The sequence below is a fragment of the Jaculus jaculus genome, chromosome 18, assembly GCF_020740685.1.
Source record: "Jaculus jaculus isolate mJacJac1 chromosome 18, mJacJac1.mat.Y.cur, whole genome shotgun sequence".
Lineage (NCBI taxonomy): Eukaryota > Metazoa > Chordata > Mammalia > Rodentia > Dipodidae > Jaculus > Jaculus jaculus.
Window position 1 is genome coordinate 29,014,067 of NC_059119.1, and position 144,179 is coordinate 29,158,245.

Below are 144,179 nucleotides of genomic sequence, written 5' to 3' on the forward strand. Positions count from 1 at the left end.
TTTGTGCTAGTCTTGTGTTTATTGGTTACTGTTATTTTATACAAATTTGAAACCAGAAAGTATACTACTGCCAACAAAAATTCACTGAAACTCCAGCATAGAGGAGGGGGCTTTGTTTAAGAAGAACTCAGAGAGTTACAGCCTTTGGTACAAAATGGAAATGTGCTCAGCAGGAAGAAATGGAGGCGTGTGCAGTACAAGTTTCTGCCCAGGTTCTCAGCCCAGTCTGCAGAGATTATGGGAGGAGACCAGTGCAGGAAGCACTCCGTTCTCATGGGCTGATTGCAGCCAGCAGCTCGCATAGTATAGTGAGAGCAGCAGTTGCTAGTTGAAACAGGAACATGCCTGAGTCGGGGCTGCCCTGGTTCTCTAAGCACAGTAGTGAGCCCCCAGTCAGCAAATGGTCAACAGGACCTACTCAGAATCCAGGACTAGTCAGTCACTTGGAACCCTTCTTAGTAACTTAGCTTTATTTAAAGTCCATAATATATTATTCTTTGTCAGGATACTTTCGGCTATTCTGGGTCCCTTGGTATTCCACGAGTATTAACATCCATTTGTCAATTTCTCCCGTCCAAGTAAGAACCAGGCCCGACCCTGCTTAGCTTCCAAGATCAGATGGATTCAGGGCGGTGTGGCCCTAGACCCATTTGTCAATTTCTACAAAGAAGCCAGTCGGGAATCAAAGAGAACTACGCTGGAGCCGTAGACCAGTTTGGGGATTATGTCACAGTAACAGTATTAAGTTTCGAACATGAGATATTTTCCCATTTATTTAGATATTCTTCAATTACTTTCAGCAATGTTTTGTACTTTTCGGTATACAAATTCCACACTTCTGGTTAAACTTCTTTTTTTTAAATTTTTTATTTTTTTAATTACTTATTTATTTATTTGAGAGCGACAGACACAGAGAGAAAGACAGATAGAGGGAGAGAGAGAGAATGGGCGCGCCAGGGCTTCCAGCCTCTGCAAACGAACTCCAGACGTGTGCACCCCCTTGTGCATCTGGCTAACGTGGGACCTGGGGAACCGAGCCTCGAACCAGGGTCCTTAGGCTTCACAGGCAAGCGCTTAACCGCTAAGCTATCTCTCCAGCCCTAAACTTCTTTCTAACCACCTTATTCTTGTCTTTTGTGTGTGGAGTATATGTGGTGGTGGTAGGAGGGGGTGGTGTATGCACATGTATGTTCAGATGTGCTCCCAAGCACACAGAGGCCAGACACCATCAAGTGTCCCTCCTTCATCTACTGCTCATCCACATATTTCCTTCAGACAGAGTCTGAAGGCACAGGTGAGCTTTTGGGAATGGGCCAGCCATTCTCTCATCTCTGCTCCCCCAGGACTGGGGTTACAAATATGTATGGCCACACCCAGCTGTTTAGTTGAGTCCTGAGCAGTCTATTTGTGGTTTTTAATGTAAAGTGTGTCTCCTGTAGAAAATATAGAGTCAGATCATATTTTAATACAATCTGATAATTTCTCCCTTTGAATTGGATTGTTTTGCCCATTAACATTTATTATTGATATAGTTATATTATCTTCTTTTTTTAAAAATTTATTTATTTGCCAGCAGAGAAAGAGGCAGATAGACAGAATGGGCACACCAGGGCCTCTAGCCGTTGCAAACAAATCCTAGATACTGGCTTTACATGAGTACTGGGGAATCAAGCCTGGGTCCATAGGTTTGCAGGTAAGTGCCTTAACTGCTAAGCCATCAATCCAGCCCTCTCCTCTTATTCTTATAAAACCACTATGTAAATGTTTAACTATCTTAAAACTATCCCAGTTTTCTAAGGCTATGCCCATTTTTTATTTCAAAAGTATTTAACTAGGGCTGGAGAGATGGCTTAGCGGTTAAGCGCTTGCCTGTGAAGCCTAAGGATCCAGGTTCGAGACTCGTTTCCTAGGACCCACGTAAGCCAGATGCACAAGGGGGCGCACGCATCTGGAGTTCATTTGCAGTGGCTGGAGGCCCTGGCGCACCCATTCTCTCTCCCTCTTTCTCTCTCTCTCTCTTTCTCTGTCTCTGCCTTTCTCTCTGTGTCTGTTGCTCTCAAATAAATAAATAAATAATGAACAATAAAAGTATTTAACTAAGCCTTTTAATTTTTAAAAATTTTTAATTTTTTTTACAAAGGTTATATAGTCTTATAACCCTTCTTTCCTGGTCCCGCTTTCCCTGAGGGTTCTCTTCAGTGGGGTTATTGGTATTCACTGTGAGGTAAAATACCTCAATCTTTGTGGGTGGAGTGCTTCAGGTTCTTTTTGAAAATATATATATTTAACTTATTTATTTGAGAGAGAGAAAGAGGCAGAGAAGAGAGAGAATGGACATGCCAGGGCCTCCAGCCACTGCAAATGAACTCCAGGTGTATGCACTCCCCCCAGGTGCATCTGGCTCATGTGGGTCCTGGAGAACTGAACCGGGATCCTTGGGTTTTGCAGGCAAATGCCTTAACCGCTAAGCCATTTCTCCAGCCCCCAGGCTATTTCTTTTTTTTTTAATTTTTTTAAAATTTATTTATTTGAGAGCAACTGACACAGAGAGAAAGACAGATAGAGGGAGAGAGAGAGAATGGGCGCGCCAGGGCCTCCAGCCTCTGCAAACGAACTCCAGACGTGTGCGCCCCTTGTGCATCTGGCTAACATGGGACCTGGGGAACCGAGCCTCGAACCGGGGTCCTTAGGCTTCACAGGCAAGCGCTTAACCGCTAAGCCATCTCTCCAGCCCCCCAGGCTATTTCTTAACCACCTCCCACCCAGATCTTAGTCTTCTCTTCCCTCTCTCCCATGTTGTTCCCCAAGCCTTGGCTGGTCTGTGAGCAGTCTTTTGCTTCTCTAGTGTTTGGACAGCATAATCTTTATCTGTAAGCAGTGCAGTATTCTTTCTTCTAATACAAAAGCTGTTGAGGCCTCTACTGCACTTTTAATTTTTTTTTAATTATTATTTTTGAGAGAGACAGAATGGACACACCAGGGCCTTCAGCCACTGCCAATGAACTCCAGACATGTGCGCCCCCTTGTGGCACATATGCAACATTGTGCACATTGCATCACTGTGTGTCTGGCTAAGTGGGACGTGGAGATCCAAACATGAGTTCTTAGGCTTCGCAGGCAAGTGCCTTAGCCACTAAGCCATATCTCCAGCCCTCTAAATGCACTTTTAATGTTGGTTAACTTTATTTTCTCCTTACACTCTGAAGTTAGAGGGGATGAGAAATGCTGGTAACCTACCCCTCCCATTGATTTAACCCCTGATGGGAGCTGAGGGAAGGGCCTATTTTCGTATGATATCCACCCAGATTACATTCCCAAGGCAAAAACCTAAACAATACTTCCAGTTTCACTAGCTCTGAATTGACTTAGGGATCCATAATCTTGGAGGTCACACATTTGGAGGGCAATGATGATCAATCCCCCACTAGTTTTACAATACCCAGCACTTCTGCTGGATGGGGAACGATAATGGTTGCCACAGTTACTTTCTAGGCCCTTGAAGGCTGCATTTGCCTTTGAAACCTTGACCCGTCCCTTGGATCCGCAGTCAGATGGAGGGGCAGAACAGGATGAAAGCATCTGACATTTGTCTTCACGTTGTGTCTGTCTTCTTTGTTAACTTTAACCTTTGGTGCACATTTTACTCAGCACAGCACGTAGACATGTTGATCATGGAGAAATGTTTTAACCAAAGACTAGACTAGACCTAAACTTGCTTTGTCTTTTTCCTCTCCCCTGAAGGCTAAAGACACCCCGCCCTGTCCTGACTGGCAACCCCACACCCTTAAAAAAAAAAAAAAAAAAAAAAAAGGTGGTGGGGTGAAAAGAGGTAGTACCAGAACTTGTCACCACACTGAGGTGGGAGAGAGATGGAGGGGTTGTGGCCTGAGTGTCACAGACTTGCTACTCTTCACTTACTAAGATTTAGTAGATTTGCTTGGAGTTTTGATTAGTTCATCTGCCATATGCATGAGGAACATTACTGATAATATGAAATGTGTCTCGGGAGACGGTCTTTCAGTTTTCACCAGTTATAGTTGTTTTTGGCTCATGTACCTACAAGGCTCCTCACACTCATTGCTAAAGTAGAAGTCCAAGAAAAGTTTAGATGTTAAAATTAACAGATATAATAAAAGGAGAGGTCGGATGGTGCATGCCTTTAATCCCAGCACTTGGGAGGCTGAGGTAGGAGGATCGCCAAGAGTTCAAGGTCACCCTGACACTACATAGTGAATTCTGGATCAGCCTGGGTCAGTTAGGCCCTACCTTGAAAAACCAAAGACAAAAAATAAATAAATAAGAAAAAAAGGTTAAAAAAGAGCTGTCAAAGGAGAAAACTGTAAGAAAGGCAGGGAAAAAAAATTCAGGACAGGATTCAGTTCCTTAGCCTCATTTAAACTATACTGCTGGAAAGCAAGAACGACTACGTATTTTATCACTCTAGCATTTGTAAAAATCAATGAGAAATGGTTAAAGGTGGTTGACTGGCAAAGCAAAATAAATGGACTAAGGAAAAAGAATGGCCAACAAGGATGTCAACTGAAGCTAATTCCATTTATCATCACTTTAGCAATGCATGATGTAGAAAGACTGGAAGAGATGAACCACAACTGCTGTGCTTACAGCTGGTGATAATGTTACTATAGAACAATTTGTAGACTGGAAGAATAAGAGTTGAGCAAAATTAGAAGATATTAAATTAATAAATAGGAAACGGGTTTTTATTCAGTTTGTGAATAATCTTCTTTTCCCATTTTTTTATTAGTTATGTACATACCCAGTGTGCATACAGCCATATCGATACCATGGTAAGCCTCCTCCCTGTCCTCCCCGCTCCGCAGAGACCCTCCTCATTGAGGAAGGTGGGTCGTGCAGTTTGGGGTTAGCCATCAGTTATTGGGAAAAGGCAATGTCTCTGTGCATAGTGTCCCAACCTGTGGCTCTAAACTATCTTTCTGCTCCCCTCTTCCGCGAATTTCCCTGAGCCACGCTGGGTTCGTTTTAGGTCTACTTCAGTGATGAGGTCTTGGGAAGCCTGTCTCTGGATATCTGGTTTAGTAGGAGTTAAGTGTTCTCTGTGTCTATCTCCTTCACCCTTGTGCTGGTACCAGATTCACCAAGAAAGCAGAACTCTTGCTCATTTCCCCAAAACATGGAATTTCAAAGTCGTGAAGAAGAGTGAAACTACATACTAATAGTTGAGATACTTGCCTTTTTGTTTGGGGGAAAGGAGCCTTAAAACATAAAACTAGACAAGTATGACACAAACCAGCAATGTGTAGCAAAGATTGCCAAAAAGCGTGGAAATGTTTTTGAAATAATTTTAAAACTTTAGCTAAAATAAGATTATTTTCAGGCACAATATGGTTTTGGAAACAATCTACTCCCAGAAGAATACTATCTGATGTTGGAAAGTATGGAGAAATAGGTCTGTTAACAGAATATGACTTGGAGAAAACAATTTTACTACACTTAGTTAAAAATGGTTTCATGGGATTGGAGAGATAGCTTAGTGGTTAAGGAGTTTGCTTGTGAAGCCTAAAGACCCACGTTCGATTCCCCAATATCCACCTAAGCCAGATGCACAAGGTGGCGCATGCATCTGGATTTTGTTGCGCCCATTCTCTGTCTCTCTCTGCTTTTTCTCCCAAATAATAATTGAGAAAAAAAAGATTTCACTTCTAACCCAATGGAAGTAGAGCTCTATTATAGGAATGGAAATCTGTACTGCACATAATGTTAAAGTTAGAGGCAACAGGACAGTATTACCTCATTAGTGTACATTAGATATATTAAACAAACTAGCGGTTATAAAAATGTCTCCAATACACTGTGATTTAATATTTTATTTTTATATATTTATTTATGAGAGAAAAGAGAGAGAATGGTTATGCCAGGGCCTCTAGCCACTGCAAATGAACTCCAGACATATATACTACTATGTACTGTCTTACGTGGGTACTGGGGAGTCAAATACGGGTCCTTAGGCTTTACAAGCAAGCGTCTTGACCTGTAAGCTCTCTCTCCAGTAATTCTCCAGTAAATGAGCCAGTAGCTTATTCCACTGTTGCGTCCCAGGTCAAAGTCAGCAGTTCAAGACTGGCAGGCCAACCACAGCAGTCATACAGGACACACTGAGCCTCTCACAGGCATCTGGGCCAACAAGCATGGGGACAGTCTGTGTGACCAACTCCTTTGTTTATCGTTTAAGGCCCAGTCTAGAGGTCTTACTCACATCTCGTCACCCAAAACTTTATCACATGGCCACAGTGACCAGCCAGGGAGACCGAGAAGCACAGCTGTCAGCTGGGCAGCTGTGTGTGCAGGTAAAATTCAAGAATTTCATTAAAGGAAGGGGAGACAGACATGAAGACAGCTGTCTGATTACCTGTGGTGCGAATACCTGGGAAACACCCTTGAAGAAGTCATTCCAAACACAGCACTTGGCCCACAGGCATGGGGCAGAGGGGAAGAGTACTGATTCAGAGTTTTTGATGGGCAATAGCACATTTATAAAGTAACCAAGGAACTTTTAAAAACTAGTCACTTAAAATATTTTATTTATAATAATATGTTAAATACATTAAGTCTATTTACATTGTACAAAATGTTTAATGTCCCCCAAATTAGACTGCATCAAAATGAATGAACTTCCTGTACATTACTGACAACTGCCCCAACTTTGGGGAAGCTGAATGACTGTGTCTGCACACCTTCACCTGGGACACAAGCTACCCAGGGCGGGCATGACAGTGGGACAGCTGGAACAAGGTCCGCCTTGTATTTACTACATCCTAACATTCAACAGTAACTTTTTTTTTCTTCCTACTTTTCTTTTTTGGTTTTCCAAGGTAGGGTCTCCCTCGAGCTCAGGCTGACCTGCAATTCACTCTGTAGTCTTAGGCTGGCCTCAAACTCAGCGATCCTCCTACCTCTGCCTCCCAAGTACTGGAATTACAGGCGTGTGCCACCACACCCAGCTTTGACAGTAATTTTTAACTAGAGATGTCTATACCTTATCTAGCTTAATATAACTTAGATTTCAGATGCTGTAAGAGAGATGCCCCAATGCCCCTCACTAACAAACCAGGCCAGTACTTTACTTTGAGATCAAGTGAGGCACTGTTTTCTTACAGGCTAATAATTACAAAAGTAAAACTAAAGACTTCCCAGAAACAAAGTAATCAGCAGTTTTGGCTTCCTTCTAAGTCAAGTACTCATGTTTAGGACTTAACTAGCCTGTTTTAAAAATCTCTCCTATGGCCTTTAGTTAATGATGGTCAAGTGAAGAAAATAATAAAATCTTCCTCCTTCAAAATCTATGACCCAAACTACAAAGAAAGGAGGGAGGGAGGGCAGGGCGGGGGGTGGGAGGGCAGGGGCCAGACTTCCCAAAAGGAAGCAGGAGACGGGACTGGGATGGGAATCCTGACAGCCAGGCTACCACTGCCTACAGGAGGGAGTCACTGGCCTGATCGATCATCTGACGAAAGCTCAGAAAGGAGACAGCCAGGCTACACCATCCTGTAGCCAAAGCCGCATGCAGCCCAGCAGAGCTGCTCCTGCCCAGACGTGTCCTGTGTGGGCCACAGGGATGAACAAGCAGCACCTCGGACACAGCTGTCCCAGGAAGCCACTGCAGGAGCAAACACACAGGGGCCTGGAATGGGAGCGAGGCTCATGGACCCAGAGAATGCCGAGGAGCAGCAGCAAGCCACGGCAACTCATCCAAGAAGCGCATCTCACCATGATGGCGACAGAAGAAACTTAAGCAGCACAATGAACTGGAGAAAACAGGGACTTCCAAGACAAGGTGATAAAACGACCATGAGAACAGACAAGAAAAACAGAGGTAGGGAAAGTAACGGGATGGAGGCCATCCCATGCAGAATCCTAACACACTCACAGCTGAGTCAAAGCTCAGAACCACCCACTACACCAGGACAGGGTCAAGGAAATAGAGGAGGGCAGCCGGGAAGGAGATAACAGTACTCACTTGAAATGACCGGCGCCAGCACCCACGGCTCAGTAAGGCCATCAAACGCTTGGAGACCACCCCGTGTTGAGGACACAATGAGTGGACTGTGGGGCTGGCCATAACAAGGTCATAACTGGCTGCTGTCTACAGCACTGTTTTACACACTTATGTTTCTGCTTGACCTTAGGGTTTTTGTCTTCTTGCTTGTTTTACGATAGCACATTTCATTTTCCTAAAGCCAACAGTGTGTGGGGTAGAATACTGCTTAAAGTATACCCAGAGTAAAGTGAAAAGTCTATGACTTTACAGAAATATTCCCCTTTATTTTTAATTACCCACACATTTCATGCCTTACAAATGGAGCTCTCAGTGCAAGGCACTGGGTTCCACTCCAGTGGAACCCTCCCCCCCTCCACCAACACACACAAAAGGATTTGATAGTACTCTAAAGGCTGTTTAAAACCAGTATGAATTGATAGATAAGTCTTAAGTCATCATTTTTTTTGTGACAACTGGGACTGAAACATTTAAAAGTCATGCATAAAAATATTGCTGTTATCAGATACCAATGAACTAATTCATCAAACAGGCTAGACTAAATATAAGACATAGTTCTAGCAACAATAAAATAATTAAGACTTCTGTTCTTTAAAAAATGAGTACTTCTGTTCTTAAAAAAAATGAATAGAAATGTGCTCCTGGACAGTATTTTTTGGGTTAAGAAACAAAATACTCCAAGAAGCAACTATTTTGTCCCTGATTTTAAAATGTAATTCAGTGCCCCTAAAATAAAAAAAAAAAAAATCAAAAACCCCAAATATTTTCTTCTTAAAATTTTTGAGGTAGATGCCATTTAAAGTAAACATCAAGTATAACCAATCTCCTTCCATAAACACATGATCACTAATCACAGGATTAATGACCCAAAATTCCATTAGAAAAGTGAATTAAGAGTCTAAAGAGAAACACTGTTCAGCAGTATTCTGGCTTGAGTTTCCAAATCCCTTCACCACCAGTTCTATGAAAGGTACACAGATTTCTCAGCAGTTCTCGAAAGACACAAGACTGTGAAACAGAGAGCTTGGACTCAAATTCCTGTAGGATCTCCTGAGTGCTGGCCTGGCCGTCCACCTGTGCCTGGAAAGCAATGAAGTTCCTCATTTCTACCAGTAGGTCGTCATGTTCTGTGGAGGAGGGAGGCGCGGAGGAGGGCACAGGAAGGTGCCCACGGTCACTTTCCAGGCGTTCGGGCAGAATCAGGTGGTTTCGCGCCCTCATGCGGGCCAGGAGCGAGGAGGAAGTGGGGGCCCCGGAGGAAGACTCTGCGCCTTCTGCTTTGCCACTGAAGTGCTCGGAGTCTTGGTCCTTTTCTTTCTTTTTCACAGCATCCTGGAGAGAGAAGACAGACCACATACTGACAGGCTGAATTCCTAGCACATGCCCCCACAAAATGACCCAGATACCAGGCTGTGAAGTCACGGAAAAAGACGAAAACCCAATCTAATGCCAAGGAGAGATGGACATCCAAATCTACCCAATACTGGCAAGAACATTTCTGAAACAAACACGCAGGACAGCAGGGAAATGAGGCCAACCCCTGGAGACCACTGAGTAAACGCTGAGGAAGACAGAGGGAGGTGCTGCCCTCTAGGCGTGGCACTGGAGCTGAGCAGTGTCTCCAGCCACCGAAAGCTGCTGTGGCTCCTGCAACCTGATTCACACTATGGAAGGAGCCATAACCATCGCTGTATTCCCTTTTCTTCACTTTTAAGCCTTCTTTCTCTTCCTGACCTCACGTGAGTTTCCTTAAAACAACACTGGGGCTGGGGAGATAGCTAAGTCAGCAGTGTTCATGGTGTAAACATGGGGCCTGAGTTTGGATTCCTGGAACCCATGCAAAAATCCAGATGTGTGGCATGCACCTGTAACCCTAGCACCGGGAAGGAGAAACGGAGGACAGCTAGTTTATCCAAACTGGCAAGTTCTAGGTTCAGTAAGAGACCCTGTCTCAAAAAGTATGGTAGAGCAGCACTCAGGAGGCAGAGGCAGGAGGATCACCGTGACTTCAAGGCCACCCTGAGACTACATAGTGAATTCCAGGTCAGCCTGGGCTACAGCGAAACCCTGCCTTATAAAACAAAAACAAACAAACAAACAAAAAACAACAACAAAAAAGTATGGTGGGGCTGGAGAGACAGCTTAGTAGTTAAGGAACTTGTCTGCAAAACCTAAGGACCCATGTTCTACTCTCCAATTCCCACGTAAGCCAGATGCACAAGGTGATGCAAGTTTGCACATGCACACAAGATGGCGCACATGTCTGGAGTTTGACTGCAGTGGCTGAGGCCCTAACATGCTGATTCTGTCTCACTCTCTCATAAAAATTCAAAAAAAAAAAGGAGTATGGTAGAGGCAACTAAGGAAGACATCTAACGTCAATCTCTGGCCTCCATACACACACGTGTGCACATACTTGCACAACACACCCACACACGCTCTATACACAAAATAACAACACGTATTTAACCTGGAAAGGGCCTCAAACACCTGCTGCTAAAAGCACAGAACACTGGAAATCAAAAAAGTTCTCCACACTTAAATGCATTCAGAGTGACCTAAAACTGGGGTCTTGACCCAGGAGTCTTAAGTTGGAGCGTTAGCACACCCTTAGTCTGAAAGACACACAGTTGTGCTGTCCCAGTGTCACCACGACGGCAGCACCGGGGAAGATGGGCATCTACCTGCCCGCTACTCAAGGCAGCTCCCTGGACCCTTGGGCCAGAGAACTGGTCTCGAGCTGGCTTGTTCACTCCAGACAGGTGAGCTGCACTGTATTAATTTCCTAAGGGCAAGCCAGAGCTTGTGTTTAGGAAGTTAGCAACCCTTTTAGATTATAACTCAGCCTACACCACCAGCAGCAGGTATTACTAACACCAGTTGTAACAGTTTCTTCACATCCAAATCCAGTGACATTTTCCTGGCCATTCAATCAAGCAAGTCTCACACATGGAACACAGCCATGCTATCCTGTTACCTGACATTTTTCTGTTGGAGATGAAGAAGACAGACGTTGTGTGGGAAGGCTGGAGTTCCTTTTCTGACCAAATCTACTCCTAAATAAGGAAAAGAAGTGCAGTAGGTGAGATGTGAGCTGCTGTGACAGCAACTAAACTCTTCCCAGGAAAACTGTGACCTCCAGAACCCTGAGCTGTTCTACACCCATCCACTGCTCCAATCAGCTGCTGTTGTGGGATGTGAGCGCCACCTCTCAGAGCAGCAATACCCTTCCTGGGTACATATGTGGGTGAGTCTTCTCAAAGAGTATCATAAACAGCACACTAGTTATTGGCTGCTATATGCTGCCTTATTAATAGCTAGTCACTACTTGCAGTTCTTATTTTTAATATCATTTCTCAAATACCTCATCACTTCTTCCCCTGAAAAGTACTCTCTGGAAAGCAGATGAAAGGAAGAGGTATTTTTCCAAGTCAGTGAGATCTAGCTGACCCAAGGCCATCCTGAGAGAATTTCTGCCTAGAGAAGCAAGTCTCTGCCCTGATTGCACCCCAACTCTCAGAGCACCCTGCAAGCATGGCGGGGACAGGTCTCTTACTTTAGTCCTGCTGGTGCACCAGAAATGCCCCTTTGGCCAGTCCAGGTGGGAACACCAGATGCTGCCCCCAGACACTGCTGACGAGAGAGCCTCAGGGCTTTCAAGGCGTCCTGAGCCACGCGGCTGGCCTCTGCCTCCACCAGCACATAATCGGGGCTGGCCCCGTCCACGATGGCATCGTGCTTCACGACACTGTGCACGCCCACTAAGAACAAGACAAGAGCAGCAGTAGTGATAGCTCAGAGTGTGCAGGGCGACAGCTTAGCATCCAGCACAGAAAACACTGAACCTGTTCAGCTACTATTTTCAGAGTGGCAAGTGTGACTACACAAATGCTGTTTCTATTCACATTCACCGTTACCCTGAAGGGAAGAGTTTATTAATTATTTTTGCTTTGAAGTAATTGAAGCAAAATGCTTTAATCACAACTTTAACATTTACTTTCTTCCTGACTTCCCATAAGAGTAAAAATCTAATAAACTCACAGTGGAAGGAAAAAGACAAGGCAGAATTATTGAATTTCTAAAAAGAGATGAGTAAGAAAATGCTACATATTAGAATTACTGAGATCCACTTAATAAAGTAATCAGTGAGAAATGCCTAATCCTAAACACTTACACCAATAAAAATGAGACAGCTAGGCAAGGTAGCGTATGTCTGTAATCAAAGACTCAGGAGGATCAGAAAGTTTTAGGCCATCCTGGGCTATATAATAATTGTATCAAAAAAATAATAAATGAGCCAGGCGTGGTGGCACATGCCTTTAATCCCAGCACTCGGGAGGCAGGGTAGGAGGATTGATCACCATGAGTTCAAGGCCGCCCTGAGACTACATAGTGAATTCCAGGTCAGCCTGAGCCAGAGTGAGACCCAACCTCAACAAACCAAAAATAATAATAATAAATGAATTAAATTTCCATGTACGAGTTAGAAAATTTAAGACCCCAGAACTCACAAAAAATACAACAAAAGCATTAGAATGAAAATAATAAAACTAAAAACAAGTTAATGGGATAGAGATCAACTATGAATTCGGTTTAATAAATAAAAATCCTAGCTTACTGAAAAAAAGTCATAAGACATTAATTCAGTAACTTAGTTTAATTAAGAGAAAGAAAATAAAAGTAAGTTCATGTAATATAAATGTCAAAAAGTTATATTGGGAAAAAGGCAAATTTAAAAAATCATTTCAAGAATTTTTTGTATGTATCTATGTTAAAAACTAGACAAAAGTGATACTCTTGTAGTAAAACAGACCAGTAAATACACATAGAAGAAATAAAGTAACTGATAAACATTGTACAAAGAAAACTACAGACCAGTATCACTTACAAATGCCAATGAGAAAATACTAAAATCCATTAGCAAGCAGAACCTAACACCAAAATGAGAAAATAACATGCATATCCCAGGAAAGAATGATTCTAGGAATTCACGGTTGGTTGAATATTAGGAAACCCATTATCTAATAAACCTACTATGATCTTTTCAGTATCATCCATGGACATTTTCAGAGATACTGAGAGGTATCTTTAAAAAATTCATCATCCATGTCTAATGAAGACACTCCAAACAATGGAAATTGATCAGTGTTTCCTTATTAAACACATACATTAGCATTAGCACAGATTCTTAATGGGAAAACACCACAGGTTATTTTCACTGAGGGAAAAAATACAATGCCTGCTTACTTTACAGTTTCCTAGAACATATAAAGAAACTGAATATTAACATTCAGGAAGTACACATCTATTTAAAACATCTCCTGTAAGTGAACATGTTAAAAATTATTGCTTCCCAAAGTTTCAAATTCTTCCAACTCTTCAGAAAAGTAGGCAAATATAATTTCCAAAATGTCACCACCATCAGTAAAGGCTGTCACATATAAATAACCTCCTTATTCCCTAACCCTAGCACCCCGTGACTGTGCAGACGCAATCAAAAAGTATTACCTGATTTTTTGAAAAGCTTTTCCAAAACATAATCATCACTGCTCCGCTGCTTGGCCTCCCCCTCCTGCTCAGCTTCCTGCTTGCGGTACCGTCTTTTCTTCACCAGGTGTGGGACTCGAGTTCCCTCAAACCTGGCATCTTTGCAATGCCTGGAGGTCCTAGGCGTCTGCTTTGGCCAAAGATGTTTCTCTGGGGTCTCTTCTTTTGGTACACCATGTTTTGTTTTTGACTTGTGCTTGTAGGAATGACCTTCCATTTGTCCACTTGCCCAAAGAGGCTGTGTTTGAACCTGACAGCACTCCCCTTTATAGGAAGGGCCTTGCTTCTCTGGGACACTTGTCTTACCAGAGAGCTTGGGTGTTATGCTGACTCCTAGAGAATCTGAACACTTTCCATTTTCGTTTATCACTGGCAGCTGCTCTGGCTCAGACGTGGCATTTGTCTTATTTCCAAGGCCAACAATGCCAGTTTCATTACCACTCATGTGGTCATCTTTCAAAGGGCTACTTTCTTTAGAAGGTCCCCTATCTCCTTCAGCCCCTGTTGTCTCAGGTTTCTCCTCAGTCAACATGGTGTCACGTGCAGATGTGTCTGAATCAGACAGCTTCTTGCATTTTGGAAGGTCACAGTCTACTCCAGGAGCTGGTTGAGTTTTTCTTTTTGAATGGCGTTTGGGTGTCTGAACATCTGAACCAGTTCCTATAAAGGGGAAAACACAACCAATGTGACACTGCAGGATTCTTACACAGGTGATCATTTAGGTTCAATGACTGTGTGTGATACCTGCAAAAATAGCACTTGTTTCAGTGCTCTGGGATGCATCAGGGCTGGTCAGAGTGAACAGCTCATAAAGATCATTAGATTTGAAAAATCGCCTTTGTTTTGGGTCTTTCAGCACTCTGTTTGTCAGAAACTGCTTGAAGATTTGCCTAAAAAGATAAAAATTATGCCAATATGAAATGTTTACTTATATCTCAAAATTCCAGTTATAAAACAAGATGAGAAGAGTGACAACAACAGATCTACGAATAATTAAAGAATCCAAACTTTCAGGAAAATTACAATTCAATACATACATAAAACATCAGGTGGTATCCCCAGTTTTACAGAATTTAAACTAGAAATGATAGCTTGTTACCTACATCTAGTGAGCTTTTCAACTTTCAAGATTTTATCCCATTTTGGAAAATATCTGTTCATATGTTCATATACATTCATGTGACTCTCAGCCTCTCTGAGTCAGATTCCCAGCTCGTGTCTTGCCTTGCACTGCCTGGTGCCTTCCTGTGATAGATTCAGGACTTTATATGGAACTCATTCTGACCTGTCCCCCAGCTTCCACCTGTTGGCCCACACTTTTTGCTTGAGGCCCCATACTACTGTCCTTCTCCAGCAGGTGTCACCACTATGCAACACTGTCTTTCCTGGTCACTTGTTCTCCAGGCCACAGCTCTCTACTCACAGGATTCAACTCATGAGTGCAAGAGCTGAAGTGCAGGACAGAATGAAGCCTAATGAGGAAGAGGAAGAGGTCGGTAAAGGTCTGGACTCTTTCGAAGCTACAACTGCCTCAAGTCCCCTAGTCATGACCCAGAAAGTCAGAGGAAGAAAGTAATATCCTACCAACCTCTTGACAAGGGTCATGTAAGTCAAGTGGTATAGGGAAATGCCAATAAGCCAGCTCCAACGCTGGTACTTCTCAATTTTTCTAAAAGCAAATGGCACACTACAGTAGATGGGAACTTTGCCTTCAGATAACAACTGTCATCAAACTTACACATAGCAGTCTTTCAATTAGAATTATCAGGGTTCAAAGATATTTTTGCTAACTGATAACCCATTGAGGTGTATTTTTCAACACATCCCTTAAGTTGCAGCAATGATTCTTCTCAAATGAAGAGACATTTAGAACCCTCCTTGCTGAAAGCCTGGGTGCGGGGCATCAAGGTTCAGCTGCCACATACTGACCGGTGGTATATCTTCTCCTCGATAGTTCCAGCCGTCAGAAGCCTGTACACAGTCACCTGCTTCTTCTGACCTATCCTCCATGCTCGCTCCCGGGCCTGCGGCAGAGAGACACCTCAACAAGGGCCCTTCTCTATGCAAGAGGCAGAGATCACTGCCTTTCGTCCTCCAGGAAGGATTCTGACTAATGAGGCCATGTATGCCCTAAGGCCTATAAAGACAGTGAACAGCCAGATAACAAAAAGAGGGCCAAACAATCTTGATCTAAAATAAAAGAGTTCCTAACTTTGCCCATGCTTTTGTCACCACACAGCTAGCAATGGATGTGGTAGATAAACAGCTCAAGACTCTCCCGGCCTGTGACTAATGCTTGGTCAGTTCCAGTTCTTTCACAAGAAGGAATACACTATCATCTAGCGGTCTTCAAAGGTGTGAACCGCCAAACATCCATTTACTACAATACCTGTCTTGAAGGAAAGCCAGACCTGTGTGTCAGTGCTTGGGTTCCAATCAGGGTCGTAGATGATGACTCTGTTGGCCCCGGTCAAGTTGACTCCAATGCCACCTACTCGCGTGGTCAGAAGAAACACGAAGATGGATGCATCCTACAAGGAAGATCCAAAACATAGTGGGCACATCTGAGAGCTGTTACAGCTCTCCACCTCTACCTGCGTGAACACCTGGTGGTTCCCCACAGCCCAAGCTGTGCCCTAGAAACCATTAGTGAACCAAAATCTCACCTCATAGTTCCTAATTTTTACTAATTACATTAGCAATGTTTAAAAATTAGGCTGCCAAGTAGAAAGACACATTTTTCAAGTACACATGGGTGCGCGCGCGCGCGCGCACACACACACACACACACACACACACACACACACACTTGCACTGGCCATTCTTTAACAGTTTCATAAATTTCTTCTCCAGTCTTAGCCTCCAATCCCTAATATCTTGCATGCCCACTCTCTAACAATCCGAAAGAGTACAGTTCAAAGCAAAACGCCTCAGAAGACATGAACATTGCTCAGCTGGCAGTGGCCATGGGCATGCTCAGTTCCTTCCCTGCACAGACAGCAGCTCCAGCTGTCCCTCATTACCTCATTGTACTTTGCAATCAGCGGCTGTCTTGATGCTATGGTGGTAGTCCCGTCCATCTTGAGGTAGGAATACTTCTGGGCTCGCAGGAACACTTCCAGTATATGTAGCATCTGTTGGGGTTGATGGAGAAACAGTCTGCAAACTGAATATGCTCCCAGCAAGAACTTCTCAACCTGTGTCAATGCTATGCGCTCCCCATTGGGCCCGGGTTGAGAGGAGTTTCTTGCTTGAAAGCAGAGAAATAAAACAGCTACAAAAGTAGTTTTGATAATACCTTATGCTTTAAGGAGCCTAAACTCACTTGGATACCAGAATCACATTGTGAGCTTTCTACAGATAAGTTCTGAATACAAACTCTGAAAGAAAGGCTAGAGGCCCATGGGCTGCCATGTCAGCAACAGTGGCACAGCTCTGAGGCAGCCCTGCAGGCGACATTCTATCTGTTGTACAGCTGGTCCTAAGTCCTAAGAACAGCTTGTTTCCTGGACACAATTTGTGCACTCACCTGCCTGGACTGAGAAAACAGCAGCACTCGCTGGCCCTGTTTGTGCCATATTTTCAATAAAGACTCAACAACGATCATCTTCCCAGAACGTTTCCAGTATCCAAACTGGTCTTCTTCTTGTTCATCATCTGGAAGACCACTGAGGTTCTTGGGTCCACCAGAAAAGAGATCGGGGTGGTTGCAGATTTTTCTTAGGGCTACAAGTCCAGAGAATATCTGTGGTAGAAAAGAACATACATGAACTCAGCTCACCCCTCCAAAATAAGAAGGGAGAGAGGAAGGCTGTTCTATGTGACACGACTGCAGAGCTATTCTTCACCATTTCTTAAGTTTCTTCTCCAGCATTATTAGAAGCTGTGCTGCAGTCTGGATCATCAATGTCCCCTACCAGGCCCTGTGTGCAAGGCCCGACCCCACAGAGCAGTGTTCAGAAGTGGGAGTGACTGGATGGCGAGGGTTCTGACCCCATCCAAGGATCACCTATTGATGAGTTCTTAAAAGTGATGGAAACATAGGAGGTGGGACCTAACTGAAGGGCGTTAAGTGTGAGAGTGTGCCCTTGGGGGCCATTTCCTGTCTCCAGCTCTGACTTTCACATCCCAGCTGCCACGAGGACAACAGCTTTACTCAACCGTGTGCTCCCTGCCCTGCTGTCATCTCACCACAGACCCAGAGACAGCAGAGAGCCAAGTGACCTCTGAGATGATGAGCTCAGATAACTCTTTCCCCCATACTGACAGAGAGCTGACTACCACAAGCCAAAACCAACTTCCACTCATGTTCTTTCCATAACAGTCTTTCTTTGGAAACAAAATACATTCTATAGAACTGAACATGTCCAGAGGTTATAGTCAATCACTGATACCCCTTATTTTTTTATGGTGTGTGTGTTCACATACGTATGTAATTGTATAATGTGTGTGTATATGGACATGCACATGCCACAGTCCCACATGTGGCGGTCCGAGGTCAAACTCAGAGGCTCTGTCCTTTCCTCCCGTTTTGCTTGAGGCAGGGCCTCCCTTGCTATTGTTTCGTATGTGCCACTGTGTGCCAGTCTAGCTGGCCCTAGATCTTCAGAATCCCCCCAACTTTACCTCCCACTGCCATCAATGCACTGGGATCACAGATGCACGTGCCACTCTGCATATGGCTTTACAAGGGTGCTGGGGAATCAAACTCAGGTGGCAAGCTTATAAGCAAGTATATTTAGTTGCTGAGCCATCTCCCCAGCTACCAATTACTGATGATTTATTTTCCCTCTCTATAAAAGAAGGTCTTGAGATTTAATGCTTCTCTGAGCACTAGCCCCAATGCCTCAGGCACTAACAAAACTATGAGAATAAGGTTTTCTACTGCTTTCATAGTGTAACTCAAATCAAACTCACTGGTGTAAAAGTACAAGTAGAAAAAGAGGAACCAGAAATTAAAGCCAATCATCAAAGGGTATGGTCAATTTAGCTAGTAAAGAATAGTTACACAAAAAAATAAAAAGATCTGAGTTAATTTAGGAACACTGTCAAAACTCCCCAAAGATTAAAATAAAATAAAATAAAATAAAGTACCTTGGAATAAACCTAACCAAGGGAGTAAAGAATCTCTACAATGAGAACTTTAAAACACTCAAGCAAGAAATTGCAGAAGACACTAGAAAGTGGAGAAACATCCCTTGTTCCTGGATTGGAAGAATCAACATTGTGAAAATGGCAATCTTACCTAAAGCAATCTACACATTTAATACAATCCCTATCAAAATTCCAAAGGCTTTCTTCATGGAAACAGAAAAAACAATCCAAAAATTCATTTGGAATCACAAAAACCCTCGAATATCTAAAATAATACTGAGCAACAAAAATAAGGTTGGTGGTATCACCATACCTGATTTTAACCTATACTACAGAGCCATAGTAACAAAAACAGCATGGTACTGGCACAAAAACAGACATGTAGATCAGTGGAACAGAATAGAGGACCCAGATGTAAGCCCAAGTAGCTATAGCCACCTGATATTCGATAAAAATGCCAAAAATACTCATTGGAGAAGAGACAGCCTCTTCAGCAAATGGTGTTTTGAAAACTGGATAAATATCTGCAGAAGGATGAAAATAGATTCTTCTCTCTCTCCATGCATAAGAATTAAGTCCAAATGGATTAAAGATCTTAACATCAGACCTGAAACTCTGAAACTGCTAGAGGAAAAAGTAGGGGAAACCCTTCAACATATTGGTCTTGGCAAAGACTTTCTGAATACAACCCCAATTACTCAGGCAATAAAACTACAGATTAATCACTGGGACCTCATGAAATGACAAAGATTTTGCACTGCAAATGACAGTGAAAAAAGCAAAGAGGCAACCTACAGAATGGGAAAAAATCTTCGCCAGCTACATATCTGATATAGGATTGATATCTAAGATATACAAAGAACTCAAAAAGTTAAATAATAAGGAATCAAACAAGCCAATCAAAAAATGGGCTATAGAGCTAAATAGAGCATCCTCAAAGGAAGAAACACGAATGGCATATAAGCATCTAAAAAAATGTTCTACGTCACTAGTCATCAGGGAAATGCAGATTAAAACTACATTGAGATTCCATCTCACTCCTGTCAGATTGGCTACCATCATGAAAACAAATGATCATAAATGTTGGCGGAGATGTGGAAAAAGAAGAACCCTTCTACTCTGCTGGTGGGAATGCAATCTGGTCCAGCCATTGTGGAAATCAGTGTGAAGGTTCCTAAAACAGCTAAAGATTCATCTACCATATGACCCAGCTACAGCACTCCTAGGCATATATCCTAAGGACTCATCTCATTTCCTTAGAAGTATATGCTCAACCATGTTTATTGCTGCTCAATTTATAATAGCTGGGAAATGGAACCAGCCTAGATGTCCCTCAACTGATGAGTGGATAATGAAGATGTGGCACATTTATACAATGGAGTTCTACTCAGTGGTAAAGAAAAATGAAGTTATGAAATTTGCAGAAAAATGGATAAATCGGGAAAGGATTATACTAAGTGAGGTAACCCAGGCCCAGAAAGCCAAGTGCCACATGTTCTCCCTCATATGTGGATCCTAGCTACAGATGATTGGGCTTCTGCGTGAGAAGGAAAATACTTAGTAGCAGAGGCCAGTAAGTTTAAAAGGAGATATAAAGGGAAGAGAAAGGAAAGGAGGAGGGTACTTAATAGGTTGGTATTGTATATATGTAAGTACAATGATTGAGATGGGGAGGTAATATGATGGAGAATGGAATTTCAAAGGGGAAAGTGTGGGTGGGGAGAGGGAGTATATTACCATGGGATATTTTTTATAATCATGGAAAATGTTAATAAAAATTGTGAAAAGAAAAGTAAATAATTTTTTAAAAAATCTTGTAAAAAGAAATAATAAAAAAAACTGCCCAAAGGGCCATCTTTAATTCATTTTAACTCCTCTCTACTTCTACTGTACAAGACAGTAGCCACTAGCCACATATGACCACTGAGCATAATAAGATGAGTAGGCACTCCCAATTAAGATATACTGCAGATGTAAGATACACAATCTTACAATACAATCCCAAAAGAGAAGGCAAGATATATCAAGCATTAAAAAATTTTGACTACGTAATATTTCGAACACATTAGGTTAAATAAAAGCATATCATCAACATTCATTTCACTTGCTTTTCTTTTTACCTTTTTAACATGGCTACTAGAAAATTCAAGCTTTCAAGTATAGCTTACATTCTTTATACACTGGAAAATGACTTAGACCATCAGCTTGGAGGCATATGAGAAGTATATGGAAAGATGGGTGGGTATGAATGGTTTAGAAACACCCGCCACTGCTAGAGCAAGAACCTGCGGAGAAATGTTCAATGAGACAAATAACAAAACCTGAATGTGCCAACACCTGGGTGTAAGGATGTGTTAGGTCGTGTGGGCTTCTGAAAGGACTCAGTGTACCTCCAATGTGACAAGGTGAGGCTGTAGAACTCAGCTTGGGTTAAAGGACACACAAGCATGTCCTTGCTGTGGGGAAGGCCAATGCCCAACGGACTGGATTGCTAAGGCTTATTCCAAAAACACCTTAAAGAAACAGCTTCACCAGGATGACAGCAAGAACAAATCTCTTGTGTCCCTAGGAACTTGCATGTCAAATCAGTGAAACAAGGCACAGGGGAGGTACTGTGTATAAAGAAGGGCCATGCGGATCTGATGCCTCAGACTTGTGCCTATGAGGAACTTACCACATGCACTTACTAACCAGTCACATGCCCCTGCTGAATGCTGAGTACTTGCCAATGGCAATAATACCAAGACAGAAAAGAATGTGAAAAGTGCATCTTCCTCAGGGTGCCCACTCAACCCAGTAGTGTGTGCTTTCCTTACATTCGACATGGGTCCCCAGTCCCTCAGGCCTCCTCTCAAGCCCCATCACTCAGGGCTTTTCTTCCACTAGACCACAGCGCTGGAGTCAAGAGCAACAGTCCTATAGTTCCCCATAGTGGACAAAAGGGAGTGTATCTGAATTGAAGGCATGCTCTCTCACTTCTGAAAGGGCTTTATACTGAAAAGCTCTCACCACAGTGTTTTCAGGAGCATCACAGCAATGCTTGACCCAGTGTCAGCATGAACCAAGTAAAATTCACAGGCTTCTGGCACATGCCTCAGCTGGGCCATGATATTGCCACCAGATAAGCAGTCCCAGAAACACATTCTCACTTAAATGCTTAGGGACACTCTGTAATGAGAAGGTGTTTCAGAAAGACAAATTATATCATATTTGTATGCTTTATATGATGGGATTTCCTGAGAAGATCCTGTTGAGTAACTCCCATATTCTTGACTACAATAAAAGGAGTTGTCATAGCGTTAGAAGGAACAGAATGACCATAGATAAATTCCTTCTACACACTGGAGACAATAAGAATTAGAACCTGAGGCATGTGAACCAGAGTTACATTGCATTTCTAACGTGGCAGTTATTTCCCTGGCTGCTGGGGGCGGGAGTGGGAACCCTGAGAAACAGGCATGGCAGTAGTCTACTGGGGAATGGGACTCACTTAAGAAGCTGCTGAAACTTACAAAAACCTCATAATCACTTCCCTAGACTGTTCATAATTTCTGAGAAAACTCAACAATGTGATTATTCCTCCAGCAAAGAGACTTAGGATTCAGTTCCACAGCTGGAAGATCCAACCTCCCACAGGTGCCATGTGTTCATGCTGTAGCTATGATCAGTATCCAGCCACAGGTGGCATGTGGCTAACAAAGGTGGCATGATGGGAGGAGCTGGGTACACTCTAGATACCAGTTTCCTTTCTTGCCCCCCCACCCCTGGTTCACAGCTCATTTCTCCAGCTTCTGCTCTTGACTGACCTGATTCTCTCCATTGAGAATCCCATAAACTTCTTTGGAATCAATGAAATTCTGGTAGACTTTATGCTGCTCATCAGTGAGACGGCAAAACAAGACCTGAAAGGAAAAAGTAAAATCAGAATTCAAGTAACACACCAGAATAAAGTAAAATATCAGCAAGGCTTCCTGGTCAACAAAGCACAGTGAGTGAGTTGAATAGCCGTTGCTTATTAAAAGAACAAATGATGGCACATCTCAAGACTGGACAAAGCATTTCCCCCCTCCATATCTACCCCTCCTAGCCCCTTGCCCCACTGCCCAGCAGTCCCTCCATACCAGCTTCCTGCCCATAGGCAAGCTCAGGGACTCAGATGCACAGTCCACCTTGCATTCCAGACTCAATGTGCTCAAAACCCTCCTCCCATGCCTCTCACCTGCCTCTGCTTGGCACACGTGCTAGAATCCTCATCTCATCTAGAACATACCCTCTCTTGGGGTTCACAAGTATACCAGTCTCAATCAGCAAGCCCAACCCCAGCTCACTGCGACCAATTACTCCATTCCTTCACATTGACCAACTTCCACCCCAGCAACAGCCTTCTTCCCTCTGCAAGTTCACCACTACCACCTGCTTGCTTGACCTTGTTCACGGCCCATCACGTCCCTATGGGATGTTCTTGTATCTATTCTCGTGCCACCCCTGCAGGCACTTTCACTCTACTGCGCCTGCCCCATGAGCTTCTGAAGACAGATCCACTCATCCAACTTCTCTAGGACTTTACAGTAGCGCCCGGCACCTGCCTCCACCCTGCAGTGCCTTCCACAGCCTGCTCAGAGAACGCCTCCATGCGTATCCTGCCAGCACCTTCTGGAAACCCAAATGCTGTGCTAACACTCCTCGGACTTCCCACGCCACTCACCTATGAGCCACCTTTGTCTAAATGTTTATACACACATGATTCAATGAAACAAGCAACACCCCAAAGTTCCCCAAATCAGTGGGGCTCCCACCCTAGAATGCCTATACGTCTGCATCTACCTCAGCCTTAGTGATCAAGGCAGTCCAGCACAGGATCTCGGGCAATCCTTCAACCTCTACTCCAGATGTGAGCACAAACTTGCTTTCCTCAGGACAGCCCCTTGCCCAATAGACTCTCAAGAGGAAGCGAAGTCACTTCCTGAGAGAACAGGTACAGCCTACCCCTTCAATTCTTCACCTGAAACACCTGGCGCAAGTCTGCACCTGGCACAAGTCTGGTGGGTACCCCATTAAAGCCACTGAAACTACTCCCAAAGCATCACTACTGACTTCAGAGATGCGAAACACACTGTGTTCTGTCCAGCTCAGCCACTCATCCCTCACTCTGCTGACCCCAGCCTCCCCTCCTCCGAGCCCACCTCCACCTGTCTGCCTGGGCCTTTCCCATCGTCCCAGCTAGCTCTTCTTCTTCCACCCTCTCTCTGGAAGCTGCTGAAGAGAGCATCTGCTTGGGCTATCACCTCTTGTTCTCCAAACAGTCCTCGGGCAAGCTGATCCCTCTCAGAACTATTATTGGTCTTAGCTACAGCCAGTCCAGAGCCTCCTTTGGGCTTAACTGCTCATGCAATGGATGCTGCGCAGACGCTTCATGTTCATCCTAAACTAACCAGCCAGCTCTGCGCTAGAAGCAGGCTGTCTTTGAAAGCCTCTATCACAGCAGACCCACCCTACCACTGAAGGGAGAAACCTGGTATCACTGGGCCCTTCAGTGCCCTCCTAACAGCCCCAACCAAGCCTCAGTCTAGGCCACATCTTCTCTTTGAGAACTTCTGATGGCGTGGCTAGCTTATCATTCTGCTTCTACTTTGATTCCCTCCATAACACTTTCATTTTCTGCTTCTACTTTGATTTCCTCCATAACACGTTCATTTATAGCTTAAATAGTATTTTGTGGTGGTGGTGTTTTCTGAGGTAGGGTCTCACTCTAGCTCAGGCGGACCTGGAATTCACTATGTAGACTCCGTGTGGCCTTGAATTCATGGTGATCCTCCTACCTGTGACTCCCGAGTGCTGGGATGAAAGGTGTGCGCCACTACACCTGGCATAAATAGTCTTTCTATATAAAGCTGGGGGTTTCCAATTCCTAATTTCTTACATTCTTATTTTCAACCCTTTAATCACAATGGCAAAAGAGAAAAAGCCTTTTTTCCTCAAACACTAAGTAAATTACTAACTAGGTACCTAGCACACGCCAATCATGACGACAGCTATCACAGGAGACAGAAAGCCTTGCCCTCCAGGAAGGGGGGAGACTTCTCCACATGTTTGCTGGGGTGGGGTGAGCTTGGCAGAGCCTCCAGGTGGAAGGGGTCACATGCAATGCAAAGAGGATATAAGCTTGGAAAATGAATCAATTTGCTTTGGCTGCTGCAGGGAAGAGGCAGTTTTGGACGCCACAGTGCAAATGAATTGGTAGAAATAAACAAAGATGGCATTGCTAAATAGGTGGTAGGGTAAGGGAAGCCTTTGGAAAAAAATAATCCAGCAGTAATGGGCAACACTGAAAGCAGTGAGGAGTCTTGGGGGGTGGGGCATGTCAGGCATCAACTGCACCAGCTCATGAGCAAAGCTGTAGGATGTGAAACTGGCAAGAATGAGAATGAGAAGGGACAAACAAGATGCCATAGCGACTGACTGACTAACTGACTGGGGTGAGCTCAGAAGGCTACAGCTGGGAAACTGCTGGCAGGAAGGGGACAGCTTCAGAGGAACAGAGATACAAACGTGGCAATGGGAATTTGAGAGAAGAGGCAGGGAGGAAGATGGCCTCAACTCGACAACAGTGTCCAAAATCCTTTACAGTCCACGTTCAAACTTCACAATAGCATTACTTGAAGGCACTGAGTAGAAGGGACAATCATCTATTAAGAGCACAGAATGCCAGGATGTAACCAGCATCACCCTTTTAACAGCCAGATAACCTCTTCCCTTTGAGTATATTCCCACAAATACAAGAAATCATACCAGTTTTCCTCATGACAAGTGGATCCCCATGACCTGGCCTCTAGCTGTCCATTTGGCTTCTTCCCTTGCCACTTTTGTTCTTGATCTTGGCCTCCTTGTTGGTCCCCAGGCTACCCTAATTCATCACCTGGGAATCCTGTTCCAAAACTCAAGCAACTTGTGCACCTTCTCAGGTGTCAGTGCAAATGCCAGTGGACCAGGTTTCCCTAAGCATTCCTCACAGAAAGCCCACACCCCCATCCATATCCGGGCTCTCAGCACTTTACCCCACAACATAGTAGGAACAACTGCCTGCGTAACCACCAGTCATCTTTCCATGTTTGTCTGTGATTCTCCTCAAGACTTAATGTTCATGACAACAATATTTGCTCTGCTCTTTGCTGTGTCCCAGAGTCTAGAGACACACTGCGTACATATCTGGCACCCAGTATAATGTGCAGCATGAATGAACTGGGGGCTGAGGGACCTGGAGCAATTTAAGAAGAGGAGCTGTGGGGATTGCCACGTCAGCAGAGGAAAACCGAAGCCCTGGACTAGACGAGGCATCTGACCAAGGGCAGATGCCACAACAGGTGCTCCTGCCACACGCAGGTGTGGACAGACCAACATGTCCTCAGCGCCAGGACCAAGTCTTCAGGCCTGCTCAGTTATTAACAGGAAAATCAAGAGTGAAAGGGGCAGGTACATATATGTACTTGAAGAGTGTTTGGCTAACGCCTGAATTTACAGACCTGTTCATTTTTATCTGGCAAGGAAAGGCTCATCTTGACATCTGACTTCATCCTCCGTAGTAGGTATGGGTTAATGGTGTCTCTTAAGACACATGCACACTTATAAGCCGTTTTAACCTTTAATAAAAGAAAAGAGAAATCAGTTTAAGGAACACATTTGTTCTTACCTTTTGCTTGATTTCATCTCTTCAAAATAAAATAATGGTAACTGGTATACACATCTGACTTGGAAAATGTCAAATAAGTTCTCTGTGTTCCACAGGACAAGAGCTTTCATAAGACCACTGGGGAAGTCTCCCTCACTAACCAACAGATACAACAAAGAAGACGGGTGAGTCGGTGCTTTGATTCCTCTTCTGTACCTGCTTTTTACTCATTACTGTCTAGCTGGACCCTAAAGGAAAGATATATCTGCTTACTGACCACCCTCTAGAGGAAAAACTGGTTTCTCCAAAAGCTACAAAGGAATTGTGACTCTTCGAGATTGGAGATCAAAAGCTAACCGTGGGGGAAGCTATAGCAGTGGGAGCCACCAGCTAATAAGTAGAGATTACAGCTCACTGGAGACTTAGAGTAAGTTCAAGAGGAGCCCTGTGATCCCAGAAATGAAAGGTCACTCTGGCCTGAAATGGAGCATCTGGCTCCATTATGGACATGGCCACCAGAGAGAGTATTAACTGTACACAGAAAAACAAAGACTCATAGCTCAGGAAACCACACCCTCTATAATTCACTTAAGGGCAGGCAAAGACTACAATAAATTATTGATACTTTAAAAATTCTAAATAGGCTTAACAACTTAGTAAATTACTATGTCAAAGAACATTAAAAAGTCAAACCAAAGTTTAAATAAAAGAAACTTAGCTATGAAATGAACTATAATTTTAAAAAAGGCTTGAACACGATATACACAGAAAAGTTCAAGCTAAACAAATTAACATGTTCAAAAAAGAGAACATGTTAAAGATCCTCACCTCGCCTCACTCCAGTCTGTATCTGTGCACACAGGTGTGGTGGAATGGCATGCACAATTATAAAACACGGGTGGCACTAGGAATAGCAGGCAGTAACAACTCATCTGACCAATGCCTTCAAGTACATGAAACTACTTAAGTGTATCATCTGGACACTGGTTTAGGGGGGAAAAAACAAAAAACAAAAAAACAACTTCACCAAGTGAGCAGTCTTCAATACCAGGACTAACCAGCTACTATGCTCTGAGGAAGGCAATCACTGCAGTGATACTCCCACCAAAAATGCACAGCCCAAAAGCAATACTGAAGGAATGTAAGGCAAACCCAAACTGATACCTAGTCCAAAAAGTAATGGGCCTCTGGTTCCCAAAACCACCAAGGTCATAAAAGGCAAAAGAAGATTAGAGGAACTGTTCTACACTAAAAGACACCGAAACTACTGGAGAAATTGGCAGAGTGTGGATGACTACAGACGAGGAACATTAAATTAGCTCCTGACTTTGGTGTCAATGAGTGACTGTCCTTGTTTTTAGGAAACACATTGTAAGATTGGGAAAGGAGCATTGCGCCTGAACTTACTCTCAGATGATTTTCAAAAATAAACTCAGCACTCTTTTACACACCACTGAGGGACAAGGAGGGGCACTAAGGCAGATGCATCAAAATGGTGGTAATGCAAATGATCAAAACTTCAAAGTATTTTAGAATTCTCCCACTGTTTTCTTCAGTTTGAAATGATTCCAAAATGTAAACTTAAAATAATACAACCAAAGGACAGCATGGATACAGAGAAAGAGAGCACTTATAAGTTAATTAATAACCACTTATTGTCAAGAACAATCCACTCATTTTGAAGGCATAAATTTTTTTTCTAATTAATTCAACATTCTAGATCATATATATGAGCAACTCTTTTTGGCAGAAGGCTTTATGCCTGGTCCAGCCAGGACCCAATAGGTTTATCCCCATCTAAACGGGCTGCACAGAAAACTGGCCTCACTCTAAAAGTACAGCCTGCCCCCACAGATCACAAACTACCCTCAGGACAGTGCCCTTCTCCTGTCCCCAGTCAGGGCTGAGGACAATCCAAGTCTACCTGTGTGCTAAGCTTAAAGCTGCTGAGGTCAGCCACAGAAAGCCCCTCCCACCAACCCCACTCCACTTCTTTTATTCTATCATCATCCAAGTCTTGCTTGTCCCTGGCCCCCACTGGCTATTCAGACTTCCGCCCAAGTCCAGGTTCAGTTCCTCATTACCCACAAGTCCCCCTCCTTTCACCAGCTTCCTTTTCATGACCACTGGCAACCCAGGCAACCTGTAGGAACTGCCTACTCCTGTCAGCCTGCTCAAACTCCTTTCAACTGCTCCTGAGCACCACTGCCTCCCCTTTAAAGGCCCCTCGTTTCAGCATCCACCAATGTCCTGAACTCTGAACCAGAAACCTGCAGTATCATCCAACAAGCCTCTCCACCACTGCAGCCAAACAGCACAGCATGCCTATCCTCTCGCTGCTGTTTTCCCAGGGCCAGATTAAAGAATACAGCTTCCCTAATTCCCAGTCCTCCCTGGTTTTCCTTGTCTAGCCTTTTCACTGTAAGACGTAGCACCATTTTACACTAATTACATGTTTTACGGAACCAATTCACTATTTTTTTCATGATTTCTGACTGTTCTCATGATCAGCTGTGACATTCTTTTTTCAGGAACAACCAATACCATAACTTTCTGTTATCCAAAGATACGTTGTCTTTTAGGGCTTTCCTCTCAGTAAATAGTTCACTTGCTTTTTTTTTTTTTTTCCCTAAAAATATATCTGGAAAAATATATTGAGCAGAAGTAATTTTCTGGTTTTTATCAGGTGCCAATGTATAAGCCTAGACATTTACCTTACAATGTCTTGACTACAAAAGATAATTTTAGGAAACATTTAAATACAAACACATGCCAGGCTGGTGAAATGGCTTAGTGGTTAAGGCATTTGCCTGCAAAGCCTAAGGACCCTGGTTCAATTCCCCAGGACCCACGTAAGCCAGATGAACATGGGGGCTCACATGTCTGGATTTCTTTTGCAGTGGTCAAAGGCCCTGGCCCATCCATTATCTCTTTCTCTCTATCTGCCTCTCTCTCAAATAAATAAATAAATAAATAAATAAAATATAAATACAAACATGCCAACGGTTTCACTGCTCTCTTATTACCTGTACTGGGGAAGCACTTGAGTATCCCCCCCATGGTGATGGGGACACAGAAGTGCTCTATACATGTGGGCAGTGTGCCTCACTTCCACATTACCTGTACTGGAGAGGCATTGGAATAGCCCCCCATGGTGATGGGGACAGAAAACTGCTCCATAAACACAGGCAACGTGCCTAATTTTCCCGGGAAGATAAAGTCAAAGAGTGACCACAGCTCCCGGAGATTGTTCTGCATTGGTGAGCCAGACAGGATGATCCGATGAGGTGTACGGAACTGTTGGGAAATAATACACCGTATGAGGTGAACTATTTAACAGGTGACTGTCAGCCCCGGTACCCCCGCAAAAGAAAGCACTCCCATGTAATACTGCTATTCTCCACATGTACTCACCTTTCACTCTGGTCCTCTTCAAAATGCAAACATTTTATGCAATTCTTTAATTGCATATGGATGGAAATAGTGGGAAGTTTTTATTACCATTCAAGCTAACTACTACCTATAGAGTTGGGTTTAGTTAGACTCTAACAACTTACCCTTCCAAAAGACTTCAACTGACATAACCAAAATTAAAAAGGATCATTTGGACACATATGGAGTTTTTCTTGCATAAGGCAAGATTCAATGAATAGGTTACCAAAAGCAGACAGCCTTTCTCGAACTTAAACATCGCGCCCTACTTGGAAACCTCCCTTGTAAGAAGCAATACCTGTTTGCAAGCAAGGGTGACAGCAGCATTCGGATTTCGGATTTTGTGTCCTTCATCTAAGATCACATAGTGCCAGTCATGCTTACTCATGTCGTCTTGCATCAGTCGAATGTAGGAGTAAGAAGTGATCAAAATCCCACAGCAATGAACAATATCTCGAATTAGCTTCTCCTGAAACCATAATAAAATTGTAAGGCCAGTTTTAAGAAAGAAGTGAAATAAAACAAGCATGACTTAAAATGGTGTTCTTTTTATCCTAAGACTCTCTAAAGCACACTATGAAAACATACAAACAAATGTAACACGCACAGTCCTAACACATATTACCAGCACTTTGTATTTGGTTAATTTGTAAAATAACAAACACTAATTAAATGTCCACCATCGGGAGGAGGACTCTCAAATAAAGGCTGAGTATGTCATCTTTTAACTAATTTTTACTTTTCTAAAACATCTGTATGAAGCTTAAAAACCAACAACAGCAAAAAAAAAAAAAAACATGGAAACAAGAAAGGCACACTTGAATTTCAGGAGGCGCAAATGAAGAAGCTATAAATACAATGACTTTAAAAAAGGACAGAAAAAAAAAACCTCCATATAATGACATAAGGATCAGATGAGACCCAAGTCTACAGAGAAAAACATTGCAGAAAGTCAGGCAAAAACACCAAAAAGGCCTTATCCCTAAGCATATCATGCTGGAGGACTAAACTCTGGCAATAAAGGACAGTAAAGAAAGAAAAATGTCTAGTCAAATAAGAGAAAGAAAGTAAAGGTTCCCTTCTGAGGAAACAGATTCTGCTTGTCCTGAGCACCTTGTCTGTAACAATAAAAATGCCAGAAAGCCAAGAGAAAAAGCTTGGCATAATTCATAGTGAAGAGGGGCGACAACTCTGGGATTTTGCAGCAGTCCTGCTTGATCCAGGCTTCAAAGAGGCCAGGATTCAGGGAGCAGCCACCAAAAGGCTGGCTGGCACGGCGCTGACTGAGGTTGGAGTGATGCTCAGGAAAGCCATGGCCATGCCCCAGAGAGAGAGACAGCGTGCTCACGACCGAGGGAGCAGGTGTGGAGTGGCCACCATGAGTCTCTCTCACAGATGGAAACATGCTCTGCACTTGATAACACATGTTCACATCATACAGGGAATGGTAGAGTCAGGATCCAAGGCAGAAGGGCAGCCTACTCCAAAGCCACAACTATTAAGTATCAGGTTGGCCTGTTGCTTAATATATTACAAAAGAAAAGTATAAAATTGAAGCAAATATGTATAACTGTAATAGTCACCAAAACATGGGAGTCTAAATATTAATATTAAAAATAGATATGTCTTTAAATATTACCATAATTTCTGTGATAAAACCCAGAATGAAGGTAGGGAAAAAAATTTTTGAGACAGGGTCTCACTGTACTCTAGGCTAGCCTTAAACTCATGATGATCCTCCCGCCTCAGCCTTCCAAGTGCTGGGATTGACAGCCATGAGTCACCACACTAATAATGTTTAATTCTTAGCTATGTGAGAAACATACAATAATTTTTTTTTTTAAATTTCAGCCTATTACTGGCTACTTCCACATAAACACTGAAAAAAGAAGGAATTATCAAAACACTACAAGGGAAAAGTAAAAAATAACAAAAGTTGGAAAAACAGAGAACAAAAACTGTAAGAAATAGAAAATACAGTGGTAGATTTCCAACTAAGTGTAATCCACAGCTACCACAGGACAGCAAGTCACTAGCAGTGGAACTTTACTTTCAGCAAGACTTACAGAGGAAGTAAAGCAAAAATCAACCCTGGAGTTTAAGAGACCCAAGTGAAAATGACACAGGAGAATTATCAGATACACCAAAGAAATGCACATAAAAGAGGACAAGATTTGCAATGTCAGTGTCAGGCAGCTATGGACAGAAAGAGGAATGTGTTATACCGCACCCTGGGACAGAAGACCGTAACTTTTACCTACATAACCATGGTAACACCCAGGTAAAGGCCTGAGAACAGCCTGGACAGAATATGCGCCATAGCTCGTGGACACCTGGCCAGAAGCTCTCTCGCAGACAAGGCAAGATCAAAGAGAAGTGTTGAAGCTTAAAGACGCAAGAATCTGATGTGAGTACCACCACCAGACAGCTCCTTTGCAGTAAAGCTTTAGACTGAGTAGCGTTTGCTTAATTCTTCACAAGCAAAAAGGCTGAAATTCAAATGCAGAGTTGACTCAACTGCAAGGGAAACAACTGAAGTTGTAAGAGAAAAAGAAATCCGTGAATATTAAAGGAAAACCTGGTAGATGATGAAATACTAACAGTCCTCTCTTGTGTTTACTTGACCACAGAGTAAGACTCACATTTGATAGAGGGTAGGAGGATATGGATAAGATGAAAACCACTTGCCAACTCGTTTACATCAGTGAATTGATAAAAATCGCTTCTTTTTGATGTTGTTTAGGAAAAAAAAAACTACTGGACAATCTATAACTGTAGTATGTTTCTGAATAGGAGGAAAGGACAAGGATGTTATGAACCTGAAGTGTGGCCCAAGCTTTGCCCCTAAGCCTGTGTGTCCTTAGGTAATTCACATTATCTTTCTGGTCCTCAGCTCCTCATTAATCTTGAGCCCATGAGTTTGTTTGTAGACAAAATAAAAAAAAATGTTTGCAAGAAGGAGGAAGAAGGGGGAGGGGGAAGCAGAAGAGGGGGAGAAGAGAGGGAGGAAGAAGAGGAAAAAGCAGCGGATCAGAAAAACAGAGTAAATACATAAATAACTCTATTGTCCAAAAGGCAATAGACCCAAGAAAAAGTACACCAAGCAAGTACAGCTTCAGTAAGGAACTTGAAAGGGATGCTATGTTGTTCCCACCACCAATCTGCCAGACACCAACAGGTTTCCTGAGGACCACAGGCCAACAGAGCTATTCTGTCCTTAAACACAGAAAAAGACAGAATGCATCCCAAATTGTTGGGCTAAAGCTAGCAAAACATGACTCTCAAAACTAACAGAATTACACACAGTCTCTAAGCTAGAGTCATTACAGTATATATGAAACTTAGCAATATAACCTAACAGAAATATAAAAACAGCTAAATATTAGAAACCTTAGTGACATGTAGTCATAATCATCTCATATAAGATACATATGGTTGAAAACCTTAGGAAATTATAATCTTATTAATATCATCCTAAGGAAGTAAGATTAAAACATTTTTAAAACCAAGCATGGTAGCACATGCCTGTAATCCCAGTATAGGGAAGTCCCATACAGGAGAACTACAAGTTCAAGTCTAGCATGCACTATACAATAAAACTTTGTTTAAAAGAAAGTGTATGTATATAGTAGGGCATGGTGGCACACGCCTTTAATCCCTATAACCTATAACTGTAGTATGCAGCACTCAGGAGGCAGAGGTAGGAGGACCACCATGAGTTCAAGGCCATGCTGAGACTACATAGTGAATTCCAGGTCAGCCTGAGCTAGAATGAAACCCTACCTTGAAAAACCAAAAGAAAAGAAAATGTATGTGTGTGTGTGTGTGTGTATATATATATATGCATGTATGTATATCAGTTGAACAGAGTATCAAAAAGTGCAAAAAAAGCTGAGAAAATTTCAAGAGGAAAACTGTTTGTGCATGTATGTGATGCACCCAACATTCAAGGAGCTTATAAGATTTCTGTACAGACTATGACACCTGAGAGTCACTCAAGATTCCACAGATGCAAACTGTATGGTGGTGATGATTATTACTCTTTGGCCACAGTCCCTTCAGAATGTTCAGTGTCTGCACAGCACTGCACTGCACTGAAGGCCATGTCTTCTGTACTGAACCACTTCCTACTACCTTCCAACAAAGAGCAACTAATTCCTTGCAGTAGGTAGAATCACTTCCATCCTGTTCCCTAATTAGACTGCTACTACACAGAGCTCCTCCTTCACTCCTGGTGGGCAGTGCTCTCCACAGGAGAAGCTCCACCCTAACACTTCCTAGGCTAAATCCCCAACTTCCCAAGCCAAAGCCAATTTCCAGTTACCCATATTCAAATTCCTAGAGGCGAGGCAGGCAGCACCCCCATTGCTGAAACTCCCTCCAGGAGGGCAGGAGCTCTCAGAAGCCAGGAAGGCACATGGAGCATGAGGTGGCAGCAAACTAAGAGAGGGGCATGCCCCACAACTGACTGCACTCCAGGCACAGCCATGTGTGCATACAAAGACAGCAACCGGAAAACAACTACAGCCGCCTGGGCGTGCAGAAAGTCCCACCCCGCATTTGATCAAGCCCTGCACATCTTCACCTGCTCACGGTCCCTGGAACTCCTGACTGTTAGAAGCACAGACTCCCCTTGTCATCCCACTCATCTCCAAGGGGCCTAGTCCCACAGTGAGGGCCCAGGGAGCTTTACCAGTTAAGCTAATGAGACATCAAGCCTCCTAAATATATGCCACTGGGCAATGTGTAGTTTCTTTTGACTACTTCAGAATTGAAGTTGACCTTGGATATTCTATAATGCTAACTACAGAAATACAGAATTCCTACTGTGCTCAGAAAGATGTGTAATGATGAACAAGAATTAAGAAGAAACTAGAAGTTGTTTAAAATGTCCCTGTTGAAAACATAATCTCCACTCAGCCACTTGGTACAAGGCCATGTATGGCTATTTGCTTTCATCTGATTTAATCTCGGAATTCTGTAACTGCCTGGACTGGAGTTCCAATAATGGTGAATTGTTGAATATTATGGACGTCTCTATTCAAACACTTAAGACAAATCATCTCGGGCGGTTTCAAATTAAAAGCTTGTAAAATATGTAACCTCTCCTAGATTTTGCAATTAATAGGGTACATCTGCAATTAGCCTGACTTACTGAATGTAGTGCTGCTGTCATTAAAAGATGTCTGTGGAAGTGCTGCTGTTATTATGGAGACTCAGGAGACCAATCCCTCCTAGAGGGCAAACAGTGGACTGGTAGAAAACAACAGCCATAAATCACACTGTCAGGCAGCGCAAGCGAGAGAAGCACAGGCACATGAAGGCCATTCACGGCAAACACGCGCGGCAGCCTCCCAAGCAGGATTTGCTGCACCTGTAATTAATTAAAATTTCCTTCAAGCTAAATCTTTAATAAACAAGGATTTGTGCTGACAATGAAGAAAAAGGGGATCCAGCAACATAATTTTACAACATACCTCACAGGACAAGTACAGCATCTACCATTTCTTATATCGAGTATGCACACCAACCCTGAGGTTAGTAAGGGTCTGAAACAGTCACAGTACTTGAGGGAGCAGATGGCCCCTTTCCATTCCTACTTGCTATGTTTCTATCTGACTTTCTCACTTTCTACTTTTAAAACATCAAATCTTGGGCTGGAGAAATGGCTTTGTGGTTAAGGCACTTGCCTGCAAAGCCTAAGGACCCAAGTTCGACTCCCCAGGACCCACATAAGTCAGATGCACATGGTGGTACATGTGTTTAGAGTTCATTTGCAGTGGTTAGGGGCCCTGGTATGCAAATTTTTTTCTCTCTCTCAAATAAAGAAATAAAAATATTTTAAAAAAATCAAATCATGGGCTAGGGAGGTAGTGGTTAAGACACTCGTCCATGAAGCCTAAGGACCCAGGTTTGATTCCTCAGGACCCACATAAGCCAGATGCACAAGGTGGTGCACATGTGTCTGGGGTTCATTTGCAGTGGCTGGAAGGCCTGGCACGTCCATTCTTTCCTCCTCCTCCTCCTCCTCTTCCTCCTCCTCCTCCCCCTCCCCCTCCTCCTTCCTCTATCTGTCTCTCTCTCTCTCTCTCTCTCTCTCTCTCTCTCTCTCTGCCCCTCCCTCCCTGCCTCCTCTCTCTCTTTCAAATAAATAAAATCTTTCATTTTCATCAGTGGTGCAGACACTGTTAGGTTACCCATACTCACACGAGAATCTGAATTAACAACCAACCATGAAAGCACAAGGGAAACTAGCTGAGAAAAATAGGTTTGGGGGGAGCAGAAGGGAGCAAGGAGGTAACAAGGGAATGAATATGATCAAATATATACATGTAAGAACTTGTCAGAGAAATAATAAAAATTTTAAAGACTTTATGAAGAATTTGCTCCCACAAAAAAAAACTTTCCAGAATTTTCCAGGATACACAAGGTTTCCTTATCATGTGCTCCAGTATTTCTGCTGCAGACCAGGATTTTCAGACTCAATGAATATTGTTGGGACTGCCTCCTTACCAGAGTGACAGCCTCCATGAAGAACAGTATTATGATCCACTGATCTTTGTATCTTCAGAATCACCCTTGCTTATAACAGGATATGCCCAAATCAATGTTTGGTGAATAAAAAGCAAAAGGTCAAGTCTTTACTTGCAATATTCCAGAAACCAGGCCTTTTAAAAGGTAGTTTTACCAGATGGGCAAGTGTTGGTATGATTCACTTTTTAACCAGATCTTCTATTTAATTTCTTTATTTGAGAGAGATGAGAGATAGAGAGAGAACGGGCGTGCCAGGGCCTCCAGCTACTGTATATGAATTCCAGACGCATGCACCATGTTATGCATCTGGCTTATGTGGGTCCTAGGGAATCGAACCATGGTCCTTTGGCCTTGCAGGCAAGTGCCTTAACCACTAAGCCACTTCTCCAGCCCGACCGTGAACATTTTTGATAAAGGAAATAATCTTTTTATCTAGAATATGTGCTGAATAATCTGCAATGTCTCTTTCACCATCTTTTCTCAAGTTCTGAGATGAGAAGAACTGTGATATGCTCTGTCGCTAACTAAAATCTCTGGGTAACTAAACATCAGGGACCACATTGAACTCTTGGTGCACACACATTCATGTTTAGTTCTTAAGAATTTTAAGGAGACAGGCGTGGTGATGCACGTCTTTAATCCCAGCACTTGGGAAGCAGAGGTAGGAGGATCACCATGAGTTCAAGGCCACCCTGAGACTACAGAGTTAATTCCAGGTCAGCCTGGACCAGAGTGAGACCCTACCTCAAAAAAAAAAAAAAGAATTTTAAGGAAATTGTTTTTAAGGCTCTCTCATTCTACAGGTTAACAAACCAGCTCAGAGAAGCCAAGTGACCTGCCAAGTTCTCCAAGTTATAAAATGACAGGCGTGAGGCTCAAATCCCTCACAACTATCCTCTTCACCCTTTACGAGACAGGCACTCTACCACTCGTATGCTTCTAAATGGCACAAAATTACCAAGCAGAACCGAATTAACTAAAATAGTCTACAGAATTATCAGTTCTGACTTAGCAGAAACAGGGAGGAGCCCAAGTGACAGTCATTTCAGAATATAAGAATTTCTCATTACACATCTCCCAACAAATTGAAAAAGGGCTTCATAGTCATTAAATAAGCTTTGTAATGCTAATTACGCCACCACCCACTGTGCGTTATGGAATAAGTACCACAGACTGTCTTCTTTCATTACCTCATGTATTTTCTTTCCCCGAGAAAACACACTTTGCTTTTCAAGGTTGATTAGAAATATCATATTCATTTTTGGAGCTCTACCAATATCAAGTACCTAAAATATAGTATTCTTATAGTTATTCAACAAACAAGTATCAATAACTTCCCACAAAACTGTTCTATGTTAGAAAAAAGAGACCATAAATCATAATGAAAAAAAGTTTGCTATTGAATGAGATTTCAAGCAAAAAGTAAAGGAGATTCAAAAGTCTGAAAAGATTTTTTATTTTAACATCAGATCTGATCATTTGGTTGAAACTATTAGATACATTTTTTTGAATAGCTATTAGCATGCATATAACAATTCTAAAGCATGCTGCCAATCAGAAATTACTAACAAAGGTAACAGAGAATTTAATAGTGAGAGAAGTGAGAAACTAAAAGGCAATTTGCAGAAAATGAGAGGTATGCAATTTTTTAGAAACTGTTTGATACCTGCTTTCTAAATAATTTTTATTTATTTGTTTATTTATTTATTGCTTTGTTTTTGTTTTTTGAGGTAGGGTTTCACTCTAGTCCAGGCTGACCTGGAATTCACATTGTAGTGTTGCACTCATGATGATCCTCAAACCTCTGCCTCCTGAGTGCTGGGATGAAATGTGAGCGCCACCATGCCTGGCCTAATTTTTAATATTTTTATTGATTTATTTTATAAGAGAGAGAGAGAGAATAGGAACACCAGGGCCTCTAGCCACTGTAAACTCCAAATGCATGTGCCATCTTTTGCATCTGGCATTGCAAGGTATATCAAACATGAGGAATCAAACTGGGGGCCTTCAGCTTTGCAGGCAAGCGCTTTAACAGCCAAACCATCTCTCTAGTCCTCTCTAAATAATTTTTTAATATTAATTTTTAAGATTCATGTCATATGAGGTAAAACATAAAGCACTAGGAAAATAAAGATTGTCCCTGCCAATGATAATGAGGACAATTATCATTTATTCCTTTCAATATCTGAAGAGACACTCTGTCTTCTTCCCTATTTTGTTCAGAACAAATGTCCCTTTGACTGAATGCAAAGCTCACCTATAGGAAAAAGAAACCTGAAAAGGAAAGGAAGGAAGTCAGGCATTAGACACCAGTTCAGAATATAAACCCGCAATGACAGAATATTAGAAATATGAGTAAGAAATGTAGAATCTACTACCATCTGACACACATTTGTGCCTAACAAGTATGTATGAAAAGGTGACAACATCTATTCTGACAGGTAAGAAAGGAAGGACTAGAGTGATCAAGTGTAACTTCATATATCTGGATCTAGGACCTTGGGAATGACACCAAAGTTCTCTATGCAGGAACTTCGTGACATCCTCCACATGCCACCCAAACAGTAAACTGACACTAGCATTAGCAAGAAATAGTAAGTGATTATGTTTCAAGTCAAGAATACAGTTTGAAAAATATTTTAGTACATTTTTTTCACTCTTGGACAACAGACTGTGACTGCATCCGTAGAGATCTTGGTCTTCATAATAGGAAAGGAGAAGTAGAGGATGGAGTTGGAGGGAAAAAACACACAAGGAAATGGTAATGTGCTATTCTAAAATAAGAAATTTGAAACTGAAGTCTTTCATAAACTGAAAAGCACTAAAGGAAAATGAGAAACAACCATTTGTATGTATGTGACCATTGGTGTAAAAACATCTCAGAAGGTAAAACCACAGTACTGAGGAGGCTGGGACAAGTTCAAAGCCAGCTAGGTATATAGAGAAGTCCGCCTCAAAAGAATAAATGAGCTGGGCATGTCTTTAACCCCAGCATTTGGGGGGCAGGTGGGGGATCACTGTGTGTTCGAGGCCAGCCTGGAACTGCAAAGTGAGTTCCAGGTCAACCTGGCTAGAGAGTGACTCTGCCTTGAAAAAAAAAAAATTTAAAGGCTACATGAACAGAAATAAACAGAACAACAACAGAACAGTGAAGCCACTGTAGCCCAAAGTAGAACATCTACTCCTAAAGGTTTTGCCCTCTAAACAAACAGTTTGTAGGTCTCACAGGCAAGTTCATCATCAATCCCACCAGGGAGTCTATGCAAGTGGTCTCTAGAAGTCTGCTTCAGTTCACTCAAGAACTGCAAGGAAGCACAATCCAGGTGAAGGTGTAAAATGAATGCACTTAACTAAGAGGAAGAGGAGATGCAAACTATATCTTTACAAGACAAATATTACTAATGAATCTTGCTACAGGATTTTTATCACTAATATTACAAGATGTCAAGAGATAAGAAAGTGAAAAGTAGAATCAGAAATGTTTGGCATTGGGACATCATGATAGTTATAACAATTTAGAGTTTGCCTAGAAAAACAAACTAAATTGTACTGTCATAATGCTTTTTAAAAATCACTTTCTTTTAAATCATGATATTTACCATATTTATTAATTATTTTAACTCACATTTTCCAAATATCTTTTAAAATCTTAGGCAAAGACAGTGGGTTTTAAAAACAACAACTAGTATATGGAAGATTAATCTCAACCATGTTGGAATTACCAACTCACAGACATTCCTGATCCACTTCTATCAAAAACCCTGCTTACCCATGAACATAAATACATGGGAATTTAGAAGAAAAGAGACAGCATGAGCAAAGCTAGAGGCACTGGAAGTCAGTGGCCCCACTGTCGTTCTCAAGAGAGAAAGACCTTACAAGTGGTGCTGCTTTCCGGGGGCACAGGAGAGCTCACTCAAGAGCTCGGAAGACCCTTAAACCTGGGCTATTTTTATATGGAAAATATTTATTGTGCTTGAAATGCACAGAATCTACTGTATAGTGCTAACAGTCTAGATGATGAACCAGGAAAGAAAGGCCTAATACAATGTACCTACACTGAGATCAGAAATAAGTCACCTTTTTATTTATTTATTTGAGAAAGAGAGAGAGAAACAAAGATGGGAGTATGGGTGAACCAGAGTTTCTTGCCACTGAAAACAAACTGCAGGTGCATGCACAACTTTGTGAGTCTGGCTGGGGAATTAAACCTGAGCTGGGCTGGCAGGCTTTATAAGCAAGCACCATTGAGCCATCTCCCAGCCCCAAACCTACTTTTTAATAATGTAGTTTTTAATAAAACTGCAAATGAGGAAAATATAAATTTTAATGTGAGATGATCCAGGGAACCAAAAAGCAATGTAACTAACTAAAAGGGGATAGAACCTGTAAAATTCTCAAAGTGGCAGGCTGCTCCTTTCCTTCATCAAAACCATGTTTTAATGTGTACTAACAGATGGGTTTGCAGATTAAAGTCAAATGTTTTTATCCAAAATGTTTTAGAGGCTTGAGAGATTGGCTGAGTGGTTAAGGCACTTGGCTGTGAAGTCTAAGGACCCATGTTTGCCTCTCCAGATCCCACATAAGCCAGATGCACAAAATGACATAAGCACACAAGGTGGTGCATGTGTCTGGAGTTTGAGTGCAGTGGCTGCAGGCACTGGCACACCAACTGTCTCCCTCTCACTCTCTCATTAAAAAAAGGGAAAAAAAAGTTTAAAATGTTTTAAGACCAGAAGTGTATTCTGATGATGATGACAATGATGATGATGATGATGTGTGTGTGGGTGTGTATTTGGTTTTTCAAGGTAGGGTCTCGCTCTAGCCCAGGCTGACCTGGACTTCACTATGCAGTCTCAGGGTGGCCTTGAACTCACAGTGATCCTCCTACCTCTGCCTCCCAAGTGCTGCGATTAAAGGTGTGCACCACCGAGCCCGGCATATTTCTGATGTGCCTCTGTTTTGACTATAACCTGTTACATGACATCAGTTATGAAATGTTCCATTTGTATTGCCATATCAGTATGCAAAGTTTCAGAGTATGGAAGATTTCAGACTTCTGATCAGGAATGCTCAGCCTGTGTACTTTTTGCTTGGATTGCTTAAAACTGCTCAGAGTCCCTCCAGTTCACTGCCACATAGGTCACTTAACTTGTAACCTCAGGTGCACAATCAGCTGTGCTTTCCTGGACCATACATCACAGCATCACCAGACTGTTAGAACAGGAAAGCCTGTATTCATAGCAGTTTGGAAAATGCAGGGCTTCAAGTCAATAATTTTAGATACATAAGAGAAACACAGGAATGCTCATATGACAAACACATGGTCCAAAGAAAACACAATATGTATGGTAGAGGTCAAAAAACAGTACTGATGCACTGTAACTTTACCTTTTTGTGAGCATAGGAACCAGTTTCATGTAGAACTGCCACTCTGAATGGAGGCCACCATGTGTGAAATTCTTTCACCCACTGATGCATCACTGTTGTTGGACAGACAATTACAGTGGGGCCCAACCCCAGGAACCTGCACCCAAAGGTCCAAGAAGAAAACACACAACCATGAAAGACAGCAGAGAAAGTGACCAACTGCCAAAAAAACAAACTTTGAATGGTTCAAAACATGCAAACTATGAAAACTGTTGACATATTTTTTAAAGAAAAATCTAGAGGTAATACCCAGCAAGTAAAATCTACAGTTCATTCATCATTGTGGTTGCAGGAATTGTGAGTAAGGGGAAATCAAACCGATACTGTACAAAAAATAGTTTCTCTCCACTTGTATTAACACACTGTATCCAAACTTAGGTGAATGTAACAGCATCTTAAATTTGTCTGAAGCTCTACAGTTTAACAGTTTTCCATCCAGAATCTCAAAACATCTTCACTGCCCTGGCAATCAGGCAGGACAGAGTTCAGGGGCTTCAAAGGCTCTGGGCCTAGGGTGACATGTCACCAGGCAATGGAAGGATGCTTAGAAGTCAGTTTTCTGGTTGCTGTGACCTGCTCTTACTATAAAATGCTACCCACTTCCCTGCACAATGACAATACAGTGCAGGAGCATCCCAGTGGCCATTCTTCCCAGGAAAGCTGCCCCCGAGAAAGCTCACGGGGCTACAGTGAAAGCACTGAACAGCATTAAGTACCAACCAGAGCTTTGCCAGCAGCCACAGACCCAGTCATCCCAACACAACACTTATGTTCCAGGCTGTATATGGCTTGCAGCATTATTTATACTACAGACAGGATGGACATGACCTAAATGTCCAGGGATAAGGGAAGGGAAGAATTACTCATCATTCCACAGCAAAGGCCCTCCAATTAGGGACGCTGTCTGCATGTACAAACTATAGGATCTCAGGCACATTATTTAACCCTCTGAACTATAGTTTCTTGCCTTCAAGTGGAAATCATAATAGCACTGACCTTACAGAGTTGCTATGAAGATGAAACCAGTTAACATCTGTGAACTGCTTAGAATGGTGTCATTTAGTGAATGCTAAAAGGATTTGTTAAAATGAGTATGTGGCTCATGCCTTTAGTCCCAGCACTCAGTAGGCTGAAGTAGGAAGACTGCTTTGAGTTTGAGGCCAGCCTGGAATTTATAATTCCATGTCAGCCTGGGCTAGAATGAGACCTGCCTCAAAAGGGGGCAGGGATTGTTTAAAAAGATAAAATATCATATAAACATTAAAATAGCCTTTGAGGAATCTTTAATAGCTTGAGAAATGCTCATAATATTTTCTTTTTACTTATTTACTTTATTTGAGAAATAGAGTGAGGGGGGATGGGCACATCAGGGCCTTCAGCTGCTGCAAACAAACTCCAGACACATGCACTACCTTGTGTATCTGGCTTATGTGGGTACTGGGGAATTGAACCTGGGCCCTGGACCTTTGACGCTGCAGGCAAGCACCTTAACTGCTAAGCCATCTCTCCAGCTCTCATGAGAAATTTTTTAAAGTAAAATTATTTATGAAATCACCCTAATTCCCTGATACCAGGTAGCCAGGAGGCTAGTGGTAGCCACTGAATCCATGGGCTCCTCCCCTTCCTCCTCCTTCCCTGTCTGCCTTTGCTCCAGGGAGCTGGTTTTACCCTCCCTCCCATAGAGTTCAACCGTATGGGGCCCTGATTGCTGACGTGGCCACTGAAGCAGAGTCTTGCCCATCTGAAGCCTGTCAGTGCTCAGCACACTTTCAAAGCTGGCTGGGTAGAACTAATTGACTTAAGGACTCACACTGCAGGTCAGGTGAGCCATTTCTCTAGCTCTCTGCTGCCGTATATATAGTTCATAAGCAGGGTCTAGGTGCTAGCCAGAGCTTAAGATAAAGTACAAATCAGTTCCAACTGTGATTTCCCCATGGGACCGCATGCCACCTCTTCCGTAGGGTTTCTCAATCCAATGGGTTCAACAGTCACCAATTCTCCAGCGGTCCACACCACAATTCCAGGCTTGCTCCCTGATCAATCCTTTTGTTCCACACAATGTGTCATCAGTACCAACTTACATCAACTTCTACCCCCTCAATCTCTCTCCAAGGTACACTCGACACTGTCACTGTGTCAGTTCCAGCCACTATCATCTCATCTAGGTTATAGTGTCTTCCTGCTCTATTCCTGAAAGCAAAATCTGAATGCCTCACCCCTTGAGTCAAGGCCTTCGGTAGCTGCTACTCACTGCTTTAAACTCCTTGGCCTAGGCTATAAGACCATGAGCATCTGGCTTCTTCTAACCCCCACTCACCTCGCCTATCTTAACTGCGATGACTCCTAACACCTGTCCCTATGGCCAGTAACCCACCAGCCTTAACTGTGCTCAGGCCCTATCAAGTACATACTGTCTTCTTGCTCCTTCTTTTACTCTTCTCCTTCCCATCAGCACCTTCTCATCCTTTAGACCTCAGCTTCCTTGACTGCACTTTCCCTGTCCCCTTGTCTCCACACCATGTGTCAACACTTCCTTGGTGTACCCATGCAAGCCAGGACTCTGCTCTGATGTATGTCACTCTTCCCCAGCGCTGCAAAGAAAGGACAGTTTCCTGAAATGATCTCAGTTCCTGCTTATAGCAAGTAAGAGAATGAATATGAAAACATTTTTTTTAATAATTGAAAGAAAACCTATCAAAATTGAAAGAGATTATTTCTGGGGAATCCTGTGTGGATTTTATTTGCTTGCTACATCTTAATAAATGATTACTGAACTTAAAAACAGTTGTGAATGACTTGACATAAGCCACACATGTTTAAAATACTGAAACTCATTATAAAACTAAAATATAACTGGCCTGACTTAAAGACACTTCACTTTTATACTCTATTTATGAATGCCTTTATCCACTTATGATCCCTCCACCTCCCCTGATCTCCAGTGGGACACAGCAAACTCATCTCTCTCAACAGAATTTCTAAGCCATGCTGTCACCACAGACAGGTCTCAGACAGGTGCCCTCAAGGTCCCTAGGGAGAGTGAGACTCTGCCCTGGCCCCTGGCTCCTTCCATGACAGCATTCCTTTTTAAAAGGATTAAATGTGCCAGCTTCTTTATATTCTCCAAGGGGAATAAAAGTTATCATCAATGTGCACTTAGCAGGGATTAGCAAACAACCAATCAGCAGCTGTCTAAAATACTTTCAAACAAGCTCACATTCAAAGAAGCTTGTTATGCACATATATGCCTCTGCAGGTTGTACATCATGTTCTGTCTTTGATAATAAACCTTCTTCAAACTTCTATGTCAAAGACACACTTTGTCACTGAAGACTACTATTTCCTTCTGGTTCAACAGCTATCTGGCATTATTATGCCTTTATTTTGTCATTCTCCCTCTATTAAAAAATAGGGAGGTTTTCATGCTGAGCTGAAATCCCACAGCCAAAGCAAAAACTGTCCCTGAACCACAGAAGGGGCAATCAAGCCCATTAACAGTCAAGTGAACCACCCTCTCCCAACCTCAGTAGCAGTGAGATGAGCACAAGAAATGACTAGATGTACTAGAGTGATTAGCATCAATTATCAAACAGACGGTGGTTCCTTTCATCTTTGATTACCATTGATTACCTAATGAATTTAGAAGTCAATAGTCCCATGGTCAAATATTTCAACCTGCAGGGTGTAAACCCACTAGTTACAGCTTACAACTTACTAGCCATTAAAAGGCTAATATTTACCCTTAAAAGTTACTTTTTATAATAGTAATCTTGTTTCTCCATTTGAACTTAATTAAATGATAACTAAAGCACCAAAGTATTAACTGAAATTTGAAAGGCAAAGAAGTTATGAATTCTCCATCATAAATTCAGAGGGACCAACATTATCACATGAATAGCAAAATGAAAAGGGAATACACAGGCCAATATATGTCTTTATTAACTACATGCAACATGCTTCTCCCTATTCTAAATATGAACAGGTATACAGCGCACATTGAAAAAAAAGGATAAACAAGCAAACCAAACTTTTTTTAGCATGAAGTTTCTTGATATTAGACATGGCATAGTTCCAGTGTTTAGCCCTTAACATAAGCCCATAGAGCTCAGAGAAAACATACAGAGTCAACAAAGCAGTGCTAACTCACGCAGATTTTTATTTCACCTAATGGTCACCTAGCTTAGGAGGACATGTCCTACAACTGTCCTTTAAGTTGCTTAGCACATTACATGAAGAACAACCAAACTCCTCACTACACCTCTGTTCATGAAGAGCCCAGGGTGTGACTACGCCACTTCTCCACTTTTGGAAGCCACTGCTACTAACACTGTTAGCTAGTCCAATATGCCACACTATCTTATTATGGAAAAGAGGACATGATAATTGATATTCAATTGATTCTAGCTGGTGGTTATTATTAGGCCTGATTTTATTCCTAATTTATCATCACTGGAAAGAACATGTTTTAATTTTTAGATCAAAACTACACTATAGAAATAATTTCCATAGTGTTAAGATGCGACAGTAGGTCCATGATGATAGGAAAGGAAGAAAAAGAAAAAACAGAAGTAAGAAAGTTCTAGAAATAGTTTAGGGAGACAGCCCCTAGAAGCCATCTGCAACAACTTGGGACATTCAAGTTATTAAAAAAAAAAAAAAAAAAAAGTCACTCAGATCAAGCCAAAAAGGTTATTTGGAACAGAAAAAGTATTTTTTAATTTTTATTTATTTATGAGAGAGAGGCAGATAGAGATGAGAGAATGGGCAGGCCAGGGCCTCCAGCCACTACAAAGAAACTTCAGATGCATGCGCCACCTTCTACATATAGCTTATGTGGGTCCTGGGGAGTCAAACCTGGGTCCTTTGACTTTGCAGGCAAGCACCTTAACTGCTAAGCCATCTCTCCAGCCTAGAAAAAGTATTTTTTAATGCTAAGCTAATAATAGTCCAATAAGAAAACCTTCCATGCTCGTTTTCCACCCTGACTTTCCCCTGGGCTAGATAGAATGTTTTCACACTTCCAGGCAATGTGAAAGAGATATCTGAAGAAGTATTCTGGTCAATGAAGAAAATTTCTGATTCGGTACAACTTCCTTGTAACAAGAAAATATTTACATTTAAATTTTTTCTGCTTTTTCCCTCCTAGTTATTTAAGTGTATTCGAAAGTCAAGTACTCTTCAAACAAGTGTTAGCTTGCTAAATGAACAAGAGTACTAAATAAAGCAGTGTGTATACTCAGGAGACTAAAAATGATGATTTTTACTCAGTTCATGCTTGGTTCTCTAACAAATATTTCTGGGGTATGGATGGAGCAGTGACTTTGACACTGTTCCAAAGGCACCTTCAAATTACATGCAGTGAATGTCTGAGTTCTTAGGACACAGCCACCTGGTAACTCCATTGCGGGCTACTCATTTAAATAAGCCATCTGAAATATGAGAAACTCTTGGGTTATCTGGGTTCAAAATTAAACTTTCTACATAATTTGCCTAGCACCATTTTTGCCAATATATCTTCCCACGAAGCCAATTTACAGTTTAAATATGAAAATACTCGCATTTCTTGATTTTAAGATCAAGCATTTTAGTGCTTCTCTACTGAACAGATTAAATACTTATTCCTTTAGGATATGAAAGCTTTAATAGTTTACTTAAATTTCTAAGAAGTAAAAAGACAAAGATCTACACATAGTTTTCTATCATTTTAGACAGTTATGTAGTTATGTCCAAAACATAGCAAGTAGATAAGTAACTTCATTCAAAAAGACAGTGTGCACCATCTCCACAAGCTGTCAAGTATACAGACTGTGAAGGAAATCATGGAGAATGGCTTCTTCAAAGCTTCAACTTTCCTCATGAATAGACTTTGCACTTACTGTAATGCTCACCTGGTCTCCTGCCAGAACAAACATTTTAATGTAAAATTTAATAAATGGGACTAAAGGTATTATGTCTAATTTAAAATTCCATATTGTGTAAACTATTGATATTAACATAATTGAGTTTGTAAACAATCCATTTGCAAGAGCTAACCTTAGACATCATATTGACCCAAAATATCTAGTGGGGCTCATCTGCAAAATGAAGCATCGATGCCTGGAATTCATTAAAAGTGTTACATGTTTAATTTCTCCTGCCCTACAGCTCCATTGTCTCGTAAAATTTTTCCTTTGATGTCCCCCACTAAAAGAATTAAAGGAATATTGTAATTGAAATGTCATCAATAATTCACAAGACCCTCCTCCACAGCAATACATCTGATGAAATATTAATTGAGCTCCACAGACTGACAGTCTGCAGAGGAGCACTTGCCTGTAATTTGAACCACGAGTCCTGATCTTGCTGTAGCTCAGACCTGCCAAGAAGGCAATTATCTGGATGGTCTTGCCCAATCCCATTTCGTCTCCCAGAATTCCTCCTGCCTGCTGGCAGTGCAATTCCCACAGCCACCTAACACCTGTCTGCTGATACCTACAACAACAAATACCAACAAGAAAAGAGAAAATGGCAAATGGTGGGTAATATAGACTGTAACAGAAAGTACTCATGAATTAATCATTTAGCTAGGTTCTAGTACCCGTCAGAGAAACATGCCGGATGTGTGTTTTACATAAGTGTTATATTTATGAGGTCATACATTTTTGATCACATAGGCATAAAATCACTAATTTTTCTTTACAGAATGTTAACACATTTCTAATTAAACTGATATATGGGGTAATTAGGGACTATTTCATTTCTTTTTCAACATTACAAATAGCTTGGTAAACAAGCATAAACTTACTATCTTTTATTCACTTTCTGGGAAGTAAGAATCCCAAATATTCTTAGAATATAAAGTTGCATATATTTTTATAAAAGGAGAAAATGCATTTATTTTTCCATCTGAGGAACACCAATAAAGCAGGATAGAGAATACCACAATTTATAGTTACACTGTCATAAAGTCACTTTGTAATCACATTATCTTTTTATAGGAAAAATCAAATTAAATTTTAAGGCCATAAACAAGTATGAATAATAGGGCTGGTCTCAAAATTAGTACACAACAGATGATCCAGTCATATTATTAGCAAATATAAAAAAAAACAGTTTATATACAGTAAATAGTATAAAGGACTTTTAATATTTTAAAGCAGAAATTAATTCATGGATTTTATCATAGTTATAAGATCAGATCTATTAAATTTTTAAATAAGACAAACAGATCAAAAAGAAATAATATTTCCTTATCAACTCTTAAAAGAAATGTTGTTGGTATTTCTTTTCTCCAGCAATGGTAACCTATTTTTAAAAAGTAGTTTTTTTAAAAAAGGAGAGTAAGGCAAAAACATTTTCAAGAGTAAAAGACCATGGAATGCTATGAGATTATATGCTAAGTTAACAATCTAAATTGAAACCCACTTAAGATAAAAGTGAAAGGATTTGTTCTCCACAGGAAACACCAAGGCTACTAAACTACCCACAGTAAAAGAAGGTAGGGTTACTGTTGATGCTTCACTGTCCTGGTAGTTCCTATTGGGTATCTGGTCAGCCTACTTAAAATCTCATTTTGAACCAAGTGTTGCGGCTCACGTCTGAAACCTTAGCCTTCAAGAAGACCACCAGGAGACCCAAGACAACCTGGGCTATGGTGTGAGACCCTGTTTCAAAATAGGAGGGAAAGGCAGAATGGGAAGAAGAATGGGAAATCAATGTCATTTTGAACCTCAGGTCTCGTTGAGTTGGGCTTAACACTGTCTCAGTAGATTTGCCACAACGTCACAATTATGAATTTTGAAGATCAAATCTAAAAGCTTGACTCTAGCTGTTATCATTAATGTTACCTACAAAAGAAGGAGAATCTGAGAAGTTACTGCTTGTAACTTTACTAATTATAGCAAACATACTGACTATGGACTTTGGAAAAAGGGCGAAAGATCAAACCCAATGAAGTCTAGTATAAAAATAAGGTCAATTAATTTGGGAAGAAAGACAAATCCATAAACATGTGGTATGTCACCGAGAATAACAGCTACCACTTAAGGAGCCCATTGCTGGAGGCACAAAGCCAGGTGGTTTGGACACAGCCTCACAACCAGCCGGCATAGAGGCAACTCTCAGCAGATCTTAGGGTCAGGAAGTAAAGGCTCAGAATGGCTGTGTAACTGGCCAAAGCCACACTACTATAGATTAAAAAGAGAGAGAGAGAGAGACAGAGAGAGAGAGGGAGAGAGAAAATCAAAATTGAAATCCAGAATTGTATGATTACACTTTGAAGATAATCTAGACCGATAGTTTACAACTGAGGATAATTGGCTCCTGTGGGGACATTTGGCAATGTCTACAGACATTTTTATTACCAGTGAGAAAGTATAATTGAGATCTAGGGGCAGAGGCCAAAGGAAGTGTACATTCTAGGATGCCGTTGACAGTCCCTACAAGAAGTTGCTGGGCCCCAAACGTCAAATGTGATAAGATGAGGAATCTGAAGAAAAACAGGTTCATAAGCTGGCTCTACTTTCACTTTCTAAAAATAAATATTCCAAAGCCTCTCTCTCAAAAACTAAAAGAATAAAAATAACTGGTATGTCATCTAGGCATGGTAATATATACCTTTAATACCAGCACTAAGGAGGCTGAGGCATGAGGTTTGCCTGGGCTATGCAGTGAGACCCTGTCTCAAGTGAAAAAAAAAAAAGAGTGTGTACTCATTTTCACTTAATCCTAGCCCAACTGACCTTCGCTTGCTAGATCTCAGAGCAACTATGGGAGAAGCTCTTCCAGGCAGGGGCCTGTACACCCCAGGATCATCACTGGGTGTTCTAATGCCACCCAACACTGGGCCAAGAAGTTTCTCACCTGTGGCCCACACATAAGCACAGTGGGAAGAACCTGGAAAGCAGCCTTTGAGAGACATGGAAGGAATGGCGAACAGTTTGGTATCCAGAGGGAGTATAAGAGCAAACCAAAATGCTGGATCGTGTGTGACCCTGGAGGGGCAGCAACAGAGTGATGAGTGCTTCAGCATCTCCAAACCTAAACTGCAAAAGCTTTCAAAGGGCACCTGATGGTATGCTTATAAGAAAATGAGTAGTACTAAAGCCAAGACTTAAGGAAAAACATTCTCCAGGCAGCCTTGTGACTGTGTCTCTAACAGCTGAGATGACTGAACAAAGACGGTGTGGAGTGGCTGGCTCTTTCACCCAGCACACATGCCAGGCCTCAGACTGCAGTGAAGGAAACTCACACACACATAAAAGCACTCTCCACCCTGGTCACAGGGATATGCACTGGGCGAGGAGTGAGGGGCCTGGGCTGTGGCTCCATCAGAGCCACTAACAGACTTTGGGCTGATTCCTTACATTTTTTTAAAATATTTTATTTTTATTTATTTGACAGAGAAAGAGGGGGAGAGAGAGAGAATGGGCACACCAGGGCCTATAGCCACTGCAAACAAACTTCAGACGTGTGTGCCCCCTTGTGCACCTGGCTAACATGGGTCCTGGGGAATCGAACCTGGGTCTTCTGGCTTTGCAGGCAAATGCCTTAACCATTATGCCATCCCTCCAGCCCCTGATTTCTTAAATTTTGAATACTAAACAATAAAATAACTACATGGTTAAAATGAAAGCAGAGTATGGGATCTAGTTTCCAAAACCTTGGAGAAGCATTTAAAATTTACACTTTAGAAAAGTTAACAACTCCCACAGATGATGGTACAACAGAAAGGAAATTGCTCTGCTGTCCCCATGGACAAAGCAGCACAAATAACCACAGACAATTGTTGGAACTTGGCACTGTCGTACTAACTAACCCAAGACTGCATTTACTAGTCTGCTAAAAAACAAGGTCAAAAGATTGAAGTATGTCATATTACTGCTAAATTATACAGATGAATGCATTTTCTGGGCAGACTTTCAAAACAGAAATTTAAAGTTAAACATTATCTTGCAGAAAATAGCACTTAAATGGAAAACTGTACCTTCTGACTCCCTATGTGTAACTGTACACCCTGTTAATTCAATTCCACAGAGTGCAGTAAATAGTAAAAATGTATCTGCAGTTTATAATTAAATCGGCTTGGCTAAACTTAATCATAAAAGAGAAAATAGAGATTCTATTCATCCTATATTTTTTTCCTACAGTAAAAGAAAATATACATAAGTTGTGTAAAATTTATAAAATGTTCAAAATACTGTATAGATATAAAAGAAAAAATACTTTTCACAAATGTGTAATTAAGACTAATTAAAGACACAAACATGTACTTATATTAACTATAACAAGGTTAACAGCCAACATAATGACTCCTACATATATTTAATAAAGTGAAATTGGTTCTACTAACTGTAAAATTTCTTTTCTAGAAAAGGTGACTCATACAAGACTGTTCATTCAACTTGACTCATGAGGACATTTAGCCCATCACCTGCTGCCCATGCAGAGGTATCCTGTCCTTCTAAAATCAATGCTGCCTACCATTTGAGCATTCCTTTTTGCCAGGATAAATGGATAATAGCTTACTTATCCTTTAATAAACAATACTTTAGAGAAAATAAAGAGTTGCCAATAAGTATAGTCTTTATTTACCTTTCTATAGTTACTTTTTAATATTTTTATTTAGAGAGAGAAAAAAACAGAAGACAAGAGAGAATGCCAAAGCCTTCAGCTACTGCAAACAAACTCCAGACGCATGCACCACTTTGTGCATCTGGCTCTACGTGGGTACTAGGGAATCAAACCCAGGACATTAGGCTTTGCAGACAAGTACCTTAACTGCTAAGCCATCTCTCCAGCCCCATAATTATTTTTCACTGAGCACAGGCAATAAACAAAGAGGCACTTCTCTAGGCAAAGAATAAATCTCTCTGCAGGAATCACTAGAAATTTAGACTTTGCCTTTGACACTGTTCTTCCTCTATCCAGCCATGGCTGCTTAACCAAGTTGATATACAGTTAGGACTCAGCTCTGCTGTGTGTTTAATGGGATAAAATAACTACTATTTCTCTCCCCCATATCTCCCAACATAGGAAAAATAAAACTATAACACATATAACACAAGACTAGAGAGAGGTACACAGCTGAGTGGTAGAGCAATTTCATAGCATGAACAAAGCCCTAGGTTCCATTCCTAGCATAAGGAGGAAGTGAGGGAAGAAGGGAGAGAAAGAGAGAGAGAAGGGAGGGAGGGAGAGAGGGAAGGAGGATCTCTGCTTGAGCAGAATACAGCAGTAGAATACTTGCATGGCGTGAGTGAGATTCCCAGAACTACAAAAGAAAAAAAGTCTACATATGTGTACACACTGACACAGAGAGAGAGGGGGGTGGGGGGAGCGTTCACTGAGAGGAAATCACAAAGAGTATGCTATTTTTAAGAAGCCATCTTCCACAAGTTTAAGACACACATATCTGATGCCTGAATCTATGAAGGACATTAAACTTAATCCACTCACCAAAAAAAGTCTGTACTCTGCTCTGGTCTATGAATTGATATGAAAAGAAAGAAAGCAGCTGTTTAATGGCTTAACTTCCTATACATAGCTAAGAAACCTTCCTAAAGCATCTTAAGTAAATCCCAGAGGTGAAAATGTCCCTCATTATTTACATTCATCACAGGAGACCTGCCCAGCTGTATAGTTCATAGCATGCATCTATCAGGCAGCATCCGGTCATCATCATCAGCAACTGACCACTTATAGAACTTAAGTCAGCTTCCAATAGCAACTTAATCCTCAAGATGCTGCCTCTGTCTTCTCTTTTCACATTAGAATGACATCTACATAAAATATTTGGATGCACATTTGATCAGCTGAAAAAATTGCACTCTTAGGTAAGACTCTCAAAACTCAACAACACTTTTTATTTCCATATTGACATTTTTATATGGAAATAAAAAGTGAAACAGAAAAAAACTTAACCATGATTTGATTTTAATATATAACACCTGATAATGATTTTAATATACAAGTATTATTAACTTCATCTAATTTAAGAAATTAGAGGTTTGGTCCCTTAAAATTACTAAGAACAAAAATGTAATGCAATGCAGAAGCTTTTAAATGATTGCTTTTAGTTTTCTTTTTTTTTAATTTATTTCTGTTTATTTTTATTTATTTATTTGAGAGCAACAGACAGAGAGTGAAAGAGACAAAGAGAGAAAGAATGGGCACACCAGGTCCTCCAGCAACTGTAGACGAACTCCAGATGCATGCACCACCTGTGCATCTGGCTAATATGGGTCCTGGGGAATCGAGCCTTGAACTGGGGTCCTTAGATTTCACAGGCAAGTGTTTAACTGTTAAGCCATCTCACCAGCTCTGCTTTTAGTTTTCTGAGGCAGGTCCACACAGATTCATCAGTTTACAAACAAACCCAATGCGCACGTTAGTCAATTTATTATCATCTAATTTTAATGAACAGCATGTGGCTAAAATTTCATTTGACAGTGCCTGTATTTGCAATAAATTGTTGCAAGTACCTTAAGGGCCCACAGGTAACTACTGTGTAATTTCTGAAATATTAATTTGTACACAATGGCTCAATGACAAATACAAAGGACAGAACAAACAGCACATACTTGAAGAGCTTTTTGAACAGAAAACCTGGTACTTTAAAACCTTCATCAAATTCAGCATCACTTTCCTCAGACTCATCTTCAAGCTTCAGAGAGTTCTCTCGGTCCTGCAGCCTCTGTTTATTCCACCTCCTACAGTGAAAGTAAAACCATGTTTCCATTATTTTGATGACAAGACAGATTAAAATAGATAGCTCTACAACATGTACTGAAAAACCAGGCAAATCAGAAGTCTTCCAGGGTTTTGCAGCCATCATTACCCAAACACTAACGTTCAACAAAGGAAACTAATTTTCTCACCCTGCCTGCTCAAATCAATTCTTACCTGAATTACTACAATGCTCTAGGAATATTCCTGCAAGCTATCATTCATTATTACCCACTCTTCTTCAACATGTTTGATTTAGAATTAGTATTTCTGTGCTGAAAATGACAGTCATGAGAATAAAATAATTTTGAACGTACAGTAGGTTTTGGGTTAAGACTGCTGAGTGGGATTTCTAATTACACAACTATGGAGGATCAACAGTATCAAGGTCCTGATAATTGCACCCCTCAGGAAGTATGCTCAGTGGATAAAGTCTGAGCTATGACATGATAACACAGTGGCCATCTCTACTTCAGAAGCATGATGTGTGGCTGAAGCTGTGCCGAGGATACAGCCATCTTACCAGACTGCTCCTCTACTCACATAACTCTAATGGACTCTGATGTGAGCACAAGGAAAACGCCAAAATAAATAACCTTGGGTTCTACTGTTTTCAAAATAGAGGGATGACTTTTTCCAACATGCACACAAATGACGCTCTGTAAGTTACACAACGGCAGACATGGAGTCAAGTGGTAGTGGTAATAAATGCCTCAAGCTGATGGCCTGTGAGAGGAGAGCAGCTGCATGCAGAGGGCAGCCATCTGCTCAAGACAGCAGAGAAGGCCAAGGAAAAAAAGGAGAAAAGAAAAGAAAGGAGCGCACACTGCTGGTTGTAGCGATGGCATACTACCCAGGACCCATCACAGAAGCAGCAATGAGGCCACAGAACAGACACAGAGTGACAGGCAAGGAGGCCACCCAGGAAGCTACTGGCAGACTAGAACACATCTGAGAAACACTTGCTTGGAAGAAAAGTTCAACTTCTTTATGTAAAAAAACCTAATGTCATTTGTGTTTAACTTCAAAAACAATCTCTTCCTCTCTTTTATTCATATTTTTATTCCTTAAAATTATTTCCACAGGGCTGGGGAGATGGCTTAGTGGTTAAACGCTTGCCTGTGAAGCCTAAGGACCTCGGTTCGAGGCTCAGTTCCCCAGGACCCACGTAAGCCAGATGCACAAGGGGGCGCACGCGTCTGGAGTTCATTTGCAGTGGCTGAAGGCCCTGGCACACCCATTCTCTCTCTCTATCTGCCTCTCCCCCCCCGTTGTTCTGAAATAAATAAAAATAAACAAAAAATTTAAAAGAAAGCATTCCAAAAAAAATTATTTCCACACAAATGACAAAGTGAGTATCTCTGGGTGGCTATACCACTCTGCTATTCTCCCAAGTGTCATGTTATTTAAAGTTTAGTTCAGTGTAATGGTATACAACAGTGATTCTCCTTTTCTTTCGGGGGGTGGGGGGAGGAGGTTTCAAGGAAGGGTCTCCCAGGCTGGCCTTGAACTTACAGTGATCCTATTTCTGCCTCCTAAGTGCTAGGATTAAAGGCATGTGCCACCATGCCCCACTATAACAGTGACTCTCAACAGGGACAAATGTGCTCCTCACTCCCACTCAAGGACATCTGACAATGCCTAGAGACTCACTTGGTTGTTACAGATGTAGTTATTGCTAGGGTAGCAAGAGACCTACGGCTAGAATCCTCAAGGCCAAGTCCAGGGATGCTGCTAAGCATCTTACCACACACGTCATCCTGATTAGAACAGTGGTATTCCTGTCTCACCCAGCTGACCAGGACTCAATTCTCTAATGGGGTGACTACAGAAAAGTTTGGGTGAGACACAGTGATGCATATAAGACAGCTTATTCCCCCCTACAAAAAAAAAAAAAAAGTTACCTGTGGGGCTGGAGAGATCACTTAGTGGTTAAGGCATTTGCCTGTGAAACTTCAGGATTCAGGTTCAATTCTCCAGGACCCACATAAGCCAGATGCACAAGGTACATACACATGCTTCTGGAGTTTATTTGCAGTGGCTAGAGGCCCTACCATGCCTATTCTCTCTATCTGTCTCTTTCTCTGTGTGTTTGTCTGTCTGTTTCCTTTCTCTCTCCCTCCCACTTCCCTCCCTCCCTCCCTCTCGCTCTCAACAATAAATAAATAGAATGTTTTTTAAGTTACCTAAACTCACACATCACTGTCAAAGCTGAGAAACTCTGATACTCCATATCATATCTGATGGACATATCTGAATCTGTGCTACTCACTATCAGAAATTTAGCAACCAGTTCAGATAATAAGCTATTCCTTGGTGCCCAAATATCAGAACCCAGCACCAAATATCTATGTATTAAAGGTCATCTATACTGAGTAAGTTTGTAGACAATGTAAAACCGCAAGAATCTCAAAAGCTACCAGGAACATATAAAAAGATTTCATTGGGGAGCTGGAGAGATGGCTTAACAGTTGAGCACTTGCCTGTTAAGCCTGAGGACCCTGGTTTGAGGCCCAATTCCCCAGGAGCCACATAAGCCAGATGCACAAGGTGGCGTATGCATCTGGAGTTTATTTGCAGTGGCTGGAGGCCCTGGTGTGTCCATTCCCTATCTGCCTCTTTCTCTCTCTGTCACTCTCAAATAAATAAATAATACGTTTGCATATTTAAAGAAAAGACTTCATTTAGTATTTCTCAAAGGTAATTTTTACAGGAAGAGAAATGAAACAGCAGGAGATACTACTGGCCTTGGCAGTTTTGCACAATAAGATCATTAAATATTATCACACACTAAGTATTACTTATAGATGATATCTATTTCCTTGGACTTTGCCAGTAAATTTCTGTGGCTGTTGAATTTCTCACCACAACAATTTGCATTGACAAGGTTTCACCTTCTCCTGTCTTCTTCCTCTCTCTCTCCTAAAACAGACAGGCTTCATGTTGCCATAGAACTCAGCACCTAGCCAACCACAGCAGCTACCACAGAAATGATTACATCCCAGTGCCTTCCGCTTCATAAAGAACAAGAAAAGCACTGAACAGTTTTCAGTTTGGCCAAAGGGTAAGTAAAGGTGGTAGGGATAAATCATTATGGTGGCAAGCACCTGTACTGTTCTGAAGACAAATCGCCCCAGTAGAATCATATACACATTTTAAAGACAGAAAATACAACCACATGCATAGAGGACTAAGACTAAAAGATTCTGCTGTAGATACATAAAGTTGTGCATACTTCTGCAGTTTGTTTGCAGGGGCTAGAGGCCCTGTCACGCCCATTCTCATTTTCTTCCCCCCGCAACCTTTGCAAATAAATAAAAAATAGCATAAAATATAAAGATTCTGGGGCTGGAAAGATGCTCTGTGGTTAAGGCACTTGGCCTGCAAAGCCTAATGACCCAGGTACACAAATAAAGACAGATGCACAAAGTGGAACATGCAACTGGAGTTTGTTTGCAGGAGCTAGAGACCCTGGTACACCCATTCTCTGTCTGTCTGTCTGTCTCTCTCTCTCTCTCTTCTTTTTCTGCGTGCAAATGGATTAAAAAAATAGACTCTGCTATATGGCAAACTTCCTCATGTGACTTAGGGCTCACCATCTAAGGAGTGCCCAGGCCAGCAAGAAAGACAACTCGGCACAGCAGGGAGAGAGAGGAGAAATTAAGTATTTCAAACACAGAAGAAAGAAACTAGATGTAGCTCAGTGCTTGCTTAGCATGGGTGGGGGCCTGAGTTCAATCCTCAGAACCATAAAAGCAGGGGGCAAAGAAACAGTGGCATTTTCCATCCTAGGTGCTGTCAAGTCTTCTTAAAGTGTCCTCTGTGCTTAGGAGGCAGAGGTAGGAGGAGTGTCATGAATTCAAGGCCACCCTGAGACTACACAGTGAATTCCAGATTAGCCTGAGCTACAGCGAGACCCTACCTCGATAGAAAATAAATAAATAAATAAAAAGTGTCCTCTGAGACATGACATACAGATCTAGTATGTCCCACAGCCTGGCAAGCTGAGCAAGCTGTCTGGCCAGCAGCTGTGAAGAGGAAAATGGTGCTGTAAATAAACTAAGTAAAATAAGGTAGCAGTGTGGCCCACACACAGTCCAAGTGCAGACTGGTGGAATGAAATCGTGCTGCATTTATTAGCCATGTTAGCCAGCTCTCTGCCACTGTCAAATGTTTAAGAAAATCAATTTTGAAGATTTTAATTTTAAAGATTTACTTGGGTTTATGGTTTCATTAAGTTCACTTCCCAGCACTGGGTTCCAGAGTTTCTGGGCTTTGTTACTGCAGAGCATCACGGCAAGAGCACGTGGTGGAGCAAAGGCAGAGGAGGAGGCGGCTCCAAGAACAAGGTGAATCACACAAGGGCACATCCCCAAAGACACACTCCCTTCAACCAGGTCTTAACTTCTAGGTTTTCCATCACTTCTCCATAACCCTCCAAATTATGAGCCCATCAATGCACTAGTGGGGTCATGGCCTTTGAGATCCAATCACTTCCCCATAGCCCCACTGCTACATTCAGGATCAAAGCTTATAAGACGTTGGAGGACATTTCAGATACAAACCAGCACAAGCTCCTTAACCATCAGCAGCGTAACCCTGTAGCACCTAAGTGTCCACCAGTGACAGCAGTAGACCTACCTCACAGGGCTGGGGTAGGACTGAAGGAGGTGCTGTGGGCAAAGCATCAGTACGGTTACAGTGTTCATGCTTAACTAACTGAAGTGAGCGCATACACATTCAAATATACGTGTACAACTCTGAACAAGCACTAATGCTTGTTTGTCCACAAGGGGAGAAAGCTGGCTGTACACATTTCCGTATGATCTGGGTGTGTCACAGAATGTGTACCTGAATGACAACCACACTGACTAAGTGGCCACCATGCAGATACCTCCCCTTTAGGAGACACCTGCTGGGACATTCAATTTAAAGGTTTTGCCATGACTGGAAACTATTTCACTGGCAGAACACACATTTCACATACACAAAGCTCTGGATTCTCTGGATTTAGTCCCCAATAGTAAAAATAGTCAATAAAACTTTGGACAAAAAGATTGTAAACAGCAAACTGTCATGACTTACGGCAGATACAAGATGACTTAAAATTGGCGAGTGGCAGTAAGTTGTCCACTATTTGCCTTTGTAGAAAAGGAGTGACATTTTCATGTTCTCTATCCTCTCATTTTGAAAACTCCACACATGTAATAGTCACAGCTGCAGTCACATAAAACGAAGCGGGCCTGGTGTTCCCTGGCAGGGCTTCTAACTCCTCACACAACTGCCACGTTCATCCCGCTGTCGACTCCATTGGCAGCCACTTCGAAGAGAAGCCAGCAATAAACATAAACCTAAAATTCCAATCCAATGCAGGCACAGAAAATACTCCCTGGCTTCTCCACATGGGAGCAGGAGTAAGACCACGGGCATGCGCTGGGACCTGGAGCTAATACTGCAATAATGTTCAGAAAAAAGAAACCAGACCCGGCACAGTAGGGTGAACTGCACCAAGGCCAGTGTGAGCTACCGGAGTGCCTTGTCAATGGAACCACAAGAATATACCAAGGAGCTAGATGTCACCATTTAAAAATAATGTTTTAGAATGTCCAGCATTCCAAGGACATTTAAATTGTACCAGTAGAAAAATATGGCTAGCTATTATTATGCTATTCCTTTTATGTGGCCTCAATTCTGTCGACTAGCCTCTGTCCTCCAACACCTCCTACATCCGTCAGCTACCTTCTACCTGAGCAGTGCCCTCACTCAGAGGAAGCCTCCCCTGACCAGAGTCAGGCATCCTGAGTGCATGTGGGGTCTCTTCTACAGTGCCCTGCAAGTGTTACCATATAGAAAAAAATCTCATCTGCCTCCCCCATTAGACTAGGAGACTACCACAATGCCCTTAAACAGCAGGTACCTGATAAATGCTGAATGAATGAAGTTCAGAATAGGGCCTGGGGTAAGGGAAAGAGGGGCAGAGAAATATGGTATGAAAATGAGCCAAGTGGGTCATCTAAAAATGATTCCAGAAACTTCTTGTTCTGCCTCATTTAGAGCCTACTTCCTGCTTTCTACTCACTCCTATCCATGTGACTCCAAGACCCTACACTCTGCTCTGTCCACTAATCAACATGACTAAGGTTTGCAACAAAGAATTACCCATAGAAAAGAGAAGGCTAAAAGTTAAGGTTAAGGTGTTTGTCTGCAAAGACTAACAAGCCAAGTTCGATTCCCCAGTACCCACGTAAAGCCAGATGCACAAAGTGGTGCATGCATCTGGAGTTTGTTTGCAGCGGCTGGAGGCCCTGGTGTGCTCGTTCTCTGCATCTCCTCTCTATGTCTCTGCTTGCAAATAAATAGATAAAAACATTTTTAAAAGTTTTCATTTAAAATCAGATAACCAAACACACACACACATGCCCCACAAACTCTCTCTCTCATTATCTTGAACAATGAAAATAAATTAACTAAAACTTGTTATTTTTCAAACCTGAGTTCTTTTTTTTATTTTTTTTGTTCATTTTAATTTATTTATTTGAGTGTGACAGACAGAAAGAGATGCAGAGAGAGAATGGGCACGCCAGGGCCTCCAGCCACTGCAAACGAACTCCAAACACGTGAGCCCCCTTGTGCATCTGGTTAACATGGGTCCTGGGGAATTGAGCCTCGAACCAAGGTCCTTAGGCATCACAGGCAAGCATTTAACCACTAAGCCATCTCTCCAGCCCCTGAGCTCTACTTTTCAGATTTCCCAGTGGGTCCACTTGATATGGAACTGGTTCTACACCCAAGCCTATGAGTTCCAAGCTTGCCAGGACCTACAGAAAAGGCTGAGCAAAATATTCCAGTGCTTCTGAAAGACTTCCTCATGTAAGGAAAGAAGTCTTACTAACCCTGAACTGTTTTTCTCTCACTAAGAAGGAAGGAATGTTTTTGATGCTGCCATCCTTGTAACAGTCACAGCTGCAGAAACAATGTGAGCATGTTGTTCAATGGACGGGCACAGAGTACCAGGGACTCTACCTCCTAAGACCCCTGCACTGGAGCAGATGCCAGTGAGAGAACTGCTGAACAGTGAAAAGCAGATGTACACAGAGAGCTGCATAATAGGGCTTCAACTGGGAAGGGGTGGGCTGAACTTCAGAAAATGTCATTCGCCACCACTGCAATGACATACTTGACCACAAAATAAGCCAAATAATGGGTTCTTACAACAGCTAAGTGAGAAAGTATATGTACAATATACTAAGGAAACTACTTCAGATGATCTCATATAACTATCAGCATATTATATAACCTTTACAAAAAAAATAAAAATTAGTCTGAAGAGATGCTTAGTAGCTAAAGGTACTTACTTGCTTGTAAAGCTTGACAGGCTGGGTTTGATTCCCCAATATTCATGTAAAGGCCCTGGTGTGCCCATATTCACTGTTTCTCTCTCAAATAAATAAATAAAGCTTTTTAAAGTAAAATTCAAGAAAAAAAATTCAACTGTAGTTAACTAGTTTACATGTGGATAAAAAATAACAAATGTCAAAACTTCTATTTTAGTCTGGTGTGGGAGCACAAAACTGTTATCCCAGCACTCGGACAGTGGAGGCAGGAGGACCAAGAATTTAAAGGTTATCCTTGTCCACACAGCTAGTTTAAGGGCAGCCCAGACTACATGAAACCTTATCTCAAAAGAAAAGAAAAAAATGCTGGGTGTGGTGGCGCACGCCTTTAATCCCAGCACTCAGGAGGCAGAGGTAGGAGGATCGCTGTTAGTTCAAGGCCACCCTGAGACTATAGAGTTAATTTCAGGTCGGCCTGGACCAGAGTGAGACCCTACCTCAAAAAACCAAAAGAGCCGGGCGTGGTGGCACACGCCTTTAATACCAGCACTTGGGAGGCAGAGGTAGGAGGATCACTGTGAGTTCGAGGCCACCCTGAGACTACATAGTTAATTCCAGGTCAGCCTGAGCTAGAGTGAAACCCTACCTCAAATAACCAAAAAAAAAAAAAAAAAAAGAAAAAAGAAAGAAAGAAAGAAAGAAAGGAAAAGAAAAGAAAAAGCAAAGAAAAAAATTATGACCAACACAACAGAAGCAGTGAATTGTGCACTGCAACCTTGGACAAACAGGACTTAAACTTGGCCTCAGCATGGAACACGTCTCTGTCCTCCTCCCCCCCATACTGGATGGGACACTGTGGACAAGACACCCTGAGCACCCAGGACTGACAGCATCTGGACATCAAGCCACAGAAGAAGAGTCTTGAAGGAGGACCTGGCACATCTCCTTGAGAGCAGAAGGGTAAGGACTCAGCCTAAGGCAGACCCACCAGCTCTCAAAACTCAGAGCAGGCTAAGATGCCTCACTGCCCCTGGACAGATGTCTAGCGCCCTCTAGTGTGTGCCAAGTAGAAATAAATTTTATACCCAACCAGTATACTGATCCTATCCTTCTGTATTTTATCTATGTAAATGTTTTATCACTAAGTAGGCATCAATCATATTAGTAAAAATATGTACTAAAGGTACAAAAAGCTAGGATCAATAAAAGTAACAGCTACTAATTTATCTTTGCATGCTGTAATCAACTGTTACTTGGGAAAGGTCACCGTTTCATATTCACCAGTAACTGTAAGCACAGTTCTCACAGAACTTCTTTTCAGGTATCTTCCTAGCCTGATGGCATTTTCATCCACACTATTTCAGCTCCTGGTGTGAGAACCCAAGAGTAGCCAACAGTTACAGAACATTTGCTGCATCTCCTAGTAGTCCTGTCACCTGTGGAAAGGGGACTCTCCAATCCTCATTTTACAGACGACATACACAAGATCAAATCTAGTTGAGTGTGTCACACTGACTCTGTGGCCTGTGATTTCTTGCCCTGTTGTGACACCCTGTCTCCTCAAATACAAATTTTTGTTTTGAGATTATACATGTATATGTATGTTTTTAAATTTAGAGTCAGAAAATGGGAAAAAATGACTGGTGGCTACTGGTGTTTGCTGTGCACCAGTGAGGTACTGGGCATTTCCCATGTACTGACTCTAATGCCATGGAGTTGATACTAGAGTTTTCTCTTTTTCTCCAGCAAGAGAAGCTGGGAGAAATAAAGGGACTGACCAAGTGTATGCAGAAGCTGGTGGGGAAGAGCAGCCCAGGTCAAGCTCCAGAGTGTACCCCCTCGTGGCTACATCACAGAACATCCAGCCGAAGGGACAAGGAACACCACTGTAACTGCCACATCATGAAAACAACAGGAAAGGGCAAAACAAGTCCCCCATCTTCAAACTGTGTCTTTTAAAACCATTGATGTGGGCTGGAGAAGTGGCTTAGCAGTTAAACACTTGCCTGTGAAGCAGAAGGACCCCAGTTCAAGGCTTGATTCCCCAGGACCCACGTTAGCCAGATGCACAAGGAGGTGCACGCGTCTGGAGTTCATTTGCAGTGGCTGGAGGCCGTGGCGCACCCATTCTCTTCTCTCTCTCTCTCCCTCTAGCTCCCAAATAAATAAATAAATAATATTTTAAAAAATTCATTAAAAAATAAACATTGATGCTTCTTCCATGGGCAAGTACACCCTCACACACACACACACACAATCTTATCACTGCACAGGGCAAGTTACAGCCCACTTGTCACCAGACACCTGCAGATTTGTCCAAGTAACAGGAAAGCAATTTGGCAGTTGTGACTACAGATGCTCTGACTCGAACCATCCCATGAGACACACTTAACACCAGACAAATCGATGTACACAACTGCCTATACCAACCCACTGACGGGACAAAGTACCTGGATTTACGGGAAGTGCCTAACATGAGCATGGCCCTCCAGAGTTCACTGTCCTCCCTGTCCTACTTACACACTGTGCTGACATCACAAGGGCCACTGAGCCTAGGACGGCTTAAATCTGCACTAATTGGAAGAGAAAACACACACATACATACATACTCACACACACACACTCACTCATATAGTTACATCATCCTTAATACAGTGAATTTCAATCTCAGGATCACTCTTCTTATCATACTCTCCATGAAAGAAAGTCTACAAAGCAGCACAATGAGTACAATTTGATTTTTTTTTTAAATATATTCAGGCACCAAGCTGGGTATTTAATATAGTTTGCATTTTTGCAGTGCAATAGGTTTTCTATTTCAGACAGCTAAGAATCCCTTGCAGATTAGTCTAATTTGCTAAATTGAGATACTCAGTGTTTTACTTTTCTTATCTGCCTTTTTATGGTCTATCTGGGTGGACTTAATTGGCACATCCGAGCAGATGAAATACCCTCGGTTAGGAGCCCAGATCTCACAGAGTAAATTAAGACTGATGCTGACAATTACGGCAGAGCCGAGAATGAAAGGTGTGCCTGGAACAGGAAGTAGAATTAGTCTTCATATGTGCATTAGCGTTGTCATTTCACAGCAGCCCAACATGCTCTGTAAGAAAATGCCCTCAGGGAAGTCTCTTTAAAATACACATTCCTAAAGAAAGAAAGTAAAAAAGAATAGCTGATTTCTGGAGAAAGAAATGAACTCCTGGAAACTGATGAGTATAGCAATCTTCAAATTTATTATCTTTAAGTTTTGAGATAAAATCTAAGTTAAACTTTTTTTAAAAATATTTATTTATTTATGAAAGAGAAAGAGGCAGAAGAGAAAGAAACAGAGAATGGGTACGTCAGGGCCTCTAGCCACTGCATAAGAACTCCAGACACATGTGCTCCCTTGTCCATCTGGCTTACATGTGTCCTGGGGAACTGAACCCAGGTCCTTAGGCTTCTCAGGCAAATGCCATAACCGCTAAGCCAGCCCTCTAAGGTTGAACTTTTATTAAACTTAGATTTTTTTAGAGATCAAATTATTTGGAGACTGGAGAATGGTTCAGCAGTTAAAGGCACTTGTTTGCAAAGCCTGATGACCTAGGTTCAAGTCCCCAGTACCCATGTAAATCAGTACCCATGAAAAGTGGCACATGTGTCTGGAGTTCATCTGCAATGGCTAGAGACCCTGGCACACCCACTCATATTCTCATTCATTTTCTTTCTCTCTCTTGCCCTCCCTCTTTCCCTTGCAAATAAATACATAAATTTTGTTTTAATTATTTGGGAGCTAGAAAGATGGCTTAGTGGTTAAGGCACTTGCCTACAAAAGCCAAAGGACCCAGGTTCCAGTTATCCAGTACTCATGTAAAGCCAGATGTACAAGGTGGCGCAAGTGTCCAGAGTTCATCTGCAGTGGCTAGAGGTCCTGACATGCCCATTCATTCTCTATCTCCCTATCTGCCTCTTTTTCACTTAAATAAATAAATATATACATAAAATATTTTTTAAAAATTACTTGGACTTTAAAAACATAATTTTTTTTTTCTTTTTTTGGCTTAAGTGTGGTAGTTTGAATCAGATGTTCCCCATAAACTCATGTGTTCTGAATGTTTGCTCCCCAACTGATGGCAATTTGGGAGGTGCAGCCCTGCTGGAGGAGGTGTGTTACTGGGGGTGGGCTTAGTAGTGTTACAGCTAACTTCTCCTTGATAGACTGTGGCTCACTCTCCTGCTGTCTTCCACCTGCCATGGCACAGGTGATGGCCAGCCTATGCTCATGCCAGTCTGTCCTCTGCCATTATGAAGCTTCCCCTCAAGACCACAATCCAAAATGAAAACATTCCTCTCATCAGCTGCTTTTGGGTTAAGTGCTTCTGTCCCAGCAAGGAGAAACTAACTACATCAAGTATGGCCTAACATTGCTGAATGCCTACCTGGTGTTGCACTGCTGGCAGAAATCATCCGACCAACAGCAGCTTGTGGGGAAGAAGAAAGGTTTGTTTTGGCTTGTAGACTCAAGGGGAAGCTCCATGATGGCACAGGAACACAATGGCATGAGCAGAGAGTGGACTTCACCCTCTGGCCAACATAAGGTGGACAATAGGAACAGTGGAGTGTGCCAAACACTGGCAAAGGAAAACTGGCTATAACACCCATAAGCCTGCCCCCAATACACTTAATCCAGTAGCGTAATTCCCAAATCTCCATCAGCTGGGAACCTAGCATTCAGAACACCTAAGTTTACAGGGGGGCACGTGAATCACACCACCACAAAGGGGGTCAAGTGAAGGACAGACAGTAGTTTCAGTACAAACAGGCTAGATAAAGAGGCTCCATAGGTGGAGCTGGGAGAGCAAGGGTTTTAAGAGCACACTGCTGTGGACAAGGACCCGCTGTGAGGAAAGAGCCAGTCTCCAAGGCACTGCTGTGAACCTTCACAGCCCTACTCCTTCTCAGGGCTCCTCCCCACTGACAGCTATACAATGCCAGCACTAGGAGCCAGGTTCCTGTCTGCCAGAGGACTGTGAGGACTAGACCAAATGCCTACATGACATGAAGCACCATCAAGAGGGTAAGCATTCAAATATTCAAACTGAAGGGTTAATGGCCTTCCCTGAAAACTAAGGGAACTGAAGATTAAAAAATACCCCTAAAGCTTGCGGGCAATAAAATAGAGGCATTTGGCTTGCACCCTTCCCTGCCTGATGCACTCCTCTTATCCTAGATGGCCTTGAAGGACCAGAGACCATCTGAGTGTCCTCCCTTAGACATTCCTGGCTGAAGAAGCCTATTCTGAACAAGGACACAAACAGCGACAATTTTCTTATCAACTGCACCTGGTACAGTCTGTTTTTCTTAGGATCCTCCTTATAAACTTACACCCCAGCCTGGCCCAGTGCTTCAGCCTTCATCCCATGGGAAATCTGAGCCTCTCGCTATTTCTCTCCAGAAACAGTCTTGTCTGTAGAGATCAAATCTGATATTCTCTTTTGCTTTTCTCTTGCACAAATAAACACAGAAGCTACTGTTCCTATGCTGCTCTTTGCCCCAGATGCTACCCTTGCTCATTAAGCCCTGAAGATGATTAGAACACACTTTGTAACATTAACACCACGAACAGAGCAGTATCACACCTTTGATCACCAAGTTTATTCATGTAAAATAAAGCAAATATTCAAGGAACAAGAAAAATCTTGTATAAAAAAAATTATTAAAGTGTTGAAGAGACTCACAAACATAAGGACCCAAGTTTGATTCCCAGAACCCACATAAATGCTGGATGTGTTGACACACACCTGTTACACCAGCACTGGGGAGAAGAGACAGAAGATTCCTGGAGCTCACTGGCCAGCCAGTCAGCACTGGGAAGAGCTCCTATCTCAAAAATCCATGCCACCATGAATGCATTTGGTCTTCTCTAAAAGAGGTAGACAACGTATTTGAGGATAATGCACAAGGACGTCCTCTGGCCTTACACACACATGCCCATACACGTACATGCATGTACCCATATACATATAAACATGTATACATACATGGACAACATTCACATACACATCCAAATTTTTAAAAGATACTAAAATCAAGTTAGAATGACAGGCATATACAGAGTCAGACTGTACCACACATGAGGCAAATTCTATCCCAAGTTATACCATACCTATCAATCAGGTCTTCTAGACTCCAATTTCCAAACTATGACTAGCAATCCCATATGGGGTCATATAACTGAGTGTGGAGGTGTGAAAATTTGGCAACAACTAAAAAATCAGCTCAAGAACAAATGCATGTAAGGAAAGGTGGAGGGAGGGCTAATCAAAATCTAACGGGATATAAATAAATCATACGGAAAACTACTTTTTGGACATTGGAACACTCAGGAGCCGTAGGTTGTTGCTAGAAAAGTTTCAGTGCCAGGGATGGAATACCTTCCAGTGAATTGTTGGCCAGAGAGGTCCCTGATGCCCCCAAAACATTACAGGCCACTGCTGAGGCCCTTGGTTTCCCACTAGGAACAGATGGTAAGACCCTACTGCTGAAGACTCCACATACTTGGATTGCAAGGCCACTGAGAAATCCTGCTGGAACTGAGCTAATAACCTCCTCCATGTAGACCAACTGACAGAAAGCTGGAAGAAGCCATTCTGCATGCAGTTCCATGGGAGAGAAAGAAATCACCAGTGAAGATAATCAACAGTGGACACTACAAGCCTTATATTTTGCCAGCCAGGCCAAATGAGGCAATGGGTACAATAGTGGCCCATCTGTTAAGGTGGAAAACAACTGCCCTCTAATTGGACTAGAGGCCCGCCCCATGGGAGGGAATACATCCATGATACTGAAAACCTAAAACAAGAGTAGTCATGAGCCCTAGGGGTGTTAACATCTGCTGCTGTCTGGCAAAATGTATATACTATGTTCATCAAACTGCCCAGAAAGCACTTCTCTTAATGTTCATACCCATATATTAATGCTACTCTCACTTGTGGTAGAGAACCTTCTCTTTTCAGATGGCAGGGACCTTGGGATGACTCAGAATGCATCATGATACTGGAAAGAAGTGACAGGAGTGCTCAGCACTACAATATCTCTATCACACCTTCCAAGGCTCAGGGTCCATTGTGGAAGAGGTGATAGAAAGAATGTAAGAGCCAAAGGAAGGGTAGGACTCCTTACAATGTGCTCCCCCTAGACACAAAATGGCCTGGATATCCATGACCTCACAGTGTCTGACACTACCTACACAAGACCATCATAATAGGAGGAAAAGATCATGACATGAAAACAAAAGAGAGACTGAGAGGGAGGGGATACGATGGAGAATGGAATTTCAAAGAGGAAAGTGGGGGAAAGGAGGGCATTACCATGGGATATTGTTTACAATCATGGAAGTTGTTAATAAAAAATTAAAAAATAAAAATTTTTGCCCCCCCAATAAAGAACAAATCCATGGTGAATAAGAAGTGTTTCTGGTAGCAGTTATCCACATTGCAACTTCTAAACACACAACACTTGCACTTTCACCGTATGTGCCCTTACTCCAGGCAAGAAACACCCTGACTCACAGTCAGACTACTGGATGCTATAAGGTGCACTGTTTTTTGGTTTTGGTTTTTCAAAGTAGGGTCTCACTCTAGCCTAGGCTGACCTGGCATTCACTCTGTATTCTCAGGGTAGCCTCAAACTCATGGTGATCCTCCTACCTCTGCCTCCTGAGTGCTGGGATTAAAGGCATGTGCCACCACACCCAGCTCAAGGTACAGTGTTTTAACTATACACACAAAACTTTCTGCCCTTGTAGAAACTTAATGGTTTAATTAAGACAACACAGACATTTAACATTTTCTTACCACCATTCCTCAGCATGTATCAAATTAGCATATCTTTAGTTTGTACTATGTTAGAAAGCTTGATTTTAAACACTGCCATTTAGATTTTATAAAATAAAATTATTGAATGAATTTTTGGCTTGGGATTAGGATAAGATTTCTAGCACTTTCTGAAATGGTGTTAAACATACTTGTACCACACTGCACTCTACATTTTGTACCAATATATAGCTTCATGGGAAACAGTGGTCTCAGCACTGATAACTGTAAGATCAAAACACTAATCAATTCTGAACAATGAACAACGTTCTACATCCTATAGTATCAAAATTATGGGTTGGAGTGATGGCTTAGCAGTTAAGGGACTTGCCTGCAAAGCTTAAGGACCTAGGTTCGGCTCCCTGGAACCCACATAAGCCAGATGCACAAGGTGACACAAGATCACACATGTACACAAGATGGCACACGCATCTGGAGTTCAATTGCAGTGGCTAGGGGCCCTAGTGTGCCAATTCTCCAAACCCCTCTTGTTCTCTTATTAAAAAATTATGTAAAAATAAACAATATTTATATCCATCATTAGTATGTAAATTTTATTTCATCTTTAATAAACGGTAAAACTATACGCAAACCAAAGAACTGGTTAGGTTTGGGTTGGGTTTCTCCACCCTGGAGACAGCTATGCACTGCTTCTTGGCACCACCTTGTGGTCAAAACTGGACACTGCACTTACCACGGATCCACAATGGAAGTTAACATATTTCCACCCTAACTTTTCAGCACTTCTGATGAATGGGTTTTTATTGTGAAAATATAACAAGATTAAGATGTAAAAACACTAGCTACATTTTCCACATTATTCCTGTCTAAGTCTCTACACACCTACCTTTATCTTGTTATGATTATAGTGAGCCCCAAATACTTGCCCACAGTCTCATTACTAAGATGTAGAGCTAATTAAAGCCAGGCAGTGCTATTCCTGGTGTTTGGGGACAAATCTAAAAAGCTTCTAACTTGTATCACAAGAGCCACACAATATATGAACTATCCAGAAGACAAGGCCTTGTGTTAGAATGAACTTTCTCCACAAACTCCCACCACAACTTAGTAGTCTGAGGTCCTTCATAACAGCCTGTAAATTCCTTGCAGACATGGGCTCAGGTACTGGAAGCAAAGATACAGCAATAGAAGCTGGCCTCATCACTACTGGGAGGGAAGTATTCAACACTAAGGAAACAAGGGTTGGGGCCAGGTACCACTGGCTTGATTACCCTACAAGGGGAATGGCTGCTACGCTGGCCTTCCCAGCCTAAACTACACAAATAGATCTAAGTCTTCCTAGAATGCAGATCACTCAATACCCTGAATGTGTGTCAGTTCCAGAACATCTATTTAGTGTGGAGCTCCCGTGCCTAGGAGTTGTAAAGTAGCAGTATTATTTTAAGTAGCAATATTACTTAAGAAAGCTAATCCTCGGAGCTGGAAAGATTTACAGCAGTTAAAGCACTTGCCTGTAAACCCTATCGACCTGAGTTTGATTCACCAATATTCAAATAAAGCCAGATGCACAAAGTGGCCCATGCATTAGCTAGAGGCCCTGGTACACCCACATTCATATTCATTCATTCATTCATTCATTCATTCATTCATATTCTTTCTTTCTTTCTCCCTTCCTCCTCCCCCCCACCCCCGCCAGACATGGTAGCATGTGCCTTTAATGCCAAGGTAGGAGGGTTGCTGTGAATTTGAAGCCAGCCTAAGACTACATAGTGATTTCCAAATCAACCTGGGCAAGAAGAGTGAAACTCTACCTCAAAATATGGGTGTGGGGGGGGCTGGAGATGTGGCTTAATGGTTAAAGTGTTTACCTGAGAAGCCTAAGGACCCAGGTTCAATTTCCCAGTACCCACATAAGCCAGATGCACATGGTGGCACACACATCTGGAGTTCATTTGCAATGGCTAGAGGTTCTGCCGCACCCATTCTTTCTCCCTCCCTCCATCTCTCTAAATAAATTAATTTAATTTTTAAAAAAGAAAGCTAATCCCAATGGAAGTGATAGAACCTGCACAATAATCCAGTAACATTTACTTCTATGTGGTGGTGCCTTCAGAACCCTTGAAGAAATCTGAAAAAACAGCTGAGGCCACTGGGAGCGAGTCCCCCAGGGTAAATGAGCAGACAGAAGAAGAAACACATGGGCAGGGACATTAAACAGGCAGTCAAGTGTACAACTGGTCAGAACCCCAGGACTGAGCTGACTCTGGCCACATCAGAGAAAGCACACTTGTGATCACCACCACCCAGTTCTGGCGTCACCCCGAGAAAAAGGCCTAAAGGAAATTCCCACAGAGCATCTGGTGAGGCAGTGACGCCTTTTAAACATGGATCCAGAGCTAATGAGAGGCCTAGGATTCTCAAGCTGAGAACTGTAAGGGGGTGAGATGTCTAAAGTCACCTTTTCTCACGCCTAAGTTTAAAAGAGCATGATAATTAACAGGTTATAACCAAATTTGTTAAATTCTGTATAACGTTGTCAGCCTGTGTACATATGCCTAAATTTTACCCACTAAAAACTCTTTTTATCATAAACAATGACTTTATTCTGATCATCTACTATCAAACCACTGCTAAGATAAGCAATCCTAAAGTTCTTCACTGCAAGGAACACCACTATGACTTCAACCCATCTACAAAAATCAGCAACAAGAAGTAACAAATACAGTGACTGGCAGTTCTCAAACGTTAATGTGTTCTCAATCCTGAGCATTTTATTTTCTTTTAACATCACCCAAAGCAAAGAGCACCAAAGGAGATGTAATAGAAACATATCAATGTGGGTATCTGCAGCTTAACAGCCTTAATAACTAGCTATAAAATTTTAAGAGCTATCATATTTTGGTGGCAATTAGAGTTATTGATATTTCTGAAATTCATTTGAGATTTTACTGTAACTTTAGCAAAAAAAAGGCTTATGATATGGCTTTGGAAATAATAAATTGTTTTACAATCTTAACATTATTAAGAAAAATGTATTGCCATGAAATTAAACTATACTCATATTTAAAATCCAATCAAAATAAATTGCTCTTGATCAAAATCTTGCTATGTTTAAAATATATTTAACATCGACCCAGTTTAATGAGAAGAATATATATTACTCTATTTATAATCAATATGTGGAGATTTAATTCTTTTATTAATTTTCTACAGTGGTTTGAGGCTGACGGTGCTCACTGTTCAAGAATACTTCTTGAGTTCTTCACACAACATGACAGATACTAGGTGTGCACACATCCACAGCAGCGCTGGGAAAGGGCAAACAGACGCCACCCTCCAGCTATGTAGCACTACATGCGGCACTACTGAAAGGGCAGCCCAACAGTTCTGGAGAACTGCACTGATGTCATGCATCCTCAAATTATTTTTAAACAACTTCTTTGACAAAGCTATGCAATGTATGCAGAAGTTTGGACTTGGATTTTGAGCAGTTCTAAACAACAGAAGGAAAACAGGACAACCCTTATTGACAAAGGCCAGTGGGAAGATACTAGAAATACAGTAGGCTGGGTTGAGGGTACAGCTCATGGGTAAAGGACTTGCTTGCTTAGCAAGCATGCGTTTGACCTTAGTTTGACACTCGGTACCCACATAAAATGTCAGGTGTGGTAGTGTGCACTTGAAATCCCAACCTGGGGCAGGTGGAGACAAGAGGGCTCCTGGAGCTCACAGGCCAGCCAGTCTAACCTAACTGATGAACTCCAGGCCAGTGAAAAACAATACCTCAGACAGGAGTAGATGACGTCCCTAAGAATACCTCCTGAGGCTGTTCTCTGACCTCCACATACACACGTACAAACATATACCATACACACACCACACACACATAAATTTTAAATAAATAAACTATATACTATAGATCCCTGAAATTTAAAAAAAGCAATTGAAGACTGGGAAAAAGCTATCCCAATATTAAATGCTCTAAAAGTATTATGGGGCTGGAAAGATGGTTTAGTGGTTAAGGCATTTGCCTATGAAGCCTAAGGACCCAGGTTCGATCCCCCAGGACCCACATAAGCCAGATGTACAAGGTGGCACATGCATCTGGAGTTTATTTGCAGTGGCTGGAGGCCCTGGTGTGCCCATTCTCAGTCTCTCTCCCCTGCCCCTTTCCTTCCTTTCTGTCTTTCAAATAAATAAATATTAAATTTTTAAAAAAAGTACTGTGGCTTTTGCCTTCTGACATCCTCCAGAGTAATTGGAGGTATGCTCAAAGGAACACAGTGGAGGGGCCTGCATGGAGGGAATGGAGTGCTTTTCCTGACTCACAGAAACCAGGTGGTAATGGCAATCCTAACTACATTACAGACACTCTCCACCCTCTTCTCTGACACATGGAGGTAAAGCCAGGTTCTGACATACCAGACGGCAGTGAGAAGGAAGGTAGCATATACAGGTTCATCTTTGGTATGACAATGGTTTGTAAATCTGTAGGTAATTATTTTTTAAAGACAAGGAAGGAGAGGTTTAGGAAAGCAAGCTGGGGGCTGGAGAGATGGTGCAGTGGTTAAAGGCCTTTGCACGCAAAACCTGTCAGCATGGGTCCAATTCCCCAGCTACCATAAAGGGCATTTGTGTGCAGTGGCAAAAGACCTTGGGATACACACACACACACACACACACACACACACACACACACACACACACAAATAAATAAGTAGAAAGTTTATTGTTTCATATACCAAAGCTTCATTGCCAGTTCTTTTTTTTTGGTTTTTCGAGGTAGGGTCTCACTTTGGTGCAGGCTGACCTGGAATTAACTCTGTAGTCTCAGGGTGGCCTCGAACTCACAGTGATCCTCCTACCTCTGCCTCCCGAGTGCTGGGATTAAAGGCATGCGCCACCACAACCAGTGCCAGTTCTTTTTAAAAGAAAATTCTTCTAAAACTACCACTCTACTTCAAAGGAAAACAAAAACACAATATAACCTTTTCCTCTCCCTGACTAACGACAGGGGTCAGTACTACTCTACGTAAAGCCACGCAGCTCCCACCAGTCCTATTCTTGCCCAGCCTTTCCCTGAAGCTTCTCACCCTAGGCTTGCCTCTGAAAACTGGAATAAAGACTCCAAAGCATCAGCCTTGATGCCAGCTCCATGCAGGACCCAGGTCCCTGGTTCTAGGAGGGTATGCCTGCAGGAAGTGCAACCTCTGCCCATACAGGCACCAGCACAAGAAGACGGATCTGGAGTGTTTACGTACAACCGCACACTGACCTTAGCCGCTGCCTGTAGTACTCTTCATCTCCATCATCTCGGCACCTCGCGCCCTTCCGACCGCCGCCTCCTCCTGCAGCTTCAGCTTCTTCCCCAGAACTTGGGAGGAAGTCATCATCAACCTCCTGTGCTGGAGCTTTCTGCTGGCGTCTCCGGCCCTTGCGCAGAGGCTTCAGGTCATAGTCAGTACCTTCCGACGACAGGTCAGCCTCTTCATCCTCCTCCTCTTGCTCCTCCTCCTCCCCCTCAGTGGGGAAGGAGCCAGACTCCTCACCCTCAGAGTCGCCTTCTGCCTCTGACCTGGCCTGTGGCTCCGGGGGCCTCCTCCCCCTTGGCAGTCCCACCTTGCCCTGAAACTGCAGGGCCCTCCTCTGCAGCCTCCTGATGTGCTTCTTCAAGCGCTGGTCGGTCTGCGACAGGCCACAGTGCCTCTGGCTTGCTTTGGATGCACTGGGGGCCAGGGCTTTTCGGGCCGCTCTTTTACTAGCAGCTTGCTTCTTCTTTTCAAAAGACAGCTGGGCTTGTTCTGCCAGGTATTTTTCAAAGCCTGATTCCTCATTGAGCATGATTCTTCTAGGCTTTTTCTCCTGTTTCTGAGGAATCTGAGTACCAAAGGGTGTCATCTGGCCAGTGCGGATGAGCTCTTCCCAGGCGCTCTCCTGGGCAGGCATGAGCATACTGCCGAGACATGAAGGCCCTGGCTCTGAAAGAGGAACAACCATGCGGACTGAGTCATGCTCCCGGAGAATACACAGGACATGCTCACCTCCTCAACCAACAGTAGGCACCTACCAATAACTGATAAGAAAATGAATATACTAAAACAAGAGCGAATTTTATTACAGCATTGTCATGCCATACTTAATATATTCCCATTTGAAAAGGTGACTTCTTGATAACTTTTCTCTAACATAAATTTATATAAATTTATGTTATATAAATTTAGTACATATATACCATAGAACACTATGCAGGGTGAATGGATGTCACTTGCAACAACACGGATGGAACTGGAGATGGCTGGTACATTAAACATGGCATGCCCAGAAAGACTAGTTATCATTCACAATGTGAGCTTTCTCACATGTGGAATCGCAAACAGCGGATCTCACAGGAACTGAGAGTAGACCAGCACTACTAAGGGCTCAGGGCATCGGGGGAAATGGGGGAAGGTTGATCAGGTTCTGGTTGGTTAAAAGCAGAAGTCCTGGCTGGGCGTGGTGGCACACACCTTTAATCCCAGCACTTGAGAGGTAGAAGTAGGAGGACGGCTATGAGTTCAAGCCACCCTGAGACTACATAGTGGATTTCAGATCAGCCTGGGCTAGAGCGAGAACCTACCTTGAAAAAAATCCTCAAGCTACAGTTCTGGACTAGGGAAATGGCAGTTAAGGCACTTGCTTGCAAAGCCTAACCAACAGGGTTCGATTCCCCAGTACCCATGTAAAGCACATGCATCTGGAGTTCGTTTGCAGTGGCTAGAGGACCTGGTGCGCCCATATTCATTCTCTCTCTCTCTCCTTGAAAATAAATAAAAAGTAGGAGGTACTGGTTGGTATGGTGTTACAAGGAGGGTGACTATAGATAACAATAATATACTGTGGTTACAAGTACCTGGAAGAAAGAATTTTGTATGTTCTCACCACAGAGAAATGATAAATGTTTGAGGAGATGGTATGTTTTACTTGGTTTATCCATTACACAATATATGTATGTATTGAAATATCACATGACATCCCAAAAATATAAATTTTTATTTATTCACATTATAGTCATACTCTGAGATAACAGTGCTCATACCAACATTCATATGGACCTACTTTCTTTTCCATGTTATAAAGAATGTTTTGTTGAAGGACTAACAGATGCCAGGCACATGGACATTGGATATTGTCTCATCCTAACAAGAACAACTGTCAGCTATCAACATCCTCCTATTAGATGCAAGGTTACTCAGCTCAGGGAGGTACTATTCCTAAAGTCCTCAGACTAACACAGATTGTGCACTCAACATCTATCCCATGGTAGCACATTGTAGATTCATAACCCATGCATCAGAACTACCTAAGAAAATATGTGGAGCCTTGGGTCCTGCCCCAGATGCAAAATCAGAATTTCCTGGTGTAGCTCACAGCTGTTTAAGGCACCCAGTCTCCTCCATGCAAATCCACAGCTGAGGACCACTGTCTGAGCTCCATACCCACACCACTTCCAAAGTGATGGTTCCTGCTTTTTAAACTTTCCTGCCTTGGAATTTCTTAGTGTGCTTTGTGCTTCTGTAAGCTGAAGTTCTCAGAACAAAGCCATGTCATGCCTATGTTAAAGGTCCTACAAGGCTGACTGGATGATTAACTTTATGGTTGTGTAGACATAAGATGTTGTAGCTCCAGAGCCAAGTAACTTTAGCCCCTTTACTATCTGTTCACTGGTCACCTCAGTGTCTGACTTAACATCCTTATGATCACAAGGTAAAAAACGTTGGGAATTTATTAACCTAACAGACAACTAGCTTCCAATAAACCAGAAGCAAAGAGTCATTAGGCAGCCTGTAAGACCTAGAACACAGGTATCTCTATTTTGCTATATTACCTGCCTGTCTGATGTTTCCATGACTATATTTGATAAATGTCTTACTTGATGATGGACCTACTTTTAAGAGAAGTAAAAGTGAAAAGAGACCACCTAAACAGGAAAAACAATAAAGGCCAGCTCTGCACTGCCCAGCATGGCCACTACCAATTGCCTGTGTCTGTTTAAACATTAAGTGAAAACTGAATTTCACAGGTGACACATGGCCAGGGCTCAACAGGTGCAGGTGTCCAGTGGCTACAGCACTTAACAACAGAAGGAACCTCCCCTCACTCAAAAGGCCAGATGGATGGCAGCATGCTAGACGCGTAATGTGAATGATATGAAACAGAATACGAAAAGCCACCCAGAAACCCTCCCTCTCTCATTAACTGAAATCAACCTCCAACAAAACAGCTACCTTAACATGAAACTACCAAACAAAAGACCTATGGCTGGCCAAGAAGGAATCTATACCCTAAAACTTGTGACTTTGCAGGCCAATGATACCACAGCTAGTTTTTCATTAAGTCTGCAGTAAAGCAAACCATGTATCAGAAAGCACACAGATCATAAGCTCAATGAATAGTCACACACGTCACTGTATTTACAAACCACTACCAAGATCAAATATCAGAAACGACGAAGATTCCTGGAGCACCCTTTGCGCCATCTTCTCACCTCTAGCCTACCACTGAATCCTGAGAGGCCTGGCTGTGGGGATGAGTTGTGATACAGTGTTCTTCTGTTTGACTGCTGTGTCTAGCACAATGCATGAGAGGTCCACAGTGAAATGTTAGATGAAGCTGCACTTTATTAACTCAAGACTACTGCTAGTATTCTGTATGACTATGCTACAATTTTCTCTTTCTACTATTAATGTATTTTGGGTGGTTTCCAGGTTTTGGCTACTAGGTTTTAGAATAATGGAATTTTCTGGCACATTCTTTAGTAGTAGTGGATGTTATTCCTTGGGTATATTAAGCATTAATGGACACTGTCAAATGGATTTGCAAAGTAGTACTATTCCAAGTTTCACCAACAGTGTTTGGGAGTTCCAAATGCCATTCCACTTCCTCTACAGGGTACACTTTCACTTTGCACCCTACTCATGGAAATCCTCCACCTGCATCTCTCAAATGTGAACTTATAGGCAAAAGCCATGTCTGGATCACATTTTATTCTTTAAGACTGTGTTAGCCTGATGCATTTTTATTTTTCTTTTGCACAGGGCTTCAGGTCCCACAGACTACACTCAAACTTGTTATGTAACCAAGGATGACTTTGAACTTCTTTTATCTTCCTGCTTCTACCTCCTTATTGCTGAGATTTCAGTACTGGGGATGGAACCCAGGGCTTCCTGCATGCTAGACAAGCATTCTCCTAACTCATTCTCCTAAGTCAACTCCCCATTTAAGCTTCATACAGACTTTAAATCAGTGTTAACAACCTTTAACCTACACAGCTTACCCATGACATTTGCCACAAAAAAAAAGAAAGAAAAAAAAAAAAAAAACCTCAGAAAATGACATTGAGGCTGCATTAAAACTCTAGCTGGTTAGAACTGATAGGTTACAGCATTTTACCTTCCAACACAGTGTATCTCCCCATTTACCTACGTTTTCTTTTCTTTTTTTTAGCTTCCAAGACATCTGCATCTTTATTTTTTTAACATTACACAACAATTTATTTATCTTTCATTTTCTTTTTTTTTTTATTACTTAAGTGCATACTCAGTGTGTAAACAGTCATGTTGGTACCATCATTAGCCTCCTCCCTGTCCTAAGTTTTCCTTAATTTATCACTTACTGATGACATTTTGCAGGGTTTTATTTGTTTGTTTTACTTTTCGAGGTAGGGTCTCTTCGTAGTCTCAGGGTGGCGTTGAACTCACGGCGATCCTCCTACCTCTGCCTCTCCAGTGCTGGGATTAAAGGCATGCACCACCACACCTGGCTTATTTTGCAGTTTTTAATGTAGAAAACACTGGAGAAAACTGTGTTTCTTGTTAAGATTTATGTATTTAGGTTCTAACTAGCAGCTTTATTGAATTTTAATTTTTGTTTCTCCATGTATACAAAAACATGACTAATTCTTATGTAGTATGTATTCAAAAATATTAACTAAAGTGGCTCAGTAATTCCAACAGAATATTCATCAATACTCTTGAATTTCTATGTAAACCATCATACAGTCTATGAATAATGATGGCTGTATTTCCTTTCCACCCTTACAGCTTGTATTCCCTTTCTTTTATTTCTGTACCATCCAGTTCAGTGCCAAAGACAGAAGGTGAGTAAGCATGCTAATTGCCCTCCAGATCACAGGGCAAAGCCAAGTTTTGTCATGTTTGTTATCTGTTGTCATTCCACCTATTGCTAGGCAGGGACTATCAGGCAATCACCACCTCCGAGAAAAGGGAGCCATGGGGAAGGCACAGGCTGCAGTGGGGTCTACTGCACTTACTCCTATGCACAGGTTAGGCAGGCCCGAGGGAGGGAAAGAAGGCAGCAAGGTCCTCACTCAGGAGTGCCCCAGGGCCTGGGCCCTATGGCTCTGCAGACAGGGCAAGGAGAGAAGGCAGTGAGAGAGACCAGAGTGTCAAATGATGGCTGGTACCAAACGGACAGGTATTGTGTAGGAACCAAGGGCTCAGGAAAAACAAGCAACAGATCTGTAAGAAACAAGATCCAAGGAGAATGCAGGAACAGATGTCCTTCACCATGAGAGACCTGGTACTTCAGTAGCAGAAAGCACTGGTGGGAGGTCTAATGAATCTCATGAGACTAAACTTTAGAAGCACATTTAAATGTGGGCGTGGTGGCACATATTTGAAATCCCAGCAGGAGGATCAGGAGCTTGAGGCAGGCTTGGGCTTACAGTGAGACCTGCTTTCAAGAAGTAGACAGAAAGGAGAAAGAGTGGAAAGCAGGGAGGGAAGGAAAGCACGTTTGATATTTTTCCTATTGCCTACTGTTATGCTCTTCACAATTACCTTGTCTTAGCTTCTGGAGTTAGGAGAAAATATTTGCTTGAACACCTAAACACTAAGAAGCTTTAATCTATATTTCAAGCAACAAATGACCAGTAGCCAAAAATGTCTAAACACACAGACACACACACACACACACACACACAGTTCCAGTGCTGTACTTTATACATTTTCCCACAGGATTTTCTCAAACACAACCACTCTGAGGAGTAACATATATGAAACCATGGCCCTGGAAAAACCTGAGTGTCGTTTCTTGACAGAATGAATGCTTGGAAAGCCTGCCAGATATACTCTTTAAAGAGAGGTGAAGCAGTTTATAGACAGATTGATGATGTGGGGCGCATAAAATGGAATTCAATCAAGACGTTCATTCTCTTCATCAAATTAACATGTAAAGGTGTTTCAGATTTCCAATTTATTAAGCATATACTAAATGTGCACCAGCAGCCTCCAATGAACTGAGTTAAAAATTAACTGTCATTCTCTAAAAACCTCAAATGACCTAAGAGATTTGGGCCTGTAAGAGGATAAGATTTTCCTTGTAGGTAAAGAAATGTGTTGTTCTCACAGCTCAGAAAAAGGCTCAGGAGACACCTCCCCTGAATAGCCACGAGACGTTTCCTCAAGAATCAGGAGAGCAGCCCAGCATCCTCACCTGCATCCACCTCCTGCAGGCCAGCATGATCCAGTTCCACTAGGACCTCTGCTCCTCCAAGGACAGCCTGGAGACGCTTCTGCTTTGCAGTGATCTTCTTTAGCTGTTGTTCCTTGAATGGCAGGTCCCAAGCACAGAACACAGCAATGCAATGACTTATTAATAAACACCAAATGCAGTAATACAAAATCTAAAACTTTCATCTTGAGTATAATAAAAATAAAACAGGAATCCTATGTTACTACTATTGTAGAGATACTTATTTGAGCAATTGCCCCTTTGCTACAGAACGTTGACCTTGAAGCATATTTTTCAAATAACCAGTCAATGCCCTCAGGCTGACCTCACTGTGTGGCACACAGCTTCCCATGGGCCTGAGCACTGACATCACATCCTGACTCAGGAGGTGCAAACGCCCTCTTGGCTTTCCCCATTACACACTAGATATATATGTCACTAAAGTCTGTGTTTCTGACCTAACCAGCCAATGCGCTATGGAGAGCAGTGGGTCACAGAGGTTAAGAAATAAAAACACAAAAATTAGTATTTAGCTGCTCAAGAATATATTCTACCCCAGTCACAAACTTTCAAAGACATTTTGCTATTCCTCTTTACCCTAAACTCCAGATTCCTCTTTGTCTTGTTACCCCTGACATTAGCAGAATTCAGGTGTGTGACCTTCCTAAAGCTTCCCAACTAACTGGGTCTGGGTGCTGAGATACCCTAACAAGGAGGAGTGTGCTTCAGCTCCACCAGTGGTAAAAGCACTTATCCAGCACATACAAAGCCCTGGGTTTGATCCCTAGCAGGGATAGAAGCAGAGAGGGCTTTCTTTCAACTAGAAATGTGAGGGGTAGGGCAAGGGAAAATAGTGAACATAAGCACTACTGTAAGTTGCGATTTTTTTTTCTCAGTCTCTCTCAGCAAATCCCACTAAACAGTCTATCTCTAAACTTCAAGGACCTGCTAGAGAATGATAAGGAAATAAAAGGTTTGATTCTCTATACCTTTCAAATCCCAGCCTACCAGAGGCCCAAGAAGGACAAGGTGTCTGATTATCAATTCACAAGATGCCAGCTGTCCCCAGATCTGTGAACATCCTGTCTACACTGAGCTACTCACTGCTCTGAGTGTGGGCTACTGCTGCAGAGATAAAAGAGCTGCGTGAAAGCAAAGCACTAACACGTGAGAAGAGCAAGGCTAGTGAAGTAAGCCTGAAGACCTTCCCACTCGTGACACTTCCAGACCAAGGCCTCCACGGGCTACAATGAATCAACTGTAAGCAAGAGGGCATGTGCTAGTCTTTCTGAATAGCAGACTGGAAACCATCAATACTAGTCACTCCTTTCCACCGCAGTGTATTTTCACAGCAGAGTTTATCAACCCTAGAAAATGTTTCAAGCCTCACAAAGCCAAATCCTAAAGAGAAAGAAGGGAGGGAGGGAGGGAGGGAGGGAGGGAGGGAGGGAGGGAGGGAGGGAGGGAGCAAGCACCTTATAAAAGCAGGATCCTTCCTACCTTTGGGTTCTCTGCCCCTAAGTGCAGCCCCAGTGTGGACATGTTGACTGTAACACTTGAAGAAAAGGGGAAGGGCCAGCCTCAAAAGGAGTGGAAGAGGAAGAGATGGCGGCTGTATGAGCAGGAAACAAAGAGAAGACAGGGCAAGCAAGAGCTAAACAGAAACAAAGTCCACACAAAACAAGCAGACTGAGGGAGAGGTGGTGGCAGAAAATGGTGACAAAGGGAAGACCATGGAAGAGCACAGGCATGAAGAGCACGCAAGGCCACACAAAAAACTACCCTCAAATACATTTGTATGGATGCACAAATGCATGTTGACAAATGTGCACACGTCTGCACGTATGGGTCTTTTTATTTATTTATTAGACAGAGAGAATGGGCACGATAGGGCCTCCAGCCACTGCAAACGAACTCCAGATGCATGCACCCCCTTGCGCATCTGGCTTGCGTGGGTCCTAGAGAGTCGAACCGGGATCCTTTGGCTTTGCAGCCAAACGCCTTAACCACTAAGCCATCTCTCCAGCCCATGTACGGGTTTTTAAAAATACAGCTGATGCATCACACACATAAAAGCAACTCAAAATTTTCCTATTATAATTACAAAGACATATTTTATATCACACAAATACTTTCCCAAATATTTCCCAGATTGTTAATGGACTTTTCAATGTGCTACTTAATGAATTATTTGGAATCACCTTATTGTACTTCTGTCGCTTTACAGAATCTAGTTTCCTGTTGATGTCTCTGTTGGTGGCAGCTTGAGGGCTAAGTTGTTCAATAATTTTATTGATTTGCCTTAGGGATGTCGTACATGACCTGAAAAATAAGAAAAATTGTCTGTTTTCCTCTAGGGTAACATTTCTAAAGCATAAGCCAAAAATTAAAATGCTAAAAGTATGTCTTATTTCTTGTCAGTTAAAAGATAAACAAAGCCAGAATGTATACTCATGGCCACAGATGGACTGAAGGCTCCTCAGAGCAGCTGCTAGTGGTTTTCTTTCCTCTGGTGACTTAAACCAGCTCATGCCTACTGGATCCAATCCTTCTACAAGCATTTCTTAGTGTCTACTTTATTCAAGACAGTGGGGCTAGGACAGAGCACAGTAAGTTGTCCTTTTATATATAAATTCGTAGGTTTTTTTTCTTTAAAAAAAATGTTTATTTATTTATTTGAGAAAAAGAGGGAGAGAGACAGAAACAGGCAGAGAAAGAGAATGGGTATGTCAAGACCTCCAACCACTGCAAATAAACTCCAGACACATGTACCACCTTGTGCATCTGGTTTAGGTGGGTCCTGGGGAGTTGAACCTGGCTCCTCTGGCTTTGCAGGCAAGCACCTTATCTGCTAAGCCACCTCTCCAGCACAAATTCACAGATTTTTAAAGCCTGTAATGAGAAGTCTCTCAAGGACAGCAAGATAGAAAGAAACCACAGAACAAAGGAAAAGATAAAATCCTAAAAGAGCTTGAACATTTGCTTATATAATTTACCTATCTAGGACACTGTTTTTCTGGAAGATTCCTCTGCTGCAGCTTAAACTCCATGATGTAAAGAGGGAGAAAAAATAATTAAAGAAATTACTTCTAAAATACTACAGAAATGTAGCTTCAAACTTTCAAAACAGAAAGTCAATATTCTGCACATTTGTGTAACTTGCTACTTATATTTTATAAATATTTTAATATAAACAACTCAAGTTACTGGCCATCCAAGGCACCAGCCACATAGTCACCCTGCTTGGACTCCACAGTGTTCTTCTCAGCCACCTCTGCAGGAAGTGGACACAGCTCCAAGACCAAGTGTAAAAGGTGTGCCATTACGAGGAATGGAGGTCCTCAACGTTCAAGGTAACACAAACAAACATGAATAACCTGCCATTCAAGGCGTCAAACAAAAATTAACTTAAACCAAAAAGTAGGCAAAAGACCTCACCAGAGACCTAGCTACCAGCTCCACCCCTCTCACCGCCCCTCCCAGTCATGCACTAAGGCTGTCCCCTTCCCCCAGCTGGTCCAATCCTGAGCTGCTCTTGTTCCCTTGCCTGACACTACCCAGACACCACACAGGACAATGGAGAGAATGGGCTCCGCCCTGGACCACCTCCTCACTCCTAGCCTCACCCTCTGTTCCCCACCAGCACACTACCCTCAACAGAGCCCATGTTTCTCTCTTCCACGACACAAATGACAAATGAAATCTTCATGAAAATGCATCTTTCTTCAGAGTCAAAAATAGGACAAAAGAAAGGCAGGAAGCACATTCTCATTGTTTTCAAAAATGCAAATCTGAAAAATTACCAGAATACTGACCACACAACTTGGGGACAGCAAGATAGAAAGAAACCACAGAACAAAGGAAAAGATAAAGAGGAACAAAAGAGGGGACAGTACATGTTCCTGGTATCTGAAGTAGGAAACCAAAACCCAGGCATACATCTCTTTGCAACACCCTGCACGTATTTTCAGAGCAGCCCTTCTCTTCAGGACACTAGGTAGGAGACAGACCTTCCATATACAACACTACTCCATAGAGATGAGAGCTCAAGACAGATGTTCTTACTGCTTCCCAAATACGTGTTCTGTAAATTTCCTCAATCTCTGGCATTTTGTAGCCTTCTATTACCTGCATGTCACTGTCATGTTTCAAACTGTGAGCAAAGAAGGACCACACTCACGTGAGGTCATCCAGGACTGACAGATACTCCTTTTCAGCATCGGCAAGCTGGGCTGCGCGGCTGGCCTCATGCATCGCACCGTCCACCTGCTGAAGCACACCTTGTTCCAACACGGCCTGGTCATACACATCCACACCCAGACCCTGCAGCTCCAGGGCCTGCGCACAGGGCTCCACTGACGGGATCTGATGTCTGTCAATGTGCAGCAGTGCTGACCCCCGCCTTGTGGGGGCTGATAAACAGGCCTCGGCAGTGGATGGCCCACAGTCAGAGGAAGGAGAGGGGAGACGCTTCTCCACTTCTGGGTCCCCACTGTTCTCCTGCTCAATGGACACGTCTCCATTAGTGCCGACATGCTCACTCTGTACACGGTCGTGTTCCTGAATTTGACTTGAGTTGGGGATTCCCTCATGGGACATCCTCTACAAACTATCTGAAAGGAAAAGATAAAGCTGATTAAGCCTCAGAGCCAGGAGAATCCAAAGCTTGCCAGCCAGCGAATCTGACATTTGTCTGCAGTCTAGCAGTTCGTTTGCAGCAGCAAGAGACCCTGTATCAAGGTGAAGCACAGACCCCTCAGAGCTGTCCTGATCTCCACATGGGCACGGTGGTATGCCTATATACTAACACACATGAGAAATGAAACTTTTTAATTGTTTACAAAATTTATCCAATTATTTTACGTTGAATTTAATCTTTACTCCTTTCATATAATTTTAGATCTCTTATCATCAAACATAATTACTGTATCTGTTTGATAGTCAGTTTCTGGTACATCTGTATCTACAATAAAAACTGTATACTATTATGTAATTAGAGTAATCTTAAATTTTCTTAAATTTGCATTATAAAGTTAAAAAAATGATTAGGCCTCTTGGTTATATATAATTTGTCATTATATAACTACTTAAATATGTTATAATTAATGCAAGTATTTTTCAATGTACCAACTAATAACCTTCCAATAACATAATCTCAAGTTTCTAAGTACTAACTTTTTAAAAAATACAAATTATGGGCTAGAGGGATGGCTTATTGGTTAAGGGATTTTCCTGCAAAGCCAAAGGACTCAGGTTCGATTCCCCAGGACTCATGTTAGCCAGATGCACAATGGGGCGCACACAGCTGGAGTTTGTTTGCAGTGGCTGGAAGCCCTGGCACACCCATTCATTCTTTCTATCTTTCTCTGTCACATAAATATTTTTTTAAAAAAATACAAATTATGTCTTCTGGTAAAGAAGTACAGTCACATCAGTAAAGGACATTTGGGCAGCCAAAGAAGAAAGCCAGCAACCTAATCCTGACGTCCATGGAATGTCCCAAAACAGCTACAATGATCTGGCTGCTGTCACCAGCCAGCATTTTCACTGGGCCTTGGTGCAAATGACTTAAAGGACATGGACTACATAGAAGCAGTGACATACAGAGAGAAATGCTGTAGGAACTGGACAGCACAAACTTCTAGGGTGAGCATCCATCCAGTGAACAGAAGCTCTAAACAAATAAAAATTAACCCCAGGGCTGGAGAGATGGCTTATTGGTTACGACACTTACCTGCAAAGCCTAAGGACTCAGGTTCAATGCCCAATGGCCCAATTAAGCCGGGTACACAAGATGGATATGTGTCTGGAGTTTGCAGCAGCTGGAGGCCCTGTTGTGCCATTTAAAAAGCCATTTCAATACACAAATAATTCCTCACCCATTAGCTTAACAGGCACAATATTCAATACAGACAAGGAGAATCTACCTCACATGCCATAAATCAGACAATTTAGCAATAGCCATTAAATGTTTTGTTTTGTTTTTCGAGGTAGGGTCTCATTCTAGCACAGGCTGACCTGGAATTCACTATGTAGTCTTAGGGTGGCCTCGAACTCACGGCGATCTCCTCCTACCTCTGCTTCCCGAGTGCTGGGATTAAAGATATGCACCACCAAGCCAGGTCCATTAAAATTTTAAATGTGCATAAACTTTGCCCAGTTCTAGTGGTAGATATTTAATCCAAAGAAATACAGTCTACTGTGTCTCCATTGTTTCCTGCCATAATCATGTGGCTGACTGAAAGCTGTGACTTACTGCTAGTGCCAACCTGTGGTGGTTTGATTTGGGGGTCCCTCATAAACTTAGGTGTTCTGAATGTTAGATCCCCAGCTGATAGAGATTTGGAAACTAATGCCTCCTAGAGGCAGTGTTATTGTTGGGGGCAGGCTTATGAGTGTTATAGCTAGCTCCCCTTTGCCAATCTGTGGGCACATTCTTTTGTTCCTGTTGTCCACTTTATGTGGGCCAGGGGGTGATGACCACCCTCTGCTCATGCCATCACTTTCCCTGCCATCATGGAGCTTCCCCTCAAGCCCCTAAGCCAAAATAAATCTCTTTTTCCCACAAGCTGCTCTTGGTTGGATGATTTCTGCCAGCAATGTGAACCTGACTGCAACACAGCCATAAGAAAGGATTGGGCTGCATGCTACTGGCACAGGAAAAGAGTAAAATTCAAAATTCCAAGTGCAGTTTCTACTGAACATGCACCACTTTTACAGCACTGCAAAGTCAGGAAAGTGGAAGTTGTAAGACACAGACTGTCTCTATTCACAAATGGATGTACGAATGCCTATCATAGCATATATTAATAGTTTAATACAGCCATGAAATAGTTGTTATGGTATTAATATAAGCCATGTTAAGTGAAAAGTCATGGATAGATAGATGATGAATGCAGTTATATTGAAAGAAATGTGTGAATGTGTGCATGTATGAGTATGTCATGTGCATAAAACAATCTGAAAAGATGCATCCTACAACTGCAAACACTGAAGAGGAATCTTCAGAAGCAGGGAGGAATACATTTCATCTACATACTCAGGAACTGCTTGAAAGAGAACATATTCACTATATTACCAGTGCAACAGCTAATAAATACACTAAAAAGCAACTGAAAGGGCTGGAGAGATGGCATAGCAGTTAAGGTGCTTGCCTGCAAAGCCTAAGGACTCAGGATCGATTCCCCAGTACCACGTAAGCCAGATGCACAAGATGGCTGGAGGCCCTAGCACACAATTCTCTATTATCTACCTCTTTCTCTCTCTAATAAATAAATATTTTTTTTAATTTTTAAAAAGCAACCAAGAGACAATCCTACCTTTTTATTTAACTGCAAACACATTAAAGTTCCTTTAAGCACTTTAATTTTATTTCTATGAAATAACCACAAATTTCCTGACACAATCTGCTCATTGTTTATCCAAAAAAAAAAAAACAACACCCCAGCAACCAAGCACTGGAACACAAAGATTCCAAGAATTTAGCACCACCTGTCTCCACTTTCTAGTGGAGAAGAAGCAATGCAGCTGGTCAGCTAAGGGGTGCAGGCAGACAAGAGCACAGGAACTCCATAGATGAGCTGAGATCTGAGCCTCTGGCCATGGCTAACATACATGGATGCTCAATACCTACTGGAAGGAAGTACAGTTCAGAGTGAAGTTCAAAGAGTAAACTGAGTCACAAGTGAATTCAGTCATACAAATGGGACTCTCAGAAAGGAAGCAGACTATAAGCAGAAAGGGGGTGGGGCAGCTGAGGTTCTTACATGTCATGATACTGGTATATCATATGATCAGAATGCAAATCTGAACTCAAGTGGGAAGCATAAGCAAGCAGCCCAAAGGGTCCCATGGCCAGCTGTCAGGGCCCACCATTTTACAGGACAGGAAGCGGCTAACACTGAACGTAAAAGACACCATGAGAAAGATAATGTTCCTCCCAGGCGGGGGGGGGGGGGGGGGTCCTAATTATATGCAGGACAAAGGTCTCCCTTATAGCAGAAGGGTTGAACTCTGGTTCAGAGCCCTTTTTATATAATTTTTAATTTTTATCATTTATTTATTTGAGAGAGAGAATGGGTGCACCAGGGCCTGCAGCTACTGCAAACAAATTCCAGACACATGCGCCCCCTTGTGCATCTGGCTTACAGGGGTCCTAGAGAATCAAACCAGAATCCTTTGACTTTGCAGGCAAACGCCTTAATCACTAAGCCATCTCTCCAACCCTCAGAGCCCTTTTAAGAGCTGGAATTCAACATTAACATACTAAGTGCTTAAAGAAAAGAGTGAATTAAACAAAAAATATTCTGATTCTCACCACTGTAGTACAAAGACAATGTTAAAAATAATGAAGTTTAGGGGGAATGTCTGATAACAGAAAAGGATGAAGAAGGGATTAAAGAGAGAAATGGGAGCTGGAGGGATTGGTCAGTGGTTAAGGTACTTGTTTGCAAAGCCAGATGGCCAGGCTTCCATTCACACCCACTGAAAGAAAGTGAGATGCATGAAATGACACATGCCTCTGGAGTTCATTTGTAGTGTCTGTCTCTCTCTTTCTCTCACTGCTTGCAAATAAATAAGCATATTTTTTAAATTAAGAAATGATTGGGCATGTTTACATCAGGAAGTCTGAAAGGGTTCAGTGGACTGGACATAGGCAGGTCACTGGTTATCTTGCTTCAAGCTGGGAGTGGTGAATAACTGTAATCTCAGTCCTGGGGAGAGGGGCAGAGGCAAGACAAAGTTCAAGGCCAGCCTGAGCTACACAGCAAAACTCTGTTTTAAAACAAAGAATGAGTGGGGGGGGGGGGCGGGGGCAGGAGGTGCTGATGGAGGGGTATCACCATGAGTTCCAGGTCAGCCAGGGATAGAGCAAGACCCTACCTTCAGAACAGACAACAACCAAAGGGGGAGTGAAGAGAGGGCCAACACAAAGAATGACAAAAAAGTACCCAAGAAATAACAGAGATTTAAAAAAAAATCCAAATGTAAACCAGGCATGGTGGCACATGTCTTTTAATCCCAGCACTCAGGAGGCAGAGATAGGAGGATCCCTCTGAGTCCGAAGCCAGCCTAGGACTACAGAGTGAGTGCCAGGTCAGCCTGGGCTAGAGTGAGACTCTACCTGGAAAAAACAAGCAAACAAATCCAACTGCAGTGGGCTGTGAAGTCAGTGAGAGACAAGGCAATGAAAGTCACAAGGTGATGTACCATCCCTGGAAGGACCTTAGCTACATAAGAAAGGAGTGATAAATTAATAATGGTTTTGTTGGGAGGAAGGGAGAAGAAAATGAGGGCAAGAAAACCATAACTTGATCACCGAAGGGGACACAGGGCAATGTCTTACGCAAAAAGTTGGACAGTCAGAGGGGAAGGTCCAGATGGAAGTGCTCAGAAGACACGGACTATCTTTCTCTGATTCTGACCAGAGAATGGCTCCTGACATACCTAAATCAACGGATGCAGAGGGAAGCTAAAGTGGGCCACATGAAAAATATTCCCTAGAATTATTTTGGGTTGAGATAAGAGCTGTAGGTTGGGTCCTGGGAGGATTGAATCCAGGTCTGTCAGGCTTTGCAAGAAAGTGCCTTTAACTGCTGAGCCATCTTTCCAGCCCCCTAGACCACTTATAATACCTAATAACCGTAACTTTGGTATCTAAATAGCTATTACTGCATATTGTCTAGCGAATGGCAATAAAATGTCTGCCAGGGTTATTGCGCACGACTTTCATCCTCGCACTGGGGAGGCAGAGGTAGGTGGATCGCCGTGAGTTCGAGGCCAGCCTGAGACTACAGAGTGAATTCCAGGTCAGCCTGAGCTACAGTGAGACCCTATTCAAAAAGAGAGAGAGAGAGAGAGAGACTGGAGAAGGGATGACAGCTTGCAAGAGGGCGACGGCAGTGAGGAAGGACGGGGCGGCGGCAGGAAGCGTGCTGCAGCGCGGTCGTGCGCCGGGGTGCCGGCGGCTCCATCACCCTCCACGTACTCCACCCACTCGCATCACCTCCACGCTGCTCCCCGGGAGCTCGGGCGTTCGAGCCCAGGGCAGGCCCGACGCCGCGGCTCGGCTCCGGCGCGCCCCCAGCCCCAGCGCCTCCTCAGGTGAGGGCGCGCGCCGCCGCGACGTCACTTCCGGCCGCAGGTGCGCCGGACCGGAAACGGCCGCAGAGCGGCTCCGCAGGACAGCCGGCTCCGGCGGGGGCGCCACCACCGAGACGCGCGGGGGCCGGAGCCGACCGGGGAGCCCGAGCCCCAGCACCACCACCACCCCCTCCAAACCTGACTTCAGTCGGGCCACTGAACACTCACCCGAGGGAGCGCCCCGCGGCTGCCCTGACAACAACACCGAAGCAGCCACCGAAGAACGCGGCTTGCCTGGCCCGGGGCGCATGCGTCCTGAATCCGCCATAAGCACCGCCCCCAACGGGGGGGGCGGGAAGGTCAACGGCGCATGCGCCTGGCGACTGCCTGTGTTTGCAAACAAGAGCATGCTCCGTGTGGGTTGAGAGCTTTGTGGGTCCACATCGCTGGGCTGGAGAGATAGCCTAGCGGTCTGCAATGCCAAAGCACCCAGGTTCGATTCCCCAAGACCCACGTAAAGCCAGATGCTCAAAGTGGCGCATGCATCTGGAGTTTGTTTGCAGTGGCTAGAGGCCCTGGCACGCCTATTCTCTCTCTCTGCCTCTTTCTTTCTCTCGCTCTGTCAAATAAAATATTTTAAAGATTACATCGCTAATGAGGCAGTTCGAAGAATTAAAAGATGCTTCCAACGTGACACAGTGTGGTATGTGTGTGGGTAATGAACATCGTTTGCCGTGTGCAGTAGTCGTGGTTACCTGTCTAGTCTTCTGTCCCTCTGTAAACAGGTGAGAGAGAACTTTTCTCGCTCCCCCCACCCCACCGCTACTGGGCCGGGCAATCGATGACTGACTGTGTGTGCACAGTAAATCTATATAAATTATTTGATTGCATTAAGTTGTTTGACATTTGTCTCATACCTCAGTAGTAGGATGATTGGACCAAGCAACACTTTTACCCTGGAGCATTTGCTGAATTTAAATGTCCACACAGGTTAAAAACAAAAGAACTGAAACAAAGAATAATTGGGGAATCATGAAAGAATGCTGTTTTCTTGACGAACCTGGAACCGGCACATTGGCGATGGAGATAGACACAGAGAACAATCAACCCCTACCAAACCAGATATCCAGAGACACAGAGGCTCCCAAGACCTCAACACTGAAGCAGACCTAAAATGAATCCCATATGGCTCAGAGAAATTTTTAGAAGAGGGGGCAAAAAATGTCAGAGTTACTCGTTGGGTCATGACAGGCAGAAACATTTCCTCCTACCCGAAACTAAAGGCTAACCCCACAATGCTACCCCAACAAGGAGGGTCGCTGTGGAGGGGGGAGGTCAGGGAGGGGGCTAACAATGGTACCAACGTGACTGTATTCACTGACTAAAAAATAAAAATAAACCAAATAAAAATTTTTTTAAAAGAACAAAAGAAGGCCTACCTCAGTAGGGTAGGGGTGGGGAAGCTATGAAAGAAAGTGGTTTCTAACTGCACCAGACTAGGAACTTCTCATCCCAGGAATGTCAGCACTGTGAGAACGTGGAACTGTCAAGGGCTATGGGAACTGGGCAACAGAGTGCATCTTCCTCACTTTGGATTCTGAAATCCTACAATAGGAAAAAAAAAAAAAAAAAGTTGGGAAGAGGACTTAACCAATGCTCAGTCTATGTCAAGAGAATGCAAAGTGGTGACCCAGTGGCCTAATGGATAAGGCATCAGCCTCCGGAGCTGGGGGTTGTGGGTTCAAGTCCCATCTGGGTCATACAAGGGTTAATTTTGCTGGGCATGGTGGCACACACCTTTAATCCCAGCACTGGGGAGGCAGAGGTAGGAGGATCACTGTGAGTTTGAGGCCACCCTGAGACTACAGAGTGAATTCCAGGCCAGCCTGGGCTAAGAAGAGACACAAAGAGCCTATGTAGAAGAGTTTATTGCAGGGTGGTGAACAGCACATTCTCAAGAGATGAGAGTGGACAATGGGCAAGGGAACCATTGGGCCAATCTACCTTTTAGGAAGGTTTTCTACTATCTCTAAAGTATCTAGAACAAACACATTGAGGCCTGTTTGGTTTGACACTACAACAGGGGCAGTGGGATGGCACCTCTATGAGAAAGCCGCCTCCTGAAGAGTATTCCAGATGGTTTAGGGCAAGGATGTCCAAACCACCATCCACATGTGGCCCAGGATAGCTAAACACGCAGTCCCACACAGAATCACACACGTGAATCATAAACCTAAAAAACTATAAGATTTCTTGGGAATTTTTTTTTTTAGAATGATTGTTGCAATTCTTGAGCCTGGGCTTTGTTGATGACAACGTTGTGTCACAATATCACACAGAACAAAAGTATGTATGCGCCTACTGTCTGCACACAACGTATGCGTTTCAGTGTTTCAGGACATTTGGCTTCCGTGTCACCTGCTAAGCTCGGACAATCAAAATTGGCACCATCAGACATTACATACGCCTGGGATGACGTGGTGGTGATTATGAGTAATGTTTAAACTTTCCATAGCAAACAATAGGCGCTTAATGTTATTTTTAAGACAGGTAAGTATCTTATTTGATTACTAAGGGGACTGCCATTCCTCAGCCATGCCTCATGCATTGCCCACCATGCTGGACAATTGTCCCTCTGCTTCATGCTGCATCAAGTGCTGAGATGTGGAAAGGACCAAACCTTGCTTTCTATTTTCCTGTCCATTAATTTTCATACCAAAAGTAAATATAATCCCTTATCTATTATTATGTTTAAAGCCCAGCATGACTTCTACAACATCTCAAAAGAAAATTCCCAAATTTCCCAAAAGGAAATATTACAAATAAAATATTTGGTTCAACAAAAAGTGAATAAATGACAACTTTTTGCCAAAGCAAATAGTAAGGCATTCTGCTTAGTTTGCACAAAATCTATGTAAGTTTTCAAATACTATAATATAAAAGGCATTATATGCAAAAGTATATTGCCAAATTCAGTGCATATCAAGGATTGTAAAGCCAGAAAAGCAAAAGTGGAAAAATATCTGTCTTCTCAACACCAAAAAAAAATTTAAGTTACAACTCAAGTCCTATTATAAAATATATAAGCAAATAAAAATAAGATGTATAAAATATAAAAATGAGGTATATCTAATAGCAAAAAATAAAAATAAAAGCAAAAATTCAAAACAACTGATGGTAAGTTTATTAAGGAATATGTGGAGGGCTGGAGAGATGGGTTAGCCACTGAGGTGCTTGCCTGTGAAGCCTAAGGACTCATGTTCGACTCTCCAGACCCCACGTAAGCCAGATGCACAGTGACACAAGTGCACAATGTCTCATGCACACAAAGGGGCACATGCATCTGCAGTTCGATTGCAATGAGTGGAGACCCTGGCATGCCAATTCTTTCTCTCTCTCTCTCTCTCTCTCTCTTTTGCTTGCTCTCTCTTAAAAAAAATAAGTTAAAAAATATATATATACGGAGAGTGTGGCAAATAGAATATGCCCTGAAAAAAAAGGCAGAGATGTTTCTAAAGTCAGTTTATCTCACCATACCATAGTCAGGCAAACTGAAGATATTGGAAAATCTGTCGTTAAAATTTTGAAGAGGACTGGAGAGATGACTCAGTTGTAAGGTATTTGCCTGCAAAGCCTAATAATCCTGGTTTGATTCCCCACTACCTACATAAAGTCAGATGCACAAAGTGTGTCATACATCTGGAGTTCCTTTGCAGCAGCTAGAGGCCCTAGTGCATTCCCTCTCTCTCCCCCCCTCGCTCTCTTTCTCTCTCTCTCTCTCTCTCTCCCTGTCTCTGATTGCAAATAATATATATATATATTTTTTTTTTTTTTTGATTTTCCAAGGTAAGGTCTCACTCTAGCCCAGGATAACCTGGACTTCACTATGTAGTCTCAGGGTGGCCTCAAACTCACAGCAATCCTCCTACCCCTGCCTCCCAAGTTCTGGGATTAAAGGTGTGTGCCACCACACCTGGATCCCAATTTTTTTTTAAAAAAATTTTATTTATTTATTTGAGAGCGACAGACACAGAGAGAAGGACAGAGAGAGGGAGAGAGAGAGAATGGGCGCGCCAGGGCTTCCAGCCTCTGCAAACGAACTCCAGACGCGTGCGCCCCCTTGTGCATCTGGCTAACATGGGACCTGGGGAACCGAGCCTCGAACCGGGGTCCTTAGGCTTCACAGGCAGGCGCTTAACCGCTAAGCCATCTCTCCAGCCCCCAATTTTTTTTTAAGTTTAAAGAGTATAGTTGATTTTATGCTTTGGTGTTGGACAACAGCACTGACGTTAAAGTGATTTCCTTGGTCCATTGTCAACATATCTGGCATACTTACTGAGGGTGGCCTAGCAATTCATGCAAAAAAATCATTAAAAGCCAGGCGTGGTGGCACACGCCTTTAATCCCAGCACTCGGAAGGCAGAGGTAGGAGGATCACCATAAACTCGAGGCCAGGTCAGCCTGAGCTAGAGTGAGACCCTACCTCAAAAAACAAAACAAAAAAATCATTAAATATAAACAGGATGCTAATTTCCATCACGACTGTGAATTTCATAAGGGTCAGGGGATGAAATCCTTGCCAATTGTAGGAATTCCTTAGTAGTGGTGCTGACCATAGGTATATCATTTCCTTTATAGAATTAACTTAACTAAGTGAAAGTCAAATGTTGAAAAGATATGATTTGTAACATGTTATCAAGTTGTCTATAGTATCAAATACAAAATTTGTGCCAGATTTTGACAATGAAAATTGGCTTACAGATTTAGCATTTTTTGTTTTGAAGTAGGATCTGACCTGGAATTCACTGTGCAGTCTCAGGGTGGTCTTGAACTCACAGCAATCCTCCTACCTCTGCCTCCCGAGTGCCGGGATTAAAGGCATGTGCCACCACGCCCAGCTGATTTAGCTTTTTCTTTTCTTTTTTTTTTTTTTTTTGTTTTTGTTTTTGGTTTTGGTTTTGTTTTTCGAGGTAGGGTCTCACTCTAGCCCAGGCTGACCTGGAATTCACTATGGAGTCTCAGGATGGCCTTGAACTCACAGCGCTCCTCCTACCTCTGCCTCCCGAGTGCTGGGATTAAAGGTGTGCGCCACTACACCCGGCTAGATTTAGCATTTTTAATGGATTTAACCATTCACTTAAATGAATTAAATAGGGTCTGGAGAGCTGTTAAGCAGGTAAAGGTGCTTGCTTGCAAAGCCTGGCAGCTGGGATTCGATTCCTCAGTACCCATTTAAAGCCAGATGTGCAAAGTGGTACATGTGTCTGGAGTTTGTTTACAGTGGCAGGATGCCCTGACCCATACTCATGCTCTTTGTCTGCCTCTTTCTCTCTCTCTCAAATAAATAAAAATGCTTAAAAATAAATAAATAAATGAGTGAAACATGTGTGTTCAAGGTGAATCACATTTGTACATGGCTAGATTAAAACTCCCCAGTTTAGCCTGTTACATTGTCTCTTTCATTTGTCTCTCCCTAATATTTGTAACCAGCAATGTGCCTGGCCCACAAGAGGGTAACAGAATAAATTTCTGAGTCTTAACTGGTCAAATACTGAAAATAAGTGACTGGTGAGTGCTTGGCACTACACAATCCGTATACGTGACCCTCTCCAGGGCTCAGGAACACTGTGAAAGATGAGATAGAAAGAATATCGGTGCTGGAGGATGGGGGTGCACTGTGGAACTCCAAACATTGCAAGGGCATTGCACTCATGAACTCACAACAATCATGGCTACCTGTACAAGACCTGCGTTTGATGGTCCTAGTCAACATTCGGTTGTGGATAGAGGAAGGGCTGGTGAGGCCATGGCCCTCTCTGGCAGTTAATGGTTGCTAGGAAAAGGGAGTCATCGTCACATGTGACATAGCTGCTGGAATGTGATAAGGAGTACAGTGAAACTGACGGTGATAAGGGAAGGTAATGCAGGGTATATATGATCAAAATGCAACGTGTATGAAAATGTGCAAAAAAATAATAACTTAGGAGCTCAGGAGGTTGCTCGGGGATTAAAGGTGCTTGCTTACAAAGCCTGACAGCTCAGGTTCAATTCCCCAGTACCCATGTAAAACCAGATGCACAAAATGATGTCTGTATCTAGAGTGCATTTGTACTAGCAGGAGGCCCTGGTGCCCCCCCCCCCACTTTATCTATCTCTCTTCCTTCCTCTTTTTCTCTGTCTCTCTCAAATAAATAAAATATGCTTAAAAAAAAAAAAAACAATGTTAAAAGCTTGAGTCTTTGCTTGTGTTATTCCCCTCAGATTGCTAGTCTGGGACTCTCCATGGATGCTGCTTAAATACTAGCCCTTTTAGGAAGCTTTCTCAGCATCTTCAGTTTATCTGAAGTCTTCCTTATTTTCTGGCTGGAATTCTAGCCCAGCACTCCACGAACTGTCTTGGAGACCCTTCACAGCTCCCCTCATTTCTGTAAGGTCTGTGGTTAGAGACCCACCGATCCCTCTAGGTACTTTTTAAGACTTCCTGCTCTGTGCTGGCAAATTGTTAATCAGTTTGTGGCAGCATAAATAAAATTAGAAGGTTTAATTAAAACTAATGAATGAGTGAACAGAGACCAGCCTGGCCGCTTTGCTCCCCACGCCTCAGAGCGGTAAATAATGAAAGTGTCACACATCAAGTGATGTGTTTTAGCAGAAGTGTAAAGGCAGCAGAAACGAGGCCACCGGCCTCTCCTCCTCCTCCTGGGGGCAATTTGCGAGTTGGTGAAAGCTCCGTTTTGGTGTTTCTTAGTAATAAATTCTGCAGGAAGTACTCTAGTTTCCTTGCTGGGCTTTGTTTTGTGCGGCTATGATAGGATATCACAGACTGTAAATTATAACGAACAGACATTTGTTTCTTACAGTTCTGGAAGCTGGCAAGTCCAAAATCAGGGGCTGGCATCTGGGAATGGCTTTCTGCCATTATAACCCACTTTGGCTGTAACGAACTCACTCCCACAATGGCAGCGTAATCCTTGCCCAAGGCTGGAGCACTCGTGACCTTAAGGTTCCACCTCTCAGCACTGTTGCATTGGAGACTGGGTTTCTAGCATAAACTTTTGGGGTCATACCATGGCCCTCCACTCTCCAAAAGGAGGTCACACACAGGTTGTCGATTCTGTCCTCATAAAGAGGGGTGGTAGACACAGTGATGGTGGAGGGTGTCACAGCATAGACACTTACCGGTCAGGAATTCTACTATTCCCAATGTTCAGGATGTCATAAGATTTGTCCTATATCCCACATGACTTTCAAAAGTGTTCCCAGACATTCATGTAGGTAAGAGACCTGTTTATACTTACCTGAGCTTCGACTTGAAGTCCATGGAAACACAGAATCCTTTGTGCTGTTTTGGCATGTGAGGCATTTTCCAGAAATCTGACTACTCCATGAAGTGAGGTAAGCTGGTATCCTAGGCAGCATGGTTTTGTTGTTGTTGTTGCTTTTGTTTTTGTTTTTGTTTTTTTTTTTTTTTTTTTTTTTTGAGGCAGCGTCTTGGATCGTCCAGGCTGGCCTGGAATTTGCAATGCTCCTGCCTCAGCTTACTGAGTGATAGGATTACAGGCGTGTGCCACCATGCTTGCTTTTGGGCATCATTTTTACTTTTTTTTTTTTTTTTTTTTTTTTTGGTTTTTTTGAGGTAGGGTTTCACTTTAGCCCAGGCTGACCTGGAATTCGCTATGTAGTTTCAGGGTGGCCTTGAACTCACAGCGATCCTCCTGCCTCTGCCTCCCAAGTGCTGGGATTAAAGGCGGGCACCACCACGCCCAGCATGGCATCATTTTTAAAACCACATTCCTAATGGCAGCTCCTTTCCAAGAGCCTAGAGCCCTGGCACAGCACATCTGTATCAGTCGACATTATACCTTATCATACCCTTGATGAGTCTGTTCACAGATCTAAGCATCTTGCTGTGCATTTTGCCGTTGGGCATGATCCTTCCCAAACATTTATTGGTGAAATGAATACTCTCTTGTTATGTTTTACTTTATTCAGCTAGGCATTGTACTGAGTTCAGAAATTGTGTATTTGCTATATAAGTGGGTGCATGGGGCATATATGTTTGAGAACTGCTGCTCATGCTAAAGGTGGCCATAGACATTGCATATGTACGGTGAGTCACCAAACAAACCTTTTGGCTTACGACCACCAAATCTAGTCAGAGTGATTTTCTCAATGAAGCAGATGCAGGATTGACATAGCCTTGAGAGGAAAGAAAGGATGGGCATTTGAAATAGCTTAGCAGTTAAGGTACTTATTTGCAAAGCCTAAAGACCCAGGTTTGATTCCCTAGTACTCATGTAAAGCCAGATGCACAAATTGGTACATGTATCTGGAGTTTGTTTCCATGTTTCTTATACACCAGTAAAATATTGGAATTTCTTTGGCGTTTCAGCTATTTGAGGATGTAGTAGTTACTTTCTCATTGCTGGGAAAACCAACTGTGTGACCTAAGCAGGAACAGATTGTTTAAGGAAAAGGTTTATTTCCAGGTTAGTTTTGTTGTGTTTGTTTGTTTGTTTGTTTGTTTTTGAGGTAGGGTTTTCACTCTGGCCCAGGCTGATCTGGAATTCACTCTGTTGTCTCAGGGTAGCCTCAAACTCACAATGATCCTCCTACCTCTGCCTCCCAAGTACTGGAATTAAAGGTTTGTGCCACCATACCCAGCTTCCAGCTTCGTTTTGAGGGCAAGTTTCATCATGGCTGAGAAGGCATGGTAGGAATAGACAGCCAGGTATCACATCTTTACTTCAGCAGGAAGGAAGTAGGAAGAGTGAGCTGAGTGTGGCAAGGCGAGCTGGGTGACAACACCCTAATCCTTATCCCCAGTGACACACTTCCTCCAACAAGGTTCTACCTCTCAAAGGCTCTACAACTTTCCCAAACAGTGCCCCAATATATGAGTGAGTATATGGGAGAGGGCATATTTTACATTAAACCACCACAGTGGTGAGGGTCTGTCACGGTTTGAATGTGAAATGTCCCCCCTCAGGCTTATGTCTTTAAATACTTGGTTCCCAGCTGATTAGTATTAGGGAGGTTTATGGAACCTTTGGGGCATAGGGTAAGCTGGTGGAGATAGGCCCCCTAGGGGCGGGGGAGGACTGGTCTTTGAGGATGAAAGCCCCCACCTCACTTCCAGTCCCACCTCTGACTGACAACACGTGAAAAGCAGCAGCCACAGCTACTGCCACCACAAATCAAGCAGTTCTGACATGGCTTCCCTGCCATGATGGCTGTATTCGCTGAATTCAGGAGCTGAAATAAATTCTTCCTCCCTTGTGTTGCTCTGCAAGATTTTTTTTTTTCACGATAATGTGGAAAGTTGCTAACACAGGGAGAGTGTGCATACTTGGAGCATGATGAGATTCGGTACTAGTTATGGGTTCAGTAGCAATAGGAGGTGGTTTGGCTGGCTGAGTCCTAAGAAGAGTGGCCATCTACCTTCCTGGCATCTGCCTTCATTGAGGCTACCACTAAACTTCAGACAAAGGAAAGCCAGTATTTTCCAACCCCACAAGAAGGATCGTTTCTATGAACAAAAGCATTTCAGAGCAATTTGGAGGTTCATGATGTCCTTTTTTTTTTCCTCAAGTCTAGCTAGATATCCCCATTCTAGTTTCCAGAATCACATTCTTTAACAACCAGTGTTCTAAGTGTCAAGGGTAATTCAGAGAATTAAATTCTGAGTTTGATTTTCTATATCATCAGTCCAGTCACTAGGGCAAATTCTTTTTGGGCTCTCCATTTTCCAGTCTGTGATGTGAGTTGAGAGAAAATGAAACTGGTCACCCATTTTTTCTTGTGTAAGTGCTCATGTGCTTAAAAAGAAACCTCATCTTGTATCCATAAACAGAGGAATGGATAAAGAAAATGCAGTTTACTTTACACAATGGGATCTTTTTCTCAGTCATAAATAAGAACAAAGTCGTGTTATTTGCAGGAAAATGGATTCAACTAGAAGTGATTACATTATGTGAATTAAATCAGTCTTGGAAAGATAAATACCATGGGCTCCTTTCCTTTGCAGATTATGAATTGCGTATAAACACATAAAATTCTCTTTGCGTATTTGACATGACAAATCAGCTAACCTGTCTAGGTGAACAAAGGGGACTAGCAGGAGGGGGAGGAAGGGCGGAAGGGGTAGAGAGTAACATTTTCAAAATTTTTCAAATTTTCAAAGTATATTATATGCTTGCTTGAAAATGTCTTTATAGGACTAAAGAGATGGCATGGAGGTTAAAGGTGCTTGTTTGCAACACCTGACAGCCCAGGTTTGGTTCCCCAGCACCCTCATAAAGCCAGACGCACAAAGTGGTACATGTGTCTGGAGCCCATTTGCAGTGGCTGGAGGCCCTGGCATGCCTATAATCCCTCTCTCTCTGTGTCTACCTCTTTCTATCTGCCTCTCTCATAAATAAATAAATACATCATATTTTTTGCTTAGTCTAGAATGATTATGGGGAAGCTTAAAAAAATAAACAACTGTGTCCAGGTACCATAAAAGTAACAGAACTTGGCTGTTTTCTGAGGTTTTGTTTTTTACATTTTTTTCTTTAATAAGCATGCTGGATGACTTTACAATTTTGTTCAGACAACTGCACAACCTGGAAAAGCTGTTGCTGCTATTGATGTATAACATACTGCCATTGTTAGTCTTTTTTATATAAATATATACATATATATATGATTTGAATTTTTGGAAACTTTAGCTGTGCTGTCAACTTTGGGGGAAAAATTCCCTGTTTACCCTGTTGAGTTGGCATTGTACAGAAATTAATATCCATATTGGTCAAGAAATGTTAAACTTAATTTTTTTCCATTTGTACAGGGGTAACGCACTGTATTAAATATATAAGGTCTTATCTATGTGGGTTTGATTACAGAAACTAATGAAGTATTCTCTAAATAAAAAATAAACCATATTTTTTAAAAGTCCTTATAAAATCCAATATCATACATAGTGAATATATGCCAATTAAAACATTATTTTAAAAATGAATAATAATAGGGATGGAGAGATGGCTTAGTGGTTAAGCACTTGCCTGTGAAGCCTAAGGACCCCGGTTCGAGGCTCGATTCCCCAGGACCCACATTAGTCAGATGCACAAGGGGACACATGCATCTGGAGTTCGTTTACAGTGGCTGGAGGCCCTGGCATGCCTATTCTCTCTCTCTCTCTCTCTCTCTCTCTCTCTCTCTCTCTCTCAATCTCTCTCTCTCTCTCTCTGCCTCTTTCTCTGTCTGTCACTTTCAAATAAATAAATAAACATAAAACAAAAAATTAAAAATGAATAATGAATATTCAGAAAAATGATACCCTAAACAACAACCAAATTTTTTTTTCTGTGTATCTTCTTTATTAATTGGAAAAGCTAAAGACATGGTCAAGGGAATGCTGCGTTCTGAATAGCCTTTGATGGCATTATCATGACTTACATGCTCAGGAGTGATCTCTTAGCATCCTGCCACAGAACAGCCTCTTGAACACTTCTCCAATATTTTCTAAATTCACTTGATTGCAAAGCCATCTCTTCAACTAACATGTACTAATTTCACAGGGGGACTCATATTGTGCACAGTATTTTTAAAAAAGTTCTTTAGGATAAAGATTTGGGCAACTATAAAAATTTGAGTGCTGTAGTGGAGATTTTAGTGTTGTAACATGGGGCTATAAACTTCCTGATGGAAGAGGGCACAGGATGGCTCATTTCTATTCTTTCTCTTTAAAAGCAGTATGGAACAATGCTATTGCCTAATGTAGGCAGGAATAGAAAGAATATGCATAAGTTCTTTAGAAATAGAAAATAAGCCTGGCATGGTGGTGCATGCCTTTAATCCCTGCACTGGGAGGCAGAGAGAGGAAGATCACCATGAGTTTGAGGCCACCCTAAGACTACATAGTGAATTCCAGGTCAGCCTGGGCTAGAGCAAGACTCTACCTCAAAAAAAGAAAAGAAACGGAAAGTTGTGGGGTTAAAAGAAAGTTTATTTATTTATTTGAGAGAGAAAGAGGGAGACACGCATACACACACACAGAGAATGGGTGCTCCAAGGCCTCCAGCCACAGCAAACAAACACCAGATTCATGCACCATCTTGTGTCTCTGGCTTTACTTGGGTACTGGGGAGCTGAACCCAGGTCCGTAGGCTTTGCAGGCAGGCACTTTAACCACTGAGCCGTCTCTCCAGCCCCATGTTAAAACCTCATACAGCACAGTCCTTAGAGTCATCACCATTGCCATAACAGGTCAGCGCAGCAGGCACTTGGTTGCCAAGAGCTTTCTTTGGCAGGCACTTCCCTACCATCCACCACAGGCAGCAGCGTGGGTGGTAAATGTGGAGCTACATGTGTTGCGGGGTCCCGACATCCCATTTCCCATGGGCAGGGAGCTCGGAACTGTGCTCAGTCCCAAAGCTCTGTCAAGCCAGTCTCAATTTCTTCCGTTCTCCCCCCTGGGATGTCTTTTGATATCAGTTGTATTAGTCCGGGTTCTCTGGAGGAACAGAACCGATAGAATGAATTATATTAAAAGGGAACTTATTGGATTAGCGTATGGCAGTCCAATAGCAGTTGCAGCCCCGAGAATCAAGGAACCCAGTAGCTGCTCAGCCCATAAGGCCAGATGCCTCAGCAGTCCCAATCCGGCACTGAAGGCCTGGAGGCTTCCTGAGGAGCCACTGGTCTTCAGTCCACGTGGGTCTTCAGTCCACACTGGAAGGCAGCAAGCAGCTCCGGCTGCCAAGTGGAAGGCAGGAAGGGCTCTTTTCACCCAGAGCCTCCTTCTATGAAGTCCCCCTCTGAGAGGGCTGCCTGCTGTGGTGGAAAGGCTCACTCTCAGGCAAAGGACTTCTTCCTTCAGTGAATCCTTTCTGGAAGCAACCTCAGAGACCCACCCAAAAGGGATGTCTGTGGATTACCAAACAGATCAAGTTGACAACACCTTAACCATCACATCAGCTCAGTGACAGGCTCTAATCAGAACATGAAAACAAATCATAATTTTATTAGAAAAAACTTAGCATGGAGAATTATTATTAATACAAAGATATTGAAGTAATGAGAGGTTAGCTGGTTAAAAAAGGTAGGGCTAGAGAGATGGCTTAGTGGTTAAGGAGCTTGCCTGCAAAGCCAAAGGACCCAGGTTCAATTCCCCAGGACCCACATAATCTAAATGCACAAGGTAGCACATACATCTAGAGCTCGTTTGCAGTGGCTACAGATTCTGGCATGTCCATTCTTTCTCTCTCTCTCTCTCTCTCTCTCTCTCTCTCTCTCTCTCTCTCTCTCTCTCTCAGATAATAAGTTTTTAAAAGTAGAAAGAAGCCTAAAGAATATCAGACTAGGACTGGAGAGATGGCTTAGTGATTAAGGCGCTTCCCTGCAAAGCCAAAGGACCCAGGTTCAATATATTTACCCAGGTTAGAGTCCCCAGGATCCACGTAAGCCAGATGCACAAGGTGGTGCATGCGTCTGGGGTTTGTTTGCAGTGACTAGAGGCCCTGGTGCACCTATTTTCTCTCTCTTTCTGTGTGTGTGTGTGTCTTTCTCTCAAAAGAAAAAAAAAATATTTTTTAAAAACCTGCAACTAAAAATAAAGACAATCTCAAGGCTGGGGATATAGCTCAGTGGTGGAGTTCTTGCCTACATGCGTAAGGCCCTACATTCAATCCCCAGTACCACAAGAAAGCGGGAGGGGGGGGGGTAGAAAAAGAAAGAAGAAGAAAAGTTCAGTCTCTTTTAAGCACTCACCTGGTTAAGTTCAGCCCACCCAAAATAATCTCCTTAGTTTAGGGTTGATTTATTTGGGAGGCTAATTCTCTACAAAGTCCCTTTAGCCATGTAACTTAACATAATTGTAGTAGTAATGTAATATTCACATATTCTGCCCATATTCAAGAGCAGGAGGGGGGCTCACACAAAGGCAAGGGTCACCGGGGAATGACCTTGGACTCTACCCTTGCACAAGTTCCTCCCTCATAGAATTGCAATGCACACTAATACATAATTAATATAAACGGGCTCCTTGACTTATGCTGGGACTGCATCCCATCAAATCCATTGTAAGTTGAAAGTATCTTCAGTTGACTATGCACTTAATGTGCCTAACCCACTGGACGTCCATGCTAAGCAACACAGTGCACGGTAGGGTATCTGCTGTTTACTCTCATGATCGCATGGCTGACTGGGAGCTACATGCAGAAAGTACAGAACTGGCCAGGCGTGGTGGCACACGCCTTTAATCCCAGCCCTCGGGAGGCAGAGGTAGGAGGATTGCCAAGAGTTCGAGGCCACCCTGAGACTACATAGTTAATTATAGGTCAACCGGGACCAGAGTGAAACCCTACCTTGAAAAACCAAAAAATAAAAATAAAAAATGTACAGTACTGAATATCATTAGATCCAGGAAAGGTCAAAATGCAAAATCTGAAGTGCCTATTCGACCAAGTGCCTATTGCTTGTGCACTATTGTAAAGTCCAAAATCATAAGCCAGAGACCACTTGCATATATGAAATTCTTGGGACAATGGCTGGTACATAACTGCAGTTAAATACTAGCTAATTTTTTAAAATTTATTTGAGAGAAAGAGACAGAGAGATAGTGAGAATGGGCACAGCAGGGCCTTCAACCACTACAAACAAACTCCGGACACATGTACCACCTTGTGTATCTGGCTTCCTGGGGAATCGAACCTGGGTCCTTTGGCTTTGCAGGCAAGTGCCTTAACCACCAAGCCATCTCTCCAGCCCAAATACCAGCTATTTTTATTGTTGTCGCTGTTATTAAATACTAATTCCTAGACCTCCTCAGGCATTGGAACCCAAAGCAAGAAAGGCTGGAGGAGAATGGACTTTGGACCCCAGGTCTGGTGGTCTCCAGGATCCAAATCAGGTGACACATTTCCAAGTGGCTTCCCTGGGTTTGACTCATAACTTCCCTCCATTCCCCTTCCCCTCTCGACTATTTCCTACTGTTGTCCTGGCCTGCTTTACCAGAACAGCCAGTACAGGGGTGTATTAATCAGGGTTCTCTAGAGGAACAGATTTGTATTAAATAAAAGGGAATTTGTTGGATTAGTTTACGGCAGTCCAACAATAGCAGATTACAGGCCTGAGAGTCAAGGAACCCGGATACCTCAGCAGTCCCAATCTGGCACAGAAGGACTGGAGGTGTCCTGGAGAGAAGCTGTTCTTCAGTCCACACCAGACAGCAGCCTGGTGGGAGGGGAGGATACTTTCCTTCCCAGAACTTGTTTAGATAAAGCCCTCCCCACCCCCATGGGGGCCACCCACTCTGGGGGAAGGGCTCACTCTGGAGGAAGGATTCCTCCTTTAGTTAATCCTTCCTGGAAACAACCTCAGAGACCCACTTATGAGGAATGTCTGTGAATTCCTAAACAGATCAAGTTGACACAAACTGATCCATCACAAGGGGCATGATAATATACATCTTTCTTTTCCAAATGCTACAGTTGAACATTTCCACTAGAGAAACATGATACTTTGTAGCCTATTAAGTCACCAACATGGAAGTGACACCAGGAAGAAACAGGAATCAGGGTGGTGAGATCAGCAAATGTCCCGGGAAAATTCCCAACCACGCCAGACAATATAGGAGAAAAGGTTACAAATCCCTCTCAAACAATTAACACCTGGGGCCACAGCTTTAATTAACAATTTAAAAGGGTTATTGGGGATGGTGGGGGCCTGAGAATCATAGCCTATGTAGCATATCTTGTTTTCTGACTGAAAAAAGGGCAGCGTTTGGTCCAGTGGAGAAAAAAATCCCAGACTAAGCATGTTTCCAAAATGAGGGCAATTTGGAAGTGGTTTGGAAAGAGTTCAATTCCCTGCCTAAAAGGTCTAAACAAACCTAAAACCAGAGCTTTCTACACAAATGATTAGAAATGAAAGCAAAAATGTCATCAAAGCAAAAAGGTGTATGGGGCAACATATTGGCCCCTTGGTGTCATTTGAAGCAAATTAATGTGGAGGGCCAAAGAGATGGAGTCTGCAGTATACAATGCTCCGGGGATCTGCCTGTGATTTTTTTTGTTCCTAGTGTAGCAGAAATGAATGCTCCCAGCAAACCTGCGGGGAGGAATCAGACATGTGCATAAGTAAGATTAATCAGTATAGCTGGCATCGGCCTAGCGAGTCATCGTTGACACCATGAAACTAGAAAAGTACAGGTTTGTGGCTTGGCGGGTCTGCATTCTCCCAGAAGAACCACCACGCATGGGCAGCTCCTAAGCACCCTGGGGTCACCTAAGAGGAAGTGATGGAGCAGTGACTGGAACTTGGGTCTTATTGAACCACTGTGGGGGGAGACCTGGGGTGAGGACTCAGGTGCGCGTGTCTCCTGGGGGAGAACTCTTTCACTCCAGGGGAGCAGGCGAGGGACTCGATGGACCACAGTGTTGACCTCCTGGAGGTTGACGGGGGAGGGGCAGAGTGTTTCCCGGATGTGCTTGCAACAAATCCACCTTGGCTGTCATCAGAGAGCCGGGGTGGATCAGGACACTCTGGGACTAGGCTCTGCCCGGCATCCTTTTGTAGCGTGTGTCTTCCTGTCTTCTGACAGATTTTCACTGTTTTGACTCTCACGTTTCAGCTGAACAAGCTGTGGTCTCAAATCACACAAGAAGGACCAAGTTAAGTCAAGATCTAAGCACCCTCCCCTGAGATGTCACGTTCACGTTTCGGCTCTGGGCAGGGTGTCTAAAGGCTGAGACCTTCCGAATATTCTGGTTCCTTGAACAAGATTGGTTGGGTTGGAGGAGCTTCAATGCGCCAGTGCTGCCAAGTCTATGCCCCATTTGCCTGCAGGTCTGGCACACCAGCCTCACCCTGGCATCGCCCTGCCTCTCTGTCTTGTGTCCATATTTGCTCTTTTACTTGCCTTTGGGCCTGAAGATCTCTCCATGTTCCTCCTCTCTACTTCTCCCACTGTCCCCCAGACTCAGTGAAGTTTAGTTTTGAGGATGATGGTGCAGCCTGCATAATTCATTATTCTTTCTACAAGGTGGTCTGGGAGCTGGCAAGATGGCTTTGTGGTTAAAGACGCTTGCACAGCCTGCCAATCCGGGTTCAATTCCCAAACCACCCACATAAGCCTTGACACCATAAAATAAAAGAGGCACAACCATCAGGTGCTCATTTGCAAGAGGCCCTGGCATGCCCACCCTCACATACACATGTGCAAATAAATGAAAAATATCAAGGTGGTCTGTTTTGTTCAGTTCCTCAGATTTCCCCCACCTCCTGCTATACTTAGCTATCAAAATGCAAATCTCAGGCTGGAGAGATGGCTTAATGGCTAAGGTGTTTGCCTGTGAAGCCAAAGGACCCAGGTTTGATTTCCCAGGACCCACATATACCAGATGTACAAGGTAGTGCATATGTCTGGAGTTTGGCTAGAGGCCCTGGCACACCCATTCTGTCCTCTCTCTCTCTCTCTCTCTCTATTTCTCTCTCAAATAAAAATAAAATTTAAAATGTATGGAAAAGCTCTAAACCAAGCATGGTGTTGCACACCTATAATCCCAGCACTTGGGAGGATGAGACAGGAAGATTTATGAGTCCACAGCATGTCCCTACAGCCCTAGGTCATTCCTCTACAGTTAGAGGCTTCTGAAAGAATAGTCAGGCCTACCCAGGCCCCTGCGCTAATAGATTCTATGCAGCAGAATCCCCTTGCAGAGATCACACTGCCTGACACATGGCCTTAACACTCCTGTCCACAGCCCTGCTGGTTCCTCAGCTTAACCCCACAGTCAACCGGGTTCTGCCCACTGCGGCATCCGGTGTGCTGGTGTGCAGGTCCTGACTAACCTCAACAGCCCTTATCAAAAATGTTCAGATGGGCTCTTCTTCTCCATCAACCTGTCCATCAGTGGAACCAGAGGAGAGCTTTCTGGGACTCTTTTATTTACTTATTTGACAGAAAGAGAGAGAGAGAATAGGTGCTCCAGGGCTCCAGCCACTGCAAACAAACTCCAAACGTATACGCCCCCTTGTGCATATGGCTTACATGGGTCCTGAGGAATTGAACCTGGATCCTTGGGCTTTGCACACAGACACCTTAACTGCTAAGCCATCTCTCCAGCCCTGGGACTCTTTTTTTTATGACAGCCATTGGTTGGATCTACAGAAGGACCGGAGGTTTGGAGCCAGTGTAGCCATACACTCCGGCTGTGTTCCTGACTTGGGCACTGACATGCGTCCTGGCTTGTGAGTTACCACCTCCAAACCTCCATGTCCTAATCTTTCACTCTCATCCAGCGCACAGTCTCTGTGTCTCCTAGGTACCCACACCATTGTGGGCTCCGAGCATGCAACAGCTTTTCACATCAGCTGCCTCACTTCGTTGCTTCCCTCTGTTTATTATATTCAGTAGTCCTGCCTTGCCTCCACTGTCAACCATGTTCTGAAAATATTAGGTAGAAAACTCTAGAAATGAACAGTTCACAATTGTGTGTGTGTGTGTGTGTGCCTTTCTGGTATCCCATGTGCTTGCCTATGGCAGAAGGTCTCAGCCCTTAGACATCCTCCCACACATTTTTTTTTTTTTTTAAGGTCTCACTCTAGCCCAGGCTGACTTGGAATTCACTATGCAGTCTCAGGGTGACCTCAAACTCACAGCGATCCTCCTACCTTTGCCTCCCCAGGGCTGGGATTAAGGTGTGCGCCACCATGCCTGGTGCCCTTCCCCCCATTCTTATTTGAGCCCAAATCTCCTTCATGATCCCAGAGCTTACTGTCTTTGGCAAGCTCCAACGATTCCAGGGTCTCTGCTCCAGCACAGGACAGTGGAGAAGAACTGGTAGAAGAAAAGTGGGTGGCTACATAAGTGGGCTCTGACATTTCCAGGAAAAAGACTAGGGTGGGTGATGAAAGGCATCTGGAAGGAGGTTTGGGATACTCCTGTGATAAACAGAAAAGGAGGGACTAGGGTGAGGCTACAAATTTTGTTAGCCAGTGAGCGGAGTGGTGACACTTACTGAAATGAGAAAGCCTGGATAAAGAGTAAATAGGTGCTAATGGGGTGGAAAGGGGAATATGTTGACCAGGTTGCATTTGAGAGACCTCTTAAACATCCAAGTGGAAATCCAAGTCTATGGTTGCACATCAGAGCCTGGAGTTGGGGAGTAAGACCCCAGTGGTCTTCAGTAGGTGGGTAGGATGTGAAGTCACAAGGCCAAGTGAGGGTACCTTGAGAAGATGGGCCAAGCCCTTGCACCTCTCATACACTGAGGTGAAGAACAAGAAAGAGCAAAGCACCCTGAAAAACAACAGGTCACCGGGTTAGAAGAAAGTATGGAAAAGATGATGTTGTGACTGCAAGAGAGGAAAGTGTTTCATAAACGGGATGGCTGGTTGCATTTCTGCCATTCCTTTTGTATGACCACTCCAAGGATGGAACAAAATACTATACTTAAAAACACTGAAAAGAAGACCACATCTTTGTTTTCGAGACCAGATCTTGCTAAGTTAGCCAGGCTGACCTCAAATTGGTGCAGTCAACCGATTTTCCTCTCAGACTCTTTGTGTAGAGGCATTTGCCACCTGACCCAGCTCACAATCATGTATGGAAAAGCTCCTATGGGGACATGCCCTGAATATACACCACGGTTATTACTGTGACAAGTTCTATTATTGTCTGCCTCCAGGGCCAGCTGCTCTCAAGAGGCTATCTCTGATGCACCGTGAGCCACAAATAATAGCCAGTGACTCTTATAAAGAAAAAGTACCCCTCCCTTACAAATCCCAATGGGAATTGGAATGGTCACTGGACAATAGGAAACATCAAGTGGAATGGACCCAGATGGACCAAATAGGAGAGCAGAATGGAAAGCTTATAAACATCCTGCCTTCAAACCAGAAGTTTCACCAAAGATGCAGTGAGCAACTTTTGCTAAAAAGCGGAGAGTTGTTCCAAATCTTATCAGGATGCCAGAATTAATGCTACGTAGTTTGTCCCTGGCTGGGCATTGGTTGATATGTAGGTAGGCTAGCTCAGAGTTCTGAGCAATGCTTCAGCAGTCTATAAAAGAAGGTTCATGGTGGAGCCATTATTTGTAAAGATAAAACAGCTCAGTTAAGGGGAATCTGATGATCTTTACTGTTTCTTATGTCTTGAACAAGCCAAAAATAAACAAACAAACACCTCGTATCTATGAAATCAAGTGCTTAACTCTCTCTCTCTATCTCTCTCTCTCTGTGTGTGTGTGTGAGAGAGAGAGAGAGTGAGAGAGAGACAGAGAGAGAGAGAGAGAGACAGAGAGAGAGAGAGGAGAAACAAGGACTGCATAGAGAAATTGAGATGTATCTGGAGTTCGTTTGCAGTGGCTAGAGGCCTTGGCACACCCATTTTCTCTCTCTCTCTCTCTTCCTCTCTCTCTCTCTCTCTCTCCCATTCTCTGTCTCAAATAAATAAATTAACAAAAATAAATTTTTAAAATGCCTTGTAAAAAACCTAACCAAGGAAGTGAAAGGCCTCTATAATGAAAAATGTAAAACACTAAAGAAAGAAATTGAGGAAGACACAGAAGGTAGAAAGACCTCCCGTGCTCATGGTTTGAAAGAGCTAACATTTTTTTTAAATTAATTTATTTATTTGAGAGCGACAGACACAGAGAGAAAGACAGATAGAGGGAGAGAGAGAGAATGGGCGCGCCAGGGCTTCCAGCCTCTGCAAACGAACTCCAGACGCGTGCGCCCCCTTGTGCATCTGGCTAACGTGGGACCTGGGGAACCGAGCCTCGAACCGGGGTCCTTAGGCTTCACAGGCAAGCGCTTAACTGCTAAGCCATCTCTCCAGCCCAAGAGCTAACATTTTGAAAATGGCTATCCCACCAAAAGCTATCTAGATTCCATGCAATCATAAGCAACATTCCACCTACATTCTTCATAGATACAGGGGGAAATAAACAATTATAAAATTCATATGGAAGCTGTGTGTGTTGGTACATGCCTCTAATCCCAGCACTCAGGAGGCTGAGGTAGGAGAATTGCTATGACCTTGAGGCTAACCTGAGCTAACAAAGTGAGCTCAAGATCAGCCTGGGCCAGAGTAAGACCCTGCTTCACAATAAAATCATCTGGAAGCCACAAAAAACCCTAGATAGACAAAGCAATCCTGAGCCACAAGCATAGTGATGGACGCACCTTCATACCTGATTCTAAGTCATTCTACAGAGCCACAGTAAAAACAGCATGGTATGGTCACAAAAACAGACATGTAGGTCAATGGAGTAGAACCGAGGTATAAGTCCACACATCTACAGATACCTGATTTTTGACAAAGATGATATAAAATACAACTGGGAATGGCACTAGAAAAACTGGATATCTACATGTGGAAGAATGAAACTAGATCCATACCACTTTTCTCTGCACAAATATCAACTCCAAATGGATCAAAGGCCTCATCATAAGACCTGAAACTCTGAAAGTGCTAAAGGAAAAAGGAAATGCACTTCAATATACAGATGCAGTGACGGTGTTCTGAGTAGGACTAAAGTTACTTGGGGGTCAAGGCAGGAACCAAACAAGAACAAAGGCAATCCTGCCCCACATGCACTTCTGTTCCCATCTGCCCCCTCTACCCTTGACTTACCCTCCTGGCCAAAGGTTCTGCCTTAAATTCTTCTGTACTGTTCTGTTTTGCCAGCAACTACTATGTAACAGGTTTCCAGAACACTCTGCTAGGATTTCCAAAATATCCTGCCATTTAGTTCAGCAATATGTCAAGAGTCAAGGCCAATTCTTCATTTATTCTTTATGTTCCTAGGTAACATTCATTATATATTTAGACATAGAATGTGTGCTTGTATGTATGTGTGTGTGTGTGTGTAAAAAACTGGGTATCAAACCCAAGGCTTTGCATATGCTAAACAAATATACTACCACTAAGCTACAGCTCCAACCCCTGGCCATAGCTCATGATATGTTGAATATATATCTTGAATGCTCACAAACATTGAATGAAACCAATGGCTTCCATTTTCCTAAAGAGAAAGTTGGTAAGACAGGCAATTCACTCAAGATAACACAGATAAGAAGGGGCAAACATTTTAGTGAAAACCAAAGTCACCAACTTTTGCACTAAAGGACCAAATACCAAATATGTGATTGTGGGCCATATCATTCTGTTGCAGCTACCTACCTCAGCTACTGGCACACAAAAGCAGGCATTCAGACTAGGTTAGTGAACGGGTGCATCTGTGTTCCAATAACCTTTCCTCAAAAAGAGAAAAAAAAGCAGGCAGTAGGCTATAAGCAAACTATTCTGCCAATTTTGATTAGAGACTAGAACCAATTTATTACATTTAAAATGATTATTGATTGAAAGAAATTACATCTGCTGCTTTGCAGATGTAATTCTTTCTATGTGTCATATTTTGTTCTTAATTTTTCACTTTATTGTCTTATCTAATTGATTTCCTTTTATAGTGTACCTCTTTGATTCCATTCTCATTTCCTATTCAGTATATTTTTTATTTATTTTTAAACAACAATTGTTACTAACATTCTAAGATAACAATCTAATTAGAATTGATACCAATTAGTTTCGACAGCTTACAAAACTTTGACCCACTATAGCTATATGTGACATCTTTATACATTCACACTCCTTAGTAGAGGTTTACATATATTATTTTATATACTTGTTCATATGATAATACAAAGAGAAGCGTTATAGAACAAAACACAATATACTAACTTTTTTGGGGGGGTGGGGTTCTGAGATAGGGTCTCACTCTAGCCCAGGCTGACCTGAAGTTCACTATGTAGTCTCAGGCTGGCCTCAAACTCACAGCACCTTGGCCTCCCAAGGCTGGGATTAAAGGCATGCGCCATCATGCCCAGCTTAGATTTCTCTAATTCTTTAGTACACTAACAATCCTCTTTTTATTTATTTATTTTGGTTTTTCTAGGTAGGGTCTCACTCTAGCCCAGGCTGACCTGGAATTCACTATGGAGTCTCAGGCTGGCCTCGAACTCACAGCGATCCTCCCACCTTGGTGTTGCAGACAGGTTCGCATTGCTGGTAGAAATCACCCAACCAAGAGCAGCTTGTGGGAAAAATAGGTTTATTTTGGCTTGCAGGCTTGAGGGGAAGCTCCACAATGGCAGGGGGAAATGATGGCATGAGCAGAGGGTGGAAATCACCCTCTGGCCCACATAAGGTAGACAACAGGAACAAGAGAGTGTGCCCAAACACTGGCAAAGGGGAGCTGGCTATAACACCCATAAGCCCGCCCCCAACAATACACTTCCTCCAGGAGGCATTAATTCCCATATCTCCATCAGCTGGGAACCTAGCATTCAGAACACCTCAATTTATGGGGGACATCTGAATCAAACTACCACATTCCGCCCCTGGCCACCATAAACTGATAACCATCCATTCTGTAAAATGCAATACATTGATCCAACTTTAAAAGTCCCCATAATTTTTATCAATTCCAATGATGTTCATACATTCCCATACTCCATGGTTTTTTAATTGAGTCATAACACCAAAAAATAACCTCAAAAAACACATAATGGCACAGAATAAACATTCACACTGCAAAAGATGGCATTGAGCATAGCAAAGAAATATTCAACCAACACAAGATTTAAAACATCCAGGGCAGGGCTGGAGAGATGGCTTAGCAGTTAAAGCACTTGCCTGTGAAGCCTTAGGACCCTGGTTCGAGGCTCGATTCCCCAGGACTTACGTTACTCAGATGCACAAGGGGGTGGACACATCTGGAGTTCGTTTGCAGTGGCTGGAAACCCTGGCGCGCCCATTCTCTCTCTGTCCCTATCTGCCTCTTTATCTCTCTATCACTTTCGAATAGATAAATAAAAATAATAATAATAAAAAAACATCCAGGGCAAACATCAAACTCTGTAGCTTCAAGTCCAACAATTCTAGTCAGTGACAAATCTCCTAGTCCAATAATTCTCACCAGCAACAAGTCTCTGGAGTTCCAATTCCTGCCCTCCAGCTAGGCTACTCACAGACCTGGAAAACTTTATTAGGGTCAACATCTTTCCTTAGCAGCCATCTCATAGCCCGATATCTTCACTTGGTCTCCACTGCAATCCACAGTTCATTCTCATGGCCCCATGGGGTCTCCATGCAGGTATCCAACAAACCTGCTTCACACTGCCCATGGCCATTTCTAAACCACAAGACTGAGCTGCAAACTAAATGACCCTCTCTTTCCTGCATTTCTTATACTCCGCAATACCAGATAGCATGCCAATTTGTTAATCCAGGGGGGAATAAAGTAGACTTTGAAGAACAGTACACTCCTTGAGCACTCAGCCCCCTTCAAAAGAGTGTATATTCTTCCTGTTGCCCCAGTGCAGTTCTCAATGATTGTAATCTTTCAAACAATTTGCAGGTGAATGGGCAGCAGTTTAGGCCCATTTCATTTTTTCTGTGCCATATCCCTCTGCTCACACCAGTCAATTTCTACGCAAAGCAACCCTTCACAGCTTCTCAGGTCACAGGCATAACAGCAAGCTTCTCATAAACTGCTTCTATCCCAGTCCAAGCAAAGCTCCTTCTCACCCTCATAAGCCAAAGCTCACAGTCCATAATTCTGATTGCATTCAGGTCTCTCACCTCTGACCAGAATAGTTCATCAAGCTGTACTTACAGCACTTCCAGGCGTTGCTTAGGCCAAGGTTTCAAATCCATATTCTTCTTGAAAATCAGCTCCAAAAGGTCAAAGCCACACAGTCAGGTGTCTAGCAGCAAACCCACTCCTTGGTACCACTTTACTGTTGCAGTCAGGTTCACATTGCTGGTAGAAATCACCCAACCAAGAAGAGCTTGTGGGAAAAAGAGGCTTAGTTTGGCTTACAGGCTCCAAGGGAAGCTCCATGATGGTAGGGAAAATAATGGCATGAGCAGAAGGTGGACATCATCCCCTGGCCCACATAAAGTAGACAACAGGAACAAGAGAATGTGCCCAAACACTGGCAAAGGGGAGCTAGCTATAACACCCATAAGCCTGCCCCCAGCAATAACACTGCCTCCATGAGGCATTAATTCCCAAATCTCTATCAGCTGGGAACCTAGCATTCAGAACACCTGAATTTATGGGGGACACCCGAATCAAACCACCACACTTGGCGTTCCAAGTGCTGGGATTAAAGGCATGTGCCACCACGCCCAGCCTAATATATTAACTTTTATATTTACCCATGTAGTTACTTTGGCTAGTGTTTTTTATTCTCTATATGGCTTTGAATCACTGTGTAGTGTTGTTTTATTTCTTTCATTTCAGTCTGATGTATTTCAGCATTTCTAGTATAGCAGGTCTACTGGTAACAAACTCCATTAACTTTGGTTTATCTAGAAATATCTTGATTTCTACTTTGTTTCTTTTTCTAAAAAAAATTTTTTAAAAACATTTTAATTACTTATTTATTTGAGCGGGGGAATGGGCACACCAGGACCTCTAGCCACTGCAAATGAACTTCAGATGCATGCACCACGTTGTGCATCTGCCTTTATGTGCGTACTGGTGAATGGAACTCTGGTCCTTGGTCTTTACGGGAAAGCACTTTAACTGCTGGGCCATCTCTCCAGCCCCCCTTTTGTTTTATTTCTAAGTGATTGTTCTGATGAATGCAGAAGTCTTAGTTGGTCCCTCTTCATCCTCCTCCGACCAGCACTTTAAATCCAGTATCCTCTGCCTGTGGCATCCCTGGTCTGAGTTGCGTCTCACTGCGGTTTCCTGTAGACAGCAGGTCTCTCCTCTCTCATTTGTCCCAGAATGTTTAGCAGCTTACTCAGGGGCAGCAAACATTCATTTCTTTTGTGAACAGACCGTACATTTTTCTTTCTCTGAGAACTTTTTAAATTTTGGGTTGAAAAGAGGATACTATGAGGAATAGTGGGATGTGAGGGGGGAGAGGAATAAAAAATATTGTAAGGGCTAGAAAGATGGCTTAAGGGTTAATGCTCTTGCCTGCAAAGCCTAAGGACCCAGATTCGATTCCCCAGTACCCACGTAAGCCAGATGCACAAAGTGGTGCATGCATCTGAAGTTCATCTGCAGTAGCTAGAGGGCATGCATTCTATCTATCTATCTGTGGTTTTTTTCTCTCTCAAATAAATAAATAAATAAAACATTTTTACAAATATTGTATTTGAAAATTCCAGAATGAATGATATCTAAAACTCCGTACCCCAACTAAAAATAAATCTTGAAAAACATCTGATGACTAGAAGCGTTAAGATGAGATAAACTTTGTGCAGTAAGTGTGAGTTTAACTGAGAAATCCAGTGTCACTATTCAAGATTCAGTCTATACGCAGTGCTTTGCAAATGAAAACTCTTCACAATAAAACCTCACTCTGAAAAAAGTGGGTGTTTCGAACATTACCTTGGGACAGTGCGGGCGTCACATTGCTCCCTGTGCTCCGTGTTTGCTTCCACTGCTCACTGAGGGCTGCGACCGATGGCCTCTGCGGCAACTCCCAAGGGATCTCTTTTTAGTTTGTCTTAGCTGGTCTTGGAAGTCTCCCTTCAATTTGTTTTCAGATGGTGTTTTCATAACGAATTCCTTGCCGGGCGTGGTGGCGCACACCTTTAATCCCAGCACTTGGGAGGCAGAGGTAGGTGGATCATCATGAGTTTGAGGCCACCCTGAGACTATGTAGTGAGTTCCAGGTCAGCCTGGACTAGAGTGAGATCCCACCTCGAAAAACCAACAACAAAAATAAAGAAACAAACAAGCAAAAAAAAATTTCCTTGTACATCAAGGGAGAGGGAGGAGGAGAGGAGCCAGCAAAGGAGGAGAGAGGTGTGGAGGAGAGGAGAGGAGAGGAGAGGAAAGAGAGGGAGGAAAGAAGAAGAGGAAACTATTTGGACCTTCTTTCGTGGTTGGCTGTGAGGAAGGCACACAACCCTGAGATGGCCTGTCCACAATTCAACTCAAGCCTTCACTTTCTGCTATGCTGGTCCCTAAACACCAACCAGAGATAAATGCGGAGGCTTCCTTAGGATATTGGGGTGCTTTTCAACATCTAAAGAATATCCTAAAGATATTCTTGGCCCTTGCTCCCAGACTCAGGTTACCATTGTTTGCCTGGGTTGAAAGCTTCCCCCCCGCACCACTGCTGACCAGCCTCATGTTGTTACCAAGGGATGCCCACAGCGCTCCAAGCCGAGCGACTTCCCACCTGGGCAAAACGAAGTAAGCGCTTACTGACCATCTCTCTCAGACTGCTCAGAACAGAACATCACAATTCTTTCCAAAAAAAGGATCAGTCCCTCATTAGGAGCTCAGCTGCCATGGTCAAGACCCCAGTGGCAGAACAAGCGAGGACACCTCAAATCTTCCCCTCTACTTCTAAGCTAGTCTTCTTGAGTTAGTGTCTTCTTGGCTGCAAACCTTTGACTGTTTTTTTGTCAGTCCTCCAAAGGTTGATTCTGACCATTTTTGCATGCTTTTCCAGGACTCCTGTGGAGAGATGGGTCTTCTCTGCATTTTCACTCGCATCACCTAGCTGTTTGTTTTAATAGAGTCGCAGAATGTTAGCAAAAAACACAACTTTATGTCTTTTCCTTCCTGCTTTTCAAACTATTCTGTAGGCTGTTTTTTTGTAACCATTAGTGAAAATTGAAAGAAATTCATTTAAATTAGTTATATATATATATATATTTAAATTTTTTGTTTATTTTTATTTATTTATTTGATAGTGACAGAGAGAGAAAGCGGCAGATAGGGAGAGAAGAGAGAGAATGGGCGCCCCAGGGCCTGCAGCCACTGCAAACGAACTCCAGACGCGTCCCCTTGTGTATTTGGCTAATGTGGGTGTTGGGGAACTGAGCCTCGAACCAGGGTCCTTAGGATTCACAGGTAAGCGCTTAACCGCTAAGCCATCTCTCCAGCCCTAAATATATATATATATCCTTTAGAAATCTAGCAGTTTAGCAAATATATTCTTGGTATGTGTGTAGCATTATAACAACATTCTACTTCACTTTAGTGCAATAATTATTTTTTAACTTTTTTAGAGAGAGTGAGAGCAAGAGAGAGAGAGAGAGGATTAGCACGCCAGGGCTTCAGTCACTGCAATTGAACACCAGACACTTGCGCCACCTAGTGGGCATGTGCTTGCCTCACCTTTGTGTTTATGTGGAATCTGGAGAATCCAACATGGGTCCCTAGGCTTCACAGGCAAACGCCTTAATTGCTAAGCCATCTCTCCAGCCTGTGTATTAACGATTTTATAAACTTATCCATTTTTAAACTACTCCCTGATTTAGTCCCTCCCTGTTCCAGACAGGATGTCTATAAGATTAGGAAGCATATTTGAGGAAAATCATGACCATCATTTTCATAATTTCTACCACCTGTATATTCATGCTGCAGTTTGGGGGTGTTCCCCAGAATTCACATGTTGGAAACCTGGTCCCCAGGGCAGCAGTAATAGAGTGAATAGAGTACACCAACCATGGGGATTCATGGATTGATGGGTTGTCCAGGAGTGGCTTTGTTGTAAAAGTCAACTCCTTTGCTGTGGCTCACCGGGTGACAGATAGCCTCGGCTGTGTTATGATGCAGAAAGAAGGCCCTCACCAGATGTGGCACTGTGCTCTGAGACTTGCCAGCCCAGAACTGTGAGCAAAACTGGCCAGTATTCTTCATAGATAGGTGTAGAGATAGGTAGATAGATAGATAGGCAGTAGATAGATAGATAATACATAGATAGAATGATAGAGGGCTGGAGAGATGGCTTAGCGGTTAAGCGCTTGCCTGTGAAGCCTAAGGACCCCGGTTCGAGGCTCGGTTCCCCAGGACTCATGTTAGCCAGATGCACAAGGGGGCGCACGCGTCTGGAGTTCGTTTGCAGAGGCTGGAAGCCCTGGCGCGCCCATTCTCTCTCTCTCCCTCTATCTGTCTTTCTCTCTGTGTCTGTCGCTCTCAAATAAATAAATAAAAATTAAAAACAAATATTTAAAAAAAAAAGAATGATAGATAGACAGATATGGACATAGTTACAGATACAGATTGTCCAGTTTAAACAACTGTACGTTGGCAATTAAAAATAGACTCAGACATGCCACCACTGGTGACTAGACCAGGTTGAACCTAGAGGGAGAGAGAATTAGCAGGAAGGCAATAAAGTCCTTGGTCATCAGATAAACCCTGGATCCTGGATATAGAATTGTCACTCTCTTTTCTGCTGGGTGACAATGAGCGCATTGGAGTCCCCTCCTGGGACCCATCTGGAGGACAGCAGCCTTGGAATCTGGGCAGGTGCCTCCCTTTTCCACTGCCACAAGCTGCAGTCCCCGCAGGACAAGGACCCTGCTTTAACCTTGAAACCGGGGAAGTGGTTCTCAAGCAGTGGGCCCAGAACAGCGGCAACACCACCGCCGAGAAGTTTGTTAGATTAAATATCGGGGTACGTGCTGGGCCGAAGTAGACACTCTTAGAGCGAGCCCCACCGTTTGGTGAGCTCTGCAGGTCATTCTGATGCATCCTCAAGTTCAAGAACCACTGACCCAAGGTAATCCCTCAAGCAGTTTCTCAGTCACATCACCAGAGCCTCCTTACAAACACTGAGTTCTCACTGCCGGAACTCAAGCTTACCTGGCTTAAGATGAGACCTGAGTGACTGGATTATCAAATTGTCCCCTGGTGATGGTAGGGATGTAGCTCAGTGGTAGAGTACTTTGCTAAGTATGTTAAAGGCCATGTGTTTGATCCCCAGCACAAATCTGCCCTGATGCAGCTAAAGTTGATACCCTAAACTTCCTGGCTTTGGGTCCCTTTCATCATTTCTGCTGAACTGGGCGGCTGGTCACTTGCAAGACTGAGGCAGGAGGATCACAGGTTTGAGGCCATCCAGGAACAACATAATGAGACTCTGTCTCATAAACAAACACTGTCGGGCATGGTGACATACACCTTTAATCCCAGCACTCAGGAGGCAGAGGTAAGAGGATTCCCATAAGTTTGAGACCACCCTGAGACTATGTAGTGAATTCCAGGTCAGCCTGGGCTAGAGCAAGATCCTACCTCAAAAACAAACAAACAACAACAACAAAAAAAAACAAATTAATAAATAACACATGGTTCCCTAAATGCCCTCTGGTCCCTAATCTTTGCTCACCGTGGTTATAGGTCTTCCTATAGGCCTTGTATGTGACAGGGCAGCATCATCAGCTGTTGTTAGACCTCAGCCAAAGCCAAGGAGCGGGCCAAGTTTGAGGTGGCTTTTGCATGGCCTTGTGTATGCTAAAGACCCCACAGGTGTCTAAGGAAAGCTCAGGGAGTAATATCAGGGACAGAGGTTTGGCTTAACTGTTATGGCCCTTGCCTGCAAAGCCCAAGGACCCAGGTTTGATTCCCCAGTACCCATGGAAGCCAGATGCACAAGGTGGCATATGCATCTGGAATTTTTTCTCCTCATCTGCCTCTCTCTTTCTTTCTCTCTCTCTCTTTCTCTTTCTCTGTCTCAAATATATAAAGAAATAAAATATTTTAAAAATCATTAAAAATATTTATAAGTATATCAGCCAAGCACAGAGATGGGACAATAGGACAAGCCTAGCAAGCTCTGAAATAGCTCCATGCAGGTCTATAAACAAGGATGAGCCCCTATGCACAGGGCAATCCATCCTAAGATGTCCCAGAAATAAGGCCAAGGCCAAGGCAGCTGTCACTGTGGATTTTCAAAGGAAAAATGGAAGCCTCTGTGTGTGTGCGCATGTGTGTATATGTGTACACATAATGAATATGAACAATGACTCATGTGTACACATATCCAGAAAGAGCTTGATGCATAGCTCTGGACTATAACAATAGTTCTGGAATCAGCTTAGATGTTATTCCACTGAACACTCCCACACTGGAGTGGCTGTCGCCAACCTAGGGGCTCTAGGAACGGCCCCCCCCCATTCTCCCCTGGAGCGTCTCCTCCACTGTATCTGCATCACCTCGCTTCCGAGTGGCATGGCTAGAGTCTGCACTGAAGTGAAGCCAGGTGAGAGCGCAGACATTTGGTGAAGGACACTGACTTCTCCCTGCCATGTCTCCAAGAGCAAGCAGAGAGCTCGGGTTTGCCCGCTACAGGGGCTAAGCAGCGAGCACTCTTCTGCCTGTGGGCACAAGCTGGCTGTGGGCTTCTGGGCTCAGCTAGAATTGTCTGGAAGTGGATCCATCCATTATTGGCATGACCTCCTCAAGGCAGGACCTCATGAATGGAATCAGCAACTTTATGACCAGACTGGATAGAACTAGGTCCTTCCTTTTCAGCCCTTCTTCCTTCCAGCACGTGAAGATGTCTATTAAGCATCATTTTTGGGGGACAGGCTGGTCCTCACCAGACTCCAAGCGTGCGGGAGACTTACTTCTAGACCTGAGGCAGTGATAGAACCCATCACTTTCTGCCCTGCTCTTCCACAAGGGACCACACGACCTGTGTGTGTGCCTTCTGAAAGGTAATTGCAACCCTGTGTGAAGGAGGAGGTTGTATATCTTCTGCCTCTGGCGCTGTTGAAAACTCACTTGTAAACACATCCCGTTCTCTCTGTTCATGGACCAGTGAGCATGAGTTGTATGAAGAGGGGGAAAATAAAAAATCTAACTTTAAGCCTTATGTGCTTACTCTGTTGATGGATATCTCCATACAGTGAGAGGTTGTCATTTTTGCATGTACATAGTATGACTTGGGCGGTGTGTGGTCTGTGCACACGCATGTGCTGACAGAGTGCTCCTTGAGCTCCCCAGTGGTGGCCAGAGGAGAACATCAGGTGGCCCCACCTGTCATTCACCTACCTGCTTTTCCTTAAGATGAAGTCTCTTACTGGTCGCAGAGCTTGCTGTTCCTAAGCCCCAGAAGTTCTCCAGTCTCCACTCACCCACATGATTGGGATTAGAGACATGTATCGCCATAATACCCAAGTGGGTTCTGGACATTTGAACTCCAGGAGTCTCTGGTCCCTTGGACCCTCATGCTTATGCAGGAAGCACACTTAACTGCTGGGCCATCTCCCTAGCCCTGGGAGATCGTCTTAATGCTCCACATAAGGCTAAGGAAATGCTCTATGGCTATTGCTAAAGACCCCACAATGCTGTCCCAAGGAAAATAAGAGATCAGAACACGTCTCACCTTTCCCAGTTGTCCTCACCAAGGCTGCAGGAGAGACCCCCCTCCTTCCCCCTACCCACTGACAAGCAAGCCCCACAGCCTATGGACCAGGGCCACCTGGATCACCTGCACCCCACCCCTGCGCACAGTGCCTGGATGTTGGAGGCTTAGGCCCAGCATAATGCAAGGGCTGAGACCTTCCAGTGGTATCCAATGTATGTAGCTTCCACTGTAGTGAGAACAGGACACCAGAGCACACTGTAGTGAAGAAAGGGGACACAGCTCAGGGCTCTGCAGGTCCTCTGCAGGAAAGGCTGACAGAAACTTTAGCCTTTAGGAAACAGAAAAGCAGAAAGTCACCCAAAGTCATCCTAGCGGGCTGTAGCAATTCCTGCATTCAGATACAAGTCTTCCAACTCCAAGCTTCTGGTTTCGACCAAATTTATGAAGGTGTGTGCAGGACGGAGAGATATATTAGAAATAAAAAAATACAAGCCAGGCGTGGTGGCGCACGCCTTTAATCCCAGCATTCAGGAGGCAGAGGTAGGAGGATCGCTGTGAGTTCGAGGCCACCCTGAGACTACAGAGTGAATTCCAGGTCAGCCTGGGCTGGAGGAAGACACTACCTTGAAAAACCAAAAAAAAAGGTATGAGCACGGGTAAGGAGGAAGAGAGGACAAGAGAAGGTGATGAGGGGGCTGGATATGAGCAAAGTATGTGATATGCCTATATGAAGATGTCATGATAAAACTCATCATATTGTAAGCTAATCTTACTTAACTTTTTAATATTTTATTTATCTATTCATTTATTTGAAAGAGAGGAAGAGGGAGAGGGGGAAAGAGAGAGAGAATGTGTGTACCAGTGCCTCCAGCCACTGCAAATGAACTCCAGACACCTGCACCCCCTTGTTCATCTGGCTTATGCGGGTCCTGGAGAGTTGAACCTGGGTGCTTAGGCTTTGCAGGCAAGCACCTTAACCGCTAAGCCATCCCTCCAGCCCCTTATATGCCCTAATTTTAAAAAAGAATAGATAAAGGCTGGAGGGATGGCTTAGCTGTTAAGCGCTTGTCTGTGAAGCCTAAGGAGCCCGGTTCGAGGCTCGGTTCCCCAGGAGCCACAGAAGCCAGATGCACAAGGGGGCGCACACGTCTGGAGTTCGTTTGCAGTGGCTGGAGGCCCTGATGTGCCCATTCTCTCACCCTCTCTCTGCCTCTTTCTCTCTCTGTCGCTCTCAAATAAATAAAGAAAGAATAGATAAAACTTTAATTGCCTGATTTTGATAAATTGATTGCCCTTAAAGAAAAAAACGGAGATTAAAATAACATGGATACATGAAATCTTCACTAGAAAATTCACAAAGAAAAGAACTTATCCCAGTGAAGTTACTTTTGGTCAATACAAATTGAAGTGAACATCCAGAATGACGCGCATGTGATTTGATACCAGCCGGGGAAGAAGCATGTCGTTCTCAACGGTGACCACACGGTGGCAGTAAAGGCCTGCACTGTTGTCATCCCCGCTGGCGCCATGCGGAGGACTGTTCAGCACTGGCGAGGCCCAACGCTCACTTCTGGGCAAGGCTGAACAAATGCCCGCTGAGAGCTTAGAAATGGAAATCTCAAACCCGCGGACTCTGAAAATTGAGGGGGCTCAGCCTTCTCCCCTTAGCAAGGTGAACCTGATACACCAGTTTAACTACCTCTGGCAAACCCTGTAGCCAGCTGCTGCCAATATAGTCCAAAATTAGCAAGCATCACTCTGTAAGTGGATTATGGACTTTTTTATTTTGCCAAATAACTTACGCCTGGGCCACTAAACTGCTTAGTTTTTGTTTTGTTTTGCTTTGCTTTGTTTTGATCTGAAAGAGAGAAAGAGGCAAAGAGAACGAGGAGTATGGGAATGCCAGGGCCTCCTGCTACTGCAAATTACTCAATATACATGCACCACTTTGTGCATTTGGCTATGTAGGTACTGGAGAATTGAATCCAGGACATCGGGGTTTACAAGCAACTTTTAACTACTGAGCCATCCCTCCAGCCCCTAAACTGTAACAAGCTCAATATGAGCCTCAGATGCCCCTCCAAACCTCATCTGCAGTAGAGGCCAGGGAAAAGAGATGTTGAAGTCTTGATGCTGCGGGAAAAAAAAAATATATCCCAGACTGTCCCAGCCTGGGCACTGTGGCCACTCCCCTTCAGCCCAACCACCTTTCTGCCTTAATACATGTGGTGGATTGAATATGAAATGGCCCTGGTAGGCTCATGTGTTCTCAGTACTTGGTCCCAAGATGGTGGCAATTTGGGGAAGCTGTAGTGCTTTTGGGAAGTGGAGCCCTGTTGAGGTGTGTTACTGGGGGCAGACCTTGAGGTTTATTCGCCCAGCCCACGAGGTGCTCAGAGCTAGCTCAGTTTTGCTCCTGCCTTCCCGCCTGCCACTGGTATGTGGCAATGTGAACCAGCTTTTCCTGCCACACAAAACTTCCCCTGGAGCCCGTAAACTGACATAGACCCTGCCCTTCCCTATGCTGTTTCTGGTCCCGGCAACAAGAAGGGAGCTGTGGGCTGGAGGGATGGCTTAGGGGTTAAGGCATCTGCCTGCAAAGCCAAAGGACCCAGGTTCGATTCCCCAGCACCATGTTAGACAGATGCACAAGGGGGTGCACACATCTGGAGTTCATTTGCACTGCTAGAGGCCCTGGTGTGCACATTCTCTCTCTCTCTCTCCCTCACTCTCTCTCTTTCTCTGTCAAATAAATAAATAAAATATTTTTTAAAAAAAGAAGGGAGCTGTAACAACATCTCTTACACTGATTATCTAAGGATGGACTTTTCTCTTTGTCTTTGGAAGGAACTTGGGTCTGTCTTGCCTCCTTTTCAGAAATGGCCCTGGAGTTCAGAGGTTACTTCTTTCCCTAACCCCTCAAGTGACAACTCAGAGAGGAAGTGACAACATGGCCCTTGTACATGACCAGCTCCGACCGGGCTCCTCCTTCAAGTGCCACTGGTGGTGGCTGGGGAAAATGGTTAATGACAAAGCGGCTTCACAGCCCGGGAACCAACAGCTGGGTGCTGTAGTGGAACAGTATTGTTCTAGAAAGGAAGACCTGTTCCAGTCTCCGCCCTGACATGTTTGACAGGGTTTGCACGGGTCACTAAGCCTCAACTGTAAAATGGAGCCAAAACTACAGTTTCTTACAGTGAACTAGGTGGTGTCCCACACACGCTCACCCAGCAGGTATGTCCTACCTCGGAGGCCCGGAGACAGTCCCCCTTCTCCTGGGAAGAAGTGAGTTTCCTATGCCTAGCAGGTTAGGAAAGGGCCATTTTTTTTATTAAATATTTTTTAATTAATTAATTTATTTATTTGAGAGCGACAGACGCAGAGAGAAAGACAGATAGAGGGAGAGAGAGAGAATGGGCGCGCCAGGGCTTCCAGCCTCTGCAAGCGAACTCCAGACGCGTGCGCCCCCTTGTGCATCTGGCTAACGTGGGACCTGGGGAACCGAGCCTCGAACCGGGGTCTTTAGGCTTCACAGGCAAGCGCTTAACCGCTAAGCCATCTCTCCAGCCCGGAAAGGACCATTTTGTCATACTCAACGGAGCAAAGATTACAAACCCAGGGGTCTTTCGGGTGGAAGACACTCGCAGAAACAACGCAAGGAAACGGAGCAGGACCAATGGGACACTGGAAGCCACCGACCTCTCTAAGTAGAGTATTCCTGGAGTTTTAGGGCAAAACCCTCAGTTCCAAGAGTCTTACACCCAATACACTGATGAAGATGAGTGGTGGTGAAAGGGAAGGAGATATCAAGGTGGGTGGTGCAGTCAGGTTCGCACTGCTGGAAGAAAACACCCAGCCAAGAGCAGCTTGCGGGGAGAAGAAAGGTTTGTTTTGGCTTACAAGCTCGAGGGGAAGCTCCGTGATGGCAGGGGAACACGATGGCATGCGCAGAGGGTGGACATCACCTCCTGGCCACTATCAGATAGACATCAGCAACAGGAGAGTGTGCCAAACACTGGCAAGGCGAAGCTGGTTATAACCCCCATAAGCCCCCCCCCCAACAATGCATGGCCTCCAGGAGGTGTTAATTCCCAAATTGCCATCAGCTGGGGACCTAGCATTCAGAACACCTGAGTTTATGGGGGACACCTGAATCAAACCATCATGGTGGTCCAGGTGGGAAATATAGGTATGGGGGTTTGTTGACCCCCCCAACTCCATCTTTGGGGCCCTGGCATGAACTTTCTGTATAGAAAAGGAATCGCTGAGGCAGGAGACTTACACATAGGCTGTTTCTGTCAAGATGTGGTCTTGTGGTCAAGTGGGGTTTGATCCCCACTACCTTAGCTGTGGGTGTGCAGGTGGCTCACGGGAGTCCTTAGTGCTTCAGGGGCCAAACCTGTTCCTGCGAGATGAGCGGTCCTGCTTGAGGCTCAACTCATGAGGGCTGATCTGTCACTGAGGCTCTGCCGTTTCTGGAATCTAAGGTGACTGCAAGTTTAGGACAATAACCTTTCAAAGTCTTGGGGACAAGTTTTGAGGGCTTGGAACAGCACACTGCAAAAGCTGACAAGAAGATGCCTCGGCTGCTTTGATCTTTGTGCCTTTAGCCTTGAGAAGGAATGACAGCCAAGGTGTCACCAGGCTTTAGACAGATACTCCTTGAGTGACTGACATGTCTGCGGACCCAGCTAAGCTAGACTCTGAGCCAAAGTAAAGGAGACAAACATGAAATGAAGAAGAGGTGACAGGGTGGCAACCTGATCTTTGCTGCTTTGTGGGCTTGAATGAAGAGTAGCTCTTTGCAGCAAAGCAGCATAATAGTCATTTATTTTTATTTTATTTATTTTATGAGAGACATAGAGAGAGAGGTAGATAGAAAGAGAGAATGGGCACACCGAGGTCTCTAGCCACTGCAAACGAGCTGCAGAGGTATGTGCCACCTTGTGCATCTGGTTTTGTATGGGTACCAGGGACTCAAACCTAGGTCCTTCAACTTCGCAGGCAAGAGCCTTAACTGCTGAGCCATCTCTTCAACCCATGATGCCCATTTTAGGGGAAGTGCTAGTGGCTCAGTGGACGATGGCCAGGTAGACATAGAGGCCAGAGCCAGAAGACTGTCTTGTTAATGAGGGGAAGCTGTGACCTGCTATTGAGGACTCTGGCAGAGGGCATCCACGTCCAGCAGCACAGCTGGGTTCCACTGACACCAGCGCATGTGAGGAGACCAGAGCCTGGGTCCTCTGATTCCCTGTCTGCTTCGTGGAGATTGCCAGCCACCCACCATCGGTGGGCACTTTGAGACTCCAGTGTGAGGTGGTCCTGCTGGCCAGTGTTAATCAAGAAGAAGCTGACTTAATAAAATAAAATAAGCTGATTTAAAAATAAAATAGGGCTGGAGAGACGGCTTAGCAGTTAAGGCACTCGCCCACAAAGTCTAAGGACCCGTGTTCCACTCTCCAGGTCCCACGTAAGCCAGACACACAAGGTGACAAAAACACACAAGGTCTCGCAAGGTGGCACACACGTCTGGAGTTTGATTGCAGTGGCGGAGGCCCTGGCACCCCAGTTCTCTCTCTCTCTCTCTCTCTTTTTCTCATTCTCTTTCTCATAAAGGTGTGTGCCACCACTCCCAGCAAAAATAAAATAAAATAAAAACTACCAGAGGGGTGAGGCAGTGGGGCTGGAGGAATGGCTCAGCTGTTAAGTGCTCTTCCTAGGCAAGCATGAGGACCTGAGTCTCCAGAGCCCACTTAAACAGCTGGGTATGGCCATGCACACCTGTAGGCCCGCTCCTGTCAGCAGCAGAGACCAGAGAATTGCTGGGGCCCTCGTATGGCATGCTCCAGATTCAGCAAGGCTCCGTTGAAAGGAAATAAACAGGCCAGAGACTGATGGGCGGTGGGGGGGGGGAGGACAAGCCATTGCTCTTTCTGGCTGCCAAAGGGCATGGCAGGAGACCTGGGACATTGCATCAGTATATACATGTGTGCATACATGACCACACACACACACACACACACACACACTCACACACACACACCAGGGATGTGTCCTTAGATTTCAACAAAGTCAGCCTTGTTTCTTACTGCAGCAGGGAGCCAGGCTGCGTATCTGAGACCGAACAGACAGAGGTAAAGGGCGAGCACTGAGCAGGCGTAGGAGAGCCAGGCTGTGGGAAAGGAGCACTCCTGATGGGTGCACTGGGCCTCGGGTCCCCAAAACTGTGAGGTTAAGATCCGTGTAGCTGGCTGTGGATCTGAGACCCTCACCTAGGGCTCTACACCCAGGCTGAAAATGGGCTGTTTCTCTGAGCCTCAGTGATCTGTGGATTAAGCTCCCGAGGGATCTCCCCTCGTCGATCACAATTCCTAACTTCCCACTGTGGTTTCAGAAAACCATCTATGGCTTTGCAGAATAAAGCTTCTCAGCTCTGCATCCTCTGAGCTCCTGCAGATGCATTCCGGTCACGGTAGGCAATTCTTCAGCACTGCAAGGGTTAACAGGCCCACGCTAGAGCTGGTTCCATCGAGTTCCAACTGCACCCCCTTGGCTCATTCATTCTTCATTCCATCCCATTCCCGGATCCTCAGCTCGAGGACAGTACAGGCCAGCTATCTTTCCGATGCAATGTCAAATTCTAAAAGCCAGAAGAGTCCTTGTGACTCATGTGGCTCCTAACCCTGTCTGGACTTACGTCATTGGGTGGCAAAACTTGACCTGAAGTGACATGAATCTATTTATGGTCTTTTGGATCCCGCAAAAAGTAATGAAAATTTGTTTTCTTTTCTCTGCAGTAAATATTAATGCATTTGATGATGAAGAAAGTATGCCCCATGTTTCTCTAAAATAGTTACAGTGCTTGATTCCAAGAACCATGAAGGCCCGGGGTCTCTGAGATGCTCACCCACTGGGTGGTCGGGATCCCTCGTGAGGCTGTGTCATGCTGTTCCAGGCAGAGGGACGAGACTCGGTGATGCCAACACGTGTGGTCCTGGCTGTATATAACTTAGGACCGCACCCATCTCCCTTGGGTTTCTAGGCACTTTTTCTCCTCATCCTTCAAAAGCCTTCTCTGGGGGCTGGAGAGATGGCTTCACACTTGCCTGTGAAGCTTAAGGACCTGGGTTTGAGGCTCGATTCCTCTGGACCCACGTAAACCAGATGCACAAGGGGGTGCATGCGTCTGGAGTTCATTTGCAGTGGCTGGAGGCCCTGGCATACCCATCCTCTCTCTCTCTCTATCTTCCCCTCTCTCTCTCTCTCTCTCTCTCTCTCTCTCTGTTACTGTCAAATAAATAAATAAAGATAAACAAAAGCTTCCTCTGAACATCACCATCTTACACTGTCCTCATGGGATGGCCCTTTCCAATGCCCTAGCATGTCTCCGAGCGGGGTCTTTCATCTCACATCCGTCCAGAGCTGGCCTAGACCACCCTGCCCGCCTCCTGCTTCTCCTTCTGCACACAGGAGCGAGGCAGGCTGCCCTGTGTCAGCAGCAGCAGTTTACATGCCACATAGGAAGGAAAGGGACTTCCTCATCCTGCTTTTAGGGGAGGACCTGATGCCTAGTTACTGGAGCAGATGGAATACAAGAGGGCTTTGGGGAGCTTCCAACTGCCTTATTTTCCCAAGAAGTCCTGAATGGGTCCTTTGGAAGCCCTACGTGCCCCTGTCCCTTCCACACAGGGCTGGTAAGAGGGGAGGACGCATCTGCTGAGGGAAGCTAGGCACCATGTCTTCTTCCAAGAGAGCTGGGCCCGGGAGCCTGGGTTGTGCTCTGCATCAGAGGTAAGGCCTGTCCCTTTCACTCACACGGAAGGCTCAGCCAATCAGGTTCCACTGCCCCCTGGCCAGACCCCATTCAAGACAGCTGTGGCTAGTTCTCTTTCAACTGGACCCTAGGCCCACAGGAGCCGTGGGAACAGTCTCAACGTCCAGTTCTATGGAGAGCCATAAACAAGGTAAAGGTGGGGACTGGAGGGCCAGTGACTGTGGGTCAGAGGTCAGGCTCTCTAGGCCGAGGTCAAGGCTAGGGTTGAGGACACTTTCATACACCTAGTAGAGGCTAGGTGCCATGGTCTGCCACAGTCCCTCGTGATCCTCTCGGCCTCCCCTTCCGGTCTGACTTGCTTTTAGAGCATAGGCTCCTCCTCGGGGCCCATGTTCCTCAAGAATGCCCACCTCAGCCCTTTCCTGATGCCAGCGTTCTCTGGGGGAACTCGGGCTCTCTCCCACATGCCCTCTGTATAAGTCAGCTATCCCCGAGGTTCAGTGCGTCAGCGCCTGTCCTACCCAGGGATCCCATGGGGGATCTGTGGTCACTCTGGGCGATATGCCATAGGCTGAACTGTCACCTACACTCAGACACCAGGAGGTTCCCTGCTCTTCCCCAGTTCTCAGTCCCAGCTGGTTAGATCTTCCCTCTTTCTGAGATTGGCTTGCGCTCCCCACCTCACCGCCCGCACCACCTGGCCCTCATGGATCGTTCCTTCCGGAGAGAGAAAGACAGCGTGCGTAATCCATGAACTCCTTCATGTCAGACGAGCAAACCCAGGCGGGAGAGGTGAGTGCCGGGGGAGGGCTGGTGGTTAATAAGGGAGCCTGGGAAGCCTCCCTGGCGAGTGCAGACAGCAGGGAGATGAAGGGAAGAGACTGGCTGGTGGACTCCTTTCTAGATTTGGAGGCGGGTGGAAAAGACCCAAGGTATGAGTATACTGAGTCAGGAGAAGGGTGGAGGGCTAGACATGGGATAGTGTGACACAACACTAATCATCCAAAGACTGTAATGAACAAGATGGCATTGCTGAGTAGCCCTGCCCCTCGTTGAAGACGGCTAAAAAGAGCCAGTCAGGACAAGGCATGGCCTCGCTGTTCTCTCTGTCCAGTCATTCAGCTGATCAACCACCATGCAGACTAAACACTCCCCAAGGGAGTCTGAGAATTGACTCAGTATCTGGGGTCAGATGAGAATGTTCCAGGTCTGCTACCAGATGCCATTCAAGGGATTCGAGTGAGGAAATGGCAGCTGTCATTTAAATGACCAGTCCACGGAGGGTCCACTCTGAGCCAGCCTGGCAGAGCATGGAGCCCACCAGTGGTTGAATATACCCAGCTGGGCTACACACCCAGGATGGAGGAGACAGGCTCTCTCCATTGTGATGGATTCATGCATATGCTGTCAAGAATGAGAGAGACACGAGCTTTCAATGCAGCTTAATGAACTGCATGGTAATTACCCAGTTCTGTTGCCACATTTTCAATTGAACGTGAGTGCCAAGGGTGACCCACCTACAGCCACCAACCTGGACTGCCTTCCCTGTACCACACACCTGTGTAAGGATGGAGGTCACACCTGCATTCTTGCCTCCAGCTACCAAGTCTCAGAGTCACTGTCCACATCACCACCCAGAACTCTAGCCCCCCTCTCCTTCCCAGACACAATGGTCAGACCTAGCAACAGAACTTGACCCACATGCCAATCTGGACCGACAGGGTCCACCAGGGGTGTGCAGTGCCATATTCCCATGCCTACGTAGATACAGGCATTTTCGTAGCCCCACTCCCAATGAATGTCATCAAGAGCTTGGGAGATAGATGCCATAGGTTTTCAGTCCATCAGCCCGGAACTTTTCTTTTGTGGCTACCTCTTCTCGGGCCCCACTCTTGCCATGCACGTACAATGTTTACCAAAGAGGCTTCACAAAAGTTTTAGCATCTTTGATCCTCAGCAAGAGGGAACCGGAATGCTGGGCACTCCCTCCCTGGGAGGGTCTCCAGAATGAACCACACATTTTATTTGCTCATTCCACGTGTGCCAGACATGGTGCCAGGTGCTGGGGGCACCCTGATGACAGATCCTGTCCCTGAAACACTGGCTGTCACTGGTGTGCAGTGCTGGGCAGTTTGCAGTCTGATGTCAAATGCTAGCCCATGTATACCCACCAGCCCTCCAGACGCGGCCCTGGCACTCATCCTGCTCGGCTGCCTCCCATCCTGGTCCTGGCCCTGCCCCTGAGCTCCAACTATGGTCCAGGAGAATGTCAGACGCCCACCACTTCAACACATGGAGACTGTCCCCACACTCTTCCAGAGGTGACAGAGAGCTCTGAACAGAGCCATCTGCAGCTAAGGGGAGGATGTCAACTCCAACTCATTCCTTTCTTCTACTCTCCCAGGTTGGGTAAGAGCTGTAGCCTACAGCAGGCTGTGTGCTCTCCTGTCCTAAAGGTCTCCAAAGCCCTGCCAACCCCAGGGAAGTCATCAAAGCCACAGGGTTTTTTTTTTGTTGTTGTTGTTGTTTTTTTGTTTGTTTTTGTTTTTTTGGAGGTGGCTGGGGGTGGGAGGGCATAGGCTCTGGGGCCACCTGCCTGGATCCCCATTTAGCTACAATGCTTCCTAGTGGTGTGGCCTAGCATCAGTCACTTCCTCTCTGAATCCCAGATAAGACGAAGAGAATGACAGCCTCAGCAGATGAAGTTGTTGTGAGGAGGTCACAGATCAATAATCTTTGAGGCCACATTTGACAAAAACGTACTGGAAAAAAGAGTGTATGTCACTTCAGAGGTTCTGTACACACATCTGTATTTCAGTCTGTGACCCATGGTAGGCCTGGGAAACGGGGTGCCAGATGGGTTAAAGAATCCCTTCCTGGGCTGGAGAGATGGCTTAGTGGTTAAGGCGTTTGCCTGCAAAGCCAAAGGATCCTGGTTCGACTCTCCAGGACCCACGTAAGCCAGATGCACAAGGGGGTGCATGCATCTGGAGTTCACTTGCAGTGGCTGGTGGCCCTGGCATGCCCATTCTCTCTCTCTCTGCCTCTTTCTCTTTCTCAAATAAATAAATAAAATATATATATATAAAAGAATCCCTTCCCCTTCTGCGGATGCATGGGCATCCTGGGGGGGAGTTGCCCTTTCTGCTGGAAAATAGGTAAAGAGAACATAATCAGCTGTGGGGCCAGAACAGCAGGATCCAGGCACTCTGACAGGCAAGCAGGAAGTGGGAGAGGAAGCGCTAACCACATACAGAGGGCTTCAAAGCCTGTGCTGAGCTGGTGAGCTTGACCCCAGGTCATGGGAATTCAAAGCCGAGTCTATCCCTTTGTGCCTAGGGTGAGGACAATCCCTATAACCCCAGGGGGATACAACAACATGGGTCCTGTGCACCAACCAGGTGATGGGGGACGGGACGATCAGGGCTTTGAAGTCCATCAGCCCCCAAGTCACCAAAGCCACAGGGCTAAACAGTTGAGCACCTGAGGGTGAGTCCACCCATGACCTCAACGACACATCCTTCCACCCCCTGCACTGCTGGTCTGCACTTGATCAGACTGGCCCAGAATAGACTTACTTGCCAGGGTGTGAAGAGACCGCAGCCCAATATTGTGAAAGCCTTCCGCTAGGCTGGCACTGGCCGTGGCTGGTGCTGCCACTGCTCCTGGCCTCTCTCTCTCATTGGACTTGCGCGTAGCCTGGGAGAAGCCACTTAGAGGCATTGAAAAGGGTCTGGCTTGTGGGTGCTACCCCCCTCTGGACTCCCATTCACAGCTCCGTGGCTCTGCAGTGAAACCGGTGGGCACAAAGACAAGCAAAACCTTCCCTCTAGAGGGGGTCTCCTCCTCCATCTTCACCATCCTCTCCCATGACGAAGAGCCTGGTTTTAGACACTTTGAGGCAGACAATCTTGAGCTTGTGACCACATTAACCAAGCACATCCAGCCGATGATTGCTACCTACCTGTTCAGAGCAATTGACTTCACAACAAGCCCCTCCCTCAGATTTGCATAGAGCCCCCTCCCTGCACAAGGCACACTCCCATATTCTGTAGTATGCTGGGTGACAGAGACACAGAGTGATGTCGCCCATAGCCCTGCCCTCCCTCAGCACGGGCTTCCAAAGAGTTCCTGCCCCAAGCCCACACTTCTCGAGTCTGAAAATGAAAGTGACGGTGGTGGGGCCGGACTTTGCTTTTCCAATCGCAAGCCTTGGCATCCAGGAGAGATGGTTGGCAGCCTTCCCATTTTTAGTGTTCCCAACAAAGGCAACGTTGACTGTAACCTGCAGCCCCATCAGTATCTTCTCACTTACCCCACTAAACAATTAGGGGAGCTGCTTTCTGGTTCTTCTTCTCTGGCGTGCTTTGTCAGGAATGTGTCAGCTTTCCACTAAGTTCCCCTGGTCTAGTCCAGGCTCCACAGGGCTTTGGTACAAGGAGCCCTAATTGTGTGTGTGTGTGTGTGTGTGTGTGTGCAGAGTACATGTGTGGTATGATGTATGATGTGTGGTGCACGCAATGTGTGCAGATGTGCATCCCACACACATGCATACAGTAGTCAAAAGAGAACATCAAATGTTCTGTTATCAGTCACCCCCGAGTTCCCTTGAGAATCATTAGTGGAGCTCTACAGTCTCTGCCGCCACTCCCCCCCCCCTTGCAGCTAACTGACGTTACGGGTGTGCCCAGCTTTACGTCCATATATATACATATATGTCCATATATATATATATATATATATATATATATATATATATATATATATGTACGTATGTATGTGTGTGTGTGTGTGTATCTGAGACAGAGAGAAAAAGAGGCAGAGGCAGAGACAGAGACAGAGACAGAGGGGGAGAGGGAGAGGGAGAGAGAAGGAGAGAGAGAATGCACACACCAGGGCATCCAGCCATTGCAAACGAACTCCAGATGCATGCACCTCCTTGTGCACCTGGCTTATGTGAATTCTGGGCAATCAAACCAGGGTCCTTTGGCTTTGTAGGCAAACACCTTAACCACTAAACCATTTCTCCAGTGCCATGCCCGGCTTATTTATTTATTTATTTTTATAATTTTGGTATCTTTTTAAAAAATTTTTTGTTTATTTTTATTTATTTATTTGAAAGCAACAGAGAGAGAGAGAGAGACGGGGGGGTGGGGGGGAGGGAGAGAATGGGCGCGCCAGGGCCTCCAGCCACTGCAAACAAACTCCAGATGCGTGCGCCCCCTTGTGCATCTGGCTAACGTGGGTCCTGGGGAATCGAGCCTCGAACTGGGGTCCTTAGGCTTCACAGGCAAGCGCTTAACCACCAAGCCATCGCTCCAGCCCCATGCCCAGCTTTTTAAATGGGTTCTAGGGAGTTGAATTCAGTGGTCTCCGACCTCTTGCTTAACTAGTGGGCCATTTCCCCAGCTGAAAAAGCACTAATTCTTTTCAATACTGGCAAGTTCTTCCACTCCACAGTCATCTGTCTAGGGTGCTATAAACCAGCCAGGGAGCAAGGCCCAGGCCCCTCAGAGCCCACCCTGAAGGGTGCATGCCCTATTAGAGGAAACAGGATGATCCCCATAATGTAGGGTGACCCACACAGTGGTAGGCACACGGTCATTACGCAGAGGAGGGGAGACGTCGTACTTGGGAGGTTGGCTTGGTTGAGTCATGTATGTAGACAAGAGTGGTACCACGAGCTGCAGCCTGGCTTACTCAACGGGCAAACTCCTTCCATGTGCACTGAGCTGTGAGTCTGTGCCCCACTGTGTACGTGTTAAGTAAGGGTTGCACACGGTTGGAGGATCAGACCCAAAGACAGGATGGACAAGCCTGTATAAGGTTTTAAATGAGACTGTAGACCCAGAGCATTTGAGTAAATTTCCCCCCAGAGAAGTAGAAAACAACGGAACCAGGACTAAACTCTGGGTGTTACATTAGATCACCGGTGACGGGCGAGATTCAGACAGGAGCTTTTTGTGTCAAGATAATAAAACTTCACTTCTTGCCTGTTGGAGAGGCTTTCAAGGGTCTTAAATGAATGCATCTTAGGCCGTTCAGGGCAACAGCCTCTACCCTCCACAAAAGTAAAAACAGTCAATGTCCTTGAGTTTGCCTTTGCAGTCTCCACTTGGCTACAGGTTAGAGAAGGATGCAGCTCCTCCTTATCTCTTGCTGCTTTAAGGAGTTTGCTAGACCTGTGTTTCCATAAACTCAACCTGAGTCCTTCCCTACCCCTTTTCTAGAATTAAGATTCCTGAAAGGATTAGACCTGAATCTAGCTTTGTGGCTGGTTAGCTCAGCCCCTATTCTGAACCCACAGATGACCCAAATTTGGGTCTCTAGGTGGGCTTTACCCAGCTCCTCCCTTCTCATGGGCAGGAGCTCTTTATCCTCTCTCCTCTTTCCTTCTCTTAATCTAATAAATTCTCTCTAAACTTTACATTCTTTAATTCATAAGACAAGGATCTGGGGACACCCCCCAACAATCTCACATCATACTAATACCTTGTCATATATTGGTGCACGGGCGAGGAATCCCAAAATTCCTGTATGGCAGCAACTTCCATTCGCTGTAATTTATCCTGCCCACCAAGTAGAAATGATCATATCTAGTTGCAAAGCCTTCGCAGTAATTTTCATCTACAATGGACACATCCAGGGCAAATATCTCCCACTCTGAAATGTTGAGAATGCTTACAACTCAGGAAGAAAAAAAGACAAACAACCTAACAGAAAAACAGGCAGTTCACACTCACAAAAAAAGATGAAAAAGAAAAAAAAAAAAAACAACAACAAATGGCCAATAAACATATGAAAAGGTTCTCGACAATTAGGCATGGAATGATTGAAATGCTAGTGAGCACGATCTCTCTCCCATCTGACTAACAAAGGGGGAAAAAAGCCTGAGAAGAGCTAGCTTTGACAGGGGCCCAGGGCTACATTTATGCCAACACTGTGGAGGGCAACTTGGAAAGTTCTTTCAAAATGGAAAATGTGCCTGGTAAGAGCCAGCCCTCAGAAGGTCGAGGCAGGAAGATCTCTACATGTGTTCAAGGCCAGCCTGGACTACAGAAAAAATAAAACAGACAGAGGAAGAAGAAGAAAGGGAAAGAGGAGAGAGGGAGGGAGGAAGCAAGATGGAGCATAAATGGACACCGATCTCTGGGACTAGCTGGAGGTGGGTTTTGGTGGGTCACCGAAAGAAGCAATCTCTCAGGATGAGGTTCAAAGAGGAGGAGACCCAAGGCAGCATTGGAACACCTGCAAACCAGACAACAACAGCAACGAAGTAAATGCTAATCATTAGGGAGGCAGAGAGAAACAAATACCATCCATTGCAGCTGGGGAGATGGCTCAGTGATTAAAGACGTGCTTGCAATGTCCTTCAGCCCAGGTTTGATTCCCAGCACCCACGGAAAGCTAGATGCAAAGTGGGATATATGTGGCATGTTGTACCCCCCCCCCGCCGGGCCACAAGACAGACAGACAGACAGATAGATAGATAGACCAACAGATAATAGATAGACAGACAGTCAGGATGGGGATATGGCTAGGCAGTAAAAGGCAATACTTGAAAAGCTTGCCAGCCCAGGTTCAATTTCTCAGTGTCCTTATAAAGCCAAATGCACAAAGTGGCACATGCATCTAGAGCATCTTTGCAGTGGCCAGAGGCCCTGGTGTGCCCACATACTTCTTCTTCTCTCTCTCTCTCTCTCTCTCTCTCTCTCTCTCTCTCTCTCTCTCTCTCATGCATGCACAAAAATTAAAGAACTTTTAAAATATTTTATTTATTTATTTTTGAGAGAGATAGGCTTATAGAGACAGAAAGAGAAAGAGAGAGAATGGGTGTGCCAGGGCCTCCAGACACATGTGCCACCTTGTGCATCTGGTTTACATGGGTACTGGGGAGCTGAACCTGGGTTCTTGGGCTTCACAGGCAAGTGCCTTAACCGCTGAGCCATCTTTCCAACCCAATAAACAATATTTTTAGAAGCCCACTCTCTCTTTTTCTGATTATAAATAAACAAATAAATATATATTTAAAAGCTACTAGAGAGCATCTATGAATTTTTTAATTTATTTTTTAAATTATCTTTAATTTAATTTTGTATAAACTGAGGTGCATATAACGTTGATTGGAAAATGAGAGACTGCAGAATGATCCTTATATAACAACACTTATATTAAAACACACTTGACTAACCATAATGTTGTTTGTTAAATTTTATATGAACTTATATGTATGCATAAGAAGAGTTTAGAAAGGGTTTGGAATATATACATAAAGCAGTAATGGCTACAGGAGAACCAAGCATTTATAATGTTCTGGTTTCCATTAGCAGAATATATTGCTGTGTTCCTTGTGTGGTTACTTTCATTTTAGTAACTGTAGAGGATCTGGGAACCACAAACACACTAGTCCCCATGCTAAGAGCCATGGCTGATGCTATTCTGAAAGCCTAGAAAGCAAACACAGACTGTCTACAGGCTGGTGGGAGGGGGGGGCTCCAAAAATGTGTGCATGAAGTTGAGACAGAGGCCTGGAAAATTCAATGGGTCTCGGAGTTTATGGTGTTGATCGTCACAATATTTCAGGAATTATGAAAGGGCAAAGCCAGGCAGGAGACAGAAGAATACTGGTTCAAATCCAGGAGTGTCACGCTCATATAATGCCAGCACAATAGAGGTTGAGGCAAGAGATTTATCAACATTTCAAGGCAAAAAAAAAAAAAAAAAAAAAACCCAAATAGTGGGTAGGTAAGAGCTTCTCTGACAATGGGGAAGGTAGGAGGAGGGAAAGGCTGGAGGACCACCATACTGGGAGAGAGGAACCTGGACTCCAGGCAAAGGCAGTAGGGAATGGGTCTTGCCTAGAACAAGACTGAAAAATTTGGTGTTCATGCAGAGGAGGACTGGCCAAGTGAGAAGGCCAAGCTCAGAAGTGATGACCGCCTCGGTCTTGGGGAAGACAGAGTCTAGGTTAGGACAAGTTTCGGAGGAGGGGGGTAAATGAACTCAAGAGACTCACTGGATTGAAATGGAGAGTATGTCTAGAGGCCAAAACCAATGAGATTTTTGAAGCCAGGCTTTCAACCCGTGGTGCATGGGCAGTATCTGAGTCAGAAGGAGAGCGGGTGGGCCAAGTCTCCTCTTTGGGAGCTGTAGAAAGGAGTCCAGAGCTTACTTGCAGTGTAGGAAACACTGTGCTTCCCCCCTGCCATACCTGCTATGTTGTACAGATCTGGACCCTCAGGACGGACCAGCCGAGGACAGCCAGTCAGACACGTAGTCCTCTGGCTTGCAGCCATCAGACTTATAGGTTTCCGGGAAAGGCTGACACAGTCCACTCTGTTCTTTTGAATCTGAGAATATATGGCTGTGGAAGCCTAAATTAATTAAGTGATGTTGAGGCCCTCCCAAGGCAGCACACAGGATGATGTGGCAGGGTGGGGGGGGGGGTGGAATTAGCCAGGCCTAAACAACCTCACTCCAGCCCAACCCCCAGTGCTGGAATCCAGAGAGATCCATAAACGTCATTGGAACCCAGCCTGAACTTAAGTGCTTCCAAGGAGACAAAGAGATAATAAATCAGGAGTGAGCATCCCGTCCACACACGGCCACCACCACACCAACCTGCTTTTTCACTGACACAATGGCATTTTATGTCTCTGGGACAGATGTCTCCAGGAAGCAACAAATGGCAAAGCTCTGGAATTGATGTGACCCCATGACCTTCTCGGGAATAAAGCCAAGACAGACTGGCTCCTCCTTCCACGACATCACCGACAACCCCACAACCTCTGCAAGACCCCGCCATACATGCACACCAGTCCTAAACCAGGCCCCGACGCAGGATGTCACTCCTTCCATCCTCTCCCCAGACACCCACACACCGGGCCACCCCAGCCTCCACTCAGCTTCCCTTGGCACTGGCCCATTGTGAAACAGACTTTATTCCATCATACTGAGGCCACAGCTGTGTCCACTGAGTAAAATGAGAAGGAAGGTTCTCGTCCAAAAAAAAAAAAAAAAATCACCATGCTGCTTCCAGCCGTACAATGTAATGATGATAACATTTCTACTAGGTATTAAGCGTTGGCCAGGGACTTCCTGGGGAGTTTCTCACCCTGCCCCCCTCTCTGCTGCAGCAGAACAGAATGGTGGCTGGGACACTGGAGCTAGATGTGACGGTGGGTGAACTGCTTTTCCTCAGGGTCCTGGACTATACAAGGGTAATATGGAGAATGGTGAGAGGATTGAAATAAGTGTTTCGGGCTGGAGAGATGGCTTAGCGGTTAAGCGCTTGCCTGTGAAGCCTAAGGACCCCGGTTCGAGGCTCGGTTCCCCAGGTCCCACGTTAGCCAGATGCACAAGGGGGCGCACGCGTCTGGAGTTCGTTTGCAGAGGCTGGAAGCCCTGGCGCGCCCATTCTCTCTCTTTCCCTCTATCTGTCTTTCTCTCTATGTCTGTCGCTCTCAAATAAATAAATAAAAAATGAACAAAAAAAATTTTTAAAAATAAATAAATAAATAAATAAAAAATAAGTGTTTCTCCTTTAAATTTTTTTTAATTTTTATTTATTTATTTGAGAGAGACAGACAGAGGGATAAAGAGGCAGAGAGAGAAAGGCAGAGGGAGAATGGGTGTGCCAGGGCCTCCAGCCACTGCAAAGGAACTCCAGACGCGTGCGCCCCCTTGTGCATCTGGCTAACGTGGGTCCTGGGGAATCGAGCCTCGAACCAAGGTCCTTAGGCTTCACAGGCAAGCGCTTAACCACTAAGCCATCTCTGCAGCCCTAAAATAAGTGTTTCTTAACTGCTTAGCACAGTGCCTGGTAAAGTATGAATAGTTACACGTGTTGAATCAGTGAACTGTTGCCTCTACTCAACATCCGACTTAATTTGAACACCACACATAGACCTTGTAATGCCAGGTACTGTAACTTTTCTCCTTCAGGAAGTTTCTTTTTTTTTTTTCCCTTGCCTATAGTTGATGCTCAGATAGGGAAGTCTCAGGAAAGGAGTCTGCCAAACATTTACCCGAGAAAGAAGGCGTGGGTGTAAGAACAGAGTGGAGATGGGGTTTGGGGAGCCGCGACTCCGGCCAGCACCTTGGACAGCTCCATCAGCCTTGGAAAGCTTGTCCCCAGGGCCTGTCACAACTGGTGGGGCTGCAGGGAACCCTCCCCTACCTGTCACCCCTTCACCCTGCAACCAAATCCTCAGTGTGAAGGACGGAAGATGCGTTGTCTCCTCAGTTAGAAATGGAGGAATGAAGTTTAGAATCCTTTGGGAATGCCAGGGGGAGCCAGTCCCTTCTTCCTCCCATGTCCCTGGTTCCCACACTGCCAGAGTGTGCCATCCGGTGGCCGGTGGAACACGAGGGGTGTAATGGAGCCCAGAGAGTAGGGGAGGCAGCATGGGGACCCACGAAGGGTCACATGGCCTGGAATCTTTGGCAAGTGATTCAGCTTCTTCTCTCTGCCCAGCTTCCTCACCAGTGATTGTGTGTGTGTGTGCGCATGTGTGTGCGTGTGTGCGCGTGTGTGTGTGTTTACATCCACACCGCACCATGATGGGGGGGGAGGGTGGGATAGCACACGCACCGTGTACCTTGTACACACGTACCCTCTCCCTGGTACAGAACAAGTACGTAAGAAATGAATCTGCTTCCTGCCATACAGGATGGAGGATGGGAGAATCGGGTGTTAGTCCAAAGATGACCAGGCTTCCTGCTTGGGGACACTGTGGATTATGTGGGCCAGAGAGCTGGGGGAGGGGTCTGCCCCTTGGTGGCACTGGGAAGCTTTCTCTTCTTGAAGATTCCACTACTCTTCAGCCACGAGGCAGAGAACTTTTGCCTCCTGATTTTACTCAGACAGGGCAATCGCATTATCCACAACTAATCACTTCTATGCAGGCTGGAGGAATGACAGAAGAGTCAGGAGAGACCCAAGGTCTGAACCTCAAATGGCTGGAAAACCAAGCAGGTAATCAGAAATGTGTGAAGCTAGCTGAGGGGTGGGTGTTGGGGGGCAGGGGTGGGGATGGGAGCTGGCAAGTGTGCACTGAATAAAGTCTGGGGAATCAATTTTAAAAGAATCTGTCTGCAGAATGCATTCCTGTAACTTCTTACTAAACAGAGGCCAGAGCAGGCCAGAGAGGGGCTGTGACTTGCCCAAGGCCTGGTTTGTTCCCCCCCCCATCCAGGCTCTCTCAGAAGGCAGCTGGACTGTGTCACCTGGAATAGAGGAGTTTCTCTGCACCCTGCTTGGGTGCCCGTGTAGGTGGAGAGGCTGTGAGGTAGAGACCTCCGGCTGCTGCTGCCTCTCATTCTCACACTCCGGTCTCCACCACTCCACGCCACAGCCCACTCAAGAACAGAAGCCAACTTTCCAGTTTGTTTTGCACTCTCCACCAGCCCAGACAGAGCCTGGGCTCACAATGCCTACCTAATCCCAGGGGCCAGCCAGGTAAAAGGGTGCTGCCGGCTTCAGTCTGAGCCCCATTAGATCCTTCACTGGGGTGCCTGCACAAGACAGTTCACGTTGTCACAATGACAATCACAAACACCAGTGTTGCTCTTGCTATATAAGGACCAGATACCCTGAGCAGTCCATATTCCCATTCCATCTCACAAATAAGTAAACGAGCCAGAGGGACAGGGCAGAAAGTAATTCCCCCCCCCAATCCGGACACCTTTATCTAGCGAGCGGCAGAGCTGGCAGCCATCTGGGCTGCGAAGTGGCTATCAGGAAACCTCTTGCAAGGTAGGGGGGGGGCACCGTGGGATAAACTGGGTGTCACAGCTAGTTTGCCCTTAGAGTCAGAAGGACCTAAGACCCTTCTGTCTCCGGAAGAGAAGTATTGTAATCGCAACAGCACCGATCTCCCCAACCTCAGCTGAGTTCTCTCTCTCTTCTGCCAACCCACTGACTGAAACGCAGACGTCCCCGAGGGGGGGGGTGTGGGGGGCGATCAAAGCTTTTCTGGGGACACTTCAGGTCCAGCGCAGAGCCTGAGCGGTTCAGCCTGTTGGCTGTGAAACCCCCCCCCCGTGCCTCCAGCCTACAGGCAGGTAGGTGAACCTCCCCAAATGTAAG

The 144,179-nt window shown here is 43.9% G+C and overlaps 1 protein-coding gene and 1 non-coding gene across 5 annotated transcripts; one reads left to right on the forward strand and one right to left on the reverse strand.

Moving 5' to 3' along the window:
* Positions 1–7,360: 7,360 nt before the first annotated feature.
* Ercc6 (ERCC excision repair 6, chromatin remodeling factor) lies at positions 7,361–91,511 on the reverse strand. 4 transcript variants are annotated; one of them, XM_045137442.1, is made up of 22 exons: positions 91,417–91,511; positions 86,840–86,936; positions 85,286–85,718; positions 83,307–83,427; positions 81,088–81,199; positions 74,870–75,572; positions 54,299–54,427; positions 48,051–48,209; positions 41,700–41,835; positions 30,073–30,243; positions 29,463–29,639; positions 26,197–26,313; positions 22,483–22,578; positions 17,112–17,327; positions 16,606–16,716; positions 15,994–16,113; positions 15,512–15,606; positions 14,327–14,472; positions 13,544–14,242; positions 11,592–11,796; positions 11,013–11,091; positions 7,361–9,367 (listed from the first exon to the last, which is right to left on the reverse strand). In XM_045137442.1, the coding sequence occupies exons 3-22, from the start codon at positions 85,702–85,704 to the stop codon at positions 8,951–8,953; spliced, it is 4,428 nt and encodes a 1,475-aa protein (XP_044993377.1). In that variant the 5' UTR covers positions 85,705–85,718; positions 86,840–86,936; positions 91,417–91,511; the 3' UTR covers positions 7,361–8,950. The 4 variants fall into 4 exon arrangements, with proteins under 4 accessions (XP_044993377.1, XP_044993378.1, XP_004658099.2 ...); XM_045137443.1 differs by lacking the exon at positions 91,417–91,511 and adding an exon at positions 91,112–91,142; XM_004658042.2 differs by lacking the exon at positions 86,840–86,936 and having other exon boundaries at positions 85,286–85,714; positions 91,417–91,503.
* Positions 91,512–92,875: 1,364 nt separating this feature from the next.
* Trnar-ccg lies at positions 92,876–92,948 on the forward strand. Its single transcript has one exon. It is a non-coding gene; the product is annotated as a tRNA-Arg (tRNA).
* Positions 92,949–144,179: the final 51,231 nt, after the last annotated feature.

Bases quoted from the DNA above. Each gene is read 5' to 3' on its own strand.
- Ercc6 (XM_045137442.1), bottom strand. From the start codon at position 85,704: ATGTCCCATGAGGGAATCCCCAACTCAAGTCAAATTCAGGAACACGAC. The intron at 75,573-81,087 runs GTGAGGATGCTG...TTCCTCTTTCAG, and splicing joins CCTGCAGGAGGTGGATGCAG to AGCCAGGGCCTTCATGTCTC. The intron at 29,640-30,072 runs GTATTGCTTCTT...ATTTCCCAACAG, and splicing joins TCACCCTTGCTTGCAAACAG to TTCCGTACACCTCATCGGAT.